General features: G+C 44.3%; 3 protein-coding genes across 4 annotated transcripts; 2 read left to right on the top strand and 1 right to left on the bottom strand.

Moving 5' to 3' along the window:
• Window positions 1–17,560: 17,560 nt before the first annotated feature.
• Window positions 17,561–20,232, top strand: LOC119435348 (pseudouridylate synthase TRUB2, mitochondrial-like). Its single transcript, XM_037702239.2, has 3 exons — window positions 17,561–17,903; window positions 18,320–18,456; window positions 19,530–20,232. Exons 1-3 carry the CDS (start codon window positions 17,797–17,799, stop codon window positions 19,808–19,810), a joined length of 525 nt encoding a protein of 174 aa, XP_037558167.1. The 5' UTR covers window positions 17,561–17,796; the 3' UTR covers window positions 19,811–20,232.
• Window positions 20,233–30,347: 10,115 nt separating this feature from the next.
• On the bottom strand, window positions 30,348–34,251 carry LOC119435349 (probable deoxyhypusine synthase). Of its 2 annotated transcripts, XM_037702241.2 has the most exons (4): window positions 34,131–34,242; window positions 33,819–34,026; window positions 33,336–33,500; window positions 30,348–33,246 (listed from the first exon to the last, which is right to left on the bottom strand). In XM_037702241.2, the coding sequence occupies exons 2-4, from the start codon at window positions 34,017–34,019 to the stop codon at window positions 32,479–32,481; spliced, it is 1,134 nt and encodes a 377-aa protein (XP_037558169.1). In that variant the 5' UTR covers window positions 34,020–34,026; window positions 34,131–34,242; the 3' UTR covers window positions 30,348–32,478. The 2 variants fall into 2 exon arrangements, with proteins under 2 accessions (XP_037558169.1, XP_037558168.1); XM_037702240.2 differs by having other exon boundaries at window positions 33,819–34,251.
• Window positions 34,252–43,791: 9,540 nt separating this feature from the next.
• LOC119435351 (protein SCAI-like) lies at window positions 43,792–101,481 on the top strand. The gene is given in 12 exon segments (XM_049659808.1): window positions 43,792–44,458; window positions 44,779–44,874; window positions 44,956–44,978; window positions 44,981–45,041; window positions 45,189–45,310; window positions 45,313–45,401; window positions 46,674–46,772; window positions 55,994–56,146; window positions 68,007–68,144; window positions 70,225–70,420; window positions 74,917–75,007; window positions 101,346–101,481. Coding segments are annotated over 12 exon segments (1,266 nt in total). The 5' UTR covers window positions 43,792–44,261; the 3' UTR covers window positions 101,347–101,481.
• The last annotated feature ends 18,520 nt before the right edge of the window (window positions 101,482–120,001 follow it).

Below are 120,001 nucleotides of genomic sequence, written 5' to 3'. Positions count from 1 at the left end.
AGTTCAGGACCTCTCAAACTTACGCACTCCGTGCACATTAGTCAGACAAACAATGCCTGCATCTGCACCTTGGCATTCGTTTCGAGTGTCGCGCTGTGCCTGCACCGCAGAAATCGAGCTGCACAATTTCTGAACTTCTCGTGAACCGCCGTGAACTGGTTCACTAGTTCGACTCCTATATATTGTAAGTCGATGAGAAATTTAAAAATATAATTCCAACATAGGTCAACCCATATCTGTTTTAAAGAACGATAAACATTGAGCATGACAACCTTTACCGTAAGCTTGGCCACTAAATCTCGCTAGTCGATGCCACAAGCTGCATCCTCGTCAAACTACCAGAAAAGTCGTGCTGGTTGGATGCTTCGCAGGTGTCCTCGGCACCACAAACAAAGTCGTCCTCATTGTTGTTGAGTACGTTAGATATGCAGCGTTTCTTAAAGCCAGTCTGGATAATCTCAAGACTGGCCTTACGGCCAGCGCGCCGGTGGAACCTGGTTAGCTTGATGCTTTTGATAGTTTTGTTCACAAGCATAGGTCGAGATTCTGTTGCCACGAAAATAAGTTGATAGCTGATTTTGGGTAACATTTTCGAAAAAAAAAGCTTTGACTTGCATTCAATTAAATGCTTTATGCCAGGCTGCATAGCAAAAGTGGCCTTGGCCATGTCCTGTACAGGCCTTAAACTGTGTATCTCAAGCAAAGTTGTACATGTTTGTGTTTCTTTCCGTGAGTCAGCCCAGCCTTCAATATTCAAGCCTTGCTTAGTGGTACTTGGTATTGCTTGTCATACAGCAAGTGGAAACCATAGCTGCATAAATGTTCTACCATTTCAAGGCAAACACTGTTTCACACTGTTTGAACTGGTTGACACTGCACATACTCCTGATAACAAAGCATGATTACAATAGCAAAACAAATGTAAATTTTACTGTTCTACATTACTATGTTCTATCATTTACACATGTTTATGACCAATATAGAAGCTGTAAGCTATAACAGAAAAGAACAGAATGTGCAAACCCAACAGGAGTTACGAAACAATTTTAGGGTTGTACAGAAATGTATTGATCCGGTAGCAGAAGTTCTTGAGAATATACAGGGCCAATTTGAAGTGCTCTGTGTCAGCTGTGTGATTTATAAGCATATCTTAAAGATTTCACACTGCTGCCTATTAAATGGACACCTGTATATGAGTTTTCTCCCAGCACTACTCATCCTACTAATTATGGGTTTGTGGTGTCACTCTGGCAGGTGACCTAATTGGCTTTCAATGTAGGGTCATATCTGTAATAGTACTTATAAGATGGCAGTGCACAAACGTTTATTTTTTAGTAGTATTGTAAAGTAATTTGTTAACCTCATAATAATAAAACACAAAGATAATAAATGAAGAGCATTCTTCAAAGCAATGCACACTTCCAGCTGAGGATGAGGACTGTCTGCAGCAGCTGCTATGGGTAAGTGTGCATTTGTGCTCACCTGTGTGGTGGTGGTGATGATATTGCTGCAGGCAGGGTTAGCCTGGCAGACCTGGCTGTGCAAGGAGAGGATGTGTGCAAGGAAAGGTAGTGCAACAGATAATTTATTCAAGAAAGTTGGGCCCTATGGAAGACTCGTTGTGATGGGTTGTAGCAAGAAAGAATTCTGCAAAGGTTCAGATTAATGTTATGGTGATAACTGCCTGCGAAGCATAGGAGTGATTATCTCACAATAACGTGCCGTTCAGTCCCCTAGAAAAAACATAGGTGCCATGACATTTCTCAAAAGTTTCAGCAATCGCATAGTTTATGCAGAACACATAAATTGGCTATCTTCTCAAGAACTGGCCTTGCATGCATTTGCCATGCTGTGGCTCATCAGTGCTGTGTTTTATCTTGGCCTGAAAAATTATGATGAGCGAGCTTGCATCACTGTAGAAGATGTGTGAAATGAGTGCTCTGTAAGGTATGCATGCTATAGAAGACATGAGTACTGCGTGCAATTTTCACCACTAAACCACCACGGCCACCATAGAACAACAACAAAAAACACCGCATATCCACGGGTGAATGATGATGAGTGACGAAGCTCCGGAGGGAATCATCGATAAACCGTGAATCTTCCGTGTAATTCGCCCAGTCTCGCCGCACTAAATCGAACGATTGACTTCCATCAATGACACGCGCCATATGTGACGTCATTCCTATTTTATAACAGCGCCGTTCATTATAATTGCACCATCTCCCGCTTAAGGGGACGCTAGCACAAACGCGTTAGAAACGTGCAGTACTCTAAGGGGAAGAGGCCACAGCGTCTTACGCAGCCGTTTACACATGCCGGAACGTTCACCGCGTTTGCCGACGCCATCACGCTTATGAATACGGGGGTAAGAGGCCACAGCGTCTTACACCAGCTTCTTACACGGGCCGTAACGCACTAGCACAAACGCGTTAGAAACGCGCAGTCTTTCGTTAATGTTGGGTATTTATTGCCATCGTGGTGCGTCTGTCCATGTGCGCTTCGTGGCGTAGTGGTTAGCGCCACGCGTTCAGAAGCGAGGGGTCCCTGGTTCGATTCCGCTACGGACACAATTTTTGAATTTTTTTTTCTCATAAAAGTAGACGTGGCTACCTACTACTACTACTACTACTACTACTACACTACTACTACTGCAGAGGAGGGACAGACCCACACCCTAAGGAGCTTCGCCCCTAAAAAAACACGTCTTGCTACACCAGTTGTCACTTGTATCCGGGGTCAACCATATGAAGACAATGTCCAGTCTGAAGTGCTCCGCTCCTGCATATGTTGCGGATGCCCACCATCTACTTTGGATGTGCCCTGGGACAAGACAGTCTGAAAATATACTTAGGTGTGTGAAGTTGAGAAGTGACCACCCTGAAGACTATGAACGCTGGCTCATGGACAATACATTTCAAAAGTCGCTTTTGTAGTAGCTGCATGAAATGGGCTTCCATGCTTATATGTGATTCCATTCAGGCATTATGTTGCGTGACACCTCCCCCCCCCACACACACACACACACAAAAGTGAATGAACCATAGCAACAAGTGCAGGAATGCACCAGTTTGTATAGACTAAAAGTAAGTGACACCAATGATGTTAGCCGATGTATTGCTTTAGGTGGAACAGAGTCATAGCTGCATGGAATGCAAGTTGAGGAGCCCTCGTAGGCAATGGCTTGAGGAAGGGTAATTTTGATCACATATTAGAGTGATTAAATAGCCAAGTTCATAAAATTTCTGTGAGGTAACTTTGCTTTAGGGCTACATCCATTGTTTAAACCAGTAAAAACAACCTTGAGGAATATGTTAGGTACAAAGGGAATTCACGCGATCCAGCTCTTAGCCCGAGTGAGAGATGAGAGACGTCACAGAGAACAAAAAAAATTCCTGGACACGTGGCACAGTTTTTTTACTCAAATTTGTTTCATTTACCTTGCTAGAACTACCCAAACTAAAGAAGAGAAATAGTTCTGTGCACAGTAAAACATTTTCTTTGGTGAGTTGGTACATAACTGAGAAGGAAAAGTAGTAGCCCGAAAGAAGTTGGAAGTAACCTGTGTACTCGTCTCGTCCTTGTTCCTTTCGTTCTACTGTTTTTCCTTCTCAGTTCTATGCAGATCACAATGCTTGCAACATTTTATGGTGGTGATATTCTTGCATGCAGCAGATATTTCTTTCCAAACTAAATGTAAATTATGCTTTATGCATTAAAAATTTGCTCTACTTGGCATGAAATGATGTGCACTTGTGTACTCATGTGAACAAAGTATTTTTTGACTACGTAACCTATTAAGAATCTTCACCAATTTGTGCCCAGCTGTCCACATTGCTACATTTCTTAAAAAGCTAAAAATCTTTCCATGAAAAGCAGGCAGCTAAAATTCCAGAAGTGCAGCCTGATATTGGAGCTAAGAGCACCATAGTGCGCCCATCTATTGTAGCTTGTATGTCAAGGCTGCAGGGAACTCTGCTTTTCACATCCAGTTGTGGTCAAGAAACTTGTGTGTTTGGCTGTTCATGGAGATGCATAAGCAGTCAAACCTCAGTATAGCAAGTTGTACTTGCAGTGAATCATTAACTTAAACTTATGCTGAGGTTTTTGTTTCAGCAGTAAATATTACTTCACGGGTTCTTAGAACAGTCCTGGTGGATAGCATAATCTCAGTACGCATTCATGGACACAATCCCGCAAGAAACTCAGCTAATAATTACGGGATGACAAGCACCGTCATGTGCAGCAGAAACACATAGAGAGTAGAACTTTGGCATGGACTGTGCCTACTGGTAGCAGCCGCCATCATAACTTGCCAATGCTAGGCTTCATTCTAGGCTGCTAAAAAATTTGTTAACAATGATGGAGTAAATTGCGAGGCCAAGGTTCTTCGTAATGCTGTTCACTATAGGTCTCTTCAATTTGGTTGTACTTTCTGAACCAGTTCTCGACAGTGCTATGCACCAGTGCTATGCGACAGTGCTATGCCAGTTAACATTACCACCGTGGTTGCTTAGTGGCTATGGTGTTGGGCTGCTAAGCACGAGGTCGCGGGATCGAATCCCGGCCACGGCAGCCCCATTTCAAGGGGCAAAATGCGAAAACACCCGTGTACTTAGGTTTAGGTGCACGTTAAAGACCCCCAGGTGGTCCAAATTATTCCAGAGTCCCCCACTATGGCGTGCCTCATAATCAGATCGTGGTTTTGGCTCGTAAAACCTCGTAATCTAATACCAGTTCACATTGTGTGAGTGCAGTGTGGCACCTGTCTCCACCCAAAGCAGCTCTGTCTGCTGTGAGTAGTTAAGCCTTTTCAATGAATGTCCAAATTGTAATGCAAAGGGTAGTTTGTTTTCATTATCACATTAAGCTTTAGCATGGAACTACTATGTGGTGGCAGCAAAGTGGTGGCCATAGATGTAACATTTGTTAAAAAACATGGAGGAAAGAAACAAAACAGGAGAGGCCCTGATGTCAGATTTTTGAAGCCGGAAGTGCAGCCATGTTGGTGTGCCATCTGTCTTTGCGCCTCCAATCAGGGGTTCCGCAGCTCGCCGGAGCAGATGGGCGCGAACTTTGAACTTGCATTGTTACGAGCCGCCAGAAACTGTGTGCTGCCGACGCGCGTCAGAACAAAGCCTACAAACTTCTGTAGCAGTTTTAGTGAAGCAGACGCGCTCCTACGTTTTTCCGTGGCATGTTGAAGACGACGAAGACCCGCACCGTGATCGCTTGAGTGTATCTGTTGCTGGCCGACACACACACTCACAGACCCAAAACACAACTTTCAAGCTTACACACCACTCTCCTAAGTCAGCTTTTCTCACAAACAAAAGGTGCTGCGAGAAAGACGCTGGCGGGAAAATTGTATCTCACTTTTCAGAGACCAGAGCAGCAGCGAAAGCTTCAGGAGCGTGGTTGCTATGGCAACGTTGACATTTGGGGTACCCGTCCCAGTGTTCCTTTGCAAAAAACAGCACGTGACTTCCGCCACACTTTCCAATACATCCATACTGGCCGGGGCCGCTCCTGGGTTTCCTTCCTCCATGGTTAAAAAACAATGAAGAGAAACCCATTTGAATGAAAGAAATTAGCAAGAATAAGCCCATACCAATGTGTCCTGACAACCATCAGTGCAAAACTTGTAACTTGCTTCCTAGCACCAGCTAGACTGATTGTTGTAAACCAAAGTGGGTGACATTTCCATTCAGGCACCACTAATCAATTACACTGCACCATATCCTTTGCTACGAAGAGCTTGCATGATGCGTGCGCTTCCAAAGTAGTGAGCGCAAGAGATCCGTAGGACTCCTGCACAATGTGAAGTCAAAGAGCGTGATGCAGGTGGCATGTGGCTGCACTGTTAAGTCAAGGACAAAAGTGCTGCACTCCCTGAAGTAGTTTAGAAAGTGCAGCCAACGCAGAGACCAGATGGTGGTTCGCAATAGCAATGACAAAATGCAATAACAGCAGGCCAACATGCCAAGGTGCTCAAAAACTCATTTCCATTTAGAATTTTTCAGTTTTTTGACTGGCTACTGATGTGTTTGGGAGCATATCTGGGCACAGGTCAGCAGAATAAATGGAGCTCACTCACAAAGTATATTTATTGCTTGAGTGCCACTCGGACTCAGACTCACCAGAATTCTACTCAGCCTGTCCCACTTGAACTCAAACTCACCACCAAAGTTCTACTCAGCCAAGCTCACTCGGACTTGTGCTCGCGGAGACGAGACCACACTTATGCCACCTGAGCTACGAGCAAGAATCCATGTGAACCCCATCCCACGTCATATGAACCCTCACTTCCACGTGAAACGGTGACAAGCCCGAGCAGCCATCCTGCGCAAGAGGCAGGAGGACGCAGACACCTACTTTACTGACGCGGGCTTATACCCCCTAGGTGAGACAGCGACTCTTACTTATTCGGCTGTCGTGACGAACCGAGGGAGACCGATCGTAGCAGCGTCCATACGCACGACTTCAAGTGCCACGGCGGAATCCGCGGCCATAGCCCTAGCCATCCGAGACGCTAGGCAAAGAGCCAGTCGGCTTATTGTATAGCATTGTATAGCAGCTGTCTCAGCTCTTTGTTCACTCAAGATTCTTGTTGGCTTTTGAAATTTGATCAAATGACTGTGAAAGCTTCTCTTTTGCTCTTTTAGGCCGGCGCACTGACTGCATACTTGCAACAACTTATTATTTTTTAGGAGCAGTATTTGCAGATTTGGTGTGTTTGCTACGTGGTCAATTTCATGTTGCAGCTTTGCCATGGTGGAAGTAATGTCAAATGTGTGAGTGCAGTTTGACATACTGAATGGTGGCAAAGGACCAGCCATATGTAGATTTTGTTCTGCCATGCGTTTCAGTTTCACAATTGAAGATGTTCAGATTGTCCACGTGACATTAGTTGTAGTGAATCAAATGATGTGTCTGAAGCATTATCCTAAAATCTTGCTTTAGGAGTCCTTCAGTTCCAGTTGTGTAGCCAGACAGGCTGCCTTCGAAATACATAAAAAGCTCACTGAGGAATTGAGAGTCAAGGGAAGCAAGGAAATTATGTGGAGCCTTTACATGATGGATTGATACCAAAAGCTAAGTCAAGCTGTTCCTTTTACAGGGAACAGCTCCTGGCAGAATTTTTCTAGCTGTTCAGGCCCATTTTTGACATCGCAGTGAAAGCTATTGGGATAGTGTGCTTGCTTTTACATCAAGAGACACAGGTACAGTACAGCTATTAAAAAATGCTGCATAGTTTTGCCTGTCTGAGCTGACATGCACTTTCACTCTCAGGGGAAGTCAAAGTTTAATTCTATGTGTGTCAGTGAAGATATATGTTCATGGAGAAACTAGGCGTGGTGTCTAAACTGGCTTCAGTAGCCAGGTTTTGCAGAATCTCTGTGAATGCGAATATTATCAGGACTGTTCTTTCTGTTGCTTTTAATTTCAAAAGGTGACATCATGTTCCACAACAAGTGATGCACATCTAAGCTGGTGTTCAGAGGAACACGCAATGGAGATGCAGCACTTGCACAACCTGACATAAAATATGATGCTAGTTAGATGAAATGGTGTATGACATTAACATTTATACTTGCAAAGTGCCATGAATCTCATTTTCTCATGAATTACCTTGATAAGCATCAGACAAATTTTTACCCTTCATTTTTTTCCCGCTTTCATGCCCCCAAAAAAAGAAAGCTTTTGCCATCCCCCCACCCCCCCCCCCAGACCCTCGCATTTCTACAAACGGGTACATCCAGTGCTGTTTCCATATGGGCATGATAGATGGTGAAGTGGTGCATTCTGTCCACTCGGTTGTTGGTGTTTTTTTTTTTTTTTTCCCCCTCACTTGGCAGAAACATTTGCATGTAAAGCATTTGTGCAAATTATGAGTGCACTGTTTGGTGATGTTTCTCTCTTCTTTTCTTGTCACACCAACTCGAGGTACACACATTCGGTGCCTGTGGACATTGTTAATTGAAACTGCGGAACAAAATTGCTTGTTAGTGAAAAAGTGTCAACACATTTTCAAAAGGCATCACATCAAATAGCAACCAGGGGCATTAGAATCTGAGTGCGAAGGACATGCAGCAAAATGTTGTTTTACAACACAAATGTATGTTGGCTCGTGAGTGCTAAGTGAATGCAGCATGAGCACTTAAGCGTACAGTGAACATTTCGTCCAGGAACGTGAAGTGGAGCATTGTCAATACACAATAACAGGTGGCTTGGAGTGTGAGTGGACACTTGCTTAAAAACATGAATTGAGCAGCATAGATGGGCAGTGAGGAAACAGCACCGGAACTGAACCATGTTGTGTACAAGTGCAAAGTACATTGAGAAATACTTCGTGCAGAACAAGTTCAGTCCTGCAGCGTTGATACACCATTGACACACTACACAGGTGCATAATGTGTGATAAACTCTGGTTTTGGTAAGCCATGTTTACAGTGTTGAACAACACATGTTTACATTGAGTGAGGCATTTCCCAATGAAAATGTGTTCAACGCTGTCATGTGCTCTACTTGCAAAGAGTCTCTAAACAAGAACAGCGTTCCTTGCAACATAAAAAAAAAGCTTTGCTTAAACCAGTTTCCACAGTGTGTGGGATCTGCATTAATTTTCACTAATATACTTTCCTTTATTCTTGACCATGCAATCAGAGCTTTTGTAGGTCTGCACCATCCTCTGTGTTGCTAACAGCAATGGTTGTCAGTTTTCAACATACTTTCTTAGAAACCGTTATCACATGCTAAATGCAAACAGCAGTGTTTGTCTTGAATGTGCAACAACTAGCACTTGTGGCGAAATATATATATTTTTTTACCCACAGGCCACTTTCAGTTGGTATTTAATGCATTGTGACCCAACAATAAAAATTAATTGCTTCACACTAACTCAGACATTACTGCATTTCAAGAATCGATTTCAGGTGCCACGAGTGTTTTAGTAGAAATGTAAGTCGCTCCTTTCAAATGGTAAACCCATAGTTTGTTCATTGGCAATATTTTTGCATTTTAGTATAAATTATAAGTGCATACCAAAGTGCACAGTTTCCCAATTTTTAATGTCAGATTAGCATCATACGTATAAATAAAAGCCTTATGAGTGGCATTGTTAGAATACACAAGTATAAATGATGCATAGTGCAATCCACATATCACAGCACAACATATATTGCTTATAATGATTGGCCACTTCAGCACTATTTAAAAAATGAAATGCATATAATGATGCATTAATTGTATGTATACTGCCCACAGTGATTAACTCCTGGCTTCTGAAACATTGTCTTCTGGGAAAGCTTGGCATCACATTAAGGTATTATAGTGAAATTACCCTATGCAAATAATGTTGATATGAATTGGAGTCATTATGGACAGACCCCAAGAGCAATTTGGAATTGGGATGGTTGCTTTACGCAGGCCAAATGACTGCCATGAACATACATGTGATGACTGTATGTGATACACAGTCTCATCATCAGGCTTCACCTGCCACACAGCCAAATGGATTTCTTATTTCTGTAGCTTGACAAGTGCTCACCAGTCCCCATTGCAAATTTTGTTTGCACACTGGAAGTTGTTGGGTGCCTTCATGAAGCATCATACTGCAAGAATTTCAAATCGGTTCACTATCAGAGGAGATAAGAGAAATTTGCATTGCCATGCTGCCAGTAGGCAAGTTTCACTGCCAAAATAGACACTCACTCCTTCTGCCTTCAACTAGTGTCCGCAAGAGACTTTTCTTCCCTGCCTTCACCCATAACAGAGCTAAAAGACTGCAGCATGTTTACGTCGCAAGCTTCGCCTCCTATTTTTTTTTCTTCTCTTCCTCTCTTTGCTGTGTGGCGCATTCCCAGAGGGCAGTATTGTGCATTCTGCATTAGATTATTTACCAAGGTCACATGTCATAATTGGTGACGTTGCAGGCAGTGTGTTTTATGCTGAGGTATCTGTGCGTGTGACCTTGACTTTTTGGCTGGAAGCGGCCTGCCTCAGAAAAAAAGGGCTGCACGGACTTCTGTTTGAAATTTTGACTGTTTTCAAGCCATGCAGCTGCTTGATACTTTACAGACATAATTGCCACTGCATGATATATGCGTCATGCTTGTATGTTTACAATTATGAAACTCATTGAGGGGCTCTTTAATGGTGCCCTGGAACAAATTTTGAACAAGGTAAATAAACCTGTCCAGTCATTAGACGGTGTTGTCATGAACACTTCAGCAGGATCATTCCTGTAGGCACTAAAGGGAGCCTGCAATTTAGCTATAAAGACCACCTGCCATCAAGTTCTTGACATGTGTACCTCATTTGATGTAATTTCATGTAACGGTCAACGAGACATGATGGCTATACATGATGGCTATTTGCTGGATTTTTCTACATGTCACAACTAATCAGTGCCTTTGGCAAGAGCAAAAACATCCTTGGCTATGCCATTATAGGTGACTTTGTTAAATCGAAATTTTAAATGTCCTTCATCTCAAAAATTGCTAAAAGGGAATTTTATTTTAGCATTTCTAGTTTTGTATGACAGTTGTCTGCTGAAATTGTGACTCCTCCACTAGAGCAGACTGGTGTCATAGCTGAAGTTAGCCTTCTTGTCTAGCCTGTGTATTTGCATGCTTCAATGCATTCTGCATACACCTCTGAATTATGTGCAAGCATTGTAGAAAAGTCTCTGCACAGGCCGAAGTGCTGTCATTTTAAGATTGATCATACCCTTATGGATGCCATAGGGAACTTATTCCAGGGATAAGGGGAAGGACTAACCACTACATTGTTTCTGGCTAATTCCCTCACTGTCTACTCTGACCAATGGGTTGCATGCACCAATGCCACGCAGATGGACCTGCAAAGACTCAGGTGCTCATAAGTTCTCCACCATGGGGGACCAATTGTGGCTTTCGAACAAAAATTTCCTTTAATTCTGGGGAGTTCCATGTGCATTCCACCTGTAGAGCTGTGGCGTTATCATCACATGGTGCTGTTCCCTTGCACTGGAGAGATGGACCTGAAGTCCTCTGCACATTAGTTTAGTTGGCCACATTTTCATTTGTGGTTGAGTGAAACAAAGGTGAAGGTTAGGAATGTGGTGTGCTGACTATCGTATTTAAGGGGAGATGTTGGTCGTAAAATTGCATTTTTATTTTAAAAATAATTTTTTCAGATTCTATTTGCAAAGTTATGCCTCCACATTCTGTTTGCATGTGCAAAAAAATCACGGCATTTCACCAATCAGAAAACTGCAAACATTATTCTAATTAAGGCATAGTAGCTGTAGGGGCTTCATTTTTCTATTCATGCTCTACTGATGAGGCTCACAGCCACAAATTCTACATAGATTGTGATCTTTCCTGGTGTAACAACAAGCGAGCACTAGCCCTGGCATAATCGGCACCAGCTCATGCTTCACTTTTCACCAGAGCTCAGGTTAAGCCTATGCTTCTATAAAAGAGAGGCTGACAAGTTAAAAACTGTTGTTTTGCTGTGTTCAGGGCAAATGCCGAAATGCAGCTGAGTCTCTCAATAGCAAGATTTGGTTGCTGTGCCTCAAAGCAAGATTTGCTTCATGCACTATTGTGGAGACGGCCACTTCTAAAGCCATGCTATGGTTCAACAAAGGCCACAAATGCTTTGAGGAGGTTCCACAGGAGTTGGGCATTCTTCCAACTCGGAATCTCCCTGAGCAATGAGAGAGACCAGGAAAGACCAGTGAATAAACAAAAGAATCTCTGAAACACAGACAGCTGAAGCTAAATCTTGTCACTGCAGTGCAGTAAGGAAAGCTCGCCTGGAGGAGGAAGCCCGCCTGGTACCCTCGCAAGGTTCTGAGGGTGGCCACTTACCCAGCAGGATAATTGTGAAGCTTTACACTGCAATAGGAACCGGCTGTTTGGGAACTTCAGCTTCATTTTTTCTGTTTTCAGTCTTGCGCTGTTTTTACTTATTTGTGACACAAATTCTTGCAATTAATGCAACTCAATCTCAGCCAAATTTTGCATGCACATGCACAATGCACAAGGATGTGTAGAATTCAAGTATTTAAGTTTTACAGTAAATTACAGCAATTTTAATCATGTATATTTAAGGCAACCAATAATCAATGTTCTTGATAACTACACTCAAGCTTAAACATTTTTCCTTTAAATAATAAAGCTAAAAGAATAATTTTGGAGCTTATTTGAAATTATTTGTTTATAAGGGAATAATGTAGGGCTTTTTTATAACACTCCTAGCCCTGGTATGAAGCTCAAGCCTTGCACAAGAGACCCTGCTATTCCAATTTCTAGAGATCACAGACAAACAGCCAGATAAAATATTTAGAAAATAAAATTATATTCAAAAATAGGAGTATGAACTCAATATTGTGTATAAATTCCATCCGATCAGCTTTATTACGAAAATAGATCTCTGGAGCGCATCTTATATGAACCAGAGTAGGTCAACAGCTGCACCGAAGCCTGTCAAAACAAAACTGTAAGGTGGGGCACCCATTCCGTCACTTTAATGGACCAAGAGTTCTCCATTATGTGATCTGCCCAATTCCACTTCTTTATCTCAGCTAGAATATCATCTACTTGTTTATGTTCTGTAGTCTGTACTGCTACTTGTCATTTTGTGTTGCCGTGCTAGCTGCATGGTCTTTAGCTTACTGTCAAGTTCATATGTTATTCTCCATGTTTCAGCCATTTGGGTTAGTACAGGAAGAATACTGGCATGAAAAAGCAGTTGAGGGCAGAAAATGATCACAAAATTTACAAACATTTGAAAGACTTGCGTAGTGCATAACAAGGTTTATCGGACCCGCCGTGGTGGCTTAGCGGCTATGGTGTTGCGCTGCTAACCACGAGGTTGCGGGATCAAATCCTGGCCACGGTGGCCACATATCAATGAGGGCGAAATGCAATTAACGCCCATGTCCCGTGCATTGGAGGCATGTTAAAGAACCCCAGGTGGTCAAAATTAATCCAGGGTCCCCCACTATGGGGTGCCTCATAATCAAATCATGGTTTTGGCATGTAAAATCCCAGAATTTTTTTTTTAACAAGGTATCAGACATCTTAGGAGACTCTAGGAAGAACCTTCATCCTGAAGTAAACTTAGGTTGGCTGCATGACAATGAAGCTGGTGGCCCCATGTGGTGGCAAGTAACAAGTACTTCATGCCAGTACTATGACCTCTATGTTTGCACAGCACAGCATGGGCCCTTTGTTCTGCTGCTTGACCTTGGTGATTATGCATGAACCAAAGATCAGCAAGATGATGGACATAGTATCACAAGCATCCCTCCACAGCCACCAATGCAATGACAGTTACAAAAAGGCAGAGACTTACCCGCGTATTCTAAAACATTTCTCCAGTCAGCCCTCCACCTCGACTCGAGAAAGTAGATGGCAGTGCGGCCCTTCAACAGAAGGGGTCGCTGCTCTTCATTGATAATCCAAGACAATTTTTGAGAACATAGCGCTTCTTTCAGTCAAGGGGCAGTGCTGTGCTCAACCCAGTTGAGTGGAGGAAAAGCTTCGAGTGAAGGATCGTTTGAGAATACCAGGCTTAATCCCATATTCTGGATTGTTCCTCCACTAGACACAGCTTGTCAATTCAAGAAGGTGGATGGCAGCGCCGCCCTTCTACTGAAATGATCACTGTGGTTCAGTGATGCTCTACATCAAGTTCTGAGCGAACATTTTGTAATCAGGTGATCTCGGCGTCTACTTGAATGAAAGTATGTTTCTTAAGCAACTCCTCAAAAAGTTTTGACTTTCATTGGGGAGAGATCCATGGGGTTGGGGCCAACTTCACCAAGAAAATCCTTGATTGCAAAGACTACGGAGTCAAAGCCTGGATATCGAGACCAGTAATAAACATTTATTTTCTCTTTGTTCCGTTATAGTAATCAAAGAAGTGCTATTAGCAGAACTTTTTGTTGGGCTAGTTGGTGCATGTTACTGAAGTATTAAAGCGCCAAACAGACGACACAAGAAGAGACACGGACGAGCGCTTACTAACAACTGATGTTTTATTGAAAGAAACACAATATATACGCAAATCTGGCAGCGTAACTCGCACGTTGTCCAAAATCACATGGTAACCAGGCAAAAGGCAATAAAAAGATTGTAAACGATGATGAAAGCGCTCGTCCGTGTCTCTTCTTGTGTCGTCTGTTTGGCGCTTGAATACTTCAGTGATTGCTATTAAACTGCAGTGTCTTTTCAGAAGAGAGGCAGCGCTGTGCTCCACTTGGTGAAGTCATGAAAGATCTGTGATATGAGGCTAATTTCTGAATTGGGGAATATACACCTTTGTTATCCTGAGTAATTTACTGTGTAAAGCAGCATGATGACAATAACATAACTATGACTGCAGTAACAATCTAGTATACAGCACACAATCTAGTGTCATTAATATTAAGAAAGTGCTTGCACTTTTTTTTTTTTTTAGAAACAATCAGAATTATTGCACTACTCTGTTTTCTGCACAAAATAATTCATATTAACCATGTCTTCCTTACCCCTCTCTCGTCCACATCAAGACGTCTGCATAATTACCATAGTTTTCAATGCCTCTTTGGTAAAACAAGTGCGTTTAATTCATCCGCCCTGCCACAGGCTATTGCATATTGGAATGATTTTCCCAACAGCATTGCAAACATTGTTGATCCTGTGACTAAGAAATGCAGTAAGCAGTCTCTTTACCTAATGTTCATGTGTTGTTGAGTGGTCTTCTACATAAGAATAAGTATACTTATTCTTATGTAGAAGACCACTGATACATTTGTTTCATGTGTGACACGTACTGCTATTTTGTAAGAATTGCATGAACATTTGCACAGTTGATTTTCTGCAACCCAACGATGCATAAGCAACAATGGCGACTTCTACTACTAATGTATAACATTTCATTTCATACTGCTAAATTTTGCGTAGTGAAGTAACTTCCGCTCCTGTTCAATATGTTTAACCTTTTCTGACCCCCCTCACGCAATACTCCACCTTGGAAAGCCTGTGAGGACCTTGAATAAAAAATAAATTAATAAACCACGACGGCATGACTACAACCACATTGGGGCCTATGACAGATCAATGACAGCGATGACATGACAGCAGCTGCAGCCTGTCAATAGTGACGATGGCATGATGACAGCAATGACATTGTTGATGACGTATTGTTGACCGAGATCCAAGACGGTCAACAGTTGTCTTTGTGATAGGACCATCGAAAATGACTGCTGTGCTGAAAACTGCAATGTGAACAATTTCACTTCACTTGGCCATGAATTTATTCTGTCTTTAGGAATTATGACTAGGCTAATCACTCGAGGCACTTGAAATTTCGCAAATGTCATCTTCAGTTCAACTTTTTCTATGCCAAACCTTATCTTCGTATCTCCCTCAGCCTGCACATGAGAATGAAAATTTAGAGCATGCAGTTAGAGCATTACACTGCAGCGTGCCATTATGGACAATCAAACTCGGTTACCTTGGATATCGCTGCTTTGTGCATTAATATGAGACGATAGTTGCTAATATGTGCAGGGTAGAACATTTGATTGCCAATAACTCCACTCGTACAACACGCATTGAAAGACATGTTGAAGATTATTTGCGAGGTGATGCCCTTTATTACAAGACAGATTTTCGGCACTTTTCTTAAGTGCTGCAACTTGCAGGCCTTTTAATGCAACTTCCCTTTCACCATGCCCTAAATGTTAGAAGAAAGATCTTGTCTTAAATTTATTTCTATAGTGAGGTACCTTCAACACTTAATGAGTGTATGTTGTGTGAATAAGCAACAGCGTCGTTTTCAAAGGTGTACATTTTTTTGGCATGGTGCCATGACAATGGGGCTGTACATAACCCCTTTGCTTCTGCCTGTGCAGCGCTCCCCTGCACCTGGTGTTCTGAGGCGCATTTTTTTGCTCCATTCAGCATGTTCTATGCTGTAAGAAAATTACTCTAAATTCTGCTACAGACATCACATTTAGAACATGTCTACTTTATTTTGTTTACAAGAGACTTCCGCATCAGATGCAGGAAAGAAAAATATACAGGGAGTTTCATTTTAGCTGCACCAAATTTTGAAAAATTGCCTGTGGCAGATAGCACAATTATAATCCTTGATCTAAACTACTCAATGAGGCGGCCATTACTTCCACGAGAAATCAAAACGCCTAATTGAATAATTAACATGATTATGCTAATTAACTTTTTAATTAATTATTTTACAGCACATCTTTCAATCTACGAATTATAGCCGCTGAGTTCGCAAGGTGCATCTACTTGGACCGAATTCTCAGGACTGAACCAGTTTCGATTTATTAATTTTCAAAGTGTACGACGAAATGCATGGGCGTTCCTGTTAACTTTTTGAGGAAAATGGTGGTTTATGCATTGAAGCACAAAGTTAACTGGAACGCCCATGCATTTCGTCGGATACATTGAAAATGAATAGTACCCCGAAACTGGTTCAGCCCTGAGAATTCGTTCCAAGTGGATATGCCTTGCAAACTCAGTGGCTATAATTAGTAGATTAAAAGGTGTGCCATAAAACAATTAATTAACAAGTTCATTATGTAATTATGTTAATTATTCAATTAGGCATTTTGATTTATTGTGGAAGTAATTGCGCAATCTGTCACAGGCAATTAAAAAAAATTCGGTGCAGCTAAAATGAAAAACCCTGTATATAGAGAGCATAAGAGAGTTCAAAACATGTAGGAACGGTGGAATAAGGCTTTGCGTTTTCCCACTCAGAACACCTCTTGGACTTTTTTTTTACTTGGCCCTTGAAAGATAAGCACAGCCTCAAAGCTTCTCCTACACAGTGTTTGGAGGCATGTGCTAAAAAAAAATTTTTAAATGAGCCCACACTCGGAAGTCTGTACACTTTGTTCAAGCTTGTTTGTCTGGTTGCAACAGCTACGACAACAGAGGGAAGTATGGTGAACGGGAAGCTTTCCGTTGTTTTACTAGCAACTTCTGCTTAAACTGTGGACAAGTATAAGTATGCCCATCTAGTGTACGAAACTCAAAACAACTAGAAAATAGCCTGCAGTATGCTGCCATCTTTGAAAATCTCGTAAAAACGCCTGCTCTAAAGGCGGCCTCTTCTGGCCTGGCCGGCCTAGCGCCGCCCACGGGACTGAATGGGTTAAAGAAGTGTGCGTACTGCACAATACTTGTCAGACATCAGAGCTCCACTTGTATTTATTTAGTATGTGTAGGAAATATTTAATGTCAACTCTTTGCAGTACCAGTGCAGTGATCTATGCTTCAGTGCAGCCATCAATTGTAGTTTTCAAATGGAGGGTATACCATGTTGTATTCCGGGTCTGCTCTGTAATATGCAACAATTGTACATTCTCTTGCAGCATTGACATTATATTTGTAAATAAAATTAAAAGCTCCTCAATATTGTGCATTCTATCATATTCTGTACAACTTTGTACAGAAATGAAGGTACAATACCACATTCTATCTGCTGCTCTCAGCGTGAAAAATAGTGTTAGCTCTGGAGGTAAATCTTAAAACGCTAGCAAGCAAAGGCAACTTAAGGATTTCTAGTCTAAATGTATTGGTGCCTTAGTTTGCAGACCTAGTCTGAATTGTACTTAATGCACATAAGCAAGCTGCAGCACAGCGTTGTAGCTATTCTATACTGTCCTTTCTGTATTGTTCATTATCAGGAGGCATTATTGAGGACACAGATAGTGCTTATTCATTCATAGCTGGCAGCCGAATAGTACTGCTACATAAATAAAAAAAAGTGCTGTGTGCGTAACACATGCCACTTACAGATCCTCTCTTCTTTTTACTAGGTCATATCACAGTTGCAAAGCTAGAGCGACTTCTAGGCTCCATCCAATCGGCATATCAAGTTCAAGCATTTAAGTAAGTTTATATATTTACTTAGGTATTCTTCATTTCCCATAAAATATGGTTTCATACCATGCAGAGGAATCCTGCTAAGGCGTGACATGTAGCTTTGTGCTAAGTGTTTCATTTTGAAGTCACAGTGTAAATATAATTGCCAGAGAACTTGCATTATCAACATACCTAGTTAAACTAACTGATGAGAGGTGTGGTTAAAGGACCTTCCGTTGGTTTAACTTGGAGTTAAAGGACCTTACATTTGTGGAGATGCCTACAGGTCTGTCAAAAATGACCCATCTCAAAAGACTAATGCTTGTTCTGGCGTAATAGTTCAGCGGAAATCCGCTAGGTGGAGATAAGTAATTCTATACTAGCAAGGAGTGTGCTTTCATGGTTGCTCACATTGTATTTGATGTAAATGAGTTTTTCTTCAGATATGCAGGTGTGCCCCTGAACAGCCAGGCAGCATTTGAAATGGCAGCTAAAGGCACGGTGCGACCTGCTGATGAGTCTCCTACTCTTGTATACAACATTCGCTGTGTGGAACTGGATCTGCCTTACTTCACACTTGGTACGAGAGGGCTTGCATGCGGCTAAAGGAAAATTTATTAAGCTTGACCCCAACCTTTTTCTCACAACTTGAGTACCTAGTTTGTCTTGCAGAATTTCTGCCATCTCCGAAAACAGGTCAAAGCTAAACATCATTAAAGCAATGTGTGGAACAATTTTCATTTTAAATGTCTTACTTTAAATTTTATTTTGGATTTTCATAGAATTTATTTTCATATATTTATTTCGAAGGATAGAAATGTTTTTGAGCGGGATTAGGGGCTTATGTGCAGTAAAGTAACATTTTATTTCATACTACTAAATTTTATGTAAAGAGTTGACTTCCACTTCTTTTCAATATGTTTAAACTTTCCAAACCCCCCTCACGCAATACTCCACCTCAGAGCCTGTAAGGACCTAATACTTGTGATGAGTGTCATTTAGAAAACCTCCCTGTACGTCTCTGCAAATGTTTAATTTATTCTGAAGGTAGAAATGGTGTATTTCAGCACGCACCTTGTTGGCAGGTTGGTGCTACATGCACTGTTAACACTAGCCAGATTGGAAGCAGGCCAAAGCAATTGTTCTAGTGCCTCAAGTTTTAGGATGAGACGGCTGTCATTTATTGGAAATTAACACCATAGCTTGGAGACATATTTCGTTGCACAGAAATATTTTGTTTACATTGTTAGATAACAGATATTGCAGTGAATATCAGCCCTTGTAAGAATATGTCTTGCACCTGCTTGACTATGAATCTTGCAATCATATGGTGGCATATATTGTGTCATTCCCCAAGTAAATTTGAGTGCTGAACACCAAATTATTATCCTGTGAATACGTGTGTTTGCTTTCTTACACAAGCCTGGTGAGTACAGCCAATCGCCTAGTATCCTTTTGTATTTATTTCCCAACAATCAGTGTCCAGATAAGTCAGAAACCAGTTTAATAAGCATGAAACTATAGCATACAAAATATTTTTTTCAGGGACTTTCACATTTGCTCTTAGTATTCTCTGCATAGCAGAAATTAATGATGTAGTTTGAGTTGTCATAGTAAAGTAGCAATCGTTTTTCTCTCTTCTTTTACTTACAGAAGTGAGCTGCATCCATGAAACTGAGAACTATCTTCTGCAGCTGGTGCATGAAATTGGGCTGCACCTTCATTCGTGTGCCATCTGCCATCGTGTACGACTCGTACGCTACGGTTTGTTTAACACCGATTTGGCCTTGCTGCGAAAGCATTGGACTTTAGAAAATATCTTGAGAAATATTCAAGACTGCCAGCCGCTTGTGGCTCAAGAGCTGCTTGAGCCTCACTCGCCACATTTTATTGACTTTAATGAAGCCAAACAGATTCCTAGGCCAGGAAAATAATAGTGAGCCCGTGCCGTCACTGAACTGCCAGCTTATTCTAGCTGTGTGTGTCTTTTTTTTTTTTTTTTCAATAAAATGCCATATATTTATTTGTGCTATGGATGCATGAAGGTTTTCACTTGTACTAATTTTTCTGCAAAAATCGCTTTTAAATAATGCAACATTTATGCACCCGGTACAGTAGAACCTTGTTGGTATGTTCCTTTCACGTTTTCCTAGCTCTGAAGCACTGGTTCCATCTAGATCTCAACACAGCTCACAGTCGAAAGCCAAGAGCAGGTGGACAAAGGCACACGGGGTTGCGTTAAGGCCAAACTACACGTACGCTTGCCGGTGCACAAAAACTCACGCTCGCGCGCCTACACATGCGCAGATGGCGCGGGACAGATTGTACGCGTCGAAGCACAGCGTGAACATGGATATATATATTCTCAAGACAAATATCGGCGCTCTAGCTGGCTTATAAAAATACAAAACAATGTCTACCAAGGTGAAAATTGTGAGCCAGGTGGGCGCGTACGCACACGTCTTGTAGGTTCAAATTGGCATTCTTCACGAGGCGTGCCAAACGCAAGGCATGCAGGCGGAAGCATACGTGTAATTTGGCCTTTACACTCACGTTCGTAAACGCTGTCTCATGATGTTTGATAGCTTGCGCGTAAACTGAAAAAGAACTGCGAGTGCTCCAAAAGAGGTTGTTATTATCGAAGATTCAAGCCAAGCGCCACATGGAAATTGCAAGCTTAAGTGTGATTCATGGCTACGATTGATTGCTCCAAGAAAATGTTTAACGTTCAATCTAATTGCAACACAGTGAACCGAGTGGGTTTTGAATAGTTTGTTGGCTTCCTATTCAATTTTAGTTAAGGTTTTGTGGGAGAGTAGCTTTTTGTCTCATCATGAATGCTGCTGCAAGCGCTATAGGATGTTACGTTTAACCAGATCATACATTCTATTTCAGTGGTCTTCTGAAAAACATAGGAACAGGGTTTTACTGTATTATCTACAGCTGTAAAGTCACATCACTGAATATAAAAGCCACTTTTGTTATAATAATAACAATGACCCATGATAATCTGGTTCTCCTCATTCGCACTGACTTTTATGCAGTACTGGCACAAGATAAATGATGGGACTCCAGCATCAATGTGCTGCCAAACAAACGGAGTTTGTTGTGCTTGGTTTCCAGCCAGCCTGGGCCAAGTGACTAAGTTTTTTTTTACAGCAGAGCACATTTAAAAATGGTTGACTGCTGACACAGTGCCACTCAGACAGCACAATTCTGCTTTTACAGCTATAGCTGGTAAAGGCTACCCAGCTGCATTTGTGGTCGTGCTGCAGATTGTCATAGTAGCTCCCCAGCAATGATCATCATCATGCTGTCATACCAAAGATGAAAATATTGCAAGTGTCTCAAGAAAAACAAAAACAACGCTACGACCTCCGTCACCGTGATGTGCATTTTGCGCCCGGCACCCTCGTGTTGCTTTGGTCACCATCGCGTAAAGTTGGCCTTTGTGAAAAACTGCTCTCCTGTTACACAGGCCCATATCACGTACTCCGCCAAGTGACCGATGTCACCTACGAAATCGTTCTCGCCACGCCCACTACGTCCTCCGCTGTGACCACCAGTGATATTGTCCACGTCGCCCGACTCAAACCCTACAACTCTCCAAGCGCATTAGATATTTAACAGCACCGTGACGGCGCTTTTGCCGCCGGGGGGGGACAGTATTACGATATCATCGAAAGACGTTCAAGGGACGAGCCGCCGCGAGAAAGACGATGAAGTGTGTCTGTGCTCTTGGTGCGAGCGAGTGTGGGCCTGGCTGTCTGGCTCCAGTGTAAATAGCCTGTAAATAGCCTCTTTCGTCTGTGTCCTTCCACACGTAACAATATTCAAAAAGGAACCTTGTGTCGCTGCCAACTGGGGACCTCCAGTTGCAAAAATTGAAGGTCCAACAAACTGCAATACAGAGACACTGACCAAGTTTAAGTTACAAAACTAACATTTCCTTATAAGGCATTGATTGTGGCACACACTACTCTGCATGCAACATTATTAGTAAAGAGCGCTGAATTGAAACAAGTTATAGACCTTTTCATCAGGTGAGGAGGAAAGGGTGCACAGCGAGCCTTTCCTCCTCTTTGGCGCTGAGCCGTGCTCCCTCAAGGGCTGCAGAAGATAGCGCCAACCTTTCCCTTTCCCTCAAGAACCACTTATCATCTCTGGCTTGTCCAAGCCGGCGCGACGTGGCTTGATTGTGTTGTCATCACGTGCTGCAGAACGATTTGGAGATGTTTTAGCTTGTTCTCAGTGAAATTTACGTGATGTCAGTTCATACAAGGTCGTTGAAGAACCACTGTGTAGCCTTTCTGTGCAGCAGTAACTACAGCATGCAGAAATTTCTCTTGGCTGCGCAAGCATGTGATGCGCATCATCACTTGCACTGTGTGTGTTGTGAATTATTTGGCTGTATCGGTGTTTATTCAATGAAGAGCAGTGGCGCCTCTGAATTTCCAGCATGAATTGGAAAATTTCTCACTATCTGATCGCTTGGCATAAGAATGCTCGTGTACGGCCCACCTAATGCAACCCCAAAACATCTAAGCGCCAATCGTTATAAAATATTTGCAAAGTTTTGCATCCATCCATCCATCAGTCACTGGCATCATTCTCATGCATTTTAAGTCTAGCAGACCTCAAATAACTATGCTATGTCTTCGTTAGCCTTCTGTATGATGCCGATGGCATTGCGATTGGTAAACCAGCATAATACAACGGCTACTTGTGAGGACATAATTTCTGTAAGATGGGTGAGTGTGCCGTAGACGAACGGACAAACAATATCAGGAAAAAAAAAACTTTCATTCTCTTCTTTCCTTTAAAAAAAAAACTGGCTAACGTCGCAATAAGACGTCATATGGTCATGCTGCATGCATGGACTATGCACTATAACACAGGAACAGATCTATAACCCAGCATCTACCACTGGTTTGGACGCTCACGCAGCTCGTCAAGTGTGATTCACACTACTATGGCATGCTGTCATTAGTAACCAAATCTATTTTATTCGTGGGTGGAAACCTCATCCGACGAACAAGGTAGTCACACAATGTATCTACAGATAACAATTTTAACTCTTGTCAAAGTAAACAGCACAACTTATTCTGCAGCAGAACGGTACCCAGGCTGTTAGGAGCAGAGAGAATGCTGCAGTAAGGTCACATTTGTGAAAGGAGCTTTCAAAAATACGTAACTGATCTCCAAGGCCGATTGTAGGCTCAAACGCACACATCACGCTGGATGCTTCGTCCACCTCAATGCCAGCAGAAACTCTGGCCATACCAACTTCAATCACTTTAGTACGTCTCACAGAGCCATCTGCCACGTTTCTACTAAATACTACTGGACAGTGCGAGCATGAAAACCACCACCAGAAACTGCTGCCGAGCATATGCCTGGCATATTAACACGGAGCATTCGCCCAAGCCAACTGCCTATATAATATGGTGGCGCCCATGAAAAAAAAAAGGTCCATAGGGTTGTGAAACAATACTGTTTATTATTGTAACTGAGAGTACACAGGCCAAATTATTACAAAAAACTCGGCCCCCATTGCACATTTAAACATAAAATTTCAATTTTTAATCACGCTGATGACACCTCTGTTTTAGATACATTGGCTGATGACTTCGACACTTTTGAAACACTCAGTATATCAAGTAATGTGAATGTTCTCGTGACATATTTTGAAGGTATTGTCATGTATTGAACACTTCATTCCCATAAAAAAAAAACGAAAATCCCTTGGATGAACAGAGATATACTACATATTTCACGTCGTGTTCGCAGGCTTAGACGATCGAAGGACTCCCATAACCCCGTACACATTGCTAGGTTTGCTAAGGCCCCCAAAGGAGGATCTTCGTACAAAAACCAGATCAGCTAAAGACTTCTTTTATAGCATGCAGCTGCTGCTTCGGTTGAAAAGTAATCCACGTAAGTTCTGGGGTACCATTTTTCCTTGTGACAGCTCTTGTACATCTTTATGTGTGAACAACGAAACGACTAGTGATTCATTAGTAATCTCCAACGCCTTCAACGCATATTTTAAGTCCTTTCTTACTTGCGATAATCATATTGTTCCTCTTTTTTAAACGTTCATCTAACTTGCCCCATTAATGATCTCTTAGTTAGCACAGAAGGTGTCTTAAACCTTATACTAAATCTTGATACAAAGAAAAGTGAAGGGCCTGATGGTATCCCGAATGTGTTTCTCGTTCGGTATGCCTTATCAACTTCACGATACCTTACTCTTATATTCAATAAATAGCTAACTTCCGGCAAAGTACCTTCATCATGGAAGACGGCTAAGGTGCTTCCGTTACACAAGTCAGGTAGTAAGCAGCATCTTTACAACTACTGGGCAATATCTTTAACTCCATATTCATGCAAAATACTAGAGCATATAATATACAAACACATTATGGAATTTCTTGACTCAAATAACATTATCTCTAATGTACGGCATGGATTCAGACGTGGATTTAGCACAATAACAGAACTTGTCGAGTTCACGCATGACATAGCTTCTAACCTGGATAAGGTATTTCAAGTTGACTCTATATTCATAAATTTTTCCAAAGCTTTCGATACCATACTTCACTCAAAACTACTGTCCAAACTAAATGCCATTCTTAACAACCCTCAGTTAGTGAACTGGATAGAAAGTTTTTTGTCCCACCGCCCCCGATTCATAAGCTTTAACTCAATCAATTCCTCGGTGGTGGATGTGTCATCAGGCGTCCCTCAAGGATCAGTCCTCGGTCCTCTTTTCTTACTATATATTAATGATTTACCACATGAGATATCATCTAAAATTCGAATGTATGCAGATGACTGCGTGTTATATGACATCATTTCATCTCCCCTTGATCATGTTCACCTTAATGAATCATTCGTCAGATTTTCAAATTCAATTCAATTATGGGGTTTTACATGCTAAAACCACCAAATGATTATGAGGCACGCCGTAGTGGGGGCCTCAGGAATAATTTCGACCACCTGGGGTTCTTTAACGTGCACCAAATGGCTTGAAGCATGGCAAATGAATATCAACTTCCGTAAGACTGTCATTATGTCCTCTAATAAAGTTTGCCCATTCTTTTTCAGCTATCCTGGTCAAAGCACATTGATTCCATTACGACTAAAGCTCTACAAAAGCTCAGCTGTTTACGTCGTGCGCTGTCTAATTCTCCGCGTGACACTAAATTACTGTTATATAAAACTATTGTCCGCCCTGTACTTGAGTATGGTAGTATTTATTTATTTATTTATTTATTTCAATACCTTCAAGGCCCAGGGGGCGTTACAGAAGGGAGTGGTATGAAAAAAAAAAAAGAAGTCATAATGCAGCAAAATAAAACAAATGGTATCAGCAACGAAAAAACATATGTTTAAGCAAAATACAAGATATTCCAAACAAAGTATTGTTTGGAATCCCTACAAGCAGTATGAAATAGAGTGTTGAGGCCATCCAAAGAAGAGCCATTAGATTTATCTACTGTCGTTATGACCACCAGTTCTCACCGTCGTCAGCCATGTCCTCACTCAACCTAACATCTCTCGCCGAACAGCGACATGTTAATTCTTTAAAGTTTTTTCACGGCATTATTCATTCTTCCTGTCGCCTCTCCAGTAATGAATATATCACCTTTGCTAAATTCTCTTCTAGTAGGAGACATCACGCGCTTAACATTACACCCTTTTTTGCGTGCACTAATACTTTTAAGTATAGCATTTTCCCTTAAACAATTCTTGTCTGTGCTCCCTCAACATTGCGCTTAACTTTCTTTGTTGCCTGTTGTATTTCTTTTTTGTATTTTATTGTATTATCCACTCCTGCTATAGCCTCACCAGGGGCTGCAGTATGTGAAAATAAATGAATGAAAATTCTGCTTCCGGAGTACAATACAGCATTCCTAAACTTAGAATATGGTATTGAATACTCCTTGCCCAAGATTTTATAACTAGCCTTCTGCCTGATCCACTTTTTTCACCTCTCTCTCCATTGCCTCTCACAATGGCGCACCTGTGTAATCGGCCACTCAGTGCAACATGTGATAATAGTATTTAAGAATAGATTTGTTGCAATACGTGACCCCTGCCTTTGTTTCCTTATCTCTCATAACCTGCTACGTGGCCTGACAATTATCTAGTGAATTAAGGATTTCATTGTTTATGCTGCATTTAACATACCAGCTATTAGGAAATTACTGTAACATGAACTGAATCTCACTGAAAACTGATGTTGATGCTGGTTCATGGAGCCCAATAACTCGAAATTAAAATGCATGGTTGTTTTCTGCAATTCTTCAGTACTTGTTAAAGAAGCGGAATCATTACGACATGTTACCATTTTCCTTGTTAACAAACTAACCTTGTCCAAAGATTTTGAAACTTTTAGCTGATACTTCAATATTACCTCACCTTGTTCTACCACAATCCAGAATATAGCATACGAAGCCTTTGTTCAAAGCGAACTTGGGTGAACGAGTAAGAACCGCTTGTTTGAAGGCCTCACCAGGAATTCTGTTATTGCTGGTACCCAAGAGTCTAAAATCATGCATCCCTCATTAAATTATGATAAACATTAGCATTAGTCACACTAAATTTTTTCAGTTGCTTCCATTGCTTCGCGAGCCTAAAGAAGGCAGTAAAAAACAAACCAGGTGCCTGCTGTGATGAGTAAAAAATGCTCCCTGTGCAATAGAAAATTGCCAGCTTTCACATTTGCGAAGTTACTGCTTTCCCACATAGCATGGGCATCACTATGGTTAGTATTGACGCCAACAAACCTTCATAATATTTTTTTTTCTTGATCTGACTTACAAAAATTGGGAACTAGGAACCAGGTGCACATTTTGTATAATGTTCTTTTTACTTGCAACCTTATACTAAAAGTTGCAGATTATTGAATGAATGAACTTTTATTTCCCTTTTTAAGAAAGGGGAGGGGCCGGGGGGGAGAGAGGGAGGCCTGTGTGCTCCAGTCTTAGCACCTTGTGCTGCCAGACGTCCGCCTACCAGTCGTGGTAGGCCTCCGCTACCTCCTCAGCCCACCTCAGGACTCGGTCCTGCAGGGTGGGATCGGAGCTGCGCAGGGCAGTCTCCCACAGCTCCTCGCTACTAATTAATGGTTTGAGGTTGCGGGGGGGATATTTGATGGGGCATTTCCACATTATATGGGAGAGATCTGCTGTTTGGACAGGGCAGAAGCGACACTTGGGTGTCGGGTATGTGTCGGGAAAGAATAAGTTCAAAGTGCGTGGGGTAAGGAAAGTGCGAGTTTGTAGTTGGCGCCACAATATTTCTCTCTGGCGCGTGCTCGACACAGAGAGAGGTGGATACGTTAGGCGTTGGTGTTTGTAATGTGTGCAAATTTCATGGAATGTGATGAGTGCGTCTTTATTGGTCTGTTGTTGGGAGTCATTGGCTTCTGGGGTAAGGCCCACATTTCCGTCCACTCGGTCCGTGAATCCTCGAGCAGCGGCATGAGCCATTTCGTTGCCTGGTAGTCCTTGATGTGCTGGAGTCCAGATGAGAGCGATGTAGTTTTTTGGCGGGTGAGCGACTAGTAGAGAGTGTGCGAGGTTTGTAATGTAGCCGCTACTGAAGTTCCGGATAGCAGTCTTCGAGTCACTGATGATGACATCGCAATCAGGTAGCCCCGATGCGAGTGCAATGGCGGCCTCTTCTGCGTCGCCCGCTGAGGTGGTCCTGACTGATGCTGAACGAACAGTCAGATTATTACTTTCATTCGTGTTCCCTGAGGTGCTTCTTTGAAGTTTCACATAAGAGTTGTCAAAAACTGTCTGTGCAATTATTACTGTGTTACAACCACTCAAAACACCAGTGATCAGCCTATAATTTTATGTATCACGGTATATTTGCGACTACTACATCTTGAAATAAAATGTTAAAACATAAAAGCACCGAAAATGAACACATTTCTAGCGGTAAGGAAGGAGAGTTATTTTTGAGGTAAGAGGTTACTTTCTAGACAAGAAAATGAATGCCAAACCTATGTTTTTTTTTAATTCTGTCAGAACCCCAGCGCCGGTATTTCTGTGTGATGTCACTGATATCAACATATTTTATCACGATGGAAAGTAGTGCAAAAAAAAATGAGGAAAAAAAGGGGCAAAAGGACAGCGTTACACTCTCAACTCTTTTTTTCGTCATTTTTTTTTCGCGACTTTCAATCATGTCGACACACTAACTAGCCCAGCAAAGCATCTTGCTCAACTATATTTTCTCATATTTGGGCCGTAGTGGTGTAGTAAAAGTTCTCAAAACTTTCCAAGTTCAGTCTCTGGCTGCTTTAGAATATGATGTAGACCATCTTTACCAATAAAGAATTACCTAGGCCAAGCAGTTGCTGTCAAAATACAAGATGTTATGGCTCGCTGGTGCTGGGAACTTCCAAAGCAACATTGCATTTGTCTTTCATTTTTGTCTTTTCTGGCGTATCAACCCTCTTCCCGCAGTAAGAGCAGGTTTTTTTATATTTTAGAAAGGTAACTTAGTAATACAGCTCAACATAATTTTCTCTTTAGCATCCCTTTAATATAGTAACCTCTGTACATTGTAAGTTAACTCAATCCTAACTACAGCAAAGCCAAAGGTTTTGTTTTCATAACCCATTAAATTTAGATAGTCAACAGCATATTTTGCTTTTGTCTTTGCAGCTAAATATGAATTTCTTCTCCACGCTCTGGCCTTTTTAGATTTTCCTGTAACTGATCACAATTGCATTTATTTGTTACCGTTGTTATTCAAGTGATAGTGGTTTTGTGACTGCATTTCCTCAAGATACACTCCACAATAATGCAATAAATAAACCATCCAAGTCACTATATAATGCTGTTATCAACACCATGCCACATACTACCCATACACAGTTGGAAACCTGCTATGTTGCTTCCCAAGATTGTGTGTGCATTTCTGCAGCTTTGTTACCCCTTGCCACCTTTACGAGGCATGTAGAAATGGTAGTGATGCGACAACAATCAGTGCACATCAATACTTAATGGAATACGAAAAGACTGGTCAAGACTATTCAGCTTATTCTACTTGTGATTTTTTAGCACAAGTTGTGAGTGCTGTTTCACAGAAGTGCTAGCATGCACCCCACTGCAGTGTTTTAGTGAAACAGTGGTGAAATGGTATGCTTTAGAATTTCACATACTTCCATTCTGGGAAAAAAAAAAAATACAGATAAACATGATGGAAAAATTTTTTTCTTAAATTGCAATGTATACGATGTATCAAAGATGTCCTCTGCTTCAAGATTTTCTGTATAATTGACATTGTAGGAAAGTGCAGAAAGTGCAAAACCACACACATCACTAAATAAACATGGTCAATGGACAATCTATATGTTTCCCAATATACCATAGCAACATATTCAGCATTTGATAATATACAATTTTACATGTAGGCTACAAAAACACATGCTTAATCTATCAAATACCATTGCCAGAAAATTAAAATCATTGGTGCACTAATAGCAAACAAGAACAAAAACAAATTTTGGGGCAATGTTTATAAGTATACTTATCCTCCAATTCTATTAATTTCTCATTACCTCAACGAGTGGCCAATTCCAGGGAGGGCAGAAGCATGGATTTATGATTCACAAAGGCCAAAATAAACAAAAATTATAAAGAATTACTACAAAGTATGGCTCCCGTTCTTCCTTTGGCTACAAACATTCAACAGCCAGCTAATGCAACGTTCAGCCATTTAATATTTGCTAACCACCATACTCCAACAAAATTGCTCCCCCTCTCTCTGCTAAATGACCACAAACAATGCTCAAGGTTCATCCCAGCAAATTACATTGCACTTACTTAAAAGCTTAGTTCGTTACACGATACACTTTGTACTCAAGGTGATTTTTTTATCTTGTTGATACCTGCCTTTAGTGAAAATTCACTCTTAACACCGTGCATCAACCTCAAGGTTTCGTCTGGAACGGTTTAGCACTAAGATGCTTTCTTCTTGGCCACAATATTGCAACATGTAGGAGCCACAATTGGCAAATATGTTCACTCCTTTTTTTTTTTTTTTAATTTACATAGCACAGGGTGCCAAAATTAGTTTCCTGTGTGGCACTTATTACAAAAAAGCACTATGCAAGGTAATGCTCCACATGTGAAAGCACACTCAAGCATACTTTTCTTGGAAGCAAGCACCATCTCTCAGCTTCCTTAGAAGCCGTTGCCAAAAATAGATTGGCAATGGCAGTGTGTAAACTCACCATTTCAACATGCCGAGACATAGCTGCAACCACTCAGCAGCACCATAAATGCTTCTAGAGTGCTACGTCATGCAGTATAGGGGAAAAATGAAAACCACATAGTATAATAAATAGAGTTGAGGATTTAAATAAAAGTGTGTAGTTCTTGTGTTATATGAAAGCTTGCAATTGTAAACTTATGTAGGGTGGAAAAGTGAAGCTTGAGTTCGAGCACACGAACAGCCTAGTAGTATTTATGCAGATAATCAAAATAATACAAAAGCAAGAAATAAAAAATATATACAATAAATACACAATTACAAAGAAACACAAAACCACGCACACAAAACAAGAAACTGCAGCACTTGTGAACTAGTGTCTGGAACTTACTGTAAGATCGTGCTATGTAACATTATTATTTGAATCTTTCTATGTTTTAGCACTGAAGTATTTGAGAGAATCACTACCATAGTGTGTGTGTTTTGGGGAGAAGAAACCGGTGGTGTAGTGAAGGCCGAGTTGTTCCGAGAAAAAGAGGTCTGAGACACTGCACTTTAATGTAATTTGTTGATATTGAGCAATTTCATATACATAAAGTATATTCAGAGAACTAAAAACAAATGTGCTATTTTGTGGCACACTTCTGGATTTTATTCGTAGGGCTCTTTTCTGAAGTACGTACATTGGTGACAAGTGCATTTTGTATGCAGTTCCCAAGTTAGTGATGCAGTAACTAATTGTGAGCCTGAATGAAACTGTAGTACAGGTCAACAACAATATTCATATTAAAAAAAGGGGGTACACATCTAGTCATTACATGTAGACCAAGTGAGGCTTTCTTTATTATTAAACACACATGATGAACTTCGCATAACTATAGCGCATTTCTCCTGAAATTCCCAGCATATAAGTGTGCATCATGCCACATTCATACCTGGCCTATGAACAAAAGCAATTTCCTATCAAGCAGAGGGCTCAAACACCAGGTGTTCGAGCAATGAGAGATAACTAACCCTGTAGCTTGGGAGCTATTTTGCAAGTGGTCTTCTCTGCATTCACAAAAGGGCTCAACTCCATCCTTCGGTTTCACTGTTTGTAGGCAGTAAGTAGAAACAGTGCACAGAACAAATCAGCAGCATATGGGCAATTATTTTACTTTTCATTCTGCATACTGTTTCTATTTTTTTTTTTTTACTCCTATGCATTTGGCCATGGCAATGAAGTTGCCAGCAATAGCATTTTTTTTTTCAAGCATTCATTAGTCTGCTACTGCATTAAATTCGCGGTCATGCCACATGCACAAATGGGGCATAATAAATTATCAGTAAGATTTTCAAGGTAGTGCACAGACTTCAGCAAGGTCTGAAATAGCAGATTTTATTGTGCGTAAGTGCAAAAACACTTTAAATTTGCCTACTCATAAGCTAAGGTAATCACTCCAGAGCCTAAAATGAACAATAGTAATTATACCACACACAGACAGTCAGTAAACTGGACTAAAAAAACAAGAAATGGCTTTGCACAATTAACACTACTCAAACTATAATGTAATATCAACATTTAGTACAAGTAAAATTCTAATGTAAAGTAATAGCACTAGTTCTTACATGACTGTTCACTACCAGGTGGACAAACTTTCATACAAAGTATATAGCTATTACCGATAAGGTAACTGTTCCTACAAAATTATTTAAAATTTACCACGTTCATGCAGTCTGACATAAAAGGACCATACAAAGCAAGGCTCTTATCTACAGTTTTTAACCAGTTCCTTTTCTAACATTGCTCATTCACTGAATTACTGTCGCAGGGCTTGACAACAACACATCGGCAAGCAGTTTAGGTGATAAAGGTGCAAGGCCAACAGTAGATGTAACACGAACAGGGCCCCTACAACATGGTCACTGATATTATACAAGCAGGCATACGCTCAATTATATGCAAAGCATGCAGTGTATTGCGCTTGGATCCTGCTCATTTACAATCACAGTAACTGTACTTATGGCACTAGTTAACAATAGCTACAGAAATAGTTTTCCCTTATACACAGTGCAAATTTTTTTTAATTTTTTACGTGAGACACCGGTCATCTCATTTCTTGGAAGATGCAAGTTCCCAGCAACTACCCCTACTTAATTCTGAACACGCTAAGGACCTACCTAACATGTTTTTTTTTTTTTTTTTTTTTTTTTTTTTTTTTTTTTTTTTTCGTTCCTGAGATAGTTTTTCATTATACACCTAAGGTTTTTTACTTCACAAATTTTCTATAATAATTTTTTTTTTACCTTTGCAAAGCTTTCTTGCACTGCATAAACACTAAAATTGCAACCAAACAAGTATGAGAAGTATATTGTCAGAAGTTCACATCAGCCATACTTCAGAACACACTACCTTATCACCATTTGCCTGTTGCTTGTTCTGGAAGTGCCAAGTGGCAAATGTTCGTGCAACTAAGAGAGGAAACACAAGTGTGGCATCTGCATAAATTTTTACAGGGCGGGCATCTTTGCGAATTTTTCCCCATGACACTGCTTCATCAGGAGTTGCCCCTGAATCACTGCCATCGAACTCTGCACCTGTATTCAGATATACTGCAAAATCTGCACCGTTGCGCATCATGTTTGAGTTGCAGATGTGGTGCTTTACAAGTCCACCACCTACAATCACCATACCAGATCGTACTGCTTTCACTGCAATTGAATTAATGCGACGAATGTCTTGAGCTATGTCTACAATCAGACCTGGATTTCGGTATGAATGAAAGTAGATCATGTCACCAAGGGAGCCATCTGTTAATGCTGGGCAGAATACTGGAATCTTGTTCTTTGCAGCCCAGTAATAAATAGACCCCTTGTTATTGATTTCATTTCCAAACATTTCTATCATTTTCGATGGTGACCAGATGGTCCCATGCATGCGCTGCTCCTCAAGCATCTTGTTGAAAATGGGAATGACCCAGTTCTCAAAGAGGCAATAATTGTCATTTGGAGCCAGTAAGTTTCCAATGCGATTGATGCCTAAATCACGGAGCGAGCTTCCTTTCAAGGCGAAGTCTCCAACATAAGTAGGTGCCAGACACTTAATAAGGTCCTCTTCAACACCGCCCGCAGTTGTCACTATGCAATCAACCTGCAAATGATGCAAGTGTCAATCCTCGGACATGAAATGCACTGACAAGCAAGGAACGATAGCATTCCTATGTTACGATGTTATCTTACCATTTTGTGTTCCACAAGAAATCTGATGACGTCTCTGACACCGGCAGACGCCATGTTGGAGGTGTAGCCCAGAAAAATTGTGCAGCCGTACTTTCTACGAATGAACTCGTCGATTTCATGCTCGTCAAGCTGATCCTTCTCGAGAGGCACAGATCTGCATTCCAGCTACACAAACACAAACGAAGAGAGAACACACGGTGAACTAGCCAGTTAAAAGCTCAAGATTCGTACTTTATAAACATGCGAACATAACACCGGTGTCGCACGGCCACTTTCGATCGCGATCGAGCCCGATCCAGATCGAAATTCTCGACCGCAATTGGCTCCCTCCCGCAGCTTGCGTAAATGTGCCAATCGCGATCGAAAAATTCGATCCCGATCGGGCTCGATCGCGATTAAAAGTGCGCCGTGTGACACTCTTAAAGCTCACGCACGCAGCTAAATCTACAAAACGCAACAACAACAACAAAAAGTGCGACATACCATGCGGTTTATCTCGTTGACAGCGCGATCGAAATGAGTCGCCTGAAAGCCTGAGCACTTGTAGCTTTCAAGAATGCGGGCGTAGTCGACGCCATCGTTGAAATCATAGCCTTTAACTTCGATTTTTTCGTTAACCGGCAGCTCTCCTGACCTTCTCAATACGGAATCCACCGCAAGCGCCGGTTCGCATTCAGTGCTCATGTTGAATCTGTAAGCAAGCACACACTGCGCGTAAAGAAACTCCTCACAACAGAGCTTCGATTATCGTCTGCCCCATCCGGCAAGGCTGTCATTCACCCCTTATGTAGTCACCTGAAAACGCTGATTTCCGACACTCCGAAACAAACGTGCGCGGGTTAGATAACACATGTTGCGAACCGAGTTGTCACATGGCCCATTGTGGTTGGTAAAGCCAAATACAATGCCGAAGCCGATAGCTGGCTGTCGTCATGGTTACTGCACTGCCGTCATGGAAAAGTCCGTTCGATTCGCCTGCACCACTGTGGACCAGCTAACGGCGGTTGTCTGCCCTGTCCACAAAGTTTCTTTCTGCCTTTATTCCACTCAAGTTAAGAAATTGTGCAGCTCGATTTTTGCGGTGCAGGCACAGCGCCACACTCGAAACGAATGCCGAGGTGCAGACGCGGTGCAGGCCTTTACGGTTTGTCCGACTTTTGTGCACGGAGCGTGTAAGTTTGACAGGTCCTGAATTGCTTGTATGATCAGTATGATCGGCTTCTGAGGCGTAAATACACCGGCGCTCGCGTAGACACGGGTTATGCACGTAATCGGTGTTTTAACGGTGATTGCACATGTGTGCTGTGTCGTCTGCTGCGCTGCTGCTTAGCACCTGTGCTGCCTGTAAGTCTGCACCAAGTCGGCACCGACAGTAGAGCGGGTGCAGCAAAATCGTGAACCAAGCCATGCACCTTTCCTGCACCTTTGGGTGCCATTGCTCATAGGGCGGCGACATAGTGCTCGCACACGCGCGCACGCACACACACACACACACACACACACACACACACACACACACACACACACACACACGCACACACTTTTTTTTTTTTTTTTTTTCAGCGATAACTCGGGAAGTAAAGGATTAAACAGATGTGATCTCAGAGCAAAAAAGTCTAGCTGCAACACAGAACATTAGTTACCTTGCTTAATTCATTGAGAACCTCATGGCACTGCAACAATATATTTTATGGTTTCCCACGTACTTACCTACAAAAGTGGACAAAATGCATACTTCTTTGGTATAACACAGCACGCATAACGCACAACTAAATGAATGGAAATTCACTGGTAACCTTAGAAACCAAGGTGAACCTTCACTAATTCACAAACGTGTAGCTTCACGCTCAGGAGGCTCACGGAACAGTATATGTTGTGCCAAGAATCTTAGTCGAACAAGGGTGGTGACCGTCATGTGCAGTGCCTCGCGGAAATGCATGCAGCGATACCTGTTTTCCTGTCTTTGCTCATGCCACGTCAGCCGATTACTCTCGATTAAATCGTTAATTGAAAAATGGGAGAGTAAGAATTGCCCCGCAGATAGCACTACTGGTAATATAATCACTTCCAGCGCTTGTCGAATGCATGCCGCAGTGCTACAGTTGCCCTGCCAATTGGGATGGGGGGGGGGGGGGGGGGGGGGCTGAGCCTCTCCTTAAATAATGGAGGGGGGGCGGGCCCCTGGGAGCCCCCCTGACTTTAAGCACTGCCCGCCATTCTTCAGTTTTTTCGTAGCAGACGACAAAGCGCGGTGCGCTGTCGCTGTGGGTACGCGTTTGCAGCTGCCACAGATAAAAGGTGGTTGCGGTCAGCCACGCGAGTTCACTACCGCCACGTGAACTTTTACTGCGAAGCATTCGTTGCCTTATACTAGGTACTTCGGTAGGTATAGGTATAGGCTCCTATAGAGCCTAGTTTCGGGGCTCTCTTAAATAAATAAAGCGCCTTTTGAGATCCGTTGATTTAGAAAAGTCATTAGGACACTTTCCGTGTCCTGCACACATCCCTTGGATGTCCGCGAAGGACATCATGGGGACATGCTGCGTACATTACATGTCAGGGCCTTTTGCGCAGACTGTTTGCTATATTGCAGTTTTCGCTGCACTCTTAAGTAAAAGAAAAAAAAAGTTGCACCCTTTGTGATTTCTCTCGTCCCATAACCATAATCGTCATCTACCTTGCCCGCGCTATTGCGAGTAGGTACAGCGGGGGCGTGGCACCGTGGCCCTGCGGGTCACGTGACTTCCGCGTCAGCGGCGGTTCCCTCAGTTCTACATAAATTCCGTGAGGCAGCGCTCGTTGTCTTTTCAACGAGCGCCGCCTCACAACGAGCGCCGCCTCATTCGAGGGCAGGGAAGCCAGCAGCAAGATAGAATTTGAGGAGCGATTGAGAGAAATGGCAGAAAAGCGGTGGGCAAGGAGAGTTTTCAGTTATTTGTATATGAGGAATGTTGATACAAAATGGAGGAAGCTGACCAGAAAACTGTCAATCAAATATTTGGACTGCAGGAGGGGTGCAAACCAGGAAACAGCGGTTAAGAAAAAGGTTAAGGAAACAGAGAGGGGTCTGTGGAAAACGGGGATGCAGACGAAATCAGCACTGGGAACATACCGAACTTTCAAGCAAGAAATTGCTAAAGAAAATATCTACGATAATTCTAGGGGAAGCTCTTTGTTGTTTGAAGCCAGGACGGGAGTATTGCGGACTAAGATGTACCGAGTCAAGTACCAAGGTATAGACACGTTGTGCTGTGCGTGTGGAGAAGAAGAGGAAACGGCTGAACACCTCATACTTTTCTGTAAAGGGCTTAACCCTACAGTGCAAAGCAACGGGGCTGATTTTTTCAAAGCATTGGGGTTTAGGGACAGTGAAGGCAAAATAGACTTTAAGCGGGTAGAAATAACCAAGCAGAGGTTATCTGATTGGTGGATAAAATCAAGGCAGGGGTGAAATTTCACCCACCACAAAGTACAAAATATATTAATAGTCATGGCTAGGTGGCGTATGCCACCGCCCGGTTTAAAGGGTTCAGCCTCATCCATCCATCCATCCATCCATCCATCCACGAGCGCCGCCTCACTGACTGCATAGGCGAAACTGACTGCATAGGCAGCGCCGCACTGTAGCATAGGCACTGACTGCATAGGCACTGTGACTGCATAGGCAGCGCCGCCCCGACTGCATAGGCGAAACTACATGGAGTGCTAGAAATAGCCGCTTCTGCATCGACTATGTTCTCACGTCGCCAAACTTGACAGCCCATATGACAAGAGTACACGTGGACGAGAGCGGACAGTTTAGCTTGGGCAGCGACCACAACCGCATCGCCCTGCCTCTGCCCATCGAGTACAGATCGTCGCAAGTCAGTCAGACAGTATCTGCCGGCAACGTCCTTTGAGAGAGTGGCGGGTGATTTTGAGAGGAGTGGTATACACATGCGACAAACCACATACGCCGAGTTCATCGATGAGCTGCATCACACTATGCGTCGTTACGAGGAGCGAGTCCACTCCCGCGGTGGCACTAAACGCAAGGCCTAGTGGGACCAGCAGGTGAAAACGGTCCTCGAGGCGCGACGCGCGGCGAATCGGGCACATATCGCAACGCGGTGAGGTCTCTCTCGACCGAAGAATGTCACGAGGCGTGGCAGGAATTCTTAAAACGCAAAAAAGACATGCAACAAATGGTACAGAGGAAGATCACCGAAAGTAACCAAAAGCAATTGCGGACTATTACAGAAGCTGGCCGCAATGGACCACAAAAATTCTGGGCGTACATCTCTTCGCTTGACCGCGAGGCCCCTCGCCCTATTCTCCGCGATGCAGCAGGTGAAGAGGTTACAGACGCTGAGGAACATCTCACGCCCTACATGCAACAGCTATACAATAGCCCGATACCAGCGCAACAGGTAAGGTCGACTGTGCCTCGTGACAAAGAACAGGAGAGGGACAGCACCCCAGCGGATTGTGAGTGGAGGGTGACACGCATTGCGATCGACCGGGCCATAGCTCACATTGGGTCCCACAGCGCCAAGGGCTTGACGAGATTCCCCTGGTGTCGTGAAACAACTTGGGCAGCGAGCACGAGAAACCATGGCCTCAATTTCACCGGCATTGTTGCAGGCGACCCTGTTCCTGATGACTGGCTCCGCGGTAGAGTATGCCTGATACTGATATTATCTCGACCGGGTGAGGTGGGTCGGCACCGCAGGAATCAGGAGACGACGATGAAGGCGGGAATCGTGATGATGAAAATAGAAAAGATTGTATTCACTTCATTAGTACATGGTTTTGACTCTATCCGAGTCTCGAGCGGTTCTGATTAACACGGGGGCCAGGACGGCCTTAAATCCCTCGTGGTGGCCGATATCTCCTTCGGGGAAGTCCTCTCTCCGGTGGTCAAGTTTGACGACCTCCTCTCCCTCGGGTCCTCCTTCTTGGTAGCTCGCCGTTTTCGTCTGCTCGGTCGTAGAGGTGAGACGCTTTCTCGGGGATGAAGGGGATTATCTCGTCACGGGAAAAGCGCTCGGGCTTGCTTCCCACATTTGATACAGTTTCCAGGAAGATTATAACCTGCGGATGTCTCCTTCGGGGAACTTGTGGAAGTGTCAGTCCTCTGTCGGGCGGTCAAGTTGACGACCTCCTCCCCCTCGGGTCCTCTCCTTTGGTAGCTCGCCCTTTGCATCTGCTCCGGTCGTAGAGGTGTGACGCTTCCTCGGGGATGAAAGAGGATTATCTCGTCACGGGAAAGTCGCTCGGGCTTGTTTCCCACATTTGCGAGGTGCAGTTCCAAGCCGATCACAACAATACCTAAGAAGGGAGGACGCAGTGCCCAACTGCAGACTATAGGCCACTCACGGTCACCAGTGTGCTCTACCGAATCTTCATGCAGGTCATCAAAAGCTGGATGAATGCGTGGGCGGAGAAGAGCGGGACACTCACGGAGTTGCAAAATGGCTTTCGGCAGAACCGGCGGTCGAGGACAACCTATTTGTGCTCATGCAGTGCATCGAGATTGCGCGTAGGGAATCGCGAGGTTTACTCGTCTGTTTCCTGGACGTAGCCAAAGCCTACGACAGCGTGCCACATAACCTCCTCCTATCTCGCATGGATGACCTCGGCATGCCGCCGTGTGGATCGACCTACTTCGCCGACTCTATACACTGGCAACACCGTTGAAACCCGCTTTGGGGAGACGCGCGCGCGACCAGTGGAGGTAAAGAGAGGCCTGAAGCAGGGCTGTCCCTCTCCCCATTGTTGTATATGCTATATACAGTGAGTCTTGAGCACGCCCTTCTAAATTTGGACGTGAGGTTCACACTCAACTTCTCGCTTGACAGCACCCCAACAACCTGGACGATTCCTGGCCTTGTTTTTGCGGACGACCTTGTGCTACTGGCCGAAAATGAAGCCCAACTGCAGCAGCTGGTTGAAACATATCAGCCAAACACCTTGGCACCTTGGGCCTATAGCCTTCAACTCGATGAAGTCGGTGGTAGTACAGTTCTCTGGGGACCGGGAAAATCCGACTATGGTGCTCCCAGATGGCGAGAGCCTCCCGGCAGCGGAAGAGTACCGCTATCTTGGTGTAGTGCTCAGTGCCTCAGATGGTGTGAACGCGGAACACGAGACGCACCTGAGACAATCGGCACAGCGGGCCAGTCGCATACTGCGCCGACAATGCCTGTGGGGCTGTAACCGATATCTATGGTGCGCGAGCTGTGGAAATCAGTGCATGTGCCTGGACTGACCTTCGCGAACTCAACCGTATGCCTGACAGCGCCAACCCGTGATTGGCTGGAACGTGGGCAGCGAGAGGTATGCCGCCTGGCCCTGGGCTGCCATGGCCGAGTTGCCGTAGAGGCCATCCAGGGCGATGTCGGCTGTCCTCCTTCGAGGCTCGAGAGGCCAAGAGCAAAATTGCGTTTGAGTGCCGTCTGCGCAACCATAGATGACGGTAGGTGGGCGCGCAGGGTGTTTCGGTACGTCTACCTTAAAGGCATCCAGATACAATGGAGGGCGCGTGTCCAGTTCCTGAGGCGAAAATATGGCCTCTTGAACTATTCGGAAACCGGAGGAGCCAGGTGTGAGACAACTAAAGGAGTTCAGGACCATGTGCGTGAGACAGAGCGAGAACGGTGGAAATCGGCTATGGCCTCGAAGACGACGCTCCGCCTGTATTGCGACAACAAGGGGACCATCACACCGGAGCCGATCTACGACAACAGTGGTGGCAGTCGCCCTCCTATTCGAGGCGCGTGCGGGCGCACTCCGAACTCTTGACTACCGTAGCCGGATTGACTGCGCCCCCGAGGTGCAGGCCGCTGTGTGCAGGGTATGCGGTAGCGAGCGGGAGACGGCGGAGCACCTGGTCCTTAACTGTGCGAAGTTGTCTCCCACCCCCAAAAGAGGGCACCACCATGCCGCAGGCCCTCGGATTTCTCGACGCTGAAGGTGGCCGCTGCTTCGAGGGCGTAGCCACAACTAAAGCTCGCCTAGAGCGGTGGTGGAGAGCGTAAAACAATCGCGAACGGTGCCGGGTGTGATATAGCTCTTGACTATGTGGTATAGATTGTTTTTTCCTTTTTTTTTCTTTTGGCTAGGACACTAATGTATTGAGTCCACCCGTACAAAGGTTCATTAGCCACAAATCATCATCATCATCATCATCATCATCATCACTTCCGGCGGTGGCTAGAGGTGTGCGCCGAGACGTCGGCGCGCCGCCGACGCCGCCGCCGCCGTTTTTTCTCGGCGCGATCGGCGCGCCATTTAAGTAGGAATAAATATTTTTAAAAAAGCAAATCCAGCTTCGTTTGAGATTTGTGTTGTCTTGTTTAATTCTTTTCCCTGTCTCACGCATAGAATCATAGGGTAGCAATGAAGCAACATAAACCAAACAAAGTAATCCTGCTTTCCGCGCGTCTGCGCATGCGTGTCGTCACCAGTCAGCGCAACGTGGATTCCGAAACTCGTCTTTCAAACGCAATAGAGTGACGAGAGGAACAGCGGCCTCAGAACGTCGGATGACGCTTGACAGTCGTGGGTACTCTTGTGTATTCATGACTACAGCCTTTGCAAATCTTGCCTCTGAACGAAATTGTTCGATCCAATCATTGTTTTGTTCCCAGTTTGTTCGTTTCCTAAATAAAAATATTTCTACATGTCTACTGAATGGTCCTGTTTCTTTGGAACATTTATATGAAAAATCGAATGCAACGACACCGATAGCTGCACTGAACTATGAAACAGTTTCAACGTGCAGGTTAACAAAACTTTTTTTCCCCTGAAGTAATTGTGCATCCGAGCAATGCCTGCATTTCTACTAATCCGCACTTGGTTCTATCAACCTGGTGATGACGAGTTATCAAATTGAGCAAATTGGTTTTGAACCGCGTCATAACATATCTCTACTGAAAATATCCTCCTGAAGCAAAAAAAAAAAAAAAACTATTTGATTCATTTCTCTTCCGGGAAAAGGCCGTTATAAGAAAAGTTACTTAAGCAAAGGGTCACTAATATTCAGAACAAGTGATTTCACTTACTGTCCTGTCAGGAATGTGTGTTATAGCATCTGGTGATTGGTTGACTGCTTAAATTAAGAGTTGAACAAAGCAATAGATTTTCATAGAAGAGTTCTGTTAAATTTTTATTTATTTTTACATAAAGCATTCAGGACAAGTGGAAGCAAGATTAACATATCTGAGTGTCACGTGCGTCGGTGCTGGCTTAGCAATTCTAAACTCTAAAAACAGTTGCACCCTTTGGGGCGTATTTTTGCCACAGAACAATAATCGTCATCTGACTTGCGTGGCTTTCCTTTCTTTAACGCTGTGCGCCCGGCACTTCTCGGTCACGAACGACAAGAGCGTTATCAGCGTGACACAGCGTTCTCGACAGGAAAGTAGCAAGTGCAGAGTTTTCAAGATAGGAAACGCAAGCAAGACAGATGGCGATATTGTTGTGTGGCAAAAATGCACCCCAAAGGGTGCAACTGTTTTTATAGTGTAGAGTGTAGACGAATTCACTGACTATTTGCTCAATGGAACATATCTTATATAAACCGATGCAAAGCAAAAACGATGCATAGCATAAGCCCAGAATTTCAATCAGTTTAGCAATGAAGGATGTAGCGAAACAGCTCTTTAAATTTGTGGTTTCGGTTCCCACGCCGCCGCCAGCGCCGCCGCCGCAGACGAAAAATGGCAGTGCGCCGCCGCCGATAAAATACCCGGCGTCGAGCCGACGACGCCGCCGACCAGAAACGACCACCACGCCGCCGCCGGTCGAAGCCGACACGGCGCACACCTCTAGCGGTGGCCGAACGCTTCCGCCGGCGCGTCGATAGCGCCTGTTGCCTCCGAGACGTTTGCAGATGCTACAGTAATCTCAGATGCCGCAGCACGTGATATAGGTTAATCGTGCGCCACAAGCGGCGCTCGTTGCCTTCTCGCGGTAAAGCCCCTCAATCTTTATTGAGGGGCTTTATTTCGCGGAGACGAGAAAAGGGAGAGGGCACGCAGCCAGGTTTATCGTACCACGCGGCAGGCATCTGCCGCGTGGTACGATAAACCTGAGGAGGCATTGGCTTAACACGTGTTGTCATGTCAATCGTGGAGCTCCTAGGCGCCTAGGGACGCATTCGCTTAGGGACTTTTGAGGCACTGGTTTGACACGAGACGGTCTTTGGAGGGACCGCCAATCGTTTGTCCGCAGGCGCGAGGACAAACGGGTGCAAGAGAGAAAATTGAGTCCGCTCTTGCGCAAGCGGATACTGCTCGCGTTTGTACCCCGGTGCCGCGGCGGAAGCCGCGGGGCCGGGCGCCGACGCGAAGCGGCGGTCGTTGGGGTCTTGCGGAGTGCAGCGTAGCAACACCCCAAATAAAAAAATACTGCTCCAGTCAGGTAGACTACTCCCTCCCTGATAGTGAGATTATATTTGGATCATCAAAACAGTGATGCGTTTCTTTAGGAATACCATCGTTACTCTCGCACCCGTTGTCCTCGCGCCTGCGAGAGAGAAACGATGATATTCCTAAATACCATCGTCCCTAAGCGGTTATGTCCCTAGGCACCTAGAAGGTCCAAGATTGCCATGACAACACGTGTTAAGCGGAAGTCACGTGACCCGCAGTGCTACGCTCCCCCCCACCCGGTACTTCGACGTCACGAACGGCATGCGCGTTGTTAGCTTGGCATAGCGTTCTCGACAGTAAGCAGCGAGTACGGCGTTTTCAGAAAAGAAACGCATGCGAGGCAGGTGACGATTGTCGTTGTAGGACAAGATAAGCCCAAAAGTTTGCAAACTTTTTTAAGCGTGTGTGTGACAAATGCAACGAGCAGAGCGCTCACGCATCAAGAATAGAGGTTTTCCGGCAAGCACACGTGGCAAGGTGAATGGACCTTGCAAGTAGCTTATTGCACTGACTGAAGTTTTAAAATAAATTTCGTCAGAAAATTCGCAAAGTAAGGCGTACACACAAACCGCAATCGAATGTACTGTACCATAGTCTAATATGCAGTAACTGTAAGCCAACGTTTATAGATTCCTAATCTAAAAACGTTGCTCTAAGCCGCTGGGGTCTCGTCTGGGTAGAGTACAACGCTAGCGCCACTTCTTACGCTTCTCGCATGGCATATATACAGTGTACTAGAAGGCTTTGCTTCTAGAACAGTGTAGCATAGAGTTTCATACTAATTTATTTAGAAACTCTATGTCACATGGCTTTTAAAATTTAATGGCGCAACCTTGTTCGATCTTGAAAGCAATGCTTCTTGCTCAGGCTTCTCGAAGTGAAGTTTCCGAACTAGATTTGGCAAGCGCTCTATCGCTTTCGGTTTCGGGGAAAAAATGTTTTCACAGCATGTGCTACCTACAAGCTACAAACGTGTATGTAGCCCTTGTGCATGGGTGCATGCGTGTTTGTACCAAGAAGCGAGAACATGCGAGCGTTATGGATATTGAAGATGCATCTTCGATTTACCCTCTTAGCGCTACCGGCGCCACTAGTACAATTCTAGTACACTGTACCACTGGGGCAGCAAGGCTGCAAAGCGAGCTGCCAAGTGTAGCCCAGTGTAGGAGGCGCTGCCTTGTGCCATGCCCTGTGCCAATGCCAGTGCAGCCGAACTTAGCCGCCTGGCGTTGATGAAAAGAACTACTTCTGATACATGACTAGCAAGTTAGGCCTACTAGATGTGGCGTTTGTGTTTTGGTTGGTTGTCATGTGTAGTCTGTGTAGACAGTGGTGGTGATTAACTCGTGCGCTAGTTATTGGCGTTGAGTTTCATATAATAACAGAAGGAAATTTTATGGTTGCTGCCTCATGCAGCGAGCCTTCGTAAAGATCTCTGGTGTTTTGTTGCGGCAGCGAAAGCGACGGGTGAGCAAGGCAACGGCGAGAGAACCGTAGGTGGGCGCTTTTGATGCAGAAGGGAAGCGCCTCTTACTACGACCGCTTGGACCCCGTGAAACGCCCTGCTTCAGGTGGTCCGGAGGATCTGGGACAGCATGCGCCTCGAAGAATGGCCATTATGAGTGAAATTGAGGAACAGGAGCGGAAAATAGTGAATGAATTCTGTCATTTGCTGGAAAAGTCCAAACAACTATTCAACGGTCTGAGGTACGCACCATAGATCCGAAGTGGACGCGCATCGCTGCTGGTGTGCCTTTATGCTCACTGCAGGTTGTCTCTGATCGAAGCCGTTCCGTATGTTCTAAAGTACTGTAAACGGCTCTTTTAACCTGCGCTTGTTTCCCTGCGTCTTTGGCTCTCTGAAAGTCCGCATATTGCTTCTGTTCGTGGAAGTTCTTCCTACATATAGTGGCTTGTTCAGCGTTTCGCTTGATGTGTATGCACCAATGACTTCATCGTACGAAGTCACTCTGTCGCAGACGATGCAGATTTATGACTTTTATTGATAGCTAGTATTTTTCGTGCAGGGACCTTCCGCAATATGGGCACAAGCAATGGCAAGCTTACTTCGGAAGGACATTTGACGTATATACGAAGTTATGGAAATTTCAGCAACAACATAGGTACGCCTGGTATCATTTGCTTGATATTGTGAGTATTCCATTTTAACGGACATTAAATCGATGGGTCATTCTTCGCTGCAGGCAAATTTTGGACATTAAATATGGTTGAAAAGATGGCAAATCGGAGAGATTGCCTCGAAGATTGGACAGTTGTATTACCATTATTAGTGAGTACCTTACTTTTTCTAAAATGACTAATTTGCGATATTGTCTTAAGAGAGCTGCTCTTAAATGCATAAACTTCCTTACCATTTCTACTGATGCAGCTTGCCACTAGTGCAATTTTCTGACTTGCAACTGTCATTTACTTGCAGCCTGAGAACAAGTGAAACCAACTACCTGAATGAAGCATTCTCATTTTATGCGGCCATCCGTGCCCGAGGATATTACTCTAAGGCGAGCAAAGAAGAGAGCTTGCCTTACTCCCACCGCTCAGATTGATGGTGAAAAAATTGCGTTATTATGCTCGTTTTATTGTCGTCTGTCTCCTGCTCAAGAAGATGAAGCTTGTGCGTGACCTAGTGCGGGTGAGCTTTGGTGGGGCACTGCCAATTTATGCACCCTTTGGATTGATATGAGTGTTCTACCATGCATATTGCTTAAATTTTGCACCATGAAAAATGCTTAGTAGGCTGCACAAAACACAATGACTTCCCTGTGTCTGCAAGTGCTTCCAGGTGACAGGAAAACTGTCTTATCCATTGCGAAATGGTTTTTGTCTTATGAAGCACTGACATATTTCACCACAAGTGCATAAAGGCAAAAACAAGCCCTGAGAAGAGAAAATAGCTAGTGTAGGCCCTTGTAGACATCCATACTTCCTGCCTTTATATTAGCATTTCTCTACCAGCAAAATGCTATTTTTTTTTTAGTGTGTGTGTGTGTGTTTGTTGTATGGTAGCCTTTTCTGCAACACTTTTGAGCTGTGCAGAGAAGGTTATGCTCAGTGAAAGTGGTTATCTATTAGTCATTGCATTTATTTGGTATTGGTGTAGCTATGCTTGTATTGCTCACATTGCCAAAAATAAATTCCACCAGACACATGTTATTTTGTTTTTGCATTCAGTTGAGTAGCCTAAACCTGAAAAAAGAAAAATGGTTATATGCTCTTGTTCCTTGTTATCCTTGGTCAGCAAAGACAATGTTCAACAGCAGCAATACAGGTTTGTTACTTTGGCACTTAGTAATCCAGTTTGTTGAATTCAGTGCTCCCTTTTTTTGGGAGTACTGACCCTCAGACTGTGCAAGAGAGTGCATATATCAATACTTTAATTGACAAAAGATAATTTTCTTTTCTAAAGAATCGTCAGAAGACAGAGGTACACAGATGTGCAAGCCACTTAAATTCACATTAATGCAATATTTACGAGACATGGAGTGAAGGTGATGCATAGTGTTAAAACATGCAAATTCCTTTTCAGGAAACAAAAACGCAGCTTAAAGATGAGACACAAAGTGCAAGAACCAGACAACGAAGCCCTGTCTGGTTTGTGTCCTCTGTGTCCCGTCTTCACCCTCTGTTTCTCTTAATAAGCCATGTACCAACCAATCCAGTTGAACACAACCATACAAATACCATATTTGACAGTATAAGTACTCAGAGTGAACTAATTTTGTAGCTTTATTTAAATTTTCATATCTTTCAATATCTGCATGTTAACTGGTATGTTCTGAGGCTTTGTATTGGGGAAAAATATGCATGGTTGTTTTCTATGTGATTGTTTATTCTCTTCTTTTATAGTGAAGAAATATGTTTGTAGCTTTTCTGGCTTGCTTTATTGATTGTTTTTCTTCCACAGGAACTTGCCAAGCAGATTGACGACTACACTGCCACATACGAGCCAGAGGACCAGCTGGAATGGTCTCTTGTGTTGGGCGAGATAAAGTCTTTTATTGATGTATGCACCTTACTGCAGAACTTTGTTGTTACTCTCTTTATTTCATTTTGCACTTGGCTGCTGCAAAGTTGATGCTCTCTTTGGCAAATAGAGCATCAATATTTCGGCACTGCTTATAGTAATCTGAAGAGAAGCTTCTAATTTAGATACAAGCTGTGCTTGAAAAACAAGGTTTAAAGGGACTTACTATTTGAAGATTCTTAGTAGTAAAATATTGGTAGACTATTTGGCACAGTTTTTCTTTTTTTAGCTGCACTCTTATTGTTGGATAAATCATTGACATAATCTGTTTTGATGTGAGCATGGTGATTTATATGCATGGTTTATTTCTAATAGTTGAACACTCTTACTGTTTCATTTTAGTAATTCAAGGTGAAAAAGCCTACATTATGCTGAATTTTTAGACAGAAAACAACAGTATCATTCTGCACCCCCCCCAATTGAAAAGGGTGCATGAGGTGTTTTAGGACATGGCTTCAAATCACCATAAACATTAACATCCTCATTCTACTAGCGTAGGCACTTCATTGTCACCAGCCCCTGTCTAGCATGTTTATGTCAGGGTAGCAGCTTCCAGTCATACCCAGGATATGAAGCCACCTGTAGTCCTAGTGGCCTTACATGCCAGCCACAGTGACTTGGAAATCATCACCTTGAATGTGGCAAAATCCTTTGTTTTTGGGGGAGGCAAGAGGTTATGTGTCCAATTGTCATCTGTTGCAAAGAGAAACAAGCACTGCTATTTGTCGGATGTTATTAAGGCGGTTAAATTTCTCCAGCTGGTGGAAGCCATCATGAGTGCGAACCTTGAAAAGCCAATGATGGCCGTAGTGGCGCAGCTTTAGGTGGCAGAGTCAACAATCCTACTTTGTTTGAATGAGGTCATGAGGTGCCAATCTGAAAGGGACACTAGAGAGTAAAATGGATTTGAGCTGTGTTAGAAAATGACCTTTCCACAATACCAAAAATGCACTCTTACAATGAGAAAATGCTTGGTAAGCCGGAGAAGGAACAAAAACGGAAGATGGGTGGCAACGCCACTTTAAAACACTTTAAAATTCGCGCACCAGTTTGCCAACGTCATGGAATTTGGCGCCGTCTGCTTTGGCCTAGTTCAATTTTTATCAGTAAAAATGGACTGCATTGTATTCTAAAAGAGCCAAAGGCTATACTTGGGAAGTTTAAAGAACTTATATTAAACCACGATGGACGAAATTCGAAATAATGCTTTGAAATTTGTGGCGTCGCACACATACCAGCCCTGGGGTTTCGGCGCAAAATTCTAAAATGATACATTGACCATCATTTTCTTTTCTAATAATCATCCTATCACCGCATAATCAAGGAAAGTTTTTCAAGGATACTTCATCAATCTAAACTGATGTAGTGTTTGTCTTTAGTGTCCCTTTAAGTAATGTATTTGCTTCCAACCACAGGTTATGCACGACCTAGTAGTAGTAGCTGGCTGTGGCCAGCTGCTTTTGTGGCCACATCACCCTCAATGTGGCATCCTAATTCTGAATATTTAGACCTGTTACACTGTTATGTATGAGGGGCGTCACTGAAAGGGATACTAACAAACAGCCACACGCTGCTGAAAACTGCTATCGTGGAAGCACTGAGCAGTATTGGCACACACCATCTGATTTGAGTTTACAGCCATTGTGGAAGCCTAGTTCACTCAGTTATTGAGACTGAAGATGGTTTTATTGATCATTCTTAAGAAACAACACTAAAAGAAACAATTTTTAATATTAGAACAAAAAAATCTTGTCTGAAATATTGTCACTATTCCTGAAGTCATTCATATGTCCTCAAATGCCTTGTGCCCTGTGTGTTTGTGTGTGTGGTGATATACAGTTCAATAGTTGCAAAACATCTTGTAAACTCATAAAGCTTGGACACTCTTCATGTTCTTGTGCACTTGCAATTAAGTGTCATCTTCCTCTCTGCATAAGTTTGTCAGTTCATAGTCCCTTGCTTCATCAGTTTTGAGAAAGCTTCCTTTACTGGGCTCACATTGTCTTTCTCTTATTAAGCTCCAAGCAAAGTACTGGGGACTCAAACACAACACTCTGAGGCTGTACACCACTTGCCAACACTTTTGTCACAGTGTGTACTTTATTCATTGGTGCAGTAATGGTTGCACTCTGGAGCAAATTCTTTGTATTGGCCATTTTCTTTAACATGCATTATTTATCAGCCACTATGAAGTAATTTACTAAAGCACATTGATAGTCAGCATAAATTTATACATAGTGTCCCAGCTATATTAAGCCAATATTTAAATATTTGCCGGTAAACTATAGGAGGATGTGACTGAAAGCAGGTTGTTTGCCATTTAATGGAGCAAGTTGTACTTTTTTCATATTTTGTCTAATTGCATAATTAATCGAGATGAATTAGTCAACATTGCAATTTATAAATTTAATGAAAAACTTCCTTTGGGAAGTTTTTGCACACGAGGAGCACACGAGGAGCATTCTAGAAATGACTGATTCAGCAGTATTTGAGTTCCTGCCTATTATGCTATAATTTGTGTGTGTGTGTCATAAAGAAAGTTTGCAAAATATGTGAAAAAAAAAAGAAAACAGCGTGGCTACTTGCTTGCATGCCACTATCACAGTGTTCTCAAACTTGCTGCCCATGAACGAACAGTACGCTGCTGCTGGGAAAGTTATGGGGCAGCGAAGCAGTTGTTGGCAGCAAAATTCACACCAGCAATTGGTTGTAACTGCGCTGCCAAAATGAACAGGCATGGCGGTTTATGATAACAATAAGCAGACTTAGGAGTCCAACGTCGTTGCTGCTCTGCAAATTTCTCAGTAGTAACGCACTGTATTAAAAGAGCTTTCATTCATAGAGATCACATTTGAGAACTGTGTGATTGTAGTACGTAAGCGGATAGTCGCATCGGTTCTTTTCATTTTCACTGGCTTTCCTTATCACACAGAAAACTATCACCGTGTTATAAGTTGAAAGACTAAAATTGGCAGATTGCACATTTCCAAGAATGTGTTTAACTTAGTCATTGGAAGTTTTTTTTCCTAAGTTTAGTATTTGGAAACGCCCACCATGATGGCTTAGCCGCTATGGAGTTGCGCTGCTAAACACGAGATCACGGGATCGAATCCCTAATACCGTGGCCACATTTCAATGGGGCTGAAATGCAAAAACACCCAGTTACCATGCATTGAGTGCACGTTAAAGAACCCCAGGGGGTAAAAGTTAACCCAGAGTCCCCCACTACGGTGTGCCTCATAAGCAGATCATGGTTCTGGCACATGAAACCCCAGAAATTAATTTAGTATTGGAAACCTTGAATAATATACAATTATACACAAAATACATAAGATAGTGTAACTTACTCCATACAGTGGCTGATAACGAGCTGTTTGTCAAGTCCTCCTATAGTGGAGCAGCAAATTTTTAAACCATAGCTCAAGCAAGCTAGGACACTCAACAGTCTTAAGAAAAGCCGGATTTCAGCAAGTGGTTGCAGCAAAGGGTTCTTCAGGGGCTCAGTGATGACAAAGGGGTAAAACTGTGGCAAAGCGGCCAGGTTTACGATGTGCAAAAGGAATGCGAAAACCATCAGCTGAGTGTTCTGAAGGGAAGGTGCCTGCAAAATACAAATGTCAACAGGGAAGCGTACGCTTGCACAATACCGGTTTCTAAGCGCCCTTTTCCATCTACTTGAAGCTGAACTCGGAAAAGCGTTGGTTTTTCGGGGCTGTTTGAATTCACAATCCCATAATCTAAACCAGTTTTGATGCACACATGTGCGAATGAACTGGCGAACACCTTTTGTGCCTTAGATGTAGCTCTACTGCTCTTATGAATTGAGACATCATTAACTAGCGCCAAAAAGACATAGGATGACAGTGAGAAGTACAGAGGACAGAATGCTAGACTACTACTGAATTTTACTACAAAGAAACGGGATTTATGGGATGCGCAGAACCTAGACGCAAAGAACCAACATTAATTTTCCCCTTTCCTGACACAGTAGCTATTGGAGCAAGTCGAAAGACAGGTTGTTTCCCAGGTACAAACACTCTTAGTGAGAGCCAGGGACAGTGTGCTTACACGCCTATCCCGCTTTTATTGGGATAGCAGTTATATGGTCACTCCAGGCTCATTTTTGCTGTCGGCGTCGCCATGATGTTCCGTATAAAGTCCAAAGGCGATAACACTGTCGCCGCGCGCTGTATGCTCTGTGCGAATGAAAGCATGCGAGGGGAGCGGATGATCGCGGCTCAATCTCGTGCTCGCATGGAAGGAAAGCGGGAAGGAAGTGCGCCATCTTCTTTCGCACGCTAGGTTCCGGGGGAAGGGAAGGGGGGGGCGGCATTGTACTCCCACAGCAACCGCATATTCTGTGCCCACGCGCACTACATCCTGAAACGATCTGCCTTGAGAGCAGAGTCTAGGCGCTTCGACGGCTCATACCTTTGTGCGTGCTGCGTTCTTGCCGCTCAGTTTGTGTTGAAGTGATAGCACGAAGGTCACTTTGCACACTGCTGCTGCCGCGGTTCCTCATGCCAGCGTTTTGACAGTGAGTGTCCGTGCTCATCAAGTGTGATGTGTTAATGTTTGCCTGTGCACGCTAACACCATGCTTGTTAATTTAGTAAGTGAATGTTGCAAGTTAATACGGCTGATAAACTACTATCCTTACTTTGTATAGCTGTCTGTTAATTTGCTATCACAATCGATGCTTTGCCTTTCGAGTGAAACTGCAACTTTTTTTCTACAAAACGGTTTGAATATCTCTATTGACCTGCCTCTGGAGCCGCCTGAGCACACGAGTGCTTTGAAACTGGGCGGTACACGAGCACCTATGGGCAATGATCAGCCTGATGGCCACCAGTCGCTAAGGCACTGACAGGCTGGGTGGCCATGTGGCTGATGATCATTGCCATAGGTGCTCGTGCACCGTGCAGTTTCAAAGCACTCGTGTGCTGAGGTGGCTCCAGAGGCAGGTCGATAGAGAAATATTGAAGCGTTTTGTATCAAAAAGCAGGTGATAGGTGTGTGAACCCCGTCCCTGGCTCTCACCAAGGAAGAGTGTTCATATCTGGCAAATAACATGTCCATGACTTTGTTCTGGTAGCTCCTGTGGTATAGGGGAGGAAGGGAAAAAGGAATGTTGCTTCCTTGTGTCTAGGTTATGCGTATCCCATGAATCCTGTGTTTCTGTGTAGTAAAGGTGCAGTTGAAGTCTAGCGTTCTGTCCTGTGTGCTACTTGCTGTCATTCGAATGTCTTTTTGGCGCTAGGTAATGATGTCTTAAGTCTGTAATGAGCACGAAATAGCCCAACTGTCTTCTTTAATTGCGCTCTTATGAATGTTTATGCTACACTAATAAACTAGTGAGGGGTGCATCAGAAATGCCATTTCACGTCAAAGTATCAATCACATCAGCTGGTTACACAGGAAATCTTAAGAATGTGCAAAAAAATGTACAGGTTCACCCAAATGTTTGAGTTTCATTTTGCCCCAACATTAACTCTTTCAGGGTCGTTTTCCTTTTGCATCAGGTAGTCATCTCATGTGGTACTTTGAGCTGTTAGAATATAGCGAGCACCGTGAAACGCCACGCGGGGTCAAGCGAGGCAGCGGTCAAGAGAAGAATTGGTTATGGCGAGAGCCGAGGTGGAAGCAGAGGGAAAAAATTGAGCTAATAGGATACAAATTAAATGCAACAAGACAAGCAGTGACCACATTAGAAGTGCACACATTCAAGGCAGGTGCTACAATATCAACAAAACGTACACTTCACGCTGCGCACACTATGATCTGCCTCTAGCTTGTCACGGAGGCAGGTTGCATTGAGAAACAAAAAAGATTTGTTCCATTGGACCTTTAAAGTATTTATTTCGAAGACCAACAATGCAACAGTTTGCAGGTGACATTAACAAAGTTGTGACGTAACCGGCACAGTGCTTCACTATACAGGGTGTCCCAACTATCATGCACCAAGATTTAAACATACACAAATGCCACATTGCTGGTGCAGATAATGTTGTAAATCCAACAATTTTATCTTTTTTATCGCTGTACAGCCTGTAAAGCATGGCACTACGCAATTTTTCATGTTTTATGGCCTATACTATGCTCGCGGGGGTGGAAATGTACCATACTTTTGCTCAAATTTTATGTCTATTTGGGTGCAATTAACGTTTTGAAACATTTGAAAAGTATTAGAAAAATGCTTGCATTTACGAATGACTATTCAATTCGTTATTCCGAAGTTTCGAATATTTGTTCACCCCTAGTTAGTTTATCATAATTTTATTCAGCTGAGCAGAATAGACATATGCTGTAACAATAGTAGTGCAAGATAATACAGTACAACCTGTTGATATGTTTATTAGGGTACCACGAAGAAGAATGCATCGCCAAGGAAACTTAACATTCAATGATGCTTGCGTGAGCACTACACATGAACTGAAAGGTTACTCTCACAGAAAAGTTGAAGTTCAGTATAAAGCCAACAAAAATAGAAAGCCAACAAATTATTCAGAACCTGCTAAATAAAGCTTGTTATTACTGCCTGGTGGTTACATTAAACAATATACTAAGTTTTTGAGTGGCTGTAGCCCTGAATTACATTAAATGACGCTTGCAATTTTCATCTGATACTTGGGTCAAATCCTGGATAACTGCCCCCCCTTTTTTTTTTGCATTACAGCTCTTTTCAGTTTCTGTGCATCCGTGTATGAAGTAATCACAAAGTATATTGAAGGCCATGAAAGTGCCTGTGAACATGGGTGTGGGGTGATTGCTTGTACTTTGTCCACCTTGTCGTCTCTTTTGATGTTGTTGCCGCCTTGTGTTAGAATAGGGTCTGGCTATATCTCAACGAGGTGACGGCACGCCGGCTGTGCATCACGGCAGGTGCAGTGAAATCACTGTTTTTGGCAACAGTGGGTTGTCAACGTAGGCACTGCTGATGGATGCTGTTGCACTGGGATAGGGCTGCATTGTAGTTTCTGGGCAAAATACTGGGTTTCGAAACGTGTGCCACCCCCTGGCTACGCTACTGAGCTATACCAGCGGCATAGATGGAACCTATATATTAACAATAGGTTCCTTTAAAGACAAATTTGCATTGATTGTAATAATGCAGTGGGTGCATTTACACATCACAGGGCACAGTTTAACAGACATTTATCAATCAACTCACTGACTGTTGACTTAAATGTTCATTGGAAAATTGAAGGCAACCTTATTTAACTGCTTACGTGCCATTGTTGATTAAGGTTCGGCCGTGCACTTCTGGTAAAAAATGCCAAAGGGCGAGCTCAGCTTTTCATTCAGTTCACTTCATTTCCTTGAAATTAAAATTTTTCATCAGCAATACGTTTCAATTTCTTCAATTTTCTTTTATAGTGTTCGTTAAGCTTCATTTTGCAGTAAGTTGGTATGAATGTTGTATGAATAAAGGCATAAACCTCTTGCTACGAAGCACTCTCTGCAAAAACAACACAAAATATACCAATTGTTTTTATTGGTTTAAAGCAAAGATATACGCAAAAGAAAAAGCCAGAAATGTACTACTGAAGTAACTTATTTCAGAAAAAGGCTTTGAAAAAAAAAATTGAAGTAAAATCAACTGAAAGTTTGCTTAACTACAGTATTAGAGAACACTGCAGAGCTTAAAAAATCTAAGGTCAGATGAAATGTGTGTTCTTTGCATTAAAAATAGAGCGATACTAAAAATTGTGATGAATGCCCTATAGTATAACTTGGCTGCATTTTGTACACTTCAAGGCAAGGACTAGTCCACAAGCACTGCGCCGCAGTCTTCACACCAGGTCCTGGTTTCCTTTCTCGAGTGCTTCTCTTACGATCGGCTGAGGATCATTTAGGCACATGAAGCATCTCCTTGTGGCTTTTGGCATTTAGCCGTTGGCGGAATGTACTTGAGGAAGTGAACAAGGCGACAAGGCCGTTGTCGGCAGCTGAGGATTTGCATCCTTTGTTGTTAGGTTGAGGTTGAGAGTTCTTGTCAATCAGAGCCTCTACAAGATTATGGTGGAACTGTAAATAGTCTTGTTCCTACCTGTCGCTTTCTTGTAGACAACAAAGGCATCAAAACAGCCATATCTGAGGTGTGCCTGGAAATGTTTTTGTAAAAAAGGAAAAAAAAAAAAAAATAACATTGCTGGGCTGCGCACATAGAGTAGTAAATGAGGTTCTAATTGATTTTGTTGACACCACCCATTGTTTTGTTATGCACTACCACCTCTAGCTCCTGCACAGTAGTCTGGCACCTGTTTCATTGTTGCCACAAGAACAGTGCTAGAAGGCATGCACATCTTTTATTGTGTCATTGAAGTGCCAGACACTTCCCACATTGAAATGCAGTGATCTCTCCTTTCCTGAGTTTGAGGGAAATTGGAAATGACATTCCTCTTCTCAACAGTTTTTCTACTGACCAAAGCGTCCACGACTTCTGAAAGCAGTATTTAAATTGTCCACTGTCAGGCAGTAGCCATGATCAGGTGTTCACTCATGATAGCTCGCACTGCATTGGTGCCCTTGAATATTGGTTCATTGGTGTCCAGTACAAAAACCTTCTGTTCTTAAAATTTGGTGCATTCGTCGATATAAATTTTTTTGTGGCATCCTGTTTTCTGAAGCAGTCTCCACTAGTCTGAACAACAGCAAGTCTTCCTCACAATGTGAATGCTGTAGCCACTCAACTGTGCTATGAAACGTGTAGACACATGTGGTGCTCTAGTTTCGCACAGCTTCCAGCGAAAAGCAAGACGTTGCCGACATGCTGTAAAAGCTCACAAGAGATAGTGCCATGAAAGCAGAACTTTAAATTTGATCACTGTTTAAGGATTTGTCCACTAAGACATTTTGACTTGAGTGAACCTTCCACAATGAGCATGCCTCTTGGCTGCAAAGGGTTAATTGCCATCTCTGAAATGGTTGTGTTGATTGGACTTGCCTGTAAGCGCTGTCAGTTCAATATTTTCTTGATTATCTTATAAGGCTGATAGCTTTAGCCAGCCAGAATCTGTCAGAACTGTAGGTGTAACATTGTTCATCGACTTTAGACATGCATTGAGACAATTTTGTATGTCAAGTTAAAACAGTGTGTGTTGTGTCAGTTACTGAGGTGTTCCTTAAGAGCCTTTTCTACTGGCTTTTTATTTTGCTGGGTGCCTTGTCATTATTTTGTGTTTGTTGTGTCTGTGTTAGGCTGATAACCTGGTGAATGTGGTAGACCTGGACTCGTCCTCTATAGTGCTTTCCCATCGACTGAGCCCCTTAAACACCCCACCCATGGAGAAAGTTCCCTCCAGTCATCTCAGCTTGCAGGAAATTCTTATCATTGGCAACTGCTGTGACCAAGTAAGTGACCATACAGCATGCTGTGCCTGCCTTTGCCTGTGACATGTGTCTGTGGTGTCTCTTGCCTGTTGATGTCTTTTAGTTATGCTCAGCACCTCAGTGATAAGCTTTTAGCAACTAAAGTCTATATGTTATGTTTCATTCTTGTGAGATAGAATGGTAGATAGAATGAATCAAAAGGCATGAATGCCATGGTGCCTGTTAGGAGAGCTGTTTTTGCATGGGTGGTATGGTATGTTACTAACAACGTAGGTTTTGCCAGAACACATGGCACATTTCTGGACTGTTGCACAAGATAAGAAAGCTGAGTATTTTATGACTGTGCTTGGTGTGTAATAATTGGAGTTGCAGGTATCCTGCATATATTCTGCAGGAACTCTATTTCGTTTTTACTGGAGAGTGTATCTATGTAGTAGATGGTAAATTAGTATTTCCTTGATATTGAATTTACTGTCTGATGTTTTGGTAGTAAAACTAGTGCCTGAGGCTGTGTGGTTGTGGCACAGCATTATATTTTTAACCCAGCTTTATGCACCCACAAATAGAGTTTAGTTTGATTTATGTGTTGCAGTTCTCCAGGCTGTTCCCAATTGCACCCGAAGCAATTGCTGTTTTTGTGACACATCTTACACTTTTCAGTCAAAATTTCTAGACCTATGGTAAAATGTTAATTTATTGTACAGGTTTATGATGTGTTCATGTTCCAGAACCCTTGGGACTTGATAGGCCTCATGGCTAGCTGCAATGTGATTTATACTTGGGACATTCATCTAGAAATCATGGATAGAATCATTATTTCTATCCTTGTTATGCATTCCTTAGCTTCTTACTTTACAGTATTTATGGTAACATTAAATTTGTTTTTGTACGTAAATGTGAAAATCGTATTTGCATTATGTTTCTGAGGTGCCTTTGCATTTTCTTCTTTTTGTCTGAACTGTGTTGCTATATTCAAATTTTGTGGCATTCTTAGAGTGCGTGTTTATGTATTGGTTAGTTTCACAGGTTGTAAATGGCCCTGACCCTTTTCAGTTTGCTGTTTCACAGATATGGCACGTTTAGGTACAAATTCTCAGCGACACTGAAAATTTCCCTATTTTTTCTTGAAATAACATGGGTGTCCTTAGTTGCACATTTGCATGAAGTGTCCTTGATAGGCCCTTAGCTGCAAGGAGTTAGGGTCTTGTGTAAATCAGATGCCTTACATCCTATTTCTTCCTAGAGGCAACGCATGTGCTGGCTGCAAGGGCTGAGCCTTAGGCGGCTGCTGTTTGCGCTTGCCAGTGTGTTCTGTTGGGTCTGTATGTTACCCTTTTGCGTAGTACTCGTCTACGGTGCTTGCCTTAGCCCTCTCCTTCGAGGCAATTCAGTGGTCTGGCCCCTATGTGGTCTTGTCCTTTGCTCTCTCTCAATTACTCTCTCTCTTTCTCCATCTCTTTCAATTTCTTATCATTATTGTGCAGTACTAATTATATATGCAGTCTGTTCCTTGTTGTGGTTCTGAACACTGTGACATTTGATGTTCATCACTTGTACAAAAGGGAAGATGTAACTTCAGCTGCATCTACTTTAATTTGACGCTGTCTTAGGATACGACTGCAGCGTGTGGTATGCTACATACAGGGTGTTTCAGCGAACACTTTCAAAATTTGTTTAAGGTTGCCTGTGGCAGATAGCTCAATTCTAGTTCATGAGCTGGTCTACTAGAAGAGGCGGACTACTTGCTCAAGAATTGAAATGCATAATTGAATGATTAAAAAACAATTCACTAATTAAGTTTTTAACTAATTAACCTGATGGTCCATATTGCAATTTACAAATTGTAGCCGTGGAGTTAGCAAGGCGGATCCACTTGGAATGAATTCTCGGGATGACACCAGTTTCGAGATATTAATTCCCGAACTTTGCGGAAAATGCATTGACGTTCCAGTTAAGTTTGTGCTTCAATGCAGAAAGCGACATTTTGTTAAGAAATTAACTGGAATTCAAATGCATTTCTCTGCAAAGTTCGGGAATTAATATCTCGAAACTGGTGTCATCCCGAGAATTCGTTCCAAGTGGATCCGCCTTGCTAACTCCACGGCTACAATTTGTAAATTGCAATATGGGCCCATCAGGTAATTAGTTAGAAACTTAATTAGTGATTTTTTATTGATCATTCGATTATGCATTTCAATTTCTTGTGCAAGTAATGTCTGCCTCTTCGAGTAGACCAGCTCATGAACTAGAATTGGGCTATCTGCCACAGGCAACCTTTAAGAATTTTGAAAGTTTGCTGAAACACCCTGTATATGTATATACGTTGAAATGTTGAGTGGCAGCAGCTACAGCAATCATGCAAGCTGTGCGCTCTCAAAACTGTTCTGACAAAATTACAAAGTTTCAGAATATTTTCACTTGCAAAATATTCAGCCAGTATTGTTATTGATATTTCTTCGTTTTTTGCATATTGTTTCATTGTTAAATATATTTAGTTCATATTATGCAAGTAGTGTGGTTCAGTGTGATTGTTTGACATCAATCATCGTTAAACTTAGCTGTGAGTTGTCATGCAACATATTGCATGAGCTTACTGTTGCTTCTTTTATTAAGTTACATGAAGTTTTGGGCTGCTAGCTAGTGGATTTGGTGAGTGTAAAACAACAAGGATGCTGTCTTAAAGGGACTAAAGAAGTTACCATACTTTCTCTAATTTCTTTCAAAAATTAGAATCTGTAACTAGACTGCCGCTGTGGTAGCTCAATTGCTTAAACATTTCTTGCGTAATGTGGAAAATAGGGCTCAGCTCCCACAAGTGGCAAATGGTGTTTTCATTTACTTTCATTTCATTTTTCCTTATTATTTCTACATTTCAATTAAAAGAACAGTCCATTTCTCCTATGCTTTCCTTGGCTTCATTTTTGTTAGCTTCATGTGGTTATAAATAGCAAAAAATCAAGCCCCTCAATTTCCCTTATTCTTCTAGCTCATTGCATAGCAATGGCCTCGACTTTGCCAGTCCTAATGCCAGGAGAGAGAATACGAGGGTTGATGGCCAGTTGCCTGCTCTTTAGCTCATGTACTACGTGATGCTTGTGGTTGAAAGGGCCTTCCACATCTGCCACCATGGCTGTATGTGGTGCTGGCTGGCACTCTAGGGCTAATCTTGTACACATACACAGATTTCCAAGACCCACTGTGGTGGCTTAGCAGCTATGGTATTGTGCTACTGAGCACGAGGTTGCGGGATGAAATCCTGGCCGCTGCGGCCGCATTTCGATGGTGGCGAAATGCAGAAACACCCGTGTCCCGTGCATTGGGGGCATGTTAAAGATCCCTTGGTGGTCAAAATTAATCTGGAGTCCCCACTACGGCGTGCCTCGTAATCAAATCGTGGTTTTGGCTCGTAAAACCACAGAACTCAACAGAAGCCCAAGAATGTTGACAAAAGGACGCCCATCGTGGTTGCTTAATGGAAAACGCTGTGCACGTTATGCTAATGGTTTGAGATCAGCTCATACCTGCAGCATGTTTTCTTTTCGTCCTCTTTCATTGGCCTTTTCATTTTTATTCCTACATTTCAATGAAATCTAACATTTAATTTACTCTGTGCTTTGCCTGGCTTCATTGTCTCTTTGCTTTGGATGGCTGAATACCAGCAGGCATTCAGCACATAGATTGGAGGCATAAATGTGGAAAACTTGAAGGAATCTCTCAATGAAATTGATTCAGCTTAACTCATGGGCTCTAATTGTGATAAGCACACATGACAGCTACATGCCAATTAAACTGGTATGCAGAACACATACTGGCAAATGCTTCTAGTCTTTAAATGGCAGGGCACTTATGCACTTATATTCAGTGAGGCAGGTTAAGAAAAACAGCAAATGCAAAAGATGCTCAAGAAAAAAAAAAAAAAACGTTTAGAACAGACTAAAATACTAGACGTGTGCCAACAAGGCAAAGTTAGTTTGTGTTTAGAAACTCTATTTGCTCTTTCAATGGTAACATGGAAGGCTCACACGCACATGCTCTTCCATCAGCACTAGGCATTTAGAAGGCTTTCCAGATCTATTTTGTGACTATATTTTGTTTGTTTCTAAGTAAGGACTGGTTGTTCCAAACAGTGGTGAGCACAAGACCTAGCACGGTGCACTGTGTAATTGCCCAGTATACTGACAAGACTTAAGGAGACCTACACTTACCTGCTGCAGTGGCTGTGATGTCCTGGTCAGCATGAGGTTGTGGGTTTGATTACCAGCTGTGGTGGCTGCATTCCAATGGAGGTGAAATGCAAAAACACTCATGCTTTTAGATTTAGGTGTATGTTAAAGACCTGAGAGGGTCAGATTTAATTCTTTCCTTACCAATACGTAGGACATTGTTCGTTTGCTATTGATTTCTTTCTTTTTTATTAAACTTCCAGCACTGCTGAATGGCGTCCTTTTAGACAAGTTGCACTGTGCTGTGCATAGCTTGAAAGCTATTGTTTCAGTTTTGGTCTCGTGCTCTCTGTGAAGGACACTTACAAAAGAAAACAAAGTGAAAACATGCCATCTATAAATTGTTGCACTCATTAATTAATATGCCCTAGTCATTCATTTATTTCATTTATTTAATTACAATAACCTAAGGACCTGTTTGAACATTAATGGGGTTATAAAGATAACATTGGTCTAACAAACAGCATGTCAAAAATTAAAGACGCAACAAAGCAGTATATTTGTTATCACCAAGAAGAGACATGGAGGCACCATAGATCGTGCAACTGTCGTCAAAAATTTTGCAAGTCAAGCTGCAATGCAAAGAGAGAGAGAAAAAAAACAAACACGAAATACAGAAATTCACACAATGCTAATACATAATTGAACACAGTAAGCAGAGCACTCTGCAAGTAAAAGTTCAGGAAAGGATCAGAAACCAGGTATAATTAGCAACAAGATCCAAATTTAAATACAGTTGGCCACTAGAGAATGTGCAGCTAGCTGTATGAATACATATTTATAACCTAAAAGAAAAAAAAAGAATACATATTGAAAAATGACACTTATGATGTGGGAATAATTTTAGACCATTTTTTGGACAGTTACGGCTTCCAAAATTTTCTCCAAACTTATGTACTGTAACAGTAGCCTTGCAGCCACCATGCATGCCAATGCAAGTTGACGGTGAACTGACCTTAAACATTTTTGAGGATTAGACATAAAAACGCCTGAAGGAAATGTTCAGTTTTCATCGAAATGTGAAAAATACATAGAAAATTAGGTTATCAATGAAAAAAAAAATCTTCTGTGTAAACTTTTTCAGCGATAAATTTAGGTTTGTTGCCTGCGAGCAACACCAGGCAGAACACTGGAATCAAGCTGTGTGGAACTTGTACATATAGTTATCATCAGGTGTGAAACAAGTCAAAGTGAAACTTTATTCCTTTTCAATAAAGAGAGGACGCCAAGACAAAAGGCAAGAGCCTGACAGGGTGTTGGTCACCCGTAAAACAGTTGCACTTGTGCACAAGCACTTCACAACAATTTTACAATGAATTTTACAAGCATGTAAACAGGATGGCATAGTAAGTGTGTACATTACATTTCCTCTACATTACCCGTGTGATGCCACTGCAGCTGGGGATTTGCATTGGTCTTTCTGTGCTTTCAAAAGAAAGCGAGTTGTGCAGCAGACTTGCTCCTCATCCTCTGTTCCTGCTCTAATCCAACAAATCATGCTTTCTGCCTGTCATTCAGTGTTGTCAGAAGACATTTAGCCAGAAACTCTACTCAAAATTGAAACTTGGTAAGAAACATTTTTTTGGTGGCAACACTTGTCCACAAAGAGTAAAAAGGCACCCTGCACTTCTGACTTCCCTGGTCTGGTGCTCAGCTTGTGAGGTTTCGCATCTCGAAAGGGGGCCCAATAGAGATTTCATGCATGGTCTCTGGGTGCCTCTTGTCCAACCACAGACGGCCTTGTTTAAGAGCATTCACTGCGGCTATGGTAGGCAAGTGCTGCCGCTGGGTTCCCACTATTAAATAGGTACAAGCGCGCTGCCGGCCTGGGGCTTGGTCATTATGGGACCTGAACGCTTCGAAAACTGTGTTTGTCCCTAACCCGAACGTGCATTTGGAGTGCCACATGGAAAATTGCCGCCGTGGGAGCGACCCAAACCTCCTTTTCTTGTGTGCTCAAGAGCGTTCCGACGAGAATTTAGGGCGCAAGCTCCTTTCCCAAGCGTATCACCTCTGAAGAAAGCTGAACTCTGGGTGGGGCTATGCTTGGGCCCATTTGAACCAGTGGGGGCCGGGTGGTGGTGGGAATCGAATCCATAACTCCCCGCAGCTGAGGCGGGCACTCTATGACTACCCACTGTACTACCCACTCCTGCCTAGATCCTGATAAACAGGCTGTCAGTATGAAATAGAATAAATAAAATAATCATCAGACTGTGGCACACGCAGCCACTGGCATCCATAACAGCAAGAGTACACTTGGGGAGACAGCCAGCTTTGGGTAATTGAGAACACGGCATACCAAACATTATAGATGACTGGGGTATTTAGTTAAGCAAGCTGCACAAAGGTGAAAGGCAAGACTGCACTAATGAAAAGTATTGGAATTGAAAGTCTTGGGTAGGCTGCAATGAATTTGAAAGACTGTTTAAAGGGGGTGCTGAGCCATTTGCTATGGCCTTAGCAACAAAATAACTTTGAAGAAAGAATGTGTTACAGGGAGAGCCATGAAGGTGAAGGGAGATGCCAGGAGATAATCTTACAAAAGGAAATGGGGAGTAGTGGCTGCAGGTGAGAAGCAGAAAAAATTCAAGGAGACTGGAGGTATCTACGACAAGCAGGCATGCGCGCTGATGGCTGGTGGAGAGCTTTTCAAACACGGATGCAGAAGCAGTCAGTGGCAACACAGACCACAATCTGATTGTTGAGTTGCCTGGTAAAGCACAGGGTTACATGGCATGTGTGTCGTACCTGAAGGTATTCTACAGAAGCACAACACTTACCATGACTCTGGCTAGAAATAACTTTTACATAGCCTTACTGTATGAGGCTCAAATCAATGGTAAACTTAAATTGAAGGATGGGTTAAAGCTACTAAAGGCCAACTGCAACGAAATTTCACTTTGGTAAATTTGTCACAAACGAGTAGTATATACCACTGAAAATTCTCTAGTTTTTCTTGTTAAAGGGCAACTCCGGCGATTTTTTGACCATGTCAAGCTAATAAAATATTTAGGTTCCCGAGACCCTCCTGTGACGCACCTGATAGGAGAATTGTTCTGCAAAAACGAAACCGAAACCTGACCAAGCAGCCGAGCGAACCTCTGCGTGTGACGTCACGAGTGTACCACTGGCGGGGAAGGCATGCAGCGCATGCCGGTCTCGCCCGCGGGGCGAACGAAACCGGCGAAGAGCAGACGCTCAGCTTATTCGTGACCTCGCCGCACCTTCGGAGACCTTCGGGGGACATTGTAAGCTGCACCACCCTTTCGGATCTGTCAAACAGTGACAGTTATGATTCAGAAAAATTCAATAGCCACGAATCGCTGTCCGCATTCCACCTGCCACCACTAGAGCCAGCGCCCATGCGCAACATATCGCGCTGCAACATGAAGACCAAGGGTCGCCCTACCACTGATTGTTATACGTGCTGCTTGCTATGTTACGTGTTTTACCCCTTCTCAGGGAACCGCTTCGCATTCTCAATGTGGAGCACGACTTTCCGCATTTGTATCCCGCAAGAACGCCGCTGACAGTCCAAAGCACCGACCGGTGCATTTGTTTGCATCGGCAGGTACCGTGACCACTCGTCGTTCGCTTGAGATTGCCGCTCATTGGTGACATCAATTAATGTCAGAACATATCAAAACACGCAGATTTTCTGCATTTAAGCACCGTTACATCACTCTGGGTTGCGCTGATATGAGTGACCACACACCTTCGAAAACAGCGAGCGGGAGACCGTAGTATAGGGGAGCGTTGTGCAACCGGCTTATCATTCTTCGTATTCTCGCCATGCACACAATTAGTGTTCCGTGAAGTAGACATAGAATAGGACATTGCGCGTATGATCATTCATTTAGAGAACGCATAGTTTTCTCGCGGAAACGCCGATGCCGTGAAGTATGACATCGTTGGCAGCTGAACGAGACAGTTGTTGACGCATGCTATATCGAAGGGGCCTCCGCTTGCTGCCCATTTGGGATACGAGGCAGACAGTGCACCTCGTAAGCTAAATAATGAGTCAGCATAACAATGGGTAGAAATACACCCATGGATGTCCGTAGTCACATTTCATTTAGGGAAGTGCCGGCCAGTGCGACTGGCCGCATTCGAGATCGGCAACGCATACACGGATGTTGATTGCGCGTCGTGTCGTCGCTTCTAGCTTTTTGCGTGTGCACTGTACGAAATGAGGAATGGTTTATTTCTAATCCGTATGGTCAAAAACTGATTTACAGAAGCAGCTTTCTTGATCCTAATGGCTTAATTAGCTTTATATCAGTCGCTCAGGTCCGCCATCAGGTCCGCGATAGGTCAGGCCCTTCATCAGCGCCTGACCTATCGTTTCCTACTTTTCTTTCCATGTCTTTCTTTTCCTGTTCGCGCAACCATGCTTTCCTAAGATACCTAGTGGTTGTTGCTATGATGAAAGTCTCAGCACACTGCCTCCGAGATTTTTCAGCGTGTTGCAGGCAGCTGTGTGCACTGCCTTATCTCAGAGGTCATACCTAGGAGCCACGTGCTCTGTCATGTGTCACGTCCGGCAGGCGGTGATGGTGGTGTTTTCGTCTGTTGCGGTATCAAAAACAGTTATATTTGGGAGCTTTTCATGACGCTTCCACTCTTATTTCAAATGTATAATTTTTCACGGAAGCTCTATTCTACCTTAATTAGGCTTCTTACATGGTCCAAAATTACATAGCAGTTGGCCTTTAACCCCATTGTGAATTCTTCCACTGAACTAATGGAAAAGAGAACAGAAAATTGCAGTAGGATTTTCTGTTTTGGCTGAGCGCACTTTTTTTTGTAGAAGTCACTTGTACTTGCAATGTGTTTAGTGGTAGGGAAAGCTTGCTGACACCGTTATTATCTTCACAGCCTCGGAACTCAGCCTGGTATTCACATTTCCAGCCTCTACTAGTGCATGCAAACAACATTGTGCTGTAGGGTATTGCTGGTTATGGTTACAAGTTGCTTGAAAATTCATTTTCTCACATCCTGTGATCCGTAAACTTTTGCAGCTGACTGTACATATCAAGTCGGAAAAAGAAAAGGAAGGTTACTCTCACCTAAATAGTTTGGTTAATAACAGTTTTGTAGTTTGGCGCTGGGCACACATAGTTGTGTACGTTATTCTGTTGTGCTGCTGAAAGGTGTATGTAGGACCATATTTGCTTAATCAGAAGATGAGAGAATGTGGTAGGGACCGTTGTTAAAATGTTTCCGTGAAAGCCAACACAATTTTATTTTGGGTGGTCAGTATGTTCTCATTTAACCATACACCACGGTCCTCATGGTTGTCATCCTATTGGCGGCAACACTGACGCCAACAAGCATACAGATAAGTATTTGCACTGAGAGGGTTAAGAGTTCATAATTAAATTATGCTGTATACTTAGTTCTATGCATGTTTGTTTGCTTGTTTGTTTATTTATTTATTTAATTTATTTTATTTTGTCACTGATACTGGTTATTGACATTTTGATGGGCAGCAATGCCAATATGCTGCATTTTGAAAAGTGAGAAAGATGAATACTGAAAAACATCTGGATTTTCCATAAAAGAAACCAGAAAATTGGAAGAGCGACTTATGTGCATATAAGTGCATTTGATTGCATTATGACTGTACAGTCAACCACCAAAATTTATGGACCACAGGATTTGAGAAAAAGCAGATTATCTCCGCAGCCTTGGACCACAGCCTGGTATTAACATTTCCAGCTCTACTATTATATGTGAACAACATTGTGCTGTATGGTTTTACTGGTTATTGTTTCAAGATGCTAGAAAATTTAATGTTTTCTCACATCGCTTGGTCCGTAATATTTTGTGGTTGACGGTATGTACATATTAGTTTTTATTATTAATGTCTTCTGAATCCAAGCTTTTTTTTTTCCATCTTGTGTACATTTCTGTTCAGCATTTTATGATTAAAATGTGTTTAAAAAACCACGTGTTTTATCGAATGACATCTAAATTCAGAATTTTATTTCAATGGTGGCATCTTTAAGTATATATATAATGCCACATTACTTTTTCCATGGTGTATTTTATTGGGCCCTTTTTCGTCATGCTCTCTTTCTTGTGTCAGAACCTGGTGTAAGCAGAGCAACTCTGCTGTCATGTGAAGGTGCAGGATATACTATACCTATATTAATGTTGCTGACACGTACTTGTCTAACAATCACTGTGAGTACATGAACATGCCTGCCTATGTACTTTCATAGCTGCTGCCCTAGTTGTTCAATATTGAAAGCTTGCTTTGCCTTCTTCTCATCGGTAACAAATTGAATGCCATTAAACTTTCATAATGCAGAATAGTTAATTGTCGGAGTCATGAGGGAGGTGGTGGCCGAATACTGCACCAGGGAGGCCAATTCCTGTTCTGGTGAGGGAGTGACTTTGATGAAGCTTAGTGGGCCTGCCTAGTTTGGTTGCACCTGAACTAGTATAGCCCCACTAGCTCTCGGCAATATGTTTTTTTTTTTTTTTTTGCCGGTGTCAGGCACCACTCCATGCCTGAAAATGTAGTGGAATGGAGCAGGATTCGAACTTACGACCTTCAGTGAGGATCGATGGCAAATATCTCAGCAACCTTCGGTTTGCAGATGACATTGTCCTATTGAGCAACAATGGAGAGGAATTACAACAGATGATTGAGGACCTTCATCGAGAAAGTGCAAGAATTGGGTTGAAGATGAATATGCAGAAGACAAAGATAATGTTCAATAGCCTGGCAAGGGAACAAGAATTCAGGATCGCCAGTCAGCCTCTAGAATCTGTAAAGGAATATGTTTATCTAGGTCAATTACTCACAGGGGACCCTGATCATGAGAAAGAAATTTACAGAAGAATAAAATTAGGTTGGAGTGCATACGGCAGGCATTGCCAAATCCTGACTGGGAGCTTACCACTGTCGTTGAAAAGAAAAGTGTACAATCATTGCATTCTACCGGTGCTAACATACGGGGCAGAAACTTGGAGGTTAACAAAGAAGCTCGAGAACAAGTTAAGGACCGCAGAAAGAGCAATGGAACGAAAAATCTTAGGAGTAACGTTAAGAGACAGGAAGAGAGCGGTGTGGATCAGAGAACAAACGGGGGTAGACGATATTCTAGTTGACATTAAGCGGAAGAAATGGAGCTGGGCAGGCCATGTAATGCGTAGGATGGATAACCGGTGGACCATTAGGGTTACAGAATGGATACCAAGAGAAGGGAAGCGCAGTCGAGGACGGCAGAAAGTCAGGTGGGATGATGAGGTTAGGAAATTTGCAGGTGCAAGTTGGAATACGCTAGCGCAAGACAGGGGTAATTGGAGATCGCAGGGAGAGGCCTTCGTCCTGCAGTGGACATAAATATAGGCTGATGATGATGATGATGAATGCAGAATAGGGCTAAAACGTTGCTTTTACTGTGTGCTGATTAGCACAGGCTGTGCATGCTTTATGCACTTTCATGTGTGGGGAGAGTAGCAGGAGAGGACCTGGTGTATATTGTTTGAGTTGAGTTGATAGGCCCACAACTAAATGTAGTGACTTAGTTCAGTGTCTGTTTGAGAGAGGGAGAGAGAAAGAAGTAGATTGAGAGGGAGAGAAATGGGAAAAATGCTGCAGAAGGGTAACACAAGGCTTCTCTCCTGGTGTTGATGCCAAGATGGCGGACCCTCCCCAGGTGAAGTTCAGCGAGCTGACGCTGGACATGTTCCGGATGCTGCAAACGTTGGAGCGGGAACCACAAGAAGATACTACGCAGCTCTATGATGCTTCACCTGCTCCTGGAAGGGTACCTTTTGTACGTGAATTGATTGTTTTCGTTTCTAAGCAAGTTCTTTCTCTCACTTCATGATATAGGTTATAATTTACATTTATCATCTTTAGAGTTCTGTCCAGTTCACTAATTTTTCGTGGCACCTGAAAGGCTGTACTGTTAAGTCACTAAATGTGAATGAGGGTACATAAACTACCAACCCTCACTTATTTATATTTTAACACATTTAGTTGATGTTATAATGTGGTTTTGTTACTTAAAAATGTCCAAAAATGTGACACTGCTGATTGGTTGCATAAGTATTGCCAGAAGGTGGTTGTGATGTCCACTGTAAACAGAGATCATGCTGTAGTTAGGTGGAGATATTACTATAGGCAGCAAGAAATTTCTGATAAGGTGGCATAATTATTATCACTAAGAAAGTGCTTTTTTGGGCAAGTCAGTGCATAGATTATGCTATAAATAACTGATCATGTCACTGTGCACCCATGCTGATGTCTGACATGTCAGATATATTTATTTTCAGTTCCAGTTTCCTCTTAACTTTCATTACATTCGGTCTCAATGTAGCTTGCCCAATTTATTAAATTATTTCTCTCTTTCTGGCCATTCTTGCTTTCACAGCGATGGTTGAGTCGCTGCCAAATTTTTTGCCTACATGTAGAAATTGTGTTGCTTCCATCTTTCTCAGTTGTCAGACTAACCAATAATTTAAAAGAGATTGTGAAATATATTTAATGTTTTGATAAACTCTGAAAGTTATGCCAATTCAGTTTCCAGTAGATGATGTGTGTGCTATTACTGTAGTTGTAAACGACATACTGTTGAGTTATGGAATTCCCGCGTGCCTCCTTGGCTGAAGTGCATGTGTATAATGTGCATTGGTGCTTGTGACGTGTGAAGTACTGTTGGGATATTAACACAAGCAAGAACTACAAGAGAGTTTTCTTGTAGTACCTAAAATAATGTTGTGGAGTTGCTTGGGTGCTACTACGGTTAAATTGTATATTTTGGTGGAATGTGCCCATAACAGCTGTCATTGTAAGGTTAAAAATTTTTTTTATAGACTTCTTGGTTGGCATAGGAATCACTAGCCACATACTTAAAAAGCCCCATAAACTTTTCTTCTGCATGCCATTTTTACTTACTGTGGTTACGAGGTTAATTGGGCTGATGCAAAGTGCCGCATGTACTCTTGCTGGTGCAGCTGTTGTGAAACTTGCTATGACATTAGTTTTATGCACCTATTTGTACACATGCATTATTCTTCCATTTTCTGAGATTCTTGTGCCTTTATTCATTCCCTTCTGTACTGCTTACTTGAACAGCTCTCGACCCCTGTCCCCAAACACCTCTTGGAAGCTGCTTTTGAAGGCATATGTACTATGTGCTTGCTTCAGTATACCACTTTGGCAGCTCCTTATCTGCTGCAAAAATTTGCTTTGGCTGCTTACAAACTGCTCAATTATTGAGTTGTTCCTGACCTACTTCAAAAGGTAGTTTTACTTGCTCCTGAAACTTCTCCATAACGGGCTGTAAAAATGGGGCTTATAATATTAGATTTTGGGGGTCTTGGGGCTTTCTTTTTTCTTTTTCTCCCAGGTTTTGGCCTGCCAAATATACTCCTCTTATTGTAATCTACTGCCAAAGTTTTTTGTGTTAATTTCGTGTACTCGATTGCAGTTTTAAGTGTCTTGAATGGAAGCACCTGTAGTCATTGTGTTTTTTTTTTTTTTTTCATGGCTAGAAAATTTAATCCTCCTGTTATATTAACTTTTGTATTAATGTGCACTTTTACTATACATTATTGGGTCTACCCCTTACATAGAAGCTGGTAAAGTGGAGTTCTAGGAGGTCAGAAAGCTAAGGCAATCTCAATTTAATGGTAATGAAGTTTGCTTGGATTTCTTTAAACTATAAGCGACACAACACCATCTGCATCGATGCAGTGAAGTATTTTGTCATAGAATTCAAGGCATTTGTGTAATTAAGTAAGTAGCAAATTTGTGTCTAATCTAGAACAGCGAGTGTAATTTGAATATGGAACATCTCAAGGTCTGTTGGTGCTTCTGTGCTCTTGACATGGCCACTGGACTGTCTGCAGCCTGAGAATGGGGGCACAGGTGATAGCCGTCCTGGCAAGCGTGAGAACCCACACAAGTACCTGCTGTACAAGCCCACATTCAGCCAGCTGTTTGTGTTCCTGGCTTCGGGCTTCAAGGAGCTGCCACCCAATGGGGTGCTGCTGCTCTACGTCTCTGCTGATGGCAGCTTCCCCAATGTTAAGCACCCTGAAGAGGGTGAGGGCTTTGCTCAGATTGTCACTTATGCATGCTTGGGTTCTCTGGCTCAACAGTTCTCAGCTTAACAACAAGCTGTAAAACCAGTACTTGGAATGCCCCATACCATGAGAACAAAGAAAAAATGGTTTAGTTGTACGGTAACGTTAAGATGCTACACAGCATCTGTGGAAGACTTGAACTGCCATATGTAATGTTGGCATTTTGTGGTGTGCCAATGTTGTTTTATCTTAGTAGAGAGCTTTGAGGCAACGCAAATGACTTGTGTATACAAGTACCCAACCTTGCTTGAGTCTTACTGGGACCCAAGTAGTTTGTGTATACAACTTGAAACTTTGCTGTAAAAAATTTCTCACAGTCCCAACTAGTACAAATTTCTTTAAAATTTGATATCATCCTTGATTGACTGATTCATAGCCTCAATATCTAGGCCAGAACCTTTACAGTTTTCCTTTTTATATAAATGTTTGTTTTGAATAGTCTTTAGGTGCCTCTTGCAAGCCACAACAGTGCCTCCATCCTCTTCTTACTAATGTTCTTTGCTGCTGCTGTTGCCATTAGCTCTTAGAACGTGGTAGCCCCCACGTTATCTTCATCGTAAGCACTGCTGGCATTTTAATTTTCTAATAATATTCATGACAGTAACTGTTCTAAGAATCAGTATAGCCTCTAAAAACATTGTATTTTGCCGCTAAATATGTCCACTCACGGGGACACAAATCTCTGCTCCTACACAAAACAACCCATAGCTGTATGCTGTATCATACATGATGCAGTAATTAAAGCTTGCCTCATAAAACCATGGAGTTTCGTACAATAATTACTAGAGGGAACTCTGGCGCTGCGATCATTCAGCCACAATGGGAATGATGGTTAGTACATTGTTTTGTCTGATATTCATGTTTTGTTTATTGCACTCTATCTGCCTTCATTGGCTTAAATTTCAAATCAATTTATACTCTTTATAAATTTGGAAGGCAATAAGAATTTGTGAACACGCATAATCGCTTCTAATTTCAGCGGTTCCAACTGTTAAGGTGGCCAAATTGAAACATGCCAAGCGTCTCAGTGCGCTGGCTGGACTGTGAGAAATTAACAGTGTTCTATACCACTTGTCGACGCGTGCGTCCGTGGCATGATGGTTTCAATATCGAGCTTCTGTGCTTGAGGTCCTGTGTTCAAATCCTGCCATTGGACAATTTTAATAGTGTTTATTTTATTATTTATAATGGAGCACTTACTTGAAAATGATCAGTCTACAAAGTCACGATGCTGTTTGAAGCCAGAAGGACGAAGTTTAGGCAAATCCATGTACTAATCATCATTCCCATGCTGACTCGGCTGCCCTGCTTGTAGCTGTCGTAGACGCTAGCACCAGAGTTTCCTCTAGTAATTATTACAAGAAACTCTATGCATCGAACCACCTGACTGTCTTTCTCGTTCAAAACATTACAGTAGGCTGACCAAATAAACACCCTGGTATTTTTGTGTGCACATTTCAGGTGTCAAACTTGTGAGAAAAACCTGTTTATTAGTGAACTTTTCCGTATTTTGTGACGAGCTGCTGCCATACGGTTTTAAAGAAAAAAACAAAAAACTCATTATTTCCAGAGTTACAGTCGCTATGTATTTCATTGCTAGACATAGATTTCGGGTAAATATGTAAGATTTTCCTTCTTTTTGATTCTGTTAAGTTCGTAGCAGTTCTGTGTATATCATATGACATACAGTCGACGACCGATTTTTCGGACCCTCAAGGGATCGCAAAAACGTCTGAAAAATCAGGCTGTCCGAAAAAGCAAATGTGCCCCCAAAAAGCTCAATTTATTGCTTACTATTGAGATAGAGGGTGGAAAAAGTGATTAATCCTCTTCTGAACTATGCTTCGCTTCTGTGCGAGCAGGTCCGCCTGAATTTCGGCGAGAGTCGTCGAGTCGCGGTAAGCCGACGAAAGAGTTGCGACCGCTTGCATCAGCTCCGCTTGCGTCGGCTGCGCTGTTACAGGTAAGTCGCCGTCGTCGTCATCGTCGCTCTCGGACTCCGCAAGCACTTGGCGAATGATTTCTTCATCCGTGAGGCCAGCGCACAGTTCCAACTCGCTGTCCACACTAGCAAACTCGGAAAACGAGACATTTGAGGGAATCTCGACGCCTGTAGTGCGAAGATCGTCGATGAGCTGCTCACTTCCGGACACCTGCTCGACGACGCTGTCCTCGTTCCGGGCGGCCGACTCGCCATTCAACACAAATCCCGCATGGCGGAAACAGTTGCGCAGTGTTGTTGATGCCATCGACTTCCACGCATCGGCATGCTGAGTGCTCCAAGCAAATCGACCGAGTAGGCTTTTCCACTGTCGAGGCACACCACCACACGCGAAAGCAAACGTGACCGATAGTTCACTTTGAGAGTGCGTATAACACCCTGGTCCATCGGTTGTAGGACACTTGTCGTGTTCGGTGGCAAGAACTCGACGCGCACAGACTTCAAGTTGTTAATGTGCCCGTGTGCAGTGCAGTTATCGACAAACAACAAAATTTTACGGCCTTGTAGATCAAATTTGCGATCTAGTCTTCTGACATAGCTTTCAAAAATCTGCTGAGTTACCCAGGCCTTTTTGTTGGCCTCGTACAAAACAGGCAGAGACTTTACGCCTTTGAAGCACCTCGGAGCTTTCGACTTGCCGATGACGAGCATCGGCAGTTTTTCCGTGCCTGACATATTGCTACCGATAAGTACAGTAACTCGCTCCTTACTGTGTTTGTCACCATGGCAAGGGTCGCCAGCAAAGGCAAAGAGTCTTTTCTGGCATCAGCTTAAAAAAAAGTCCGGTCTCATCACAGTTGAAAGTATCTACTGGCGAGTACTCCTGTAAAAGGGACTGTAGCTTTTCAGAGCGGTAGTTCGCAACGGCGCTCAGGTCAACAGCTGCACTTTCGCCACACAGTTTTTTAAAACTGAGATCAAAGTGCTTCTTGAAGTTTCTTAGCCAGCCATCACTGACCTTAAATCCTTCAATGTTCATCTGAAGCGCCATCGTCTCAGCTTTCTGTTTGAGGAGGCCCCCGGAGACGGGAACCTTGCTGGCCACTGTTGACTTCAGCCATACGAGAAGGGCCTCCTCGAGCTTTGGGTAGGTGCCTTGGCTTACATTTTTCTGATGACATCCAGTAGGCTTTTCCGCTGCCTCCAAAATCTTTTGCTTGTTTTTGATGTAGTCCGAAATCTGTTTGGAAATTTGAAACTCTTTCGCAACTTCTGCCCGCGATTGGCCACTTTCAACGAGCTTGACGATAGCAGCTTTCTTCGCCATCGACATGGTGACGTACTTTCCCCGCTTCATCGGAGCTCTCGAGGCCGACGACAACATCGACGATCTCTTCTCCATTATGAATGAGCACATCAGCAACACACGTGAAATACTGGCAAACACACAGGCGGACAGTCAGTCGATGCAGTCCGACCTATCCGACGATCACAGCTTTAAACAAAGAAAACTTTTCCGGCAGCGACACCAGCGACGCTGTTGTGGAAATAGCCTCAATCCAGCATCAGTTTAGCGGAGGTAGCCACCCTAGCGGAGGTATCGGCGGCACGCAGGGCCAGCACCGGTTTGAGGCTACTGGAGGAAAAAGTAAACAAGATGGCGACGACACACGCAAAAATGCGTGGTAGTCGGCTTGGCTGACGCTTGGGAAGTCCGAAATATCGAACAGCCCGTCCTTAAGTGTCCGAAATTTTGAGCTGCGAAATATATTGAATTTATAAGGTATGTCCTGGTGCCGGGTGAAAGTCCGAATAATCAAGCATGTCCGAAAAATTGGGCGTCCGAAATATCGGTCGTCGACTGTATATGTTAAACCATGCTGTAATGGGTTAAAAACATTGTAGTATGATAAAAAGGTTGTTTTGTCAGCAACACATATTGCACTGGTGTACATCAGAAAATGTGCTGCAGTCATCAATAAATTATTTAACTAACTCTCACTAACAATAATTAGTGACATTAGCAGATACAAATTGTACAATTGAAGCTGGTGAACTCGAAGCCGGTTGATTTAGCAGGAAATCTGAACTAACATCACTTAGGAGATATTTGTGCTCAAGGCCTCTCAAAAATATACATCGTTGTTTCACGTAGTTTTGTCCTGCAGTGTGTGAGGAAGATTGTGTGGGAAAATGATACATTGAATGCCGATGCCTTTTGCTACAAGATTGGGGATAGATGTCACAAAACTGGGGATAATCTGTTGATTCCTATTAAGTGGACATACCTTGAGCACTACCCATCTTCATTTCTACTTGTATTGCAACTTGTATCCTAAAGTAAATTATTGTTAATTAGTAAAAAGTAGGTAATTTATTTAATGTTGAATGTCACACAGTTTTTGGTGTCCACTGGTAGAAATTGTGTTGCCGAAAAAATAACCATTTTATCTCCGCTTCACTGATTTTTAACAATAAAGTACTGAAAGCCATCGTTTCCATGTTTCATGCAGTTGGTTATGACTATGGTGGAGTGACCACTAACAGCAAACGAGAACCTGACCACTCTAATAAGCGCAACATCCAGCTCAAAGATATGCACTGGTAAGACCCCTTTGAGAACCACATTTTATTTACTAGTAGCTTTTTCAATATTTTACATTTCTCTATCACCTTCTGTGGTGTGCCTTTGACCTATGGTGACCTACATCCTGTTGTCTGTTTGCATGTCTCTTTCCTTGATGTGGGGCTGAGTTTCCTTTTTTCTCTCTCTCTCTTCTTAACCTCTTCCCTGTCTGACCTTGCTCCGGCTGTTGGCTCCTACTAATGGGGGGCGCATGGAACCAGTCTGTACCCTGGTGACCTGTATCCATACACACGGAAGCCACTCTTCCTCATCATGGATAGCGACAACAGCCATGTGTTCCAGCACATGCCGCGCTTTTTTGGCCAGCCACTGGTGGCCCTCATGTCTCCTGAGGATGTGCCACCTGCTTTCCATGGTAAGCATACTGGCTTCTACTCCTCTGCTGTTGGCGTGGCTATCGGAGCTGGTGCAAACCACAAAGTTTCTAGTAAAATATTATTGCTAATTGAGTACTGAACTCAATTACACAATTAGAACACGCCTCATGAACTCATTAATTAAGAAGGAAATAATAATCAAATTTGGTATTCTCATGCATTTTCTGATGTCCACTGCTGTCATAAAACTTGGACAGTAAATATTATCACTTTATCACAAATACCTTATTTTTAGTAATTAAATTGGAAACAGTTGTCACAGAAACTTACAGTATAACTCAAGTACAGTGAAACATGATTGCTATGAATTCTACCATAGTCATTAAAATAAGAAGTTATCAACAAACCGTATTCACGCTAACTCGTGGCTCGCAGCAGTTAACACGAGTGCTGAAGGAGTCGCCAGCCCTCTCTTTCTGCATTTTATAAATAAATTGGAACTCTGTACCCAGTAGAGTAGTAGAGTAGGTCTGCAATGTACATACAAATTGAAATTCACTTCAACGTATTTTTCAAGTTTTAATTTAATGCAAGACATGAACACAGCTATGACTATTGTTGTTTAATACTACAGTTAAACCTCTATAAAACGACGTTGTACTTGCAGCGAAAGACTTCGTTATATCGCGAATTTTGTTGATTCGGGGTTTGTTATATTGAAATTTGACTGTATATACAGTATAGACCACTTATAACGTAACCGCTTATAGTGCAGGACTGGATATAATACGGTCTTTTCAGACTCCCGTTAATTTTCTCATAGCATTCTATGTATACGCATATTACTTGTAGTGCAGTTGCAGGACACGAAATACCGGTTACAGTGCGGCTGCCTGGAAGTTCGGCAGTCAACCTAGACGGCAAACGCTCCCCTCAAGCCACAAATACCGTATTTACTCGAATCTAACACGCACTTTTACCCTGATAAAGCAGGTCCAAAAATTGTGTGCGCATTAGAATCGAGTACGACCCTAAATCTGCGTTACCATATAGTAGCCGTCAGCATTTCAAAATGGCCGCCTTGCACGCGCGTCGAGCATGGCTACTCTGGAGCCTAGCTACCGTAGCTTCCTCCATGTGCTGCAGTACACGTGCTTAGGCAATCGTCTACTGTCTGTCTTTACGTCCTCTGTGTCTGCTCTATCAGCATGAAGTACCGAGTTCATCATGATGCCGCATTTAAAAGGATAGTGATCATATGTACGGAGACGGATGGAAATCGGGCCGCATCTCGGGCGTTCGGAGAATCCGAAACGTGTTCGGGACTGGCGCAAACAAAAGGAGAGGATTTTCGCCAGCAAAGCAATGCAGAATGGTTTCGGTGGACCGATGCAGGACGTAATCTGCGACGATCGACTTACGATCGCCTTGGCCCTATCTTGAAAGCAATCTGCGATGGAGAAAGTCCGCTGCGCACGGCGTTTTCGCCGCTTATAGGTAGCGTTGAAGCGAGAGGCATGATAGCACGAAGGTCAATTCGCTCGCCGCGCTTCGTCACTCGAGTGTTTTGACTGTTCGTTTCCGTGGTCAACGAGCAAGATGTGTTCATGTTTGCTTGTGCGCGCGTGACACCGTGCTTATTAATTTATTTAGTAAGTGAATAGGAAACCTAGAGCACGGTGACAGCGACGGCAGAAATGCGCCTGGAGCGTCCATTATCACAATAAAATAGTTGTTTTGGTTATAGTGCGGTACTGCTTATAGTGCGGATATTCGCGACTCCGGCGACTTACGTTATGAGCGGTCCGCACTATAGTTTGTTAGCTGGGTGTTTTGGTGCAAAAGTGACTCAGGATGTTATGTACCAGACAGATGTTTAGGAATTCATACTACGACAGTCCGCCTTTTTCATGGCGCGACAGCGCATGCGCCCTGCCCTGGCGGATTAGTCGCGAAACGTTTTGGAAGGGTCGCGCGCGCGGCCGTGCGGCCCCATCTTGGGGAAACGTCCCCAGAAAAAAAAAAAAAAGCGCTCGGACGCGCGCTACTGCAAACTCGTGCCGTGTACCACGTTGAAACTTCACTGGTAGCTCGACGTCGGTGCGTTACCGAAAACGTACGTAGCGTACGACTCCACTTTAAAACAGAGAGCGGCGAGGGCTTCGTCCGGACTGCACAGCTAGGGAACCACGTAGTTGCCGCCTTGCATTGATGGCTGTAATAGCAAATTTATCTATAAACCCCTGCGTTACACTTGGACACGGTGTAAGATATATATCTTACACCGTGCACTTGGACGACACTTAAAAACACGTTGCTGACGAAGAGTTCTTGCAGCGTCGGTCCTCGCTTGCTGGTAGTGGCAGCGTGTGCCCGACTTCACATACGCGTTCAAGGCGCGGTAAAACTGGGACGATACGAGACCGACAAGACATGCACGCCTACGATTGACCGACCATTCAGCACAGTGTGTCGTTGAGACCATTTTATCATATCAGGCCTACAAGACGTAACCGACGAGCGCGAGTTGTCGCACTGCGACGGGCTTACTTGACGGCAACACCGATAAAATCAGCGTGCCGACCTTCGTTCGACCGAACCACGCGCGATCGGCCGTCGAACCGATAACGCGATAGCCGCAACACCTTCGTTGGCATATATAAATAATCACGCTCAAAGTGAGTCAAAACATGCCTACGAAGTTGAAAGGTTGAAATGCGCAAGCTTCGACCCTCTCAAGCTGTGCACATGAAGTTTGAGCCAATGTTGATCCTGTTGAGCGAATGTTAGGCCTGGCGCCGTCGAGTTCGCGCACCCGCTACCGGCGGACCTGTACTGAAAAGTAAGCAAGTTAGGACGAAGCAAACTGATTTTATAGTCCAGTTCTAGCCTTAGCGATTTGAAGTAAACTAGTCTTCGCTTCGATCGTCGCGTACACAATAAGCTGCAAGCAAGGACACAGCGCTGTGCCCAACGCTGTGCCAACATTTGTACGTCACCGTTCCCTTAGGCTGCCGGTCGTATTCGCAACGTAGATGGGTGGGATTGTACGTGTTGGCATGCTCGCACATTTCTTAATTCCCGAGATGTCCTGTTTATCTCTGCGTCAAACGCGAAACAAGAGACGGTACATTCGGTACAGCAGCATTAACAGCCGCCTCTCTCAGTTATATACCAACGATGTCAGCGATGGTATCCGCGTTTTTGCAGAACAACACGGTCTTTAAATTAGCGCTTATGCGAGCACAGTTATCTCAAATAATGCTTTATGACATGCGCAAACTAACTATGGTGAAGTTAAAGAAAAGCGAGAATCAGTAATAAATTAACAGCCCGATATTTGTAACTGGATCACAGTCGCCATTGCTTAAGTGGCTCAGCCGCTCCTAATGAATCGTCTCACTATGGAACAATGCGGCTCATATGAGCAGATATGTGTGTTTTATTCTACGTTTTGACATTCTTTTATATCAGCGATGCACCTTTTCCCCAATTTTTGACGCTAACAACGATATGTGGCTGTAGATGTCGATGTAAACAAGTGCACCGCTTTCCTAAATCCGACGCGGAAGGCTGCGCACTCGAAAACTTGTTATTTATGCGAAATGTCTAAAGAATGTGTAAAATGAATTGAAAAGAAAGCGAGGTGAAAGTGCAAGAGTTAGCGACCACAAACTCCAAAACAGCCGCGACGGCAGAGGGAACTAAGCGTGTCTTTATGAGCCGCACTATAAACAAAACAGCGCACTCAGGCCTGCTCACCCTACATGTATATAGTTAGAGAGTGCTACATGACTTCCAGGAACGACATGCTGCCCCGCAGAAGCCATTAATAATTATTCGCGATTCACGAAACGCACAACCGATGCGCACTCAACATGGGTGCAGGTTCACAAATCAACCGGCGAAAGCCCCGGCACCCTTCCAAAACGTTTCCAGCGGCGTGCGGCAGAGGGCAGCACAGGAAAATGAAAAAGGCGGGTTGAGCCCACTTATAACGATATTGAAGTGCCGAGAAAATCCCATTGTTATAACCAGTAGTTTTTATTACTGGATTGCACAAAAAAGGCAGAAGCGACAAACATTCAAACATTTTATTTAAACAGAAAGAAGCGCAGTTGAACTCACTTATAGCATAACCGGTTTTAACAATACTTGAACGTAACATTGAGCAACTACACCACCCTGAACTTTTGTGTGTCCCATGGTGAAATAAACTGCTTACTACAATGTTGGGGACCGCCAGGGCACGCCGACTAGTACGGATGTGGATACATTGGTTCCTGCTACTTCATATGTTTTTGGTTGGAAACTTGTGGTTCCTGTGGCTGAACTTTACGTCATTCGACACAGTTTGTTTTGAGGACTACGCCGATACTGGCCTTTTCTCGGGGAGTGGTCCTATTGCCGAATTTTTGGAGCTTTTCTGCTCGACCACGCCGAACGGCCGCTAGGTCTAACCAGCTAGGCCTACTTCCCCGGCTAAAGTGCTGCGGAGGGGACTCTGCTCCCCCGCGGCTGTTCTTTTTCTACCACAAGATGTCTGTGCAAATTGAAGTTGAAGGGGAGGACATTACCCCCGAAGAGTGCCTTAAATCCGGATGGACCACGGCCCTTTCGAAGCGCAAGCAACACGGTGCGTTCGAGCAAGACGCGCACCCAAGTTCGGCACAACGTGGTGGTGTCTCGGGCGGACACCGTACCCTTGCTGGCGTGAATAAGCGTCTTGCCGCCGCATCGAGACTCCCCCGTCTACCGAGGGAGCACTATAGAATCATCGTTAGACCCCGAGGTGGCCGGAACATCAAGAATGTAAGCCAAATCAAAGTGGCCCATGCCCTGGCGATAGCAGCGGAACTCAGCCCGGCCGAGATAGCCGACGACATTGTCAGTCCAAACCTTATGCAGAACATTCTCGTCGTGAGTAAGCCAGTCGAAAAGAACGCCCGAGCATATTCTAGAATCGAAGTAATCATAGTCGGGAAGGCCAGCTATGAGGTCAGCTCTTACTTGGCCGCACCGGGCAACACATGCAAGGGGGTTATCAGAGGCGTCGACCTGGACTTTAATCAAGAGCAGCTCAGCAGCATGATTGTACAACCGCGAAACCCCAGAGCACTGGAGGTCAAGTGCATTTAGACCACTACAGCGGTCGTTGCTCTCTTCGACGGCCTGAAGTTGCCCAACTACATCAAGTGTGGGCCAAGTATGTTATGGTGTATGTACTCTTTACTGTCGACAAATGGATCTGTGCTACGCATGCGGAAGGTTAGGTCACCGGGCCGATGTCTGACCGGCGCCCGAAGACATGATTTGCAGAAGTTGTGGGGAGCCATCCTCGTCCGAGGATCATACGTGCACCTCCGAGTGCGCCCTCTGTGGAGGGCCTCACCCTACAGCGGACAAGTTGTGCAAGCAGTGATTCCAAGTACCATATGTGGTTCGCAGAAGAAGATGCGAACGTCAGCGTGTCAAACCACCTGCGCCGACAAGATGTGGAGCCACAGCAGATCCGCGTCGAGAGGGCGCGCCGGCCAACCGGTGCCACGCTCTTCGTCCAGGAACGGGAGCTCGCAATCAGGGGACCACCTGCCATTCGACTACAAGCACCGCCCACTGGGGAGACCCGCTCGGCCGACTGTGTCAAGGGAACGTTACCCACGGTAATGAGGAAAGTATCATCACGAGTGGGGATGTCACCACACTAACGCAAAGGGTAGAGATCTATGGCAGGCGGCTTTGGACCACAACCTACTCTAATCACTGATCTCTCCTTCCCTACCAGAATTGGCAATTCATGCTCCAGAGACATCACTCCGGACGTCACCTTTGTGGCCAACTCAGGGTTGGTAACCTGGCACAACCTTAACGAAAGTCTTGGTAGTGATCACTACATTTTCGCCACCTCGATGGAAGTACAGAGAAGGCCCCCAAGGGAATTCAAATTCACAGATTGGGACCTTTTCCACACAATCAGGGAGCAGGGTGCTGAGGACCGCCAGTCACCGGAGCACAACTCAGAGAGGATGTGGCTGCGGCCACCAAGTCTGTAGTTACTGATCTTAAGGTCAACAGGATAGACAGCCATCTAGCGCACTTGTTCGAAGCAAAAAAAACGCCCTTCTAGTTAGGTTGAAGGGACATAAGCTTAACCGTAGGCTCCACAAAAGATCGTTGAGCTGAATCGCGAGATTGAGGAACACTGTCAGGCACTCTCTAGGCAACAGTGGGACGAGGTTTGTAACTCGGTTGATGGCCAGATGCGCACAGGGGGCAAGTGCAACTTGCTGAAGCACCTGCTCAATGAATCAAAATCAAAACCCAACCAGAGGGGGGCAATCGACAAAATCTTCCATGTGGCCAAACAGGAACACCCAGAACAAAAAATACTAGAAATACTCGCGGAAACATATCTGCCGGTTGATCTCTCATGCGACGCCGACTATCCTCCTTACGAGGGTTTGCACGTGGAATCTACAAGAACCTTTCAGCACGGCTGAAGTGAGGGAGGCCCTCATGGGACTGAATCTGCGATCAGCCCCGGGCCCGGACGGGATCTCTAATAGGCTCCTTCGTAATCTGGATGATGCTTCCATACTAACGCTCACGGATGCGATTAACAAGGTGTGGGAACAGGGAGCCGTCCCGGAATCGTGGAAACTGGCATCAGTCATTTTTATCCCGAAACCAGGACGCCCCCTGGGTCTCTTTAATCTCAGGCCCATATTGCTTACATCCTGTAGAGGCACGGTGGCCGAACATGTCATTAACAACCGCATTTCTAAACACATTGAAGAGCACGGTCTCTTTGCGTACAACATGATTGGCTTCCGGCCAGCACTCTCGACCCAGGGCACCATGATGTTGATCAAACAATTATTGACGTGCAGACGAGAGATGTCAGGGCAATCCTGGGCCTTGACCTGGAGAAAGCCTTTGGCAATCTCTCGCACACGCATATTCTCAAATCCATCTCTAGTCTTGGCTTGGGGCATAGATTCCATGCATTGATCAGCTCCTTCCTCAAAAGCAGAAGGGCCATGATTAAGATAGGAGATGTCAAATCAGAACCACTCGTTCTTGGCTCCAAAGGTTCGGTGGTCTCACCACTTTTATTCGACATTGCTCTTTGTGGGCTCTCCAAGAGGCACGCACAAGTCGTGGGCATACGTCATACCCTTTACCCCGACGATATCACCATCTGGTGTACGGGCGGCAGCGAGGGCAGAGTAGAGGAGGCACTCCAACGGACTGTGGATTACACCGAGGCTTTCCTTAGTGGAACCGGACTCCGACTCTCTTCGAGCAAGTCGGAACTTTTGCTGTATAGACCCAAAAGAAGGGATGTCAAACCTAAGGGCTGGGTCCCCCTCTCGGACGTCAATATAAAGCTTCGCACCAACTCTGGTCATCTCATTCCTAAGGTAGGGGTCATCAGAGTTCTTGGCATGCTTATAGAGGCTAATGGCACTAATGGGCAGACCATCAACAAGCTCATGGCTAAAACGGAAAGCAAGGTTCGGCTTATCACTGGAGTCTCCAACTCTCAAGGAGGCCTCAGGGAGGATAATTTATACTAAGGTTGTTCCACAATTTTTTAATCGGCTACATTACCTACATTGGGCTGCCATGCACTGCTGGCAGGGTCTGTAAAGACTAATAAGCTCAATCTCATGATTCGCAAGAGCATCAAGAGAGTGCTAGGAGTCCCTTCAAGCTAGCACGAAACGCCTCATACAACTGGGTATTCACAACACGTTGGAAGAGATAATCGAGGCAACGCATGCGGCTCAGATGGCCAGGCTCTCCTCCTCGGCCACGGGCAGGAGCATCCTGGCTGTCCTAGGATGTGGTCCAGCTCTAAAAGAGGAACGCAAACATAATCTCACTAAGGAGCAAAGCGCTTACATTACGGTCTCTCCTTTTCCCCGCAGCACAATGTGTGGAGTCGGAGGGCCAGGAGTGAAGCCCTGCTCAAAGACATTCGTGCAAACCTGTAGTCTGCATGCTTCGTAGACGCGGCTCAGTACGGTCGATCGGCTAACTTCTCGGCCGTCACGGTTGATCACACAGGTTCTGTTCTCCACTCCACTTCTATCAGTAACGCCACCCCCGCTAAGGCTGAGCAGGTAGCTATCGCCCTCGTTCTCCTTGAAGATTATAAGCAACAGATCTACACAGACTCACGAGCGGCGGTCAGGGCCTTTGCGTCCGGATCGGTATCAGCTGAAGTAACTCGCATTTTAAGTCGTAGGGATATTCCTCCTCACACAATCATCTTGTTTCCGGCTCACCTCGGATCACATCTGTCCTCCATGGCCAACTCGAACGAGATCACCCACGCCCGAGCGTGCAAACTTACCACACTGGGCAGCCTGGGGGATCTTTGGACTCCAATCTAGCGGTGTCTAAGGACGTTCTCCTCACTTTTAATGAGATCATCAAACATTATCAGTTAAGCAGGAGGGTCTTCCCCCTTGCTCACGCGAAGCTCTCTACAGCACAGGCATCTATCCTCCGCATGCTTCATACCAGGTCATACCCTAGTCTTTATTCCCACAGCCAGTTCATCGAAGCCCTTGATCCAGCATGCCCAGACATCAATCCCCCAACACACAAAACACTGAATAAATCACAATCCACCACTTGGCGACTACTTCAGACGCGAACTTTCCCAAACCCTGTGCTATACCACCGCATTTACCCCAATGCATACTGCCTCCTCTGCAAAGCCTGCGAGGCCTGCGCTGACCTTGATCACATCATCTGGGCATGCCCGAAAGCTACACCCAACACCCACCGCACTAACACTACACGCATCATAACTACGGCTGAGCAGTGGGAGACTTTGCTGCTCAGCTTGGACCCAGAAGAGCAGCTCTGGACCATCCGGATGGCCGAAGATGCCACCAGAAAGCAAGGGCTGGCCGCCGTCTGAGGAAGGGGAGGTTCGGGGGTTGGTATCCCAACCCTCGCCGCCCCCAGACCCCATCATGGACACAATAAAGTTTTATCTCTCTCTCTCTCTACATCAACTCAGGGCCGTCCAGAGGACCCATGACGTGGCGGTGAGGCTTGGTCTACCCGTCCCGACGTGGGAGTGGCCCACTGCTCTACCGCCTTGAGCGGTATGGTCCTCAGAACCTAAATAAATTCTCTGTCTGTCTGTCTGTCTACTACAATGTTCCCATACTGCATTATCGTCTATAACATTTAAATCTGGCTACTCTGTTTATTTTCACCATATAACATGTACAAAAGTTGATGGTGCATTAGCTGCTCGTTGTTATATCCGATATATTGTTAAAACTGGTATTGTTATAAGTGGGTTCGATTGTATATACTCAAACCTGGTATAATGCAGTTGAGGGGGAGCTGAAATTACTTTGTTATTACATTATTGCCCTTTACTGCAATAAATGTGGTGCACAACTTTAAAACATGCGAAAAAAAATTACATTATAGGATTTTTCATGCCAAAACTACGATCTGATTATAAGGCATGCCGTAGTGACTCCGGAAGTTTGGACCACCTGGGGTTCTTTAACGTGCACCTAAATCTAAGTACACGGGTGTTTTAAAACAAAAAAGAAAAAAGATAGCCTTGTGGCTCACTGAACTGCTACGCGGCACCTGCCATGATGGTGAAGTGGCTTTGGAGTTGCGCTGTATTGTGCCATACCACGTGCCTTCATTGACGTGACGGGCGCTTCCCCCACTGCATTCTTCTGAGCCCCACGACTGATCACCGCGACAAACGAAGAATGTGACAAGGGTGACGTCAGCATCTGCCCCGCCTTGCTTCTGCCTACGAGGAGCCCAAAAAGGCATTTAAGGCAGAACCGGCCTTTTGTGAGAGAGAGTCGCCACCAGCTGCCCAGTCGGTCTGATGCGCTCTTTCAGCTACATGTACGCTATTATCCACTATCTGTAAATGTTGTATAAAGCTTTTCGTTTCTTCTTCGTCTGCTGAAACAGTCCGTCTCTCGTCCTCCACCCCGAAGTTGCAATAGCTGCTAAGCCCGAGGGCGCGGTATCGAATTCTGGTCGCAGCGGTCGCATTTCGATGGTTGTAAAATGCAAAAACACTTGTGTACCGTGCAATGGGTGCACGTTAAAGAACTCCAGGTCGTCAAAATTAATCCGGAGTCCCCCCACTAAGGCGCGTCATAATCATATCGTGATTTCGGCACGTAGAACCCCACAATTGAAAAATTAATTTTGAACCGCTACGTGGCAATGTATGCAATAAAATCTTAATAAAAACAACAGCAGAATGGTCTTCAATGTGTGCAACCTGCGACTTCTTAGCACCTGATGTGACAACCTTTACGATAGCTTCCTTCTGTTCCAATGTGATGGTATTTCGCTTCTACTGTACACTTGGCTCGTCCATATTGTCATGAAATCGGTGAAACAGCGACACGGTCAAAGAGAAGAGCTAGCACTCTGCCATGTGAATGAAATCTGTTATGATCGAGCAGCATGGGGCACACAACATAGCGTGCTGACTATGAAGCTTTCTGCCACTCTCACGTGACCTCGTGCTCTGCTGTGTGAACCAGGAGGCCAGCAAACCTTTCTGCCCTCAAAGCCTCCGAGATTGCACTCAGTGTGGAACGGTTGGATATTTTTGTGTTTGGAGATGAATCTAGTTCATTATATTCATCGGCAAGACAATTATACATTGTTAAAATTAGGTTTGAAATACATGGATCTCTATGGTGATTTCAGGCAGATGTGCATTTACTTTCTTATATCCATTATTTTATTATATAGAATTTTGTTATAACAAGGTACGAGTGTAGTACATATCACTATGCTAAAGGTGGCACAGTCCTTTGGTACAGAGAACTGCTAAAATATGTTTTTCCCTACACATTGTCCTGAATTCTCTTGCTAGCTGCAGAATGTTCACTTGTAATGCATAAATATGTGTGTTTGTGTGAACTGCTGTGGGGGAGTATTCTTTACTGTTAAGTTCAAGCAATATCTTTTTTTTTTTTTTCACTTTAATTCATTTCAGAGATCTGGTTCACTCTGAAAAAAGTTACAATAATCTTATGGTTGATATGTAGCGTTGATCAACAGCACAATGCACTTTCACTGCCTCTACTGGTTATTGAATTTGAGTTCGTTCTTGAGTTTTTTTTTTTTCTCATAGTTCTTGAGATTGCGTAAGTTCATGTGACTTACACTGCTCATTTCTACTAACCTGCCATCCTATTAAGTGGAACTCAGTTGCTGCATGAACAGAATTTTTTTTTCCCTTCAGTGCCCATGAATTCTCTGTCTGCCCGAGTATACTTTAACTTCCTTGTCTTTAATCTGCTCTAATACAGGCTGCCTAATGGAGCTAACACATGATTAATTACAAGGTAGCAACAGGGAAGAATGTGTTGGCTTCAGTGAAATGTCATGGTGGCAACAGTTATGAAGCTGATTCTGACATATCAATACTTTACATCAATTAAACTAAGTATGTATGTATATAGAATTATATAATTAGCTGAGATTCAAGAGATTCAATTAACAGCGTTCTACACTGCATTTTAAGGTGCACTCAGACATTGTGTGTTGCTGACCTTGCTTCAGTAGGTAGTGGCCAGTTTAGTAATTATGGCATGGAGCTTCACTTGCTCCAGCATGGCACAAATATTGGGAAAATTGGAAAGTTTTACGATTATTGTGAATGAGCGGCATGATAAAGGCGAACCACATCATGGACATGGACAAGTGCTGGCTCGCAAGTACATGTTTGCTGAGACAAGTGTATGTAAAAAATGTTGCAGTTTCACCCGAAAGGCGAAGCATCAATTGCGATAGCAACTTAGTAGAGAGCTATACGGAGTAAGGATATTAGTTTTATCAGTTGTATAAACTTGGACATGCAGCAGCACTAGCAATGCGCAGAACTGTTGTCGACGCCGTCGCTGTTTTGCCCGCATTCGCACCGATCGCGCGCGGCGTTGGTGATTGTTGCCAGAGCCTCTGGGGGCGGTTCGGAGGTTTTCGATGAGATCAGAACGGGGAACTCGTCGAGCAGCGTCGGAAGTCTTTACCACCTTCTCGCCTCGCAACGTTTTTATATAAATACACATTTGGTGCTGCAGCTAAACGTCGCCTCCCCTCCTTCCGTCCCGTCCCCCCACGGCCTTTCGCGCGACGGAAGAAGTCGCGTTTGCTTTATATATATGGTGATTGTAAAGGAGGAAAGAGGCGCCTAATTCTGCAGCCCTTCAGGGAGCATGGCGCAGAATGTGCGTTTGTTCTCCACTGTGCGTTCGCTCCCCATGAGAGCGCGCGTCCCTCGCGCTCTTTCACTCGCACATACAGCGTCAGGCACGCGGCAACGATTTCATCGCCGTTGACGTCATACAGAACCTCACGGCGACGGCGACGCTGACGGCAGAAATCCTCTTTGAGTGTCCATATAATTTCTATCGCAATAATATACAGAGAACACATAAACACAAATCTGGCTCTCTGATAGCATGAAATGTATGCATGACTGAATCTACAGATGTGGGGAGCTGACATGTGCCCCTTCACTGTTGCAAATGTGGTTGTTGTCCTGTCATGAGTGAGACAGTCATCTTATTTTGCCACATCAACCAGGCCGCAAGTGATGACAGTTGTGGAAATGCTGCTTCAATTATGCCAATCTGCAGCCACTGGAATTTGTTGCTCCATACTGCTTTAAAGTGTGTGTTTCACCTAATGCACTGCTGCGCCACAATGTAGTTTCAGCGGTGCGAAAATTGGGAAGCTACCATGCAATAAAACTGTGGCGCCATTGCATTCATTGGCCGCATTCGTTCAGGGTGTTACAGCCAGTGAGACTGGCGCTGTGACAGCTGACAGAATTGAATTGATTCCTATTTTTATATGCCAACCGTGAGGCGTGCATGAGGCTACAATGAGTTGGGTGGCCATGCTGGCTCTGCGATGTCATGATCAACGCAGGAGTTTTCAGAAGCAAAAAATGGGCGAGTCGTTATGCAGGCATGACTAAATCGGAGCCCTAAATACTCAGACAGCACTGTGTCTTGTCTCTTTTGGTGCCTTTAGTTTTGTCCAAGTAGTTTGCGCTCTGATTTAGACATAGCAGTAGTTTATGCATCGTGGTCTGATGCGCGATGATGCTTTGTAGGCAATAAAGTCACAGTTTCGCCCAAAAGGCGAAGCATCGATTGCGATAGCAAATTAGTAGACAGCTATGCGAAAGTAAGGATAGTAGATTTATCGGCCGTATAAACTTGTAAACATTCGCTTACTAACTAAATTAACAAGCATGGTGTCACGCTCGCACAAGCAAACATGAAAACATCTCGCTCGATGACCACGGAAACTCATTGTCAGAACGCTGGAGTGAGGAAGCGCGGCAGCAGCAGTGAGCGAATTAACATTCGTACTGCCTCGCTTCAATGCAAACTAAGCGGCGAAAACACGGTGCACATCGCAGATCACTTTCAAGATAGGGACCATGTGGCCACGCCATACGCAGCAGCCGCCGGAGTAGAACGCCCTTCCCTTCCTCCCCTTCTCCTGGGGCTTGGCATGCGATGGAAGATCGCTTTCAAGATAGTGCCTGTGCTGCCGCACCGTACGCAGCAGTCGCTGGAGTAGAATGCCCCCCCCCCCCCTCCTCTTCTCCACCCCCCCCCCTTCGGTGCCTTGCACGCAACGGAAGACGGGGTGCTTCCTCTCCCCTCTTTCCTCCCTTGCGCATGCAAAATTTAGCTGACATCGTCGGCTCACCCTCGCATGCTGTCACTCACACATACAGCATATGGCGCACGGCGATGATTTTATCGCCCTTGGACTTTATATGGAACACCATATTGATGGCAGAAATACGCCTGGAGTGTCTACATAATTGCTCTCGCAATAAAAGGGGATCAGTGTCCACAGTACTTATTGCTTGCTTGCAACTTTATTAGTGGCACTGTATTACTTTTTTTTTTTTTCAGAAAATTTGAGGTCGTTGAAGTTGGCATTCGGCATTACAATCAAACGCACGGTGATCAGGTACTAGACTGCGTCTCATGCTCTTCGTCAACTTTGTCTTCGCAAAGCTCGTAGTAGAAAAGTTAAACACGAACGAGCATGTAGCCTAGCCCCACATGGTGTTTTGCCGCACCGCGTGCCTACCATCGAGGTGACGAGCCCCCTCCCCCCGGGTTCTTCTGAGGTGGTTTTCGTTGTGCTGGGCTTGAAACATCCACTGACGACTTTCAAATTTCCACGGAACTGCCGATCCCTTCCCGTGGGTGGAACTGAGGAGGCCGGTGGTATGCAGCACCAAGCCTTTTCCCCCCCTTTTCCCCCGACGAAAGAGGAATGAGACGCACGGGATGTCCGCACCTGCCCCTCCTTGTTTCTGCCGACGAGAAAGTCACCAAAGGGATTTAAGGCAGATCCGGCCCATTGTTAGAGAGTCGCCACCAGCTGCCCAGTCGGTCTGGTGCGCTCTTACAGCTACAGTTAACCTGCTTATAACGATGCTTCATATAACAAATTCCTATATATAACGAAGTTTTTCTATTCCCCGCCATTACTCCATAGAAGCACATGTATTTGAGACCTCTATGTAACGAAGTGGCAGCGGGAGACCCCCTCGAAATAAAAAATTTTTCCCGCCGATTACCTAGAGATTTCGTCCTAAATTTTGTCATTTTTGTGCGAGCAGCAACCAGAAGCACCTTCTTCGCCGCGACGGAATGCGAACGGCGGCATGGCGCTAGGCGCGCTCGAATGCACGCTCGAATGCACGGCTACTGCGAGGCGAGAGCGAGCGCACGTGTGCGTGCGTGCGCGAGGCGGGCCTGCATCCCTCAACCCAGTGATTTTGCCGCTGCGGGTGTGACCTTTCTCCCTCCCTTCATTCAAACCTGATCCCGCTGTTTGCTGCAGCCAGCCTAGCCCGCCAAGCCGGCACTCTCCTTTTGCAGTTGATGTTGCCGAAGGAAAAAAAAGCAAAATCACGCAGTTTTTTACTGCGAAATTAATGTTTTGGGTGAGCTCTGCCGTCAGTTACCCTTTTGCTTACTTATAAGCGTTTCTTCGAATTTTTGTGCCGAACCTGCATATAACGAAATCCTCTTTAAAACAAAGTTTCTCGGGAATTTGTCAATTTCGTTATATCCAGGTTTAACTGTACATGTACGCTATTTTCAGCTATCTGTACATATTCTATAAAGCTACTCATTTCCTCTTCGTCTGCTCCAATAGTCCATCTCGCGTCCTCAACCCCGAGTCACAATAGTGGATGGCAGCTATGTTATTGGCGAATCAGTATCTCAACAGCGGATGTCACACTGTGAGATACGAGGCCCGCAGACGCCTGCTACACTGCTCGATGGCCGCTACGAAACCGACCGGCGTCAACCCCTTTAACTGGTTGAGTGCTTGATGTTTGCTTTTCATGTCGCCAGACCTCTCTAGCACAGGCAGATGTTAGGTAAGTTTTTTTTTTTTGGTAGACTATGATTACATTTAGCTTTTTTAAACAGTCGATTCTAGTTTGAAGTAGGTGTAAATTTAGTAGGCAAGCAACACGAGGAACGAGATCGTGATGGAGGAAATCCAAGTTCAGGAGCTCATTCAATATCCGAGGAGTTGGGTATTTCCACCAGCTCCGCAAAAACAAGGAAAGCAATTCTCGACGTGATGCAGGCAGAGGACGTGACAGTCGAGGAAGCTGACGAGGCTTGGGAAATGATTGTAGAGCGAAAGATAAAAGCAGAAAAGCGTGAATGTGAGCTTGAAGCTGAGAGGCGTGAGCGAGAGGCAGCGCGACTGCATGCTTTTAGGATGAAGGAGCTTGATCGGGAAATTCAAGTGCTTCAATGGCAGCGAGCCCGAGGCTATCTTCACACCTTCAGGACAGGCAAAGATATCGTTGTATTTCTCTCTGATTTTGAACGAGTGTATGAAGAAGTGTCAGCTGGGATACGTGGTGTCAACCGGGACCTCTGGTCCTAGAAGTCGGTCACGTTGCTCCCAGCTAAAACCACAAGTTCTCTGGTGCGATTGTCCGATGAAGAAGCACGGGATTACAGCAAGACTAACAGGGCTTTGTTGAGGAATTTTGATGCTTTAAGTCAGCCTGACTGCGAAGGCTGAGATGATAGCAACAAGGCCAAGCCTCTCGAGGACAGACCGTAGGGTGAGCTGGCTAGCTCAGCTGGCGTCGGATGCAGTCATGCTCTGTCAAAGGCATAGACGTCTAGCGACGACCACGATCCTATCATGGTCTTGCCGACCGGAGCGATATCGTTGTGACGAGAAGCCAGCATACTTGAGAGTACGAGCTCCGAGACCACAAGCTTTGCAAGCCGTGGCAAGGGCAAACGATGAAGGCGCAAGCCGAGAAAGTTGGACTCGGGCTGCGATAGGCACGCCGCATGCGTATCATCAAGGTAACAAGCGCTTCCCTTCCCCCCGCCTTCTTCTGAGGTGGTTGCCCTGTAGCTGGGCTTGAAACATCCACTGATGACCTTCAAATTTCCACGGAAGTGCCAATCCCGTCCCGTGGGTCAAACTGAGGAGGCCGGTGGTATGCAGCACCAAGACTTTCCCGTGACAAACGAGGAATGCGATGCGGGGGGTCGTCGGCCGAAGAGAGCAGCCCAGCTACGCTCTGGGACGACGACAGGCAGAAGGAGCTGGAGGCTGGAAAGGACGGGTGGATCACGGAGACGGCGGCAACCCAATGGAAGCTGTTCTTCAGCTGCCGCGGCCACGACCCGCGAGCTGAGTGGACGTCCCACCGGAAGCCGCAGCTACAGGCTGACGGCACCGCTTCCCGGATTCCCTGCGGCTACGATCCGCAGGCTAGCGGAGTCGATCGGGCGATCCAGGCGCCTCGGTCACCCTACCGTCCTGACCCCGAACCAGGCCAACCGTGGACCGAACGTCGGACACAGCGACTTCGAGTCTACGACGCATCGACGGGCCCAACGACGTGTCGCCGGAAGCCGCGACGACGAGGTGACGTGGCCTCTTCGATGGACTTAATGTAAATATTTTGGACTTAGGAATTATATTATCTGATGACTTTGGGGATTTTCTAGATTTAACTCGTGTTGTAAATGGTTTGTTTTGTGCTGTTTTCTTTGCCGCCCCCCACCTTGTTTTCTGCCGATGAGGAGTTCGCCAAAGGGATTTAAGGCAGAACCGCCCCCATTTCTTAGAGAGAGTCGCTACCAGCCGCCCCGTCGGTCTGGTGCGCTCTTACAGCTACGTTCGCTATTTTCAGCTATCTGTAATATTGTATAAAGCTTTTCATTTCCCTCTTCGTGTGCTCCAAGAGTCCGTCTCTCGTCCACCAACCCCAAAGTCACAATAACACCTTTCCTACGAGTGTATATCAGTAGCGGAATAAAGAACATTGTGTGCTCGCACTGCCCTGATAGGGGTACATAAACGAAATCCAAAATATGTGGTACTATATCGAACCTACGAAGTAGTCCTTCCTTAATGGAAAAAATAAAAGAAAGCTAATTTCAGCTGCACTAGTAAATTACTTATATAAATAAAAAAAACAGCCCCTCTTACCATGAAAACAGGCTTCGTAAGCCCGAAGAGACGTAAAAACGAAAGACAGGTGGTGACTCGCATTGGATTTCCCGTCCAAGCTCACTATGACATCATAGATTTTGATGGGAACTGCTCGGTCCCAGATAATCATTCTTTGGTGGAGTTGTACTTCATTCCATCCTAGAAGGGCGGAAGACTACTTTCCAAATTCTAGAGCTTTACAGGTTCACAATGGCCCAAGTACGAAAAAGTACTTTGAAATCTGGATGTCAAGCTAGCACTGGTATGCTGGCACAAAATTTATTGAGAACTGTAACCTTCATTTGGAGTTCTAATAATGTACTTAACACCACGAAATCGAAAGGTGTTTCTCTTTATAGTGTCCCTTTAATGTTCCTTGTGTGGTTTTGCACTGCGCCGCCGGTAGCATGTCACTGTGAATGTATGCTCGCTGCTGCCGTCGTAGCCTGCTGCGGTGAATCACTCGTTGTAACTAGAGATTATGTTAACTAAAGAGAACACTACATTATATTTCGTATTCTGTGTGCGCTTTTTGTGGAAGGCTTACATATTATATTAAATTCTTGGGTTTTACGTGTCGAAATCACGATCTGATTGTAAGGCATGCAGTAGTGGGGGACTCCAGATTAATTTTTACCACTGGGGCATCTTTAACGTGCACCCAATGCATTGTACACAGGCTTTTCTGCAATTTGCCCCCATCAAAATACGGCGCCGCAACCGGGATTCGATCCCGCGACCTCATGCTTAGCAGTGCAACGCCATAGCCACTAAGCAACCACGGGGGGTTGGAATTCTTACACTTGCTCCAAACACAGCAGTAGGTGCTCCAAAATTAGATTTTGGCTGCAACCCAATGGCTGCTCCAAAACGCTGAAGGGCATTCCCACCACGTGATGATTATGGAAGCTTTATCAAACAGGAAAGACATTCATGCATTAATTATCCTTTGGTCTTGCTTGGTCAGAAGAAAATTGCATTTTTTTGCAAGAACATGTATCGATTTAGTTGATTGTCCAGTTGGCAGAGTGTTGTTTGGTTGATTGTGCAAATGCTTGTGTGATGCATTTGTTTACTTTCCATGTTCATAGGTGTTATCGCGCATGCATTTATAGTGTTTCAAAGTGCCTTATTTGTGTTTGTTTATTGTCTCAATGTGATGGGTTTCCATTAGTCAATGTGCTTTTGCAACTAGGGGTGATGTAGCCTTGTCGGTTGTTGTTTGACATTCTGCCAATTTTCAAAAACATAATGTTGAAAGTTGATGCTTGTCTTGTTTCCTGCCTGTCCGTCCTTGTGGCTTTTTACACTACTAACTTGTAAAGATGCTTTTGCGAGTTAGTGCTCTTGTGTGCCCTTCGCTATGTCGTTAATCTTCGTTGGACTGTTTGTTACAATGTGACAATATATACGTTTTCTTAAAGGGACTGACAATCAATTTTTTATGCTCCTCATTTTTTTTAGTGCAACGGCAAGCTTACTGGTCCGAGTGTCCAATCATACAGTGGTAATGCGGAAAACGCTGCGAAACATTTTTTATCAGAGTTTCTGATTTGCATTGAGCAGTAGTCTCGTGCTCAAGAAACATGCTTGAAACAGTGATAGCTGAGCGCGATAGCGATTATACGTCGACTTGGTGGGAAGCAGACGACAAGTGAGGCTCTAGCTGTAAGAGAGCAATTTTTGTTTATCAAGCCAATGTTCCTGCGGTTCATGTTTTTTGAAGCGTGGAATTACTTTTACAATAATAGGTGGTGTCCAAATCTATGCCCCAGCGATGGCTCCTTCCAAGTAAAACAAAATGATCTCGAAGGACATGCTTTTGCTGGCTGCATGTGCCAGGCTCGTTTTTTTATCCTAGCCAAGCTAAGTGGTAGGATGAGCCAGTAGAGCTATGATTGCAGTGCTGGCACCCATTCACAGCACAATTCGTTGATGAAATTTTGTATCTCACAGAGACCACAGAACTCGGGGTACTAACTTGCAAACCTGCTTATGCAAACCTGCTCTGCGCCACAATGCATTTAACAGATCTGCTGCTCCACTTCTTACCACGAAGGCAGCTTCGCTCATTAGCATGCACTTTTTTTACTTCATAATACACATAGAATAAAGTGTAAAAGCCTAATATACTGTTACTTTGCGGAAATCCATACCGTTGCACAGGGCGTACGTGCCGAACGACAAGTGATACAACGAGAAGTCGATAAAATGTGACTAAAGGCGTTATTGAGCCATCTTCCAGTCCATTGGCGTCCCCTGTTGTTCTTGTCAAGAAGAAGGACGGCAGTTGGCGCTTTTGTGTTGATTACCCTGCACCTCCACCAATTGTTATGTGCGGAAGTCACACATAAAGATGTATTTACACTATTTACAAGGAAGGCAACGATATACAAACAAGATGGCTGTCGAGACCAATTACACCTCGACACCTCAAATCGTCGTCTTCTGACTTTGGCGCCACTCTTAGTTGCACTGCAACAATATGAACTGCGATTTTAAGCAATAAGTATGCTTTACGTATTAACGGCTGACTTGCGTACTCATATACTACATCTGACGTAAGACTTCACCACCAGGCTACGCCACTCACTGGTCTTTAATATTTCTTTGCCAATTTAAAATTATAATTCCTACTTAAATCACGAACGGCATGTTGGATTCAATCACTAAAATCATGTCATTTCATTTCCATCAACGCCTCACATACATTCTGGCCCGTTGTCAGGCCCTTTAAAGTGACAAATCATTGACAGGCAAAACCAAATCCTGATAAAGACAAGCCTCCTTGTCGAAACATTGCTTCCGCGACGTCCCTTGTTTGACCGCTGTTGATCGAATCGTTGACTCCGTGGTCAAGGTGTGTGTGCTTGGGCCGCATCATTTTACCAACAGCTGATTTCGTTGAATGTTCTCTCACACCACCGAATTGGCACTTCCCACCTGCCCACTCACCACTTGTTGTAGGGCTGAAGAATTGCTTGGTGAAAACGTTTTAGCACATCAATAAAAGTTGCGGTTTATTGTTTGTCCTTGAGGCAGATGTGCACTAAGCCTCTAGCATAAAAAAACTACAGACAGCAATGCCTCAGCTTTCCATAGTTGTTTAACTTCTTTAGAGCGAGGCAAACCGTGACCTTACCATTCGTCGTATAAGGGTGTTTATTGGACGGCACTTAAAGCAGCGCAAGAGCGACAGTCCAAAAAGCGCAGCACGGACTCTCAGCACGAGCGGCGCTCAAGAGCCGAAGAAAACGACCCACTAGAACGCGCTGGAGCGGACGACCCACTTCAGAGTTCCAACGCTTCGCTACAATTACCCCGGCTGTGAAAAGGGAGCCGCCTGGCGACTTAACAGGTTGTCATCATGAGTGGGTCATGGTATATCTTGAGGCGCTCCACATTGACGATGTCGCGCCCTCGACGGCGCATGTCCGAAGATGGTTCAACGGGTTCGATAAGGTAATTTACTGGGGACGTGCGTTCGACGACACGGTAGGGGCCTTCGTATTTGGGCAGTAGTTTCGAAGAGAGTCCAGTTGCGGTGGTAGGGACTGAGAGATGAGCGCCCCAGGGAAAAACGTGGGCGCAGAAGTGGTGTTGTCACCGCGGATGCTCTTCTGCCGCTCTTGTTCATTTGCAGTAAAGGTGGGCAAGGTCACGACACTCTTCAGCATGTCTGGCTTTGGCAGATATAGGCGTATACTCAGACGTGTCTGGCCTGTATATAAGGATCGTGTCGATCGCGTGTGAGATTGGCGGCCGTACAATAAGAAGAACGGTGAGAAGCCAGTAGTACTCTGAGGGGCGATATTGTAGGCGTAGGTGACGAAGGGCAGAATGGCATCCCAATTTGTGTGGTCGGCAGCGTGTACATTGAGAGCATGTCGCCGAGCATGCAGTTAAATCGCTCTGTGAGACCGTTTGTCTGTGGGTGGTACGCAGTAGTTTTGCGGTGAACGATGTGACACTCTTTGAGAATGGCTTCGACGACTTCCGACAAGAAGACACGGCCTCGATCGCTGAGTAGCTCCTGGGGTGGACCGTGACGCAGTATGAATCGGTGGATCAGGAAGGAGGCAGCATCTCGTGCTGTAGCCGCTGGAAGGGCGGCAGTTCGGCGTATCGCTTTGTCACTTTGTTTGAGGGTCATACTGGTAACACCAACTTTCATCTCCAGCATTGACACTTAACGCAAATGTGGGATCACTTCTGACCCTTCCAAAAGTTCGCAGCAATTGTTCATTTGGTTTCTATCCGTTCACCTGTCAGTGTGTGAGGGACGATTTTTGTATTTAGTTTGTTTTTCTAAATCGTTGTGTACGATCTGGTAAAGTACATCCCTGTTCGATTTCAGATTTCCTGATATCATGCTCACTGCAGGAAGAATATTACTTTCTCTTGGAGAATAAAGGAATCTTGAACAGTAACATGGCGATTTCCATGCAATCATTGCCTCACATGTTCGACATTTGCAGCAGTGTATGACGTTGCAAGGCGGCCTGGGATCATCTTGCACTGAATCTCTGCCCTCCCAAAATCATTGATGCCATTCAAAGACATGGCTTTCAATAATGCTTCATCACCATATACTTGCTAAGTCAAGTTTCTTGTCTCACTAGCATACGAAGTAACGGATAGTGAAGCCAGAGATAGCATACGAGAAGTTAATTGTGATGTTTAATTGAAATGTAAACATGAAGGTAAAGGGAAAATGAAAGTCAACTAAAAGATTTCTGGATGAAAGAGCTCCTGCGTTAAAACACTGCACACATAATGCGAGAGATGTAGGTTTAGCTCCCACCTGGGGCAAGTTATCTTTTCATCCACTTTCATGTTTTCCTGTACTTCAATATTTTTACATTTCAATTAAACATAGCATATGTGACGAAACGCACAGGGCTGGCGCGGTGCATTAGTGGTGAAGGAGGAAGATGAAGAATAAAAGGCAGTGTTCGGGCGACCATGTTTGTCTCCGTCCGCAACCTCCTGCTCACGTCACACATATAGATTCCCTTATGCATTCTCTGGCTTCATTGTCTGTGATTTTGTAAAGCTGTAACTTGAAAAAAAGAAGAGACCTGTCAAAAGTGGGGCTACACCCAAGCCGCCCACCTGACTACCATCTGTGGATCTATGGTCCGTGCCATAGGTCCTTGTTAGTTTGCATCGGACGTAACTGATGGCTGTCGGACGTAACAGATGGCTGTCGAGACCAATTACACCTCGACACGTCAAATCGTCGTCTTCTGACTTTGGCGCCACTCTTAGTTGCGCCGTAACAATATGAACTACAATTTTAAGCAATAAGTATGCTGTACGTAATAACGGCCAAATACATGCATAAGAACTTACACGCACCAAACATTTTATGCCACAAGACAAACTTTCAAAGAAAAAAAAACATTGAGCTCCTTGGATCCTTATTCTTGCTCATGTCTCACCCGGGGTTTTCTTTTACTGCAACTGATGGCTGTAGAACATTTGGAGAAGATTGGGTGTTCTGTTAGCACTTAGAGGTACTGTGACTTTTCTCTTCTGCTTTCAGTCATTTGAGAGAATTGCTAGCTTGGCAAAACAGTTTTTTCTTTTTTTTGTAGACATATCTCCGTAGCATTGTACTTAAGGCATCAAATTGTATATTGCATATGTGCATTAATGTTTAAACATTAAAACATGGGTACAAATTTTTACCCATGGTATTATTTTGAAAAGCCTGTCTTTCTCCCTCTATATTATACACATAGAGAGAGAAAGAGAGAGATAATGAGAGCAGGTAATTTTTATTTAAAAATATATATATATATTTCCTTTAAAAAAAAAGGAAATCATCCCTTGTATTACTGACAATGAATGCTTTAAATGTTAAAAAATTCACTGACGATTACGATACTCTCTAATGCGAAATTTGAGCGGCAGCTCTATAAGTGTTTTCATTTCGCGATATATTGGCTGGCATGGAAAATCTGTCTCATGCTGCACATTGCAAACAGCCAACAACTTAAAGTTATCGCTCAGCGCAAGACACGCCTGCGATATTTGGAACTTACTCTAACGTTATCGTTGATTCTATCTGTTGTATATGCTCTCGCTGAACTTTGTGTAATCAGATTGTATGTACAATGCGAACAGTGTTGTACTTTCTGGAAGGTATGCAAGCACCAGCGATTATACTGGAACCTTCGATGAGTCATGTATAAAGGGTGACACGCTTGACCCGCAGATCAGCTTTTGACGATCGACGAGTGTGCTCACCACCATCATTGTGCTGTTTGTTTTGCTGGGCACAGGTTTGTCCATTAAAACAGGTAGTTCTGTGACTTGCGTTGTGCAACTGGTGGTTGTTCACTGTCACTACATGATAATATGGTGCCAAATTTTTTTTAAAGGGCTTTTCACCATGTTTGAACATTGCAAGCAGACAAGCACAGGCCATAGATCATGTGCTGATTGTGTTGCAAAGTATTACACCAATGTATGGCGCTAAAACAGCTGAAAATTCAAACACAAGCCTATGTGCTGTACTCCTGAAAGGGGCCACTTGGCGCTCTTACAAAATGATGTCACATGCATACAACATCATCTTGCTTCCATGTCACACTCTCATAGCACCTGTAGCACACAAATAGCCAGCTGCGATTGGCTGCGTAGACATCTCACATTGTGGACCCACCTGATTTGGTGTTTGCATTTCAGCACAGTGTAGTGCATGAACATAAAAATTGCATTAGATTAATGTTGTTACCTTTGTAGTGGATAAACATAAACCTACTAGTTGCATGAGGTTGCATGTTGTAGAGGATGAAAGGTAAACACAATCAATCATTAGTTTATAGGTATAATAACTCTGCTTGACTGAAGCTTGCTTCACATTGATTTCAATGTATGTGATGAATCTGCATAATTTGTTAAAAGTTATTGTGGCAGAACGCTCCCTGGGCAGCAGTTTGTATCAAATTATAACCAAAATATATCACAAATATGACCACAAAATATATATAACAAAATATAGTATAGAACCAAAACTTGAGGGGGCCTGGTGAGAGGCACTTTAAGGGATTGTGCACTGCTCACAGGGCCAGTGGGCAAACAAAATCTGATAACACTATCCTTTCTCAAATATTGTCTTCAGTCAAAGCTCTTTTACCCCATAGCAAATAGTACTAGCTTTGCATCATTAACTGCTGTATTTGCTTCCGTGATTGGTTTTGTTTTCTTTTTGATGTGTTTATTATGACCACTTAACAAAAAAAAAAAAAGAACCTTAAAATTCGAATTCAATTTGACATTAAACTTTCTACACCAACATCATTGTTTTGACTTTGTTCTATTCAATTTTAATTTGTGCATATATTTCACTATTTGCATGCCTCTAGTGTTAAGCTTTTTTATCAAAATGTATCACTGAACAATGGAGCAGTGTACACCTGCTGTAAAGGTAGGAACATATCACTGTCATCAGATTACTGGTGAACTATGTGGCACTGAGGCATCCTGCTTCTGCAGTCATTAATGCATTTCCTCAATGACGAGCCTCAATGATGCTTTGATATGCAAAAAAAATTGCTTGTGATTTCACTGCAACAGGTTTAAAGTTGAAAGACAATAACGTAAAGGAAAGCACCTGTGGCAATGGTGTGTGTGTGGACGTGAAAATAATGCGCAGGACATAGGTGCGCCCACTTGTCCTCAATGCATTTGATGCAATCTTGTCAGCATGCATTGATGGTGATGTTGTCCAATTGTTCACTCATGTAGTGCAAGTATCGGATCATGGCACTGATGTGAAAAATGAGAAGAAAACAAGAAAGTAAAGATACATGGATCATGATATCTATAAACAAAGCTTGTTCATGTTCTAGTAGCGCACCAGGATCTCTGCCAGGGGGGGGGTTGACAGTTTGCCTTAGTTGCCAATACCATCTAAACAACACTAATTTCAATTTTCTTCACGGGAAAATTGTAAAAAAATGCACCTTTTGTGCAAGTTTGCGATTGTGCAGACGATTGCGCGTCTTGCATCTTAGTTGCAGTACTCAAAAAAGGGGGGTTATCTTGTTCTTTCTCGTCCACCTCCCCCCTTCTCTGTTATTGTGACTGTGAAGTTGCTCCGACAGCAAATTTTTTTGCATCTTGCTAAATTTCATTGTAGCCGTGCCTTTTTCGAAGCTAAGGCCTTGTGGTGCTATGTGCGTTGTGAGTGGCCACTTGCAATGCTCCGCCCCAGGCAGAGCGTCGAATGCAGCCGCTCATGAACGCGAAAAACGCCGAAAGACATTATCATCGGGAAAAACATCGCTACAATATCCTGGCCTAGGATTCACCTGTGTTGGTATCTTTGTCCATCTTGTGGATTCTGATCTTTTATATAATGCATTGATTCTGTGCTGTGCTTGCTTATTTTTCTATTCAGATCAACAGCACAAGGGCAACCTGCTGACACTGTTCCTGCACAGCCCATTGACAGCCCTGTGCTTCGTGTGCCATGTAGTCGATGTGCCGGTCTCTCTTTGGGACAAGGCCCTGGGTCACCTTAATCGCTTTATGGCGGAGGCCAGCCGTGTCCTCATACGCTCCCGCAGCATAGGTGTGTTCTCATTGATTGCTTCTGCACGTGCAAGTTCAGAGAGAAACGAAAACAGCTTCTCCATAGTGACAGTAGTCAGGAGGCTTTCTTGCAGGGCAGCTTTGTGAGGTCGTGTCATCTTTATGCCTAGCAGAGAACTATTCCACATGTGCATTGTTGTGATGTTTATTGCTGATGAGGCTGCTTGGCTTTGGTGCCCCGGAAAGGTAGTGATATAGTCACCTGAGCGGGGGTTGCATGAACTAAATGTTTGTTTTGGTAAGCATGCGAGAAAGTTTGACTTTGAATCCATACTTCAAGAGAGTTAACGTATCTAAAGGGTTGTGTGTTTATTGGAGGTAAGCACAGACACTTGTCCAGCTTGAACCAAGTCATTTGTGTGGGCTCAGATACTTCAAGAGAGCAAGCACCTAACATATCTGAAAGCGTTGTGTATTTATTGTAGGTAAGCCCAGACACTTGTTCAGTCATTTGTGTGGGCTCAGGTGTCACACAGGAGTAGCAATTTTTGGGTGGATTTCACCTAAAACAGGTTTCATTTATGCTACTTGCGTCACTTGCTTCAAAGAAAATGTACAGAACACATAGTCATCAGGAGCAAGGCCTGACCAAAAGTTGAGAACCTTGCTGTACAAAATAATGCGTGACCACCAGTCAGAACAGAAGCAAAAATATGTTACTGGCAGGGTACACAAATCGGTAGAAAGATGGTTGTTTCTTTACTCATGGCACTGCTGCAGTTTGTGCGATGTGTATCCCAGCTTTGATATTGCTATGGATGAACTGGGCAGGTATATCTTTGCCATGCATAGTATTCAACGAAATCATCCACTAAGTGTTGTTTTAGTACAAAATCTGTGCATATGAGCCAGTATTTTGTCACTTATTTTTGCTTTTCTTTCATATTCAATTGTATATACAAATTCAATTGTAAATGGTTACAAGGTTTTACAAGAAATGTAAAAATAGAGTATATTTATGCTCATGTAACATGAAAGTCAGTACAAAAAGTAATTGTACAATGTGAAGCTGAAAATTTTCAAATATTTATTTACTTAAATTGGGGGTCTCTATACTGCTGCCTACGGGCCAGAACAGCTAGACCACAGACACCTCACTACTGGCCTGCAACTAGTTATGGCCGCTGCAATGGCATATCTCACTATCTTCCTATATATACAGCCAATAAGCAGTGGAGCCAAGGAAAGCATGGGGGTACTAATTAGCTGTGTTTGAAATTGAAATGTAGAAAATAATGAGGAAAAGGGAAAATGAAAGTGAACGAAAAGATTACTTGGTTGCCGGTGGAAGTCAAACTCACAATCTCCACATTATGCGTGCATTGCACTGCCAATTGTGCTACAGCGACAGCCCTCGATCTGTCCACTGTCTTGGTATTTATGTGTACTAGACATAGCCCTGGGAATGTTAGCCAGTGCCACTCAGAGCCATGGCGGGTTGATGTGGAACATCCAGGGCTAGATCTTGTATACACAATACCCAAGGTAGTGCCGGATTGATGGCCGTTGCTGTAGCACAATGGTAGTGCAACGCATGTGTAATGCAGAAGTTCTAGGTTCGGCTCCCACGGCAACAAGTTATCTTTTTGTCCCCTTTCATTTTCCCTTTTCCTCATTATTTTCTGCATTTCAATTTCAACCACAGGTAAAATTACCAATATGCTTTTCTTGGCTTCTTTGCCTGTTGGCTTTATATGGTCATGATTAACAAAAATCGAGCCCCTTAATTTCCCTTCTTGTTTGCTTCCTGCAAGCATGTTGCAGTCATTGTGTGCAGCCCCACGCATTCTCGTCAGTGCTGTTGCACTTGAACATTAGTACAGTGGTCAGAAAATTTACAACTATGTCCACATTCTTCAGACATTTTACTGTTGAGCACTTGTGAATACTTTACCTACCATGCATTTGCAGGTGCATTATTATTGACTGATCACATTTAAGTGTGCCACTTTTATTGTGGGCTGATGACTTACCAGCTACATTGGTAAAAAAAAAAAATTGTGTTCATGCCAGTTCTTGTTAGCTTTGTTCTTTCATCAGGTAGTTGTTAAGGAGCCACTAAACCACCTCTGACATTTGAACACACTTTAGTAACGCGCATTTTATACAGAATGCTGGGACAATCACCTTTGGCAAATGTGGCAGTGCACACGCTGCAAGGAATCACAGATTAAACTATGCTACTGTGCTCGGCCCTTGGCTTTTTTGGTCCCTTATTCGCACGTCGTAATGCCAGCAGGGTCATGTGTGTGAACATCACCAGGGTTAAAGCTGTTGCTTCGTCGATTGAATCAGGATTGAGAGCCAGCTGTGTGTTCTGAGAAGGGGGAGGGGGCTTGCCCTTTGTTGTGCCGCTGATCTACCTTGAAACTTCCATTCAGCCCATGTTTGCATAAAAGACAATCAGAGGGGGACAGTGGAGGCACTCTTCATCTGGTCCTCTGTTCTGCTCAACTGATACGGATCGCAGCTCTCGGTGAACTACACAGAGCTGGTGAGATGGAGTGGTAGCGAAGGCGAGCGAGAAACTGCAACAGCCGCATAGTCATTCATCGTTTCAAAAAATCACAGCATCACATTGAAAATTTTTTACGGGTGTATGCTTATTGTAACTGGTGCATAGCTGCCACTGTATGATAAAATTTCAAGCTTAGAGTGGTTTAGGTGTGCATAAGTGCATTGATGAGATGGGTAGCAAAGGATAACATTACATAAACAAGTGCTATTTGCTTAAAAAGGGACACCATTCTGGATATTCCACCATGCAAAACTATTGCCGGAAGCAATTGTTTGTGAATATTAACCCTGGTCATCTTCAACTGAAGGTATATCAGCAGCAGCTATATTATGATCTGAATGATTATAACGGGACCACACTTTATTTTTTCACTTCGTGTCACTGGTGGGCCCCTTGCCTGTTAATGTCGCGTACTAGCTGCATTAGCACAGGTACCTGTTTGGACCTGTTTAGAGTGGTGATGGAAGCACAAAGGCAGAATTTTTTAAAGGTGCCCTGAAACACTTTTGTCGCTAATCATATAATGGCCTCCCCTATTAAAAGATGTTGCCTCACAAATTTCCTGCTGCAAGAATTTTTCAAATCCTTCAAGTGAAGTTAGACATAGTTATTGCACCGATGGGCGGATTTTTTTCCTTTTTTTTTGTCTCCACAAGCATGCGGGAAGCTACACAGGCAAGCTCCACCCAAAAGTTGAGTGTCTCGCCAGAGAGAGGGCTTGTTGCACCACCCTGTGGCAGCCACTATATCTACGCTACGCAGCACGTTGCTGCTATCTCGGAGGCCACGCATCTGTGTGCAACTGTCATATGTATACTGGCAGTGCAAAGATGGAATGCTTTTTCTGTCTTTTTGAGATGGCAGTCAAATATATTTTTCATTTATTTACCACGAAATTAGCAATATAGTATTACTGAGAATGTTCTCGCGATCATGAAACAACCAATAGCTGTTGGTGGGATTCACTGCTTGCGACATTGTGAAGGCAAGAGCAAGCGATTTTTCACTGTTTTTGACATGAGATTGTAAATTTCCTGTTGCACGCAGTGCAATAATGTTTGGCTTGTATGTTCACAGGAGCCTCTTCTACAGACTGGCAACTTTTTCTTATTATGTTCAAAAAGTGTTCGGGGCCCCTTTAATACAGTATAGACCACTTATAATGTAACCGATTATAGTGCAGGACCGGATATAGTGCGGTCTTTTCAGACTCCCGTTAATTTTCCCATAGCACTCCATGTATACCCATACCGCTTACAGTGCAGCCGCGTGAGACGAAATACGGGTTATAATGCGGCTTCCGTGGGAAAATCTCGCCGACAAGGGCGGTAGCGAGCACTCTTCTCAACGAGGTGTGCCCCCCGATGCGAGAGGAGATCAACGAGGGCGATGCGGAGGAGGAGCATGAGTCGTGGAGCATGAGTCCAAGGGCGATAAAATCGTCGCTGCGCGCCGTATTTGCGAGTGAAAGCGCACGGGGGACGCGCTTTCACAACAGAGAGCAAACGCGACTTCCATCGCGCGAAAGGTCGTGGGGGTATGGGAGGGAGCAAGGGGGGGGGCGACGCTGGGCTGCGGCACCAAATGCGTATCTTGCAACCGGGCGCAAGGGGAACTGGCGACGCAATGTTCCACGCAAAAGGAGCATAGCGGGAAGGCAGCACGGGAGGGAGGGAGGGGGGGGGGGGGGGGGGGGAGGGCGGTGGCTTTTACTCAGCCAACAAATGCGTTCGTGCCTGTGCTGGCTGTCGATGTTGTCGCGTGCACCGTATCTTGAAAGTGATCTCCACACGGCTCTGACCTTTGTATGCGCTGTGCTTACGCCGCTCAGTTTCCGTTGAAGCGATAGACTGCACGAACCTTCGCTCGCTGCGGCGGCCGCGTTTCCCCATGCCTGCGTTTGGCAGTGGTTGTCTGTGGTAATCGAGTCTATTCACGTTTGCTTGTGCGCATTGACACCACGCTTTTTAATTCAGTTAATAAGCGAATGTGTCAAGTTTATGCAGCCGATAAAACTACTATCCCTACTCCTTATATCTCTCTACTAATTGCTATCGCAATTGATGCTTCACCTTTCGAGCAAAACTGAGACATTTTTTTTTATTACTTTGTCTGCTTCATGCGAAGATCGTGGGTACTTGGACATTAACCTTTCAACGTTCGTAAATTTTAACGGATGCAAAATTCCCAGTCGCATGCTTCGATTCTCGGATACGCGTGGCTGCTTGGTCTACATGTTTAGCATACGTGCAGGGCTTGAAAATTGTTGTTTTGGTTATAGTGCAGTACCGCTTATAGTGCAGATATTCACGACTCCAGTGACTTACGTTATAAGCGGTCTACACTGTAGTTGGTGCTGGCTTGAACCATCCATCTCTTAATTATTCATCACATGGACTACATGGGTCATAGTGAATAATTCTGAGAGCAGAAGAAAAATAAAAAAATAAAAAAAAACATGTCCCAGTGAACTCTGGAGCAGAGGTTTTGCACTCTCTAGGCTAGTGCTACAAAGTCTGTACAATGTGTTGTGCTGCTGTAAAATATAAGCTTGAAGCACTTGGCCGTGAATGTGGACATGGCTGTGGATGTGGTAACCTTTTCATGCATTGTAAGCTTGGTAATGGTCAATAAGACAAATATCTAGCAAGCGAATGGAGCACATATATTAGCTTTGCAGAGTGAATTTTGCTTAAATCTAGAAGCCTTTCTGTGTTTTGGCTGCTGATACACATGCCGAAGCTTGCTGCTTCATTTTGAAAACGAGAAAGTGAAATTGGCACAACATGATCTTTCATGTTGGCCTTTTTAGCAGTTTGTATCTCCTGCAATTCATATTCTGCTGAGGGCTTTATGTCATAGTTCCTGCATGCTGCCATGATTACTTAAATTCCATCTGCATCAGTAATTTCTGTCGGTGTATTCATTTATCTCACAGCTGTCATGTGCTTATTCAGAGATCATGTTTCACTTGTTTATGTAAGTTTGGCCTTCCACATTGTGGTGTATGTATAATGCGAACCATTAGTTGCAAATTTTCTGCACCCCTTGCTTAGATATTTGATATGCTTGATTTGTTTTCATTTGGTTATAAGTGTCCTGATGTATTTTGCTTCTAGATCCCGCATACTTGCAATTCTATGGTGATGACTTCCTAAGGTTGTTGATGCTGAGGTTTATCTTCTGTCATGTTGTCCTAAAACTACATCGAATGTTCAAGGTAAGTTCAATTAAATCAGGTTCTTGCATTCCAGATAGTATCGAACAGTTTTTTATCAGAGCTTAACAATACTTTGTCACGTCTAGGTTTAATCACGGCCATTTTATAGCAATAATGTGTATTCAACTCCAAACTTGATCATATGGGAGTACAGTGGAACCTTGTTGATGCGATCTTCCCGGGAACAAGAAAATAAAATGTATCATTCAAAAATAGTATCATCCAAAGCAATCCCAAAATGTTAGAAAACAAGCTTACTTGTGACAAACTCGCTAGCAAAGCTTCCTGTGGCGTCAAGTGATACTGCTCTGCATAACTAGCGTGTTAAGTGGAGCAGCATCACGACACCACACGAACCGCAGCTCACACACTTTTATTGACCAACTTTGAAATAGCTCGTCAGTTTTCGCTGAACTTTTTTTTTTCAAAGTCTGTAAACAAGTTCTTTTGAAAGTTAAGTTCCTTGACATAGCTATATATATGGAGGTCATGGCACCACGAGGCCAAGAATTCTGAAACAAAGGAACACCGTAGAGCAGCGGGCTACAACGAGCAATATGAATGGCGGACGAGGGAGGTGTTTCGTTCAGCCACGTGACCGCATGAAGATCTCGCCTGAAAAGCCAACCAAAACAAGCGCGAGCGAAAGCTGACGCGAGAAGATGATACTATGAGTGCGAAAATAGCGGTCGCGCAGGTCCGCGTGACACCAGTTTCCCGCGCCACGGCCGGTGTGGAGGCGCGCGCTGCGCTCTCTTCCGTCTTTAAAGATCGGCGAGCGCGCGCCTCCAGACCGGCCGTGTTCACGCGTACATCATTGAAGGGGGCCGGTCTCATTAGTCTGCTTCACTTGTGGCTCGTTTGCTGCCGGGACGCGCGGCAATTTAAATCGGTCCAGGACCAATCCCTCCCACGGCATGAAAAACCTGCTTCGCGGCAGCTTATGTGGCGCGCATCTTGCCATCGCCGGCGCGCAGCGCGCTTTTTTCCGCTAGTGTCGCCAGCCTTTAACACATATTTCGTGGGTTGTTGGAATGTAATTTAATCTAGTACACTTGAATATAAATCTACGAGTTTTCAGGTGAAAATGTGATTGTATCAACCGCATGAAAATACATTGCTCCAATGGGGCGGCGTTGGCCGGGAAACGGAAAAAAAAAAACAAAAAACGTATCTTCCCGAAAAACGTATTACGCAGAATCATATCAACGAGTTTCCACTGTTTGAAACTGTGCATTAACAGAAAAGGCGCCTTTATTTTTTCACTTGTGGGGCTCGGGAGACTGAATCAAGTGTAATTTCTCTTCAAATCCCATTCCAGCTTGATTGAAAACGCATTTCCACTACGCATATCCCATGTACACAAAAAAGGAACTTTTTAAAATTATAAGTATAGAAGGTTGAAACTAACAAGTGTTCTCAATCTTAACAGAACAGATTAATTCACATGTTTTTGTCTGTGCAGTGCAGTATGTAGGAGCTCCACATTAGTGGGACAGTGATGTGGTGCTGCTGACATTGCACTGGTGCATAGCGGGCTGTTATGTATCAGTGGAAAGTATTGCAAAATATATAGCGAGAAGGGGTAAAATATGTAGTGGGAAGTGACAAGATATGTACCAGTGTGAAAGAGGAGCATTTAATAGCATTTCTATAATATGTGGGAAATTATGGAAGGTATCATGGTTCCCTGCATACTGCATATATGCTTTGTCAAAGGATACTGTCATGCTACATGTTTTTGGAGCTGAATTTGACTTTTGTAGAGGTGCTTCTGCTGCAATGTTGGCTTATTCTGATACCTTTTGAGCACCATGAATGCCAAAAAAGACATTCTGCATGCTCATCAACAGCTCTAATCTAGTATGCAGTGGCCTGCCTTCATTTTACTTAGGCTGTAGTACATTAACCCTTTGAAGATAAAGTTTATTTTTGCCAGATGCGACACTTCAGGGTCGATTTCTTTTTTTTTGTAGGTTTAAAATCTTGTGACCTAGTATTTCGAAAAAACATTTACCGCAACTTTTTTAAAAGGGCTAAAAAGTGACAAATATTTTCCATAGGTAAACATTCATTGTTTATTAATGAATACAGATGGGCTTGCATAAATAGTTACAATATGAATAAAGAAGTAGATACAATGAAATAGATATATTCCAATTTGGGGCACATCAGCAGTAGTACATATCGAAGGAATCGCTGCTCGACTCACTTGTAGAATAGCAACCGGCGCGCACATCCATAGCATAATTGGACCCTGTATGTGAGCACACGCAAAAAAACTCGATGGTTGTGTGCCCTCCAGAAAAACAAGATGAGTCAGAAACTTGCAGTAATCCCTCGTCCCATCGCCAACGAAGGGCAATCAGTTTTCGAGAGTCTAAAGGAAAGAAATGCAGGCATGGCAGCATCGTTTGTATACGGCAGCATCGTTCGTAATACTAGCGCCGCCTGTGAACAGATGTAATCGCACCCCTGTGAGCAATAAACGTGTGAGCATCTAGCGGTGATCCTTCGAGAAATTAGAAACCAAATAAACATCAGTTTTTGCGAGCGGACAAACAGCCTAACAAATAAATAACAAATAAAACTAACCACTGTGCGCCCGCGGATGCGCGGTTGTGCTAGCGGTCACCAAAGTGCCGGTTTGAACAAGTCGTGGAATTAAAGCCAAGAGACTATGGAGCGAAAAAAAAAAAAAGTTTTCTGGTATCCACACAGGGTTGCAGCACTTGCTGGGCAACAGAGAGTTGAAAGATTGGCGCGTTTTTCAAACATACAGGCGTCATTGTGAATATATGGCATCAAACATTTAGGGCTTGTTCGCGGCACCGTTTATACATGTCTTTGACCCTTGAAGGTTTAACTGATGCATGAAGCTAATCATCTAGGCTTTCTGTATACTTCTCCATCTAGGCTTCCACAGTGTGCATGGTTGACATTTAATAGGGCTGAGGATATTGACAGTACCTTGCATAGATATAGCAATAGATGCCACCGTAATAAATGCCAGGTTGCACCGATCTTAAACATTGCTATGCTTTAATTCATGTGTATGTAGTTAAACTTCTTTATAAAATTGGCAAGGTGAAATGAACTATGCAAAAATGTTTGCCCAGATGCTGTTTTAAAAGTACTGTTCTTGCATAATTGCATGAATGACACTTTCCATTTCCAATGCCCTTGAATTCTATTAGTAATTAGTTGCTCTCTTCATATTGTCGCAAGATGCGAAAAACGGCACACAGAACGACGGTGGTGCGACAGCAAACACAGGCTCTATATTGAAGGCCCAGCAATAATTGTCCGCGCCAACTTTAACTTCTTCGGCGAGAGAGATGCTTGCGCTCGTGTCCATCCCTTCATTGTCTTCTTTAGTCGTGACATTGCCTCCCTTCTAAGAAAGCATCGTCCCGATGCTTTATCGTGACGACGCCAGGATCTTTCCACGCGTACGCTGCAGTGATTTCATTCGGACAAATAAGGCTTCATCCGGACGACGTGCACAATCTCCGGTGTATGCCGTCGACGCCTTGAGGAATGTGGACTATCGGAAACGACTTCATAGTTGACATCAGAGAGACGTCGTATGACTTTATACGGACCGAAGTACCGCCGCAGTAGTTTCTCTGAAAGGCCACGATGGCGAACGGGAGTCCAGACCCAAACTCTCTCTCCAGGCTCGTAGGAGACTCTTCGGTGGCGAAGGTTATAGCGCCCTGCATCGTACTCCTGCTGCCGACGAATACGTATGCGTGCAAGTTGTCGGGCTTCTTCAGCACGCTGAGTGATGTAGTCAGCATCAGTTTCGACGCCATCGCATCCATGTTCATGCGGCAACATTGCGTCGAGCATGGTTGTGACATCGCGACCGTGGAGAAGGAGGAACGGTGTCATCCTCGTTGTTTCCTGCTGAGCCGTATTGTATGCAAAGGTGACATATGGCAATATCTCGTCCCAGTTTTTATGCTCCACATCAACATACATGCAAAGCATATCCGCAAGTGTCTTATTGAGGCGCTCCGTGAGTCCGTTCGTTTGCGGATGGTACGCCGTTGCCTGCCGATGAGATGTGCCACTAAGTCTTAAAACTGTGCCCAATAGCTCGGCTGTGAATGCAGTTCCTCTGTCAGTTATTAATACTGTGGGGGCGCCATGTCTCAGTACAACATTCTCTATAAAAAATCGAGCTGCTTCACTGGCCGTTCCCCGCGGCAGGGCTTTGGTTTCGGCGTAGCGCGTTAGATAGTCCGTGGCTACGATAATCCATCGGTGTCCCGTAGCAGAAGTTGGAAATGGGCCTAGCAGATCCATTCCGACTTGTGCAAATGGAGTTCTGGGTACTTCGATGGGATGGAGGAAGCCTGCTGGTTTGACGGCTGGCACTTTCCGCCGTTGGCAATCAAGGCATGTACGGACGTACTGTTGAACGGTCGCCGTCAATCTTGGCCAGTAATACTTTTGTCTCACTCTGTAAAGCGTTCGTGTGAAGCCCAAATGGCCGGATGTTGCTTCATCATGGCATGCCTGCAATATTTCATTCCTGAGAGATGGTGGGACGACGAGCAAGTAGGGGCTGCCGTTCGGAGAAAAGTTCACTTTATAGAGGACGTCGTTGCGTAAGCAAAACGATGGAACTCCTCTTCCAAAGCGTTTTGGCAGAGTGGAAGTGCGACCCTCCAGGAAGCTAATAATGGGCTCCAATTCTGGGTCTTCGCGTTGCTGCTGTGCAAGCGTAGTCGTGTTGACAACGGCAACAAACGCTGTAGCGTCGTCATCTTCTGTACTTGCAGGTTCGAATGGGGCACGAGAAAGGCAGTCGGCGTCCGTATGCCGCTTTCCTGACTTGTACACAATAGTCATGTCGAACTCTTGAAGTTTAAGGCTCCAGCGTGCCAATCGTCCTGATGGGTCTTTTAAGTTCGTCAGCCAGCAAAGTGAGTGGTGGTCACTGACGACAGCAAACGAGCGGCCGTACAAATATGGGCGAAATTTGATCACCGCCCAAACCACCGCAAGACACTCTTTTTCTGTGGTGGAATAATTTTCCTCTGTGCGGGAAAGGCTTCTACTTGCATAAGCTATTACTTTTTCAGCGCCGTCTTGCCACTGCACAAGTACAGCTCCTAAGCCGATATTGCTGGCATCGGTGTGAACTGCTGTCGGGGCGTCTTCATCGAAGTGTCCCAGGACCGGTGGATTTTGAAGGCGTTGCCGTAGCTCGTCGAATGCTTTCTGCTGATCTTCATCCCATACGAATGCTACGTCTTCTCTGGTGAGGCGTGTCAACGGCGACGCAATGCGTGAAAAGTTCTGAATAAAACGCCGGTAATATGCGCATAAGCCTAAAAAGCGTCTCACTGCCTTTTTGTCGGATGGCACAGGAAAATGTTCAACGGCAGCTATCTTTTCCGGATCAGGCCGTACCCCATCATTACTGACAACATGGCCTAGAAAAAGAAGCTCTTCGAAGCCAAAATGGCATTTTTCCGGCTTAAGCGTGAGACCGGCGGACCGTATGGCTTGAAAAACAGCACGTAGTCGCCTCAAGTGCTCGTCAAATGTCGCAGAGAATACAATCACATCGTCTAGATATACTAAGCACGTTTGCCACTTGAGTCCTGATAAAACGGTGTCCATTAGCCGCTGAAATGTTGCCGGCGCGGAGCACAAGCCGAAGGGAAGTACCCTAAATTCATAGAGGCCATCAGGTGTCACGAATGCTGTTTTCTCGCGGTCTCTTTCATCTACTTCTATTTGCCAATAGCCGCTCCTTAGATCCATCGACGAGAAATAGCGTGCATGCCGTAGTCTATCAAGAGAATCGTCTATGCGGGGTAGCGGGTAAACGTCCTTCTTAGTGACCTGGTTGAGTTTGCGGTAGTCGACGCAGAAGCGCAAGCTGCCATCCTTCTTCTTGACTAACACTACCGGGGATGCCCAAGGACTTTTCGACGGCTGGATAATGTCATCTTGGAGCATTTTCTGTACCTGGTTTTCTATCGCTTCGCGTTCTCGCGCTGCCACCCGGTATGGGTTTTGCCGTATCGGTCTGGCCGTTTCGTCTGTAATAATTCGATGTTTGGTCAGTGGCGTCTGGCCAACTTTGGACGTCGAAGAGAAACAGTTCCGAAACTCATCAATAAGCTCGAGGAGTCTTTCTTTCTGTTTAGGTAGCAAACTTGGGCCGACATCAACGGATAGAGGCACGTTCGGCAGACCGGGGGAATCGTCTTGTTCAACAGTCATGCAGTCGGTAACCTCATTCAGCTCTTCCACGTACGCGACTGCCATACCTCTTGTAAGATGCCGGCGTTCAGGACTAAAGTTTGTTAGTAGGACGTCCGTCTGTCCGCGAGTGATGTCAACTACACCTCTTGCAACTGATACGCCATGACTAAACAGCAGACCAGGAATTTGTTCGGCGATCATGCTGGAGCACCTTGGCGAGTCGCATGTTACAGGCACAAGAGCGCTTGAGTGCGGAGGGATGGTCACATCGTCTTCGAAGATACGTAAATGCTCACGTCGCTGATCGACACAGGGTACGGCCAAATCTGCATTCATCCAAAACGTGACCGACCTGTCCGGAATGTTTATAATAGCGCCGTATTCGTGCAGAAAATCCATTCCCAGTATCACGTCTCTGCAGCACTCCAGCAATATAACGAAAGTTGCAACAAACGTCGAGTTACCAATATCAATTCTGGCTGTGCATTTGCCTGTAGGGATCATCAATTGACCTCCCGCCGTTCTTATGTGGGGACCAGTCCATGACGTCTTGACTTTATTAAGGTTATCGGAGAGTTTCTGGCTAATTATTGAGAAATCGGCCCCAGTATCTACTAACGCGGTTACTGGGTGTCCGTCTATGAAAACAGCGAGGTCGGCACTTACGACTTCCCTTGGGGTCGGCAGAGGCATATTGTCCGATTGCACAGATAGTGTTGGGGGTGTTGAAGCATTTTGACGGTCGGCAACCTCCCCCCCAAAGGTCGCTTCTGTTAGTTTCCCCGACGAGGGCTTGGGGACCTGCCGCCCCTGACTACATCGGCGTAACTGCAACCTTGCGGCGAAGAGCTCGGTGCAGGTGACGGAGAGCGGGTTCGACGAGTGAACGGATGTCCTTGTGGAGCAACATCGTCACCGTAGCGCCTGGTTTCGAAGCGAACTCGAGGAAAGGTGGGTGGAAAGCTCTGGTATCCGGGGTCACGATACGGGCAAAAGCGGTAAACGTGGCCGGCTTCTCCACAATGAAAGCACAAAGGACGGCGGTCGACGGTGCGCCACATTTCCGTCCTGCGAACAAATGGTCGACTTGTGGGCGTCCTCTGCGGCCAAGCTGTAGTTGTCTGCGGAGGGAAGTAGGCCGATGTTTCCACAGGTACACTAGGTTGCGTGGTCAGTGGCTGCGCGTTGTACGGCGGGGATGCCGGCTCGTTGAAAGCACGAGCCATTGGTTGTGAGTTGTAGGCTGCTGCTGGAGGAGGACGATGAACAGCCGATGCGTAGTTCAGAGACCGTTGGTCTGGTAGGGATTCGGGCAACGAGAATGCCTGCCTGATTTCTTGTCGCACAACCTCTGCTACAGAAGCCCCGACTGACTCCTGCGGGGTCACAAGGAGGTTGCGAATCTCTTCACGAACAACCTCCCGGATGAGCTCACGAAGCTCATTGCCGGCAGCCAGAGCAGAAACGTTGCTCGAGGCGTTGCCTGGGCGATCGAAGGGTCGGCAACGTTGTTGCAGTGCTCGTTCGATGGACGTAGCTTCCGAGATGAATTCCGCAACGGTTGTCGGTGGGTTGCGAAGAAGACCGGCGAAAAGTTGTTCCTTGACGCCTCGCATCAGATGGCGGATTTTCTTTGCTTCCGGCATCTCTGGGTCAGCGCGGCGGAACAGGCGTGTCATGTCCTCCGCAAACATGGCGACGCTCTCATTCGGTTTCTGGATGCGCGACTCGATTAGTTGGTGGGCAGAATCGCGACGATCGTTGTTTGCGAAGGTGGTGGAAAGCTGCTGTCGAAACTCATTCCAGGAAGTCAGTGTGGCTTCCCGGTTCTCGTACCACGTACGAGCGCTGTCCGCCAGAGCGAAGTAGACGCGTGAGAGTTTTTCTTCTGCAGTCCACCGATTCGCCTTGGCGACTCGCTCGTATTGCGCGAGCCAATCTTCGACGTCCTCGTAAACATCACCGTGGAATGTCTCGGGAGTCTGAGGATGCTGCAGAGTCACCTGAGAAGGTCCTGCTGTTGCCATATCGTTAGGTAGAGGTCCGGTTGGTGGGGAGTTGTCCAAGAAGATTACCTCCGGGCTGAGGCCCCGCAGTCGGCGACTGTAGCGGTGGACAGGAGTGTCCACCGGAGGAACTGGTTGCGGGTTAGAACTGGGCGTTGCACTCCGCACAGGAGTTCCGGGCATCAGAGAGTACCCAGCACTTCCACCAGTGTCGCAAGATGCGAAAAACGGCACACAGAACGACGGTGGTGCGACAGCAAACACAGGCTCTATATTGAAGGCCCAGCAATAATTGTCCGCGCCAACTTTAACTTCTTCGGCGAGAGAGATGCTTGCGCTCGTGTCCATCCCTTCATTGTCTTCTTTAGTCGTGACAATATAGATGGGTGTAGGGATGAAACTAGGGCATTTCAAATCCATAGACCCGCTGAAAATGACTAAAGCTGTGCATGTTTGGTTTTCGCTGATTGCATTGTAAGCTGTCAGTACTGGGTAGAAATGATATTGAAATATGTTTCTAGTGTAATGACGTTCTGAGCACTTGAATCTTTTGTATCATTGACCAAATATCACTGTGAAATATAAGCACACAGAAGGCAGCAGAAATAATACAATGTCTTCGTATGTTTTGGGATTGTGAGTAAGCACACAGAAGGCAGCAGAAATAAAACAATGTCTCTGCTATGTTTTGGGATTGTGAGTTAGAGCACTACAGGGCCCGGGCTTATCTGAAAGCCCAGGCCCAGCCTGCGGTCCAAGTCAGGTAAAGTGAATCTTGGTGGGCCATGATCAGGCCTGGGCCTGATGTCCTCGAGCCTGTGCCAGGCGCAGGCTTTAAACCGCAGGCTCAGGCCAGGCACAGGCCTGTTGGCAAAACTCACTCTTAAATTACTTTAGCAAAAAAGGTTAAAAAAGGTTCCAATTCTTTTTTTTTTTCTCTCTCTACGAAATATGTGCGTTCAAACTTTCAGCTGCTTCTGCACCTAATATAATTTTAACCTTTTTCTTGCTGTAAGAACTATTTGCAAAAGGCATATTATTGTGATAGCAGTTAAGACACTAAAGGCGCGTTCACGCCACCGCTGTCATGCTGTCACGGTATCAACAAGCATGCACAGCCTTCGCGTGTTCTTTGAGGAGGGGTATACAGGGATGTGGAGTGAGTTTCGCTTCATAAGTGTTGAAGCCAAGTCACCCTAATGCAGGGTATGAGACTGGGCTAGGTGATGTTCTATCTTGTTCTGCACTTTGTAACAAGATGGATCATCCTCATGCTCCACTCAATCGGCTGCTACCAGAGCCAGGGCAGCGTTCTGGCTTCCACTGCTGGCATGAGCAGTGTGCACACACGCATTAGCGTTCCTGCTGAGCAGCTGTGTGCTTACCACATTGTTTCATACACTGGTTTGAGCAGAAAGGAGAGTAAACAGCTAGAAAAATCTAGCGCTGACAAATGCTGGCAGTTTTCTCAGTTTTTTGCTGGTTTCATCTCGTGCACCATTGAAGTGTGATGCCAGTAATGCTTTTGCCGACATTCCTCATAGCACCAGCAGGGGTGGGGCTCCTGTGCAAATCGCCCCATTTTGATACAGACGCAAATTCCTGCGCCAAACTGCGCCAAACACAAATAATTGACCGAAATTGCGCCATGCTGCACCAGAACGACTTCGGCATGTGTGTTATGACGATGGCTACGATCAGCGAGCGCATTCGTTCTCCGAAAAAGAGTGCAGCCATTCGCGTTATGCACACCATGTGATGGCGCCTGCTGCACAGTTTCTCGTAATTTTCACGCTTATAACACTGAACTTTTCAGCACTTCCGGCAAGTTGCCGGCGCGTGCACAGCCACTCCCGGCTTTTGTCGCTGCTGTCGGTATGGCCAGGGCGGCCTAGTCAAAAAAATTAAAAAATACATCGAGTCCAGTCGGCCCAACTGGTTCCAATTGAACATCATCGGAGGCCCAAGTTCCAATTGGGCTTCATGAGAAGTCCAGTTGGACATCAGTCGAGCTTAGTATGCCAATTGGTCCCAACTGAACCCAATTGGAAGTCACTGGGTAATCTCACAAAACAATAGAATAGTTGATAATAATAATATCATAATTATAATGTTAGTTTTAAAGTAAAATATTTTTGTATTTTGGTGTGATCAATGGAGTGAAGCATTTAGCTTTCTGTCAAGTTAAAAATCTGTCTTGAAATTTTACCAATTTCTCATGAACCACTGGCACCACTTGGTCAACCAAGTTTTGCTCACATATATAGCACATATACAGTATAGACCACTTATAACGTAACCGCTTATAGTGCAGGACCGGATATAGTGCAGTCTTTTCAGACTCCCGTTAATTTTCCCATAGCACTCCATGTATACACGTATCGCTTATAGTGCAGTTGCGGGAAACGAAATACCGGTTACAGTGCGGCTGCCTGGGAGTACAGAAGTCAGCGGAGACGGCGAACGCTCCCCTCAGACGGGCGCCCGAAGGAGTGCTCGAGGAAGAAAGGGAGACGAAGTGGAGGAGAAGGGCACGGGGGGCGAACGAACAGCCAGTGAGGCTGAAACCAGAATCTTGATGCGAGTCGTGAAATATCACGGCGCGCATAGCAAGCGAGCGCCACGAAACTGGCGGTGCCGGAGCAATGCCGGTCGGAGGCGCCGCCGCGTGATTTGGTTCGAATTAACGGGTTCGACTGTAAATTGAATGCAAACGTTCTAGCCGCATTCCTCGACTGTCGCATACGCATGGCGGCTCGGTGCACATGTTTTGCATATGTGCGGGCCTTGAAAATTGTTGCTTTGGTTATAGTGCAGTACCGCTTATAGTGCGGATATTTGCGACTCCGGCGACTTACGTTATAAGCGGTCTACACTGTAGCACCTAACATGCATCTCTCATAGTGAAGTGATGAGTGTTGTGTATATCACTGAAGAGAATTGCCGTAGTGTGTTTATCTATGAGTATGCTTCTTGAAAGGAGTTTCAAGTATATCCGTGTCATATCAAAGTTCGGGCCAATCTAGGCTTTCTTTCTTTTTTTCCTTCATTTTTCTTGTTGGTCCCAACGAGTCCAATTCAGAGACCAATTAGGTCCAGTAGTGTTCAAAAAACCGATTGGTCCAATTGGACCTGTTGGATTTTTCCAATGGGTGTCCCAAAATACAATTGTAAATATCCTATTGATTCCAATTGGAAGTTTCCAACTGGTTTGAGCATTTTTTTTTTTTTGCCTGGGGGCTGTGTTTAGAGTGTACTAGAATATGGTTGAGTGGGCCGAGCGGCACGACACTCCGTAGCTGAGGCGCAAAACAATTAAAAGTAGGCTGCAGGTGCTGCGAGCGAACTAGATTCTAGGTAGGAGCGCGCTGCACTGGGTTCAGCCAGTGGGCGTCTGTGTCCCTAGGGCCGTTATAATGTAAAACTACTCTAATCTGTACTTACGCCCATGTGGGTGAGGGCTGAGCCATTTTGAGCTGTCAGAAAGGGCTAATGGCGGATTTGGAATAAAATGTTGCAGTTTTGCCCGGAAGGAGAAGCATCGATGGCAATAGCAAATTAGTAGACAGCTAAATGAAGTAAGGATAGTAGTTTTATCAACCGTATAAACTTGTAAACATTCGCTTACTAACTAAATTAACAAGCATGGTGTCACGCTCGCACAAGCAAACATGTACGCATCTTACTCGATGACCACCGAAACTCGCTGTCAGAACACTGGAGTGAGGAAGCGCGGCCGCAGCAGCGAGTGAATTGACCTTTGTGCTGCCTCTCGCTTCAACACGAAATAAGTGGCAAAAACACAGCACACACAAAGCCATCAGCACTCGCACTCTGTCCCCATGGCACATCGCTTTCATGATGGGGCTCGCACGCCCGCACCATTCGCAGCAGCTGCCGGAGTAGAACGCCCTCCCTTCCCCCGGTGCCTTGCGTGCGACAGAAGGCTGCACGCTTCCTCCCTTACACCCCTTGTGTGGGCGAAATTTAGCCAGCGTCATCGGATCGTCCTCACAGGCTTTCAATCGCACATACAGCATATGGCGTGCGGCGACGATGTTGTCGCCTCTGGATTTTATACAGAACTTCATGGCGATGGCCGAAATATGCCTGGAGTGTCCATATAATTGCTATTGCAATAAAAACGCATTGGAATAGTTTTACGTACTACCAGGCCAGGCTTGATTGCGGCTGTCTGGGTCTGCGATGACATATGGTGACAGTTGAATGGCCAATTGATGGATCCATTAGATTTCTGGACTTAAAACTCATTTGTTCCGACAACCATCTATGCTGGTGCTATGATCCAGGGGGTAACAAAGCTTTACTCCCATTTTATTCTAACCACGCAAAGCTAACCAAGAGAGGCATTGTGACATTGTGCCTCAGCAATGCATTTAGGAAATCTTGCACTCACCTAATGAAACATAGCTTCCACAATCAAACTACACGCTTGAAGGAAGCTGGCTATCCAGACCATGTTTTAG

Source organism: Dermacentor silvarum, unplaced genomic scaffold (genome assembly GCF_013339745.2).
Source record: "Dermacentor silvarum isolate Dsil-2018 unplaced genomic scaffold, BIME_Dsil_1.4 Seq641, whole genome shotgun sequence".
In the NCBI taxonomy this organism is placed as follows: domain Eukaryota; kingdom Metazoa; phylum Arthropoda; class Arachnida; order Ixodida; family Ixodidae; genus Dermacentor; species Dermacentor silvarum.
The sequence above is the reverse complement of the archived record's forward strand: the minus strand, read 5'-3'. Positions and strand labels throughout refer to the sequence as shown.

Excerpts from the sequence above, each read along its gene's own strand:
- LOC119435348 (XM_037702239.2), top strand. The coding sequence starts at position 17,797 with ATGCCACTTACAGATCCTCTCTTCTTTTTACTAGGTCATATCACAGTT. Across the intron at positions 17,904-18,319 it reads TATCAAGTTCAAGCATTTAA|ATATGCAGGTGTGCCCCTGA; the intron begins GTAAGTTTATAT and ends GTTTTTCTTCAG. Across the intron at positions 18,457-19,529 it reads TCTGCCTTACTTCACACTTG|AAGTGAGCTGCATCCATGAA; the intron begins GTACGAGAGGGC and ends TTTTACTTACAG.
- LOC119435349 (XM_037702240.2), bottom strand. The coding sequence starts at position 34,019 with ATGAGCACTGAATGCGAACCGGCGCTTGCGGTGGATTCCGTATTGAGA. Across the intron at positions 33,501-33,818 it reads TCAACGAGATAAACCGCATG|CTGGAATGCAGATCTGTGCC; the intron begins GTATGTCGCACT and ends GTGTTTGTGTAG. Across the intron at positions 33,247-33,335 it reads TTCTTGTGGAACACAAAATG|GTTGATTGCATAGTGACAAC; the intron begins GTAAGATAACAT and ends CATCATTTGCAG.